We start from the raw sequence: 144179 nt of genomic DNA on the forward strand, positions 1-144179 counted from the left end.
TAACCAACATAAATCATCGTTGTAAAGTTGAAATATTTAAGTATAAAGTTGCGTCAAATAATCAAAACCAATATTTAATTTCACACTTGTAGTTTTCATTGTGTTAAAAAATTAAATTATTCTTATATAACGAGATTATATGTCTATATCAAATTAAACTAGATATATTTTTCCTAAATTTGTTTGATTAAAAAAAAATGATCATTACATTGCCAACACACAAATTTAAGCATTAATATCAATAAAATAACAAAATTGGATTATTGAGAATAATTTTTTTTCCTCATATTATTGATGTTGTATGATTTTAATATATACTATAAGGGTCTGTTCTCATACTTTATTTTCAATTCAGTTCATTTCAGCTCCTAATTTCCTTCTCTTATAAAATATTTATTTCACTTCAGTTCAGCGCAGTTCAACTCAGTTCAGCTAATTTCAGTCTATTAGAACAGGCCCTAAAATTTGTTTTGACTTTTAAATTTATCTGACCCATTTAAATTTGATGACTAGTATTTTATTATCCGACCTATTCAGATTTAATTTGATGACTATTCGCCCCCATTCTTCATTCCCTTGCTAAATCAGGGTATGTAGAAATATCTTGTAGAAATTATGTCTTACACTCTTACGAAGTATAAATTATGGACAATGATCGTGGTTTTTGAATTTTGACACTAAATTTCATTTTTCAATTTACATGTATTAGTTGGTTTTAACTTGTCTCATTTTTATTTGCTAAATGATTGAGAAACTGATAAGGCAAGATGATAATCTACACGAATACACTTATTAAAGATGGTACTTGGTAGCACATTTAAGATGTAGAGATTGAAAAATATGAGTTATAAAGGCAAGACAGAGATTAATAAAGTGAATGGAAGGAGGTCGGGTAGAAAGGTAAGAAGACTTGTTTATAGGTATGACTTCTTGTTTATGTATAACTTGATTAAATTCTAATGACATATATTTGTTTATAGACTGATGTTAAATGAAATGACTTAAGTATTTCAAAACACCCTTTATCATTCTTGTATCCATAGTATTCTTGTATTTTAATTGCTTCTACTGTCAAGAATTCTTTACAGCATTCAAGTATATAATTCTAAAGAAATCATGAACAAGATTTTTCCGAAATCTTCTAGAACATGCATAAATACTCCACCAAAACAATGAGTTTATAAAATTTGGGCAACACTCCAACACCCCCACATTTTGTATTCTCTTTTGACCGACCGTCTTTTGTGACTTGTGAATACTACTCCATAAGACTTAGTTAATTTTATAAAATCCTAATTTAAAATCGATAATTTAAGATAATAATAATTGAACCATATATTGACATATATATAATGAATAAATGAAACAGATTAAGTAAAAGAACTATGAAAACATTATTGTTTCACATCTCAATTATTGGAGTATAGACAAACCAAAAGTAATACGAGTAAATGATTGCATTCAAAGAAGATAAGGAGTGAATTCGTACGTAAAAAGTGGGCTAAAACCCAAGTGAGAAGAACAAACACATGCGGTAAGGTCATACGCTAGCCAAGTCCACAATAGCAGTGTTACGTGCTTTTCGTCAAACATTTGACTACTATCTTGCCTCGTTTTACTACAAACTCTACTATACTCTTACAAGGAGTTACAACATTTTTCTACAAAGGTTACACTTCTAATTATACTTTTTCTTTACAATATTCGTTATACTTTATTCGTTTAGAAAAAAATACATTGCATATGTAATGCAAATATACGATGAAAGTACGAAATTACAACAATAGTGTGATTTTAATTTTGATGTCAATTAAACTAATACATACTACGTAGTACTATTTACTATGATTTATTTTAGATAATTAACTTACTTTAAACAACATAAAATCAAACAAAATAGATTTAGATAATATAATACGGAGTAATATAGTAATGTCTCCGTCCTTTTATTAGATTTCAATTTCTAACAATTATTACTCGCATAATAAAGAGAAATAAGGGTCTGTTCTAATAAACCGAAATCAGCTGAAATGAAATGAGCTGAGCTGAACTGAACTGAAATAAATATTTTATAAGAGAAGGAAATTAGGAGCTGAACTGAACTGAACTGAACTGAATTGAATTGAATTGAACTGAACTGAAAATAAACGTATGAGAACATGCCCTAAAACTCTAATAAAAAGACAACGGAGACAGTACATTTTAAATACATTTGTTAGTCTAGATAAGATAATTCATAAATTGATGGCTTGAGATGAATACGTCAAAGGGAAATTCATACATCATACGTTGTCACATACTAGTTTAAGTTGTTAAATTGAAACACTTAAAATCTTTCAATTCTTACAAATGGTGAGAAACATCTCTTTACTTTTTTTCTTGAATAAAGAAAGAAGCCTCTAACCCTTATTTAAACTTTTTAGAATTCCATTCCATGAGAACTAAACATTTTAAGATACTCCGTAAATCATTTCCTTGATAAAGCGACATCACTTTATACCGAACCTGATTACAACAACCTAATAAGAATAATAAAACAAAAATAAAGAAATGTCAAAAACTTAATCAAAATATAAGGTCACTTTCTATATTAGATTTTGACAGCAAAAGAAAAAGCAAATTAATCACACAATAAACAAAAAAAAGACAGAATTGATTGTAGACAAAAGCTGGTAAATTAGATGGATGTTTTTCAAAATATTCAACTGCCTAATCTTTATTGAAATTCACTGCAAAATTGTTAACCTTACAAATTGTCTGCTTTCAAATTCTCCATGCTTAATAAGCCGGCAGTATGTTAACGTTGGGCCCTAAGTCTTTTAGTGGGTTTGTACATACGTGGGTGTGGATTTTTGTGTTTCTATTGTGTCAATTGACGCCCACTTTCATGAGGACTGAGGAGGATATTAACCTAGACATGTAAATCATGTAATGATTTTTCAAAACGTCATATCGATCGATATTATTAATATTTTGATTTACCCTTACGTCTTTTCTTATTTCTCTGTCTTATTTATTACAACATATTAATTTTTTAACGTTATGTTATATGAGATGATTTGACTCTTTTTAGATTATATATTTGAATTCATTACTTTGACAAACATGATCTAAAAATTAACTAAAACAAAATCAAGGAAATATAATTTAAAATATCCTTTTTTTTTTAACATAAATCACCCTTTTAATTTAATCTATCTATCATTAAACAAATACGAAGTATTTCATCCGTTCTTTTATAATTGTACAGTTCAGAGCTTTACGTTTATTAATATAAAACTTATTACATCAACAATGTCAAAAAATATTTTTAGTAATAATGTTAAAAAGTTTAATTGTATTTTTAGTATAATGATTTTACATAGTCGTTTGAAAAATGACTACCATATTATTTTAATAGTATACAATATGATTGGTTTTTTTTTCACCTTATAAAAAAAACCAATATATATTTATTAGTCTTATTATATCTACTATGCATATATATTTATTGAAAATTTTAATCCAATATATAATAATTTTTTTCGAGAAACTATAAAATAAGAATAAAAATTACATAAATGCTGCTAAAAATTTGATAAATCAAAAAAATGTTGATAATACTATTTGATACCTAAAATTAAGTAAAATAATTAATTGTCTGAAAAAAATATATCAATTATAAACTTTATAATCATGAAAATATTATGGTAGTCATATTTCAAATGAATACTGTAAAATTGTCATCTAAATTGAGACGAAACTAATAATATTTCATGATATCATATTTAAATTCTCACGTATAACTTTCAAATAATGATCGATGAAAATGTGCCAAATAGTTTAAAATCAAGAGGGTGAGATTATAAAAGAATATAGTACAAATTTTAGTTAATTGAATATTTTGTAGATAAGTGTTTTAGTCGGACCATTTAACCCAAGACCTACGAATCTACTATATATATTTCTAAAATGGGGGGATCGGAGTATGTAGTAAACTAGTTAGACTACCGCTTATTATCCTTGAAGTTCAACAAATTAGCGGTGCTAACTGCTAAGATAAGATTAAGAAACAAATGTTAAATCAGAAAGTGATAAGGTAAGATCAATTATTTATTGGATTTGATGAAATAAACAAATTGAGAAGTATCTCTATAACCTATTGTATATGTACTTACATGCTAATAATAAGTTTGATTGATTAGCAAATACTCTTAAGTTTTGTATGTTGTTCAACTTTCTAATAAAATAATGCAATCAAAATATCTCACTATTCATTGGAAAGGGAACATTTTTTATTTTTATTTTTGATTAAAAATTACTTTACTTGGTAGATTGTTAAGTAGAATAACAAAGGAGATATCACAATCCTTGAAACACCCCCTTTAGTCATTAATATTCAAGTGCTCCAAAACATTCTTTATCTTATAATCCTTGAGTATCTGTGTAGACCCCTAATCATATCCTCCAAAATTTTTGCTTGGTGAAGAAATAAATCATATTGAAACGCGTTGAGTTTATATTGTTACTATTTACTAATCACACTGAAAGATGTATGTTAAAGGAATGTACAAAAATAGTTGAACACCTATTATTTTTATTACTCTTCATTTTACTATAAAGTACTTGTATGAGTTTTAGGCAAGATAATCTTATTTTTGGTACTTTAATTGGTAGTAGACTAGTAGATTTTTAGCATAAACATTCAAGTAGTAGTGTGTGTGGTTGTCACATACTCACATTAGCTAATATTATCCTTTCATACCATATGTACTAGATCATCATTTCCCCACATAATCTTGTGTCAAGTGCGTAGGATACAAAAATCAGCAAAATATATATACTAATACTACCTTTGATTTTTATTAGTTGCAACTTTGGGATATTATTTGTGAGATTTAAAATATTCTAAAATTACAACTAAATAAAATCGGATGTAATATATAAATTCCAGACCTTTAGACTTTAGTCCATAATATGTATGGTCTTTCCCACACAAACTCAACCAATTCTCACTGATTTTACAAAGCAAAAGAGAACAATAAATTATTCCTATTGTTTCTGGAACATAAATCTCTAAATTATAGGAGGAAAGTATTGGGATTATCTTAGCTCGGTATCCTAATGAAAGCGATTGAAATCTGCCCTCCTTAGTGAGTTTGAGAGTCTCGAGTTGATCAGGCTAAATTCGTAATTAGTGATATTATGAGCTTGTTTTGGAATAACGACTTTCCTAAGAAGGATATTTTTGTCATTTCATCAGATTAAGGCAATTTTTTCAAATTTAAGACGATTTCTAAAGATTCATTGTATGAGCGAGATAGTATCTATAGCCCTTTAAATTTGTAAGGGGGCTACCCTTCATCCAATTATTCTAAATATAGCTAATATTACTTGTATACTCAAAGATTTATAAATAGAATTGAATAAATTATACAATAGATGGGCAAAATCACTACTAAAAAGGGAAAATTGGAAGAGAAGCAGCATATGAATGATCATCCAACTCCCTCCCTTTGCGGTAACATTACAAATGGTATAGCTCATGACTTTAGAACATCCCACATGCTTTGCATATGCTTCATAGCTGTTTATCACTTAACTTTGGTTGCAAATACTTTTTATGCTATTACAATCATCGATTAATTTTTTCACTTTTCAGTCTTTTCCAAAGAGAGTTTGACATTACAAGAGCTTAGCTAGTGGAGCCCTTCCAATTCTTTTCCATCTACCAAGAAACATGTACTAATAACTTGATTAGTACATGCAAAGATTTGATCTTTTCATTTACTGTACTCCCACTCTTCATTTTACCTTAATTATGTGCGTTAGATACTTACTACGGTCAGCATGACACTTGTACACTTTATATTTGACTAAATCATGCAAAATATTCATAAAATTACCATCATGTCTATACTAATTGTTGAACGCGTGTTTGACACTTACATCTGAATCTAAGTATACGATAATCTATATCCCTACACCCTTTAGACACTCCATCATCATCATATCACCAACTAAGAAAGTGACATTCCACAAATAGTACCTTTAATCATCTTATCCAAAAGACTCATCCAATTAAAGTGACATTGTGGGTTTATGCTATATACATATATTACTAGTATAATATACAGTTTGCATGTTTGCTTCCTTTTTCTTCAAAAAAGGAGGAAAGAAAAAGAATTGAGTGAAAAAAAGGGAATCAACAAAGATATGGGACCAAAATAACACTTTTTAGGTTGTCAGGGAATATACAAGATCTGCTGCATAATAAATCGTCAAATAAAATGAAATTTAACAAAATACAATGAACTCTTCGCTTGCTACATGCAATAATAATCTAAGATTATTGGATTGAAGATTAAGTGAGAGTTCAATAGTACAACTCCTACGTTCTAACGAACAAATAGATCGAAGGTTTTGATTCGATCTCACGACTCACCTCCTATAATATCTTGGTTGGATGTAATTGTGTCATAGATTTCCTTTCATATCTATGCCCTAATTCTTCTTATAATTATGAAGGTTATGCAATCATTTTTAAATGTTCGTTAGTTATCTCCATATTTCTCAAATTAATTATTAAAATTATACTCGTAAGACTGTAAGTAATATATGCTATGTCCGTTATCTTTTACTTATAACATAACCTTGAGATATGTACTTTTAATTTAAGAGGACGCTAGAAAAGGAAAAAAAAAAAACAAAAAATGACTTTATCAAAATAACATTAACAGAAGATATAGGGGAGGGTTAGGTATTATAGTACTCCGTATTATGTGTAAAAATAATTCTAATTTATACGTTCACTTAACTTAGGGCCTGTTCCGATTGACTGAACTAAACTGAACTGAACTGAACTGAACTTATTAATTAATGATTTCTAACTACGGATTAGTGATCTTTGATTATTTATTGATCATTTATTACTATACATATGTGTATATACAAATGTACATATTATTATTAATAATAATAATAATAATAATAATAATAATAATAATATTATTATTATTATTATTATTATTAATTTTGATTATTATTATTATTATTTATTGATTATTATTATTATTATTATTATTAGTATTAGTATTAGTATTATTATTATTATTATTGTTATTATTATTATTATTATTTATTGATGATTATTATTATTAGTATTATTATTTCAATTATTATTGTTATTATTATTATTATTATTATTATTTATTGATGATTATTATTATTTATTATTTATTACTTATTGATTATTATTATTATTATTATTATTATTATTATTATTATTGTTGTTGTTGTTGTTGTTGTTGTTGTTGTTGTTAATAATAATATTATTATTATTATTATTATTGTTGTTGTTGTTGTTGTTGTTGTTGTTGTCGTCGTTGTAATAAGAGTTTAAAAGAATGAAATTTGGCTTTATATCATTAGCAATATCATTAGACGTAAATTAAGAGCTGAACTGAACTGAACTGAATTTCAACGGAAGAGAACATACCCTTATTTAGATTTTTTTTTCTTCAAAAGAGCATGCTATGAGGCTGTGTTAGAAGTAAAAGAAAATAAAGTATGAAACTAAATAAGAAAGCTGCACATACATGGAATATTTCACTTAAAGTGTTTTTTTTCCCCTTTGGAACCACGTGTTTTTTTTTCTTTTTATTTATTTTTAATTTAAGCTTATTTATTGAATCATAAAAATGAAAAAGTAACTTTGAAGTAAAATTCGGATGAAAAGAACATTTTTTTTTATGGGAAGAAAAAGAATATTATTCAATTCTAATTTTAACTTTTGAGTGAGTTCAGACATTTAGCCCATTATAGTATAAATTTTTACCTACACCCCATGGCAGAGAACACAACCTGCACCCCCTACCCTCTGCGGGTGCTCCGCCCCCGCCCCTTTTCATTTATGAATTTCCTGCAAATTTTTATAACATGTTCATTTTTGAATTGGTAAATGTTCATTTATGTATCATTAAATGTTCATGTTTATAACAATGATTTTTTGTTCAAATTAATATATTTTCTGAATTGAATTCTAAGATTTTTCTATAAAAAAAAAAGAGAGAAAATTTATTTATAAGGATTACTGCGTTTAAATCATTTTTATTGTAAGAAACATTGCATCATCCAATGTTCATTTTGTTTATTCGTGTTTCAACAAATGTTCATTTTTGTATCATCAAATGTGCATTTTTGTATCATCAAATGCTCATTTCAAGAGCTATGTGTTAGTTTCATAGTAAGATGTATAATATACAAATACATACGTCTTAGAGTTCTACTTATGTTTAAATAAAACGTTGTTACAAAATAATTTCCAATATAAAATAAATTTAATTTAATTACAATGATGACGCATTTCTATATAACTATACTATTACATGTAATAATTGTTTCATAAACATGAAAGTGAACCAAATGTACATATGTGTCTTGTTAAATGAACATTTTTTGTTACATTTGATATAATAAAGTGTATATATGTATATCCTCCTTGTTGCACCTCTAATATATATGTGTGTGTGTGTGTGTGTGTGTGTGTGTGTGTGTGTGTGTGTGTGTGTGTGTGTGTTTTCCATGAAATATATAATATGAGCACAATATATTTATCGCCTTCAACTTCCTTACTTGATTATCCTGTACAATAAGAGATCGATAAAGTTTTTTTTAAAAAAAATAATTATAACAACATTCCAAACAAAAGTACATTAAATATAAGGATTCAAATTAAAATTGGACTTTAACGCATTAATAATAATAATTACAAATTTAGAAATAGACACACTATAAATATATAAAAATATTTCAACATGAAAATGAAAACGTATAAAATCTAAATGAACATGTATTAAATTCTAAATGAGCATGTATTAAATTCTAAATGAACATTTATTAATATGAAAAAGAACATATATATAAAAAATTCAAAAGAATATCTATAAATGTAAATGACCATAAAAAATAATCCAATATATCAAAATACAACTTAATATGTATTGATATTAAATGTGAATAAAATATCATAAAATTAAATTATATTTTAAAATATAATCACCAAAGGTTTATAATGAATGAACAATATGTGATTTATTTTTTAACATTTTTTGACATGTGAATGAACATACATTAATATATGTATGAATGTACACATATCCAAATGAACATTTATGTATCAAATTCGAATAAGCATCTATCAATATTAGAGCTAAATTGTATATCAATATTAGAGCTAAAATGTATGTAATATAATATTCAAATGACGCTCATGAGCATATAATTTAATATGAAGTTAAACATGTATGATTATAGTCTTTGTGGATATTTTCAATATGAGAATGAACATGTACATATTTATATTAAATAAACATATGTTTAAATACCAGTAAACATTCATTAATATGCAAAGATCATAAACAAAATTAGGGTAATATTTTCGAACCCTAGTAGATGTAAGGTGAGAATGTAAATGATCATATACTACTATCATAATGAACATCTATCAAAATGAAAATGAACATTTACCAAAAATGAACATTTGTTCAGCAACCGTCTTCTCTGACAGAACCTTCGAAGTGTTCTCTTTGTTTCGTTTCTACAAAAATACCACCAAATATAGTAGATTTTAGTCTATTTTGCACAAAAATAAGTGTATTTATAGTAGATTTTGTTTTAGAATATCAAAATGCAAAAAAAATATAAAATCTAGGGTTTACACTCAAAATTCTACTTGAATGAACAAATTCTTACTCTTCTTTTTCGGAATTTAGTTGCAATTGACGAACTTCATCTCTAATGTTAGACATTTTTAGATGTTTTGATGTAATTTGCAGTAATTTTGAAGCAATTTGTAGTGAGTTTCATGCAAAATTTTGGTTTTGATGAGAGAGAATTTCATGAAAATGGGTTTGAAATGAAGGTTTTGGTTTTTTTTTTTCTTTTTTGTATATAAATGTGAGGAATGGGCAGTTACTTACATTTACCATGGTTAGTGGATGGTAACTGTATGGTTAGTGAGGTGAGGGTAAGGGTTTTATTGTAATTTGAGGGGTAGGTAGTTATGGCTACAAGGGGTGTAGCCATTAGGAATTACCATTATAAATAGCACCTCAGTTGTAATGGGCCAAACGTAAGCCTTTTGTAAGAAGTCCTTAAAATATTTGTATTGGGCCTTTTTTTTCCTTTCTTTTTTTTATTCTATTGCAACGGATGATAGGTTCAGCTTGTTTATGCAACAGATCTGTCCGTTGTAAATTCGCACACTCCAGTACTACTGTACTAGTACTCACGGCTCCACCAATATGGGTGTCACACAGCTCACATTACTCACTTCTCGTCACTAATTACTGATTTTTATTGTATCAATTTTTTTAACTAAAAATTAAGGCTCTGAAATTATTTTTACTGAATTGAAATTATTTTTGCTGAACTTAAATTATTTTTACTGGACTTAAATTAATTTTACTGAACTGAAATTATTTTTGCTGAAGTGAAATTATTTTTACATATTTTCTATTATAATTCTTCTTTAAAAAAACTGAATTTTACTAAACTGAAATTATTTTTACTGAACTGAAATTAATTTTACTGAACTAAAATTTTTTTTACTTAATATAATTTTTTTTAAGATGAATAGAACAGGGCCTAACTTTACAACTAAAATAGTTTTTAAAAAATTGAACTTGTTTTAAGAGAATATTATTATTTTAAGGTGTAGAGAACAAGGTCTAATAGTAATTTACCATTTGTATCAAACTACTAATTTTGGACGTTTCAAAGTAGTTGTTTCATTTCCTCTATGACAAAATTTTTCCCTCCACTTTCCCTATTGTTATCACTCTTCTATAAATCTGTACCATTTGTTCATGAAGCAAATAATTTGATAGAGGGTGTATCAAATAAAAAGAGTATTATTAAAATCTTGTAATGTGTTGTCCAATAAAAAAAAAGAAAAAAGAAGTGATGGCTCAACCCTAATACAAAAGGCACAAATTTTTATTGAAGTACAATCAATTTACAGGAACAAATTGATAACCATTACATGCTATTGCATGCATCATAAGACCATTTATTATCAATTTATCATGATATATAGCATACTAGTAGAGCACCCAAGAATCCGTTGAGACGACAGATCATACAGATAGAAGTTTGGCAACAGCAAACATGTTTGTAGAGCCATATAAGATACCGTATATTACTGCCAGAGAGAAACACAAGTCTTCATCAACCATCTGCCTTACCATTCTTCTAAGGTCGGAGTTGCTACTTCAATATTTTTCATGTCGGAAATGTTGGCTGGTTGAAGGGTACAAGCAATTAGTCACAAGCCATAGTTAACAGAAAAATTCGAGAAAGCAAGGGGATAAAAAAAACCATCATAAAGGAGTATTGATATGATTACACTCTTACGCAACTTAAGAAGAAATTTCAAAATTGAACCACATTAGATAGGTAACTAGAAAAATTGCTAAATAGCTGGTGCATGCAGCTTCTGTATTAGATGTTAATATGCTTCCTAATCAAGGTGACTATATGCCACCCCCCATAACCCCCCCAAAAAAATCAGTCCTTACCATACACCCTTATTACATAAGACTTGTTATAAAGGTCATAAAGCTCTTGAGATACCTTCAGAGAAAAAAAAACAAAAAAAAACAAAAAAAACTCCGTATATAAATATTTCGTTTGTAAATAAGTACGAGCAGTAAAAGCTTTAGAATCTAAAAGACATGCTAACAACTTGTTACAAAATCTGTCATCAGTCTGGATATAGCAACAGAACAAAATGATCCAAAATTAGCTACAATCCATGATCCATCAAGGCTCTATTGCAAAAGATAACTAAACCAAAATCTGTCATCAGTATGGTTTCAGCACATACCCCCCCCCTCCTAAAGGAAAATATCTAAAGCACTCATGAAAGCTACTATGTATATCATTTCAGATCAAGGGTCTTACAGGAAGAACTTCACTGCTACTGTTAGGGTAAGGACGTAAGGTAGCATAAAAGTACAACCAAACCGCTACCCTACATGGTTGTGAACGACAACTCTTGCCCTCGTTCTTGTTCTATCGAACCATATCACTAACAGATATATAAAATTGGACCCAAAAGAGAATAAAGAACGTTGCATAGAAAAAAGGAAAAATTCAGAACAATAATCCTAACTATGACCCCTCTTCCCATATTAATCCCAACTATAATTTATTCAAGTATAATCCAAATTTTAGCAAGTATCTTCTCAAAATGATCTGATTACTGGTTGAAACCTCCTGAGCAGGTTATCATGCTACGTGGCAGGTCATGATTAGTGCTTATTATTTATTTTTTAATTCATTGCTTCTCTGAGTTCTCTCTCATCTTCACCTGCCAGCCATGCGCCCTCTTCTCGCCATCAATAATTTCAAACCATTACAGCACCACCATGGTTAATTACTTAATTCCCACCATCACCTCCTTTAGTCCTTTCCAACTTTGGCCAGGCTCTTAGCCTACTTTTCATCATAACAATAACACATTCCCAATAATTTTCAAGTTTTCTTCAGAGTACTTTTCATATATTTTTGCAATTTCGGTTTTTTATTTTCCGCTTTAGGGGTTCTTTTAATTCATTTACCCATTTAATTTCACAATTATTCTATTTAATTCCTTTATTTAATTTTGGATCAAATAAAATATATAAGCCATACAGTATGAGTGAGAATGTGATTGTTGTAAAAGAGTCCAATTAGTCGGAAATAGGGTGGGAATTTTGCAGAAGTTTGTGGAAGAAGTGCATGCCGGTGGTCAACGTTGCTTCAGTATTTTTGATGACTTGATATGCTCTTGAGAAATTAAAGTTGAAATGTTGAAATTACAGTAGACATGGTGGATATGGTGATTTTGCTTGGTTGGGTACGTAGGGCTATTTTAGAGGGGTGATGGTGGGAAAGGTTATTAAACTTGTTATTGGTGGCTAGTACGGAGTAGGAATTAGGCAGAAAGTGAGAACGGAAAAAAAAAAAAAAACCAACTCAAAATAGAAATGTAACTTTAACAAGTTGCAGGTCACCTGGATCAATTTGGGAAGATACATCATATAGTTTGTATTATACTAGAATAATACATAGTTGGGATTAATTTGGGAAGAGTGGCCATAGTTGGGATTATTGTTGTGAATTTTTCCTAGAAAAAACAAGCAAACAACATACATGAATCACGATATCAACCTACATATTCTCTGATTAAAACTATGATTAGTGACTTAGTATTTGGTTTTTATTATTCTCACCATAGTGAACTTCAGGAGTTTTAGCAGCTGTGGCATCGACAATGACAGAGACAGAAGGGAAATCCAACGCTACTGCATCAAAGACTGTCTGTCTAATGCAATTAGGAGTTTGAATTCCTGTACAGATATACGGTCAAAAGCTTCAAAACTGTACTCTAAAAGAGAATTTTTGAAAATCTAAATCAAAACATTATGTTCTATTTTCACTTACCAACAAATACCAAGCTATCAATTCCAGAAGTTAGCAGAAATGAATGAAGGTTAGTAGCAAAAAAACCACTCATTCGTGTCTTAACCAACTTATAATCCCCTTTGTGTATCTCAAGTCCTTCAACAAGCTCAGCACCTTCATGTCCTTTTACAGTGGGTCCCCCCTTATCACTATACAAGTGCCTTCTGAAGAGTTCAACATCTCTCCCTAATGCATCATGCTCCCGAACAATCTGCAAGCCAATAATTATCTAGTCAGTTGTCACAAATTACATCCTAAGGACTTGTTCAACTCAATCTCTAAGAGAGAGAGAGAGAGAGAGAGAGAGAGGGGGGGGGGGGGGGACAGACAACAATGCTTTAAACAAGGTTGGCAATAGTGTAATCCTTTCTCATAAAGTGTAAGGGATCATAACCATTCATTGCTTTAACACTCAACAAGCTTAAACTTATTATGCCTGTCCTTAAAGGAAGACATATTGAGTGGGCAACTGATCAACAGAAACTAATTTTTCTTAATAATCAACATAATAGCTCCAAGTTTTATCATACTTCTTTCCCAGAATTCCATGAAACAAGTCCATAACAAGGCATCATCAGTCATTGATCCTCGGTCATATCCACTCATTGCAATTCATATCCACTCAGTCATATCCACTCATTGCAATTCATCGACAAACCCATATGGCTTATGGCCAATTGGCCATAAACTAATTAGCTGTTTGATTCACCGATATGTTACAAAGAGCAGTGCAGAAATTTACAACGCAAACAAGGTATAGCTTCTGACATGCTGATCTCTAACCCCTAGCCTGAATGTCCTGTTCGGTCAGACTAGCATCATGTTATGGATTGGGTCAATGGGGTCAACACCGCAAGTCAACCACCACTTTTGGTGTATACGAGGCACGCAAAGATGGGGCAGAAAGGGTCAAGTGAAGCCAGGAACAAGGAGCAACATGACAAAGCTAATCAAAGAGAAGTTTAGGAAGGGAAGCAGACTTCTTTAATCATGCTCTCTTTGGGTTTCTATTTTAGTTAATTATTATCACATGAATTATCTAGGCTTTGAGTATATGTATGGTAGTTTAGCAGTAGTGAACATCATCCAGAAATTTGTGAGTTGACATTAGAGAGACTTGTAGCCTCAAGCTACTAGAGAGAGTCATAACCTCAAGTTATGTTTATCCCTTTGTAATCGTTCTTCATTCAATCAAAAATACTCAAGCCTTCGATCTTATTTACATTCCATTGTTGATTATTCGTTAGTCGAATTCAGTACATAACACATCAAAAGGGAAATACTACATTGTAGTACTTCATCTGATACATAATTTTATAAGAAACAAAACTAAGGAGCTATGCCCAAAATTTACTAATCATCCGATAATCATTCTTCCACTTGGAATTATATTCATAGCAGTAGGCATCACTAGCTTAGAAGTATACACAGCTTTAATTTCCTAGAGTTTGACTAACCATCAATTACAGCTTACAAACTAACTTTAAAAACCACAAGACTATATGATATGAGATAACTATTCTCAAGTAAGCTTTCTTAAATTTACTTTTAAATCAGGCTATCCTGACTTTTCATTTCACCTCAAATACTCGAGTTTCTGATAAGGGAATGACATTTAGACACTTTATTTTGGAACAAAATCAAGCAAATTTTGCAGAAGATGGCCAAGTCTGAGTAGCACAACCACTTTATTCCTACCTTCTCAACAAATTCCAAATCAATTACAATATCCCCATTATTCATGTATCCCTTTCTCTGACAATTTCATATCAACAACAATTGCTAAATCTCAGCAAATATCCAAAAAATTAGAAATTTCATAAAAGCAAAAGATTAATTGATACCCAAACTACAAGCATGCCACGTTCTCTAGCAACTTCAACAGCTTTTATCACATTCGGAACGATTGCAGCAGCACCATCAACCAGCAACGGCGCACCAGGCAATACGAAATCATTCTGTTCATAATCATTCAATCTCAAAATTTAATAATCATTTTTAAATTTGAGAGAAAACCCAGGTTGAATTCTAACAAACAAGAAAAGGGTTGAGAGAAAAATTGAAAATTGGTGGGAAAAACTTACTTGCATATCGATGACAAGAAGAGCTGTTTTCTTCCATTTTTCAGCCATTTTTTGTTGCAATATCTAGCTGCGTTTTGTCTCTCAGACAATTTTACAAATAGATGGTGTGCAAGAGTTAGTCACCAAAGTGTTCACGATGGACAGTACAAAATTTTGTTTTTAGTGCAATTTTTTTTATTATCGTGATCATGATTGCTAGCTGCCTCGTAGTAAAGTAGAAGTCATTTTTACGAGTATTACTTTTGGGAGGACATATAAAATTAATGAATTATCAATCGGATTGTTCGGATTAGGTTTAGGTTTAGGTCATGATCAGGAATTGTTCGGGTTAGTTTTGATCTCGAGTCAAATTATTGTTAAATATAAGTACGGAGTGTATTTTTATTATGATATATTAATCCTTATAGGAGTATTGGTTGTCTGATCAATTTGGAGCATTCGAATTGCCTATCATCAAAATCGGGTTAAGTGATTTAAATATGAGGCTTGAATGGAAGCATGGAAGTCACTTATTAGATGATATTGCAGTATGAAATAGGCCTAAACATCTTACATAGTACAATATAGCAAATGCGGAGGTTTATACTTTTTTATATTGGAACAAGTATATTATTTACAACTAATCATATTTGTAACAAAGATATGTTATCTTAAGTGCATTATTACCCTATTATGTGCTTCTTTCGTCCCTAAACAATTGCTCTTTATATTAAAAATAGGCGTCCCTAAACAATTACATCATAACATATACGTCCATGTGCAAGAAATTCTCCATTTCATACATTCAAATACAAAGGGGCCAAACCGTTATGAGCTTCATCGAAGATCCTTCTTGTTGATACTTGATACATGGCCTTCTTCAATGAATTATTAGCAACACTAATCATCATTTGACAAAGTATAATGAAAATAACTGGTACAAACATCCACTTTTACAATGATAATAACTTGGGCACCAACAAACAAGTTTATTTTATTTAAACTTGCACACCTTTATTTTTGGGGTTGTCTTCTCTCAGGGCTCACTCACCAGCAACTCAGCAAGCATGTATATAGACTATAGCGCCAGATAGAATGGTGTGTATCAGAGCGCAACATCACGTTATATTTATAAACTTCTTCAAGCTCCAAACTTGCGCCATCGAATCATCAATTTGCCTTGCACCATTCGCTTATGGTTGGAGTGGCTACCCCAATATTTTTCATGTCAGAAATGTTGGCTGGTTCCAGAGTTAAAAATTTCATGTTAGTCATAAGCTATTATATAGTTAACAGTATTCAAAAGAAATCATTATATGATTACACACTCTAATAATCTAGCAAATTGAGGAGATACCGACTTACCGAGTATCAAAAATCAATCACAACAGAGATTTATTAATAAATATTTGCTGTATGCAAATTTTGTAAGTCACCCCAGATTCCATAAAAAGTAACTAATACCAATAAAGGTACCAAAATGTCACTCCTTATCTAAGATGCTCATAGTTCTGTTTAGTCTTACCCTATACAATTATCTTACATATAGCACTAAGGTTCTCATAGCTAATATTCGAGCAATCAAACTCTCAGGAATTCAGGATGACAGAACAGGACTCATACATCTTGTGTTTTTTTTTTTCCTGTCCTGAAGCTAACCAGAGCAGAAATTTTTCGCAGAGCTCCTCTTTTCATGTTCCCCTAAATCATATGTCCATTATGCTTGCAGACTAGCAGTAATAGACCATAGATAAAAGGAAACGAAACATACATAAAACACAATATCAAGCCGCTTATAAAGAATATAAACTGAACTACATATATGCAGCAAAGTTGGGATAAGATGATTAAGATCCATCATAATGGTTGATTGCAGGCATTGACGAATTATTTCATTTTCTTACCAGCATGAATCTCAGGAGTTTTGGCAGCTGTGGCATCAACAATGACGGAGACAGAAGGGTAGTCCAATGCTACTGCATCATAGACTGTTTGCCGGATGCAATTAGGAGTTTGAATTCCTAAACATAGAGATAGATGGTCATAATCTTTTATATTATATCTTGTACAAAGAGACATTACTGTTGAAAATCGAAATCAAAACATCAGGCTTATTATTCATTTACCAACAATGACCAAGCTATCAATTTCAGAAGCTAGCAGGACTGAATGAAGGTGTGTATTAAAGAATGCACTCATTCGCGTCTTAACCAACTTATAATCTCCTTCAAGTATCTCAAATCCTTCAACAAGCTCAGCACCTTCACTTCCCTTTATAGCAGAACCCCCTTTCTCACTTCTGTACAAGTGCCTTTTGAAGAATTCGACATCCCTCCCTGATGCATCATGCTCCCGTTGAGCCTGCAAACCAGCAGTTTTCAACTCACAAATCACATTTTTTTTCCTAGTAGGACTTGTTTCCACTAAATATCTTGATAAAAGATTGAAAGTAGTGCAATGCTATGTAACCCTTCTGGATCAAAATCATTTCTTGTTTTCACATACAAATAAATTGTTTTTGTTTTGTGTGTTTGAGTCGTGTTTTCCCTGTAAACGCGGACACTCCTATCTCTCAGCATAGCCAACCACAGCATGTATCCAACATATAATACTCGGACAAGTACTTGGTTTACACATATCTGACACAAAATTACTTGTTCATTCACTAAAATGAGTAACATCAATGTTAGATTGTGTTGCTTAATCAAATCAATCCATGTACACTAAGGGTCTGTTCTCTTCAGCTTAATTTTAGTTCAGTTCAGTTCCAATCAGTTCAGTTCCTAATTTCCTTATCTCGGATTCATTTCAGCTCTCTTTTCAGTTCAGTAAATCAGAACAGACCCTAACTCAATTGGATACTTTATAGTCAAAAAAATAAAACTTTGGAAGATTCATAATAAAACATACCTATTCATATATGCAAATGTAACAATGTGTTTTCTCTTACCCTTGTCCTAATTTTTTTTTATTAACCATTCGTGTAATCGTGTTTGTATTCGTTTCCATAGAACCTAGTAGTCAACATATACATTTTATGAGTGTAATTTGAGTTTGTTTTTGTTAGCCAGTAAAAATTGAATAGTTGTCAAAGATTTATAGTAAATTAGATCAAACCAAAATCAACTATAGATTACAAAATTACAATAAATTAATAGATTATAAGGTATGAAAACTTGCTGTATGACTTTTATTAAATGACTTAATCTCTATCTGCTATCTGATCTAATTTCAAAATTCGATTCGATCGGGTCAGTTTTATTAGATCCAACTAGCCCCTTGAATTTATTATCATAGAATAGCAAAAATACAGAATATTAAGAAGAAACAGAATACCCAAACTACAAGAATGCCACGCTCTCTTGCAACTTCCACAGCTTTTTTGACATTTGGAAGAATTGCTGGAGCTCCATCGATCAAAAACGGAGCCCCGGGTATTGCGAAATCTTTCTGCATTTAATACAATTAAACGATGTTTATAATTCAATATTAATTGTATAAAATCAATACCCATTTTTCAAATTTGAATTTTAAAAAGGACAAAAGTAATTGAAAATTGTTGGAAGAACTCACTCACTTGCATTCCTATGACAATGAGAGCTGTTTTCTTCCAATTTTCAGCCATTTCAATTTGTTGCTCAAAATCTTGATGGATTGATGTCTCCCACACACAAACGGATATACAAGTACTAGTAATTAATTAGTGAGAGAGTAGTGACCAACTTGTAGTTAGCGAAGTGTCTTACCAAAAAAAGTTACGAAGACACTTCGCTAACTACTCACTATAATTTCTTTCTTTTATTAGAGCATTGATTTTTAGATAGAGCATAAATGAGGATGACGATATGATGTACGCGGGATTTGTTCTCATGTTTTTGACAAGTTGATAAAAAGGTATTTTCGTCGTTAAATAGAAAGGTTACTTTTTCACTAATTTGTGAGTATCAATAAGGGTCTTATTTCTTTTCAAAATTTTAATTACATCAATTTTTTTAACAAAATTATTGTTACATTATCTTCAAATTTCTTTGATATTGTATTAGCTATACTTACACTCATTTTTATTTTTAATTTTATTTTCAATCTATTAAACTTTACTTCTTTTTTTGTTTATTCACCTTTAATCTAATAAACCCCAAATTTTAAGGCAGTGTTTCCTTCAATCCAAAATGTTTTTCTCACATAAACGTTTGAGAGAAGAGAAGGGAATTTAAAATTTAGAGTGTTAGGGTTGAAAATAAGGGGGAAAGGGTTATAATAAGTAAACTTAAGTTGAGTTTAGCAATATTTAATAATGATCAAAGTTGTGCATTGACACATATGCTAGTAAAAAATGATGCATATATTTTAGCGTTAGTGATTGATTTACGCTGTAGACCTAGTGTTGAACAGAAATTCAAGGTACATTTGAAACAAAATTAGAACCGAAATCTATTAAGAACCACAAGTTCTAAAACTGGAACCTGGGCAAGAGGTTCTGAATTTGAGTAGTGTTGGCAACAAGCTCCAGCTCAAGTTTTTCAATTTCTAAAACCAAGTACTCGTACCTAAAATCAAAACTAAAACCTAATAAAAGAATCACTTAAGCCCATATCAATACATCATACCCAATTCAAGCCCAATTACAAAGAAATAGAAATAAAAATAAACAAGTACAAAGTATGTATCAAATTTGCTGGACTACTACTTTTGATTTGTTATGTTTGCGAGTTCTAAGTGATGTGCAACTTTGTAAGTAGGGATTACAATTTAATCCGAGTTCGATCCGAAAGAAAAATTTCGATTCGAATCCGTTTAAAATTAGTGCAAATCCGAATCCGATAAAATAGATCCGAATCTGAATAGGAGGTGGATCGGACTTGGACCCTACGCAAAGTCCGACAGAGTTTGATCCGAGTCCGAATCCGAGAGTATAAGCATATGCTCTATAATTTGGCCGGGACAATTATTTGCTTGTTTTGTAGCAAAATTTTGTTATGTAACTTAGTTTATAATTTAAATATGTTGTGTTTATACTTTAATTAGTATGACAATACAAGCAATTATATGTATATGACATTACAAAAAATAAAAATAAAAAAATTCGGATCATTTCGGAGGTCCATATAAACGGATTGGATTCAGATCCGAAAATTACGAGTCAGATCGGATTCGAACTCGGATCCGAGTCCAAGGTCCGTTTACTAAACGGATCGGATTCGGATTTAGCCACATCCGACCCGAATCCGATCCGTTGCCATTCCTATTTGTAAGTAGGGTTGTTCACTGATCGATCCAAGCTAGACCAGGTCGGACCGAAGAGTGGAATTTGCTAGACCCTATTATGCATTTATGCTCATCCCTAATTTACACCATGAACGTGAGTTATTGAGTTTTAGAGGTTGATTCAGTATATATAAGGTCCTTTTCTTTTCTTTTCCAAAATTTGCATGGGGAAACTCTTTTTTCCTTTTTCTTTCTTCTTTCTTCTTTCTTCTTTCTTCTTTCTTCTTTCTTCTTTCTTCTTTCTTCTTTCTTTTGGCAGTGGGATTATTCCATAATCTTTGATTGTTGATTTCCTTAAAGTTTCCCCTCCTACTCTAGTATATGCCAAATATAAAACGTAATCATTTTAACATTAAGAATACGACGCAATATAAAACATCTTGAAAAAACTAATGAAAATAAATTTGTTTTCTTTCAAAAAGTAAGATCGAGGGGCACAAAATTCATAATGGATTCATATTCATTGTCAATGCCAGTGGCCACTACTAAAGGAAGGTGACATAATCATTTGCGGAGGGTGATTAGAAAAGCTCTATAATATAGATTTTATGAAATCGTAAAGACCATAACAAGAAAGGTCACGAGTCCATGACGGGAGATCCTAATCCCATCCCATCCCGTCGCAAATTGATTTGCAACGGGAAATCGGACTGACCTCCCGTCATTAGTTAAACCGTTTATTGCAATGGCAAGAGAAGGTTGTAAAATACCTTTCATACCCTAGTCTTGTTACTAGTACGTATTTTACATCATATGGTACACCCATGCACTTTTTAAAATGTTAATGCATATTATTGCATAACATCAAGAGCAATCAACCTTTTAATATTTAAGTAGAGTGAGTGCTCATGATGATATACCACTCCACTAATTAAATGCTATACATAATTTATAGCATATATAGTTTTTATATATTATATAAAGTATATAATATTATAACTAGTTAATAAGCATTATTTTATGATTGGTTAAAATCCTCCACCAAGTGATTGTGCCCAATAATCAGCTCCATTGTCACTCCCAACAAGCTGGGTGCAAGATATGGGTACCAAGCATAATCCTCTACTTTTCAAGTCCTTTGATCCATCTTTGTTGTCCTAATAACATATGATTTTTTTTTAAAAAAAAGAAAAAAAAATCATTAATAACAATAATACGTTGAGGAAATTTGCAAAAAAGGAAAAACAAAAATAGAAAAAGAAAGAAGTACATATAATCAAGGCAAGAATAACAAAAATAATCCACCACTTAATTAATCACTTATGTTACAACTTACATGCAAGTAGGTACACAGTACAGTCTTCAAAAAAAAAAAAAAAAAAAAAGTACGCGGTATACCTGGATGTTATTTTGCTCATTCGAACCATTTAAATGAGCAAAAATATTATTTTTTGCACTACTTTTTACATTTTTTTTTTTTTTGGAAAGTGTACTATTGTATTGTAGATATAGAAGAATGCAATGACCTTAACTATGACTTCTACACATTATAAAGCACTTTCATGTATGAATACGCTGTGATTAGGAACAATAATGAGTACGTAGAAAGATAACTAGAATGTTGGAAAGTGAAATAATAAGTCAATTCTATTTTAAAATCAAAGGTGAAATGATGGTGTTGAAGAACCAAACTAATTGAGTGCTCAAGTTTGTTGATAACTTCAATAATGATGATGACAACGAAGAAGATAATGATAACAACAATGATTATGTATTTGTTAATGAATGGATCATCATTTAAACTTAAGTTTAGCAGTAAGTTTATAAAAGGGAGTAATAATAATAATAATAAAGTTTACATGAATTAACATATAGTTTTAGAAGTACCTGATCTTGGTTTGCAGCTCCTCTTCTTTTTAGGCAGGAATCATTCAAAAGCTACAAAATAAAGAGTGAATGAAGAAAAATAAGATTTATAATTACTTTTTTTATTTTTAACAAGTTTCAAGTTTCAACCCACCCTTTTTTGATTCCAAACTTAGGCCAAAGATGTCTCTATTTAATCACATTTTGTAATTCAAAAGGGAACCCTAAAAAGCTGAGGACATTATTCTTTAAGTACATGCCTTTTTTTTTGTTAATAGAATAGTTCCTTCAAGATGCTTTCAAAAAAAAGAAAATTTTTCTACCTTGCTTTAATAAACGTTTATATTATGTACATGATGTTGTACGAATGTCAGATGTGATTCACAATAATTTATTATAAGATCGAGGTGACATTCCTATTTTAACAAGTGGCTCCTTACTTATAAGAATAACTTTTAAAGTCTCACAATAAGTTATATATCGAGTCTAGCTGCTGACTCACGTGAGGGTTTTTAAAATCTACATCATGCAAATACAATGAATTAAATAAAACTTACTTGTCCAGGATGATCTGGAAATAGACAATTTCTTTCTCCATGAACCTGTTCAGAAATATAAGGTTAAAAAAAAGGTCATATGTGCTTTAATACATTATATTGGAGAAAATAAAGTTAATCTTTTAGCTTATGCTGATAATTAAACATTATTTTAGTATTTAAATGTTTGGTTATAATTTAAACAAACTTGTCCAAAGTCTTATGAAAGTAACAGTTGATGTCAACCAGAGTTTGAATTTAATATTTAAGAGAATCAATCCAAAGTAATAAAGAACATAATCTCAACATAGTTAACAAATCGGATTAATATGAATCAAATGATACCCTATTGTTAGAAACATGTAATAATAACCACCCTAATCGAATTATTATTATTATTATTAGTTTTGACGAGTAATTGAATTATTATTAAGAAACATATTTTCCACTAATTATCATTATTCTTGTTCCATTTTATACTGTATACTGCAACATATAATGTCACAATGTAGGTCGATAAACATAATTTTACTTTATTAATAAATATTACGAGTTTTATTTGTTTGTACGGAGTATTATTTACCATATAAGTCTAATTATGTTCTTAAGAAATACAACTAAAATTTTTGAATACATCTATTAATACATTATACGGAGTATTATTTTGAAGACTTTGAATAAAAGAATTATTAGGTCGAAAAATTATACTTTGTATAAACTTACAGTATGTTGGTTCTTAGTCGTGGCATTATTATTACCCAAGTAAGGAGAACTAAGGGCCTGCATAAATCAATCATATAAAACAAGGTCAGTTACCAATAATATGAAAATGAATTATAATAATTTGATGATTTTGGAAAAAAGAAAAAGAATGTTTAGAAAGCGAGAATATAGCCCAAATGTGGGTCTTATTAAAGTACTTCTGACAACTGCATGCTTCACTGATATTTTAGTTCCTTAAAGGCTGAGTTACATTTATGCACACATGTTTTTGTTTTTTTTTTTTTAAAATAAAAGTATGAATTATTTATCCGTTCTTTAATTATTGTAATAATTAGAGCTTTATATGTTATTTATATCTTTATTTAAGTCATTATTATAAATAAAAATCATAAATTGTCACATAATTATGTGTAAAATTGTAAATAGTATAAATATTCGATTATAGTGATTTTTTTAAAACGGAAGAAATTAATTTATAAAATAAATACTCCGTAAATAAAATAAAAAGGAAAGGAATTAAACATCACCTCAATTTGACCTTGAAGGAATCTGATATACCCAATTGCTTCTAACAACACTGAAGCTGTGTCAGTCTGCAAAAAGAGATTAAACCCACACACCACAAATACCCCATTTCTCTTTTTTTAGTGAACACAATAACAATAATTAAAAGTTCAAAAGAAATTTTATATGATCATAATATAATCATATGTTTGAACTGAAGTGAGTGATTACTAATGGATAATACGGAGTAAAAAAATATAAGTTTTAATTTTATAAAATTGAGTAATGTTTGTACATATAGTGTTACCTAATTTGCTAATTCTCCCCAAATTATGATCCAAATTGTATGCGTGGATTAGTATAGTGTAGAAAAATTTTTGAACTATTTTCACAAGGTTAGATTAAGAATTGTGTTCCCATACTCGTTTACATGAAACAGAGCGTACTGCATATTAGGTAACACCGTACGTACTGACTCAGTAAGTCTAAGATTATTAGCAAGTGAAACAAAACAAGTGTATCAAAATTATTGAGATTGTATGTTTTATATTTAAAATCAAAAGTTATGTACTTATGTATGCTTATTAATTTACTTTTTTTGAAAATAAAATAATAGAAAAAATGGTGTTTATATATGAATTATACATCTTGTGAAAATTACTGTAATAAAATAGGAGTGAGGTGGTCTTACCTTTCCAAAGGGAGAAACAAGCTGGTGAAGGGCTGTTATTCTATCTCCTAGCTTCTCTTTCCTCACCTACATATGTATAGCAACCATATATATATAGAACATAAATAATATGAAGCTATTGATTTTTTCTTAAATAATTATTACTAGTGGTATTTATGAGTGATGAAAAGTTAATAAAATAAAATCTAAGGCACACATCCATGAGAAGTTTGAATGAAAAATTTTAAATTATTGCACTTAAAGGGGGGGGGGGGGGAGGAAACTCCTATTGTAGTTTAAGAAGTTTAATTCTATAGAAAAATCCTCAAAACAACACATTAATTAATCAAGCATATACTTTAAGTAAACATTAGAGTGTATGTATGTACTCGTGCTTATGCACAAGATATTAAAATAGGTTCATTATTTCAAATTAAATTTATTAGTTGTCAGACTTGACTTAGAGATAATTAACTCGGAAATTAAAGAAAGGAGTCTTAATGTCAAACTTTTGAAGAATTTGATGGGAGAGTGATGAAAGAAAATAAGAAGTGATGATCTACCTTGAGAGGTGGGGTGGAAGAGGATTGGACCCTAGGCTTCTTAGGTGGTACACCTCCAGTAGTAGTAGCTGTGCTATTACACTGCCAACAACAAAATTCAAACATAACATCATAATTTAGTTTACTCAATAAAATTACACAAATAATAATTCTACAAGTAATAATTAAACAGCATAAAACTAAGGCTAATTAATAACAGTACATACCTCAGAATTAGTAGTATGATTATCTGCATGTTGATGACTTTCAGCTTGTTGTAATGACCTTTTATTATTATTATTAGTAGAAAAGTCCAACATATTACTACTATTACTATTGTTGTTGTTGTTGTTGTTATTGTTGTTACTACTACTTAAGCTGGTAATACAGGATTTAGGTGATAATGAAGCTGGCATGATCTGATGATGACTCCAACCTGCTGCTGCCTGGGCGGCCACGGCCGCGGCCGCCCTATTACTAACTCCTACTGATAGTTGTTCTTGCTCTTCATGAAATTGATTTGCATACAACTGCAAGTTGTTGTTGTTGTTGTTGTTGTTGCTGTTGTTGTTACTTTGACTACTAACTTCTTCCTTCACATCAATTTGTACTCCTCCATTATTAACCACCCTTGTTGCTTCAAATTCACTTTGACTAAACCTTTCCTCTTGTTCATTAGACAATCCTCCCCTACAACCCAAAAAAAAAAAAAATGATATTTTGCTATTATATACTATAGAATAATGAAATTCAATATAAAGATAGTAAGTTTTCTAATTTTTATTCAGGTTTTAGGTTTGAGAGAAGACTGTCTTAACTTCTGTATACCTTTCATTATCAGCGGAGAAAAAAGAAACATGCACATACTAAAAAAGCTTACTTACAAAAGGAGTTGGCTCCAAGAATGAGGAAAGTCATGGGCATGAGGCTCATTCGAGGCGATAAAAGGAAGCAATGAGGAAGACGAAGAAGAAGAAGAAGTTCCAGCACCATGAAGAAATTGAAGAGGTAAAAGAGAGTTACTATTATTAGAAGGTTGATGATGATGATGTTGTGTTTGGGAGATGAGCAAATTATCTTCATGTTGATGATCACTTGCTGAAGAAGATGACCTTAAGTTACTATGCATGCTCCACCAATTACTAGGGTTTCCTGCCATCATAATTTATTCTTCCCACCTAACTTTCTCCAAAAACAAAATCACTAACTTCTTCAAATCTTCTTATATCCCTCAAAACAAACCAATAATAATATAAACATAGAAATAGATGAAAAATATTTAATTTCTTTGTTTGGAAGTACTCCTTAATTGTATTCTCTCTTCCTAATTAATCTACTAATTACTTTAAAATATAGGCTCTTGCATAATTAGCTTAGATATAGCTTTCCTTATTTATGCACAAAACCTTTGCTTTTATTTCAAATGTGATTGAATTGAAGAAACCCAAGTCATATAATCTTCTTTGAAAGAATTATTATTATTATTATTATTGTGTTTTTTATTTTTTTGGTGAAGGGGGTTGTTATTATTTGTTTTTGTGGGGCTAAGTAGAGGAAGCTTTTGTATTTTTTTGCTTTCTCTATCTTTCTCTATATATGTCTAACCTCTCCTTTTAATTTGTTTATTATCTAAGTCTTTTTATTCTTACTTTTACTTTATGGAAAAAAAAAAAGAAAGTGGGGGCAGGAAAAGGTGGTGGTCTTAGCTTTAAGACAAAAAACTAGTGGTGCTTTGGGACTACTCTTTCTCTTAATAATTTAATCCTTGGTTTGTGATTAATTAGTTGATTAATTAATTAAATAGTTAATAAAATTTTATTTAATTTTTTTTAATTATTAGGAAATTTACTAAGGTGTACATGGAAGAACAAGCTCATCATGTGTAATGTGGAAAACTATAGAATAAAGATTTCGTAATTTATTCTGACACACAGTACAAGCTAGATATTTATACTCATTTCACGAGTAACTAAGAATTTTACTTACATAGAAATATACATCATAATATATACCTAACGTTGATAATACCAATTTGGTATGAGGTTGGAAGAAAAACGTAATAATATTAAACTGTCGTTGATTATTCTCACTTAATTTAGATAACAATATACTATAATTAGGGTTACATATTAGATTGAGGTTAAATAGGTCTCTTTTTCTATACCCTCAATAATTCAGTGAAAACGATTAAAAGTAGAGAATCCAAGTAAACTACAACAACTTTGATGTGATATGTATTAATCTTTTGATAATAGTATTTTTAATTTGGGAAATTATTCATACAGTTGTTGAGAAAGTTATGTGGTGCTATATATATGTATATGTGAAAGACAAAGTCATAGAGTACATTTGTAGTACTCCATTACTCGTAGAGTCGTAGAGCTTTATCAGCCAATCACAAATTAAAATCGAAAAAGTAAATTTAAGAACTACTACTACTTCTAGTTTACTACTTGGTATTCATGCACTGTTTAGGGACATGGGAAAGGGGGAAAATAAAGGATTAAAGGGATATATATATATATATTTTTTTTTTTGGGATACCGTATTTTATACAAGTAGCTAAGAAAAAGGTCTCATTCTATTCACATTATTTCTATTAAATTAGTTTCATGAAAAATAAAATCAAATAAGTTCCATAAGTTACTTCAGTTTAATTTACAACTCAAATAAGTTTTAATGACGTTATATAAGTTCAAATTTTGTAGGATCAGGTATGTTCAAATAAGCAAAAATGAAGTGAATCAAATACATACCTTAAATATGTATTACGGAGTATTATTATTTATTTTATTGTGAGATGAGAAGGTTTTTGTAATGAATTCATACAAATATGCAAGAAGAAAATTTTCTATTCCAAAGGAGTAGAATTTTCTTTGTTAAATTTACATTTACCTAGGAATGTTACAATCTCACTAAGGTTGTGACAAGATTTTATTTGACGGTTTGAAACCACCCATACAAGTATACAACTATGGTGATTTGAATCACAATTCAGTGATTCACAAATAACACACGTGTAGAAGAATATTCTTTCATGTAGTTCTTTTTGGTAAAAGTTTTGAAATCTTCAAATTTAATCTCTTAAATGCTTCGTAATAAATTTTTAAAGTAGCTATTTTTCCATATATATGATCCTAAACTGAAACTCACACCCTTGCAATTTCATTGACTAGTTTTTATGGATCAAAACACTTAAAAGTGAGGAAAGAAGTTAAGAGATCTTCACCTCCTACCACTCGTAGTTGGTGGAAGGAATTGACTTTGTAATTATAAGATTACAAGGTAATAAATCCCTAACCACTTAGCTTAAGAGCCTGTTCTCTTCAGCTTAATTTCAGTTCACTTCAGTTGAATTCCTAATTTCCTTCTCTCATAATATTCAATTCAACTCTATTTAGTTCAGTTCAGCTCTAATCAATTTGATTCAGTTCAGCTTAGTTCAATAAATCAAAACATGTCCTAATTTAAAGAATAGATGTAAGATTCATACTATGTATGAGATATATGCCGCCATGCTTTCTAAAATATACATATATTTGACTTTGAAGACAAGCCTACATAGTTTAAGGGTCACCTTGAACATCATTATTCATATTAATTTGCTAAAAGAAAAGTAATCACTAACTATAGAGCAATACTTTTGAATTTATAATTTGATTTGATTTTGAAACACCAAGTAATAGTGAAGCCATTTACTCGATCTCCTGGGATTTATGACACGTACATGTACTTTCGTCACACTATAAAATATGTTTACGAAAAAAAGTGCAAATTGGTCGAAAGTGAATCGTTTGATATGTGACAAAGTTTATGTTAGTGGATTATACAATTATTTATCAATCAAGTGCCAAATAACAATATTAAATTTTTTGGAAACATAGTTATTACTTAAACATAAATAAACTCAATACCCTAAAAATCAAGAATATCGACTTTGTTAACAAAGAATCTAGTAAATGATGAGACAACTAGTGTGTTCTCGGGATATAAGGATTCTCTCAATTTCTATTACGACAAATTTTACAATTATGAAGGAATGTTTTGTAGAAGCATAATTAATTAGTCTAAGTATCTAACATTAATAAAATCAAGCACAAAAATATCACAACTATCAACTTTGTTAACAAAGAGTATAGTGAATTAAGACTATCACTAATTTATAAAGATATAAGCTACGTAGTACTTCAATTTATTTTGACATCTAACAAGTTAGTATGGTATTTGTGTCAATAGGTCTTTCTTATCGTCTCCTTTCATGCATTCTCAACTGTTGATCTATTAAATAAACAACTTATTTACATTACAAATAAAATATATACAGAGGATCCCAACTCGATATAACATCAATCGAGCATCACTATCACCCACAATATCAAACAATACTTTGGTTCATTAAACTATTTATCAAACACCATTGATTAATCAAAAGGTACTAGCTACAATATATATATATACCCTCCTAATCATCCTCCCTATATATCTTTGTCGATATTCTAATCAACCATATATTACACTCATGAGAGTTATAGACGAATGCATGTAGAAGGAATAATCACAGAATAAATTTGGGACACTAGCTTAAGCTACCTACGGAATATGTACCAAAACTTAACCGTTGTTCGTTTTAACGATTTTTATTGACATCTATGAAGTACTTGATAGACTAAGACGTTTTGATCTCTCTTAGATGCTTGTACACAAGTTACATGACAAACTATCTATGAGATTTTTATTTTTTCTTTGTAGCACCTAGTAGGTAAGAAGAACTATCCATTAGATTGTGGCTTAAGGAGATATACATGGAGAAATAAATGTATTGAATACTTCATAAAGAGATTACGACCATATATATACAACTCAGATTTGAAATTGAACTCAACTCGATTTTTATGAATCATATTAAACATGACATTCGTCCTAAAAGGTAAACGAGCTGACATAATTCAAACTGGACTTGACCTACCCAAACCCTAAACTTGATCTAATGGTTATGTTTACTAGACAGATTGAACTAAGGTTTGACCTGAGACTTGAGAACTAATTTAATTTGACGTCAACCCGACCTGAATACTCAAATTGACAGCTCTCCCTCAATTTCAATGTTGGAAGATTGATTCCTTACTAGAAGGCCAACACTTTGTTGGTACTACTACAAGATAGGTTTCTTTGTAGGAAGTTGTTAGCATTTTTAATTATTAAGGGCATGTTCTGTTCAGCTTAATTTCAGTTCAATTCAGCTTAGCTCCAATCAATTCAGTTCACTTCCTAATTTCCTTCTCTCATAAACAATTCATTTCAGCTCTATTCAGTTCAACTCCAATCAATTCAGCTCAATTCAGTTCAATTCCGTTCCTAATTTCCTTCTCTCATAAATAATTCATTTCAGCTCTATTCAATTCAATTCATTCCAGTCCCAATAAGTTCAATTCAGTTGTTTTTAGTAAATCGGAACATGCCCTAAGTTTATATACGTGTTTATTATTTTATTCGAATTGTTATGCATTTGGTTTTATGTAAATTGTATATGTTCTATGACTCTTTGATTAATGAAATAATTTTACATTCAAAAGATGGGACAACGATTAATCATCATGGAATAATCTTTAACTTAAGAAATTGTTAAAATGATTATCTTCATTATCCAATCATACTTCCAACTAGACTAGAAGTAGAGAGTGGCCCTCATGGATTCGCGGTAACATATTATTTCCACACATTTAATTAAATAAAAAGAGCTTTAAAAAAATGTTTTAGAGCAAATGATGTTTGTAGTATCCATGAAAAGAAGGAATTGAGAATAAAAATAAAAGAAAGTCACAATCCAAAACTCAAGGAAAAAGGGTAAATAATTGGGACACACAAATAGCAAGACGAAACGCAAAAAACGCTTAAAGTTTCAAAAACAAAGTTGCATACTTGCATAGGGATCATTAAACAAAAAACACCAGCAAATCATATCCACAAAATCTATTTTTAAGAAAGCCTAAAAAGATTTGAAATAACAATCATAAAGCATTGATCAATCTGATGAATGATTGCTTCCACTTGCTCTTTTTCAAACGTGTGTTTCTTTTTTTAAATTGACACTTATACATATTTTAATTAGCGTACAATCAATGAAGGTGTCAATCAGGTTATTCGGATTGTATTTAAGTTTAAGTCAATTTAGTTATGCGGTTATTCTAATACTTCATATAAGCTTAGCACTCACTGCAACAAAATAAACCAATTTTCGGTCACATATTTTGGGCTGGATAAGTCAATTTCAGTTCATGTCAAAATTTGGTCACGTAAGTTCAAAATTAATTTTGAAGTATAATACTTTTAAAAAGTGGACTCATCACGAAATAAGTGTTCAAAGATGTTCCCTTACTAGTTAAGGAAAATTCAAAGAGGACTGCTGATAATCCTTCTTGGACCGTCCTTAAATTATTAAGCTGCTATGTAACTGTTCTTCATGTGAATGTACAAGAGTTTGTCACTTTGTCATTTTTCACGTTCTATCATATATTGTACAACTAAGCTTAAATCTTAAAAAGGAATAGCCTAACTCATCCCTTCCAATGAAGTACAAATTCATTCAATTAGTAAGAAAGCATAACAATCAGAGCTAAAATCCACCAGAACTCTGCTCAAACCGTTTTTTTATCATATAATGATCAGAGGTTCACTAAGCAGAATTGCGCATCCAGCAGATGGTGCATCAAGTGTGAACAATCAACCAAACACGTTACAAGGATGGCTAATACTTTGTACAATAAATTTTACTAAGACCCGAAATTAGAGGAGAATGAATGGAAAATACACCAAATAAATCATTAAAATATAGATATAATAACAAGTGGCAAAAACTATTGTAACTTTGGATGCCCTAGATAGAGACATGTGCTTTTCATGATAGAAACAAGACAACTTAATATCATCCAAATCATCCAAGGATTGGATCACCAAGGAAAAACAATCCCAGCTAATTGACCCGGAGTATAATCATGTACAACGTAACAATTAAGTAAAGGCAATCAATATTAATTCCTCAACCTAATCGCAATCGCAATCAGACATAACCAAGTCAAAAAATCGTACATGAAAATCAACAGCAGTCAATAAAAATAATCATATTCGCCTTTACATAATTATATTAGCCTGTAAACCAGCAGCTTGTGAAGACATTGAAAGACAATACACTAACTTCAATTTTGGCTTAAACTTCCCTGCCCCCACATTGAAGACCTTTTGCATTATTGGACGACAAAGGACATATTTTTGCCTCTTAAAATCAGACAAAAATATCTGTAAATGTTACTCCATACTCCGTATTATACAAGAGTGGAAATTCAATCAAGGTACCAAGAATAAGATGTGAAACGTTGCCAAAGAATGAGATAGTATATAATTTGAGTGTATCCACAGAAAAACTTGCCTTCCTGTGTATGGTATCGGTTTCTGGAACGCAATTTTAATAATGCCCCGTATTTTGAATTTGAATTCCTTTCAATGAGCACATCATTTTTTAGCAGAGTTCTCATCCACAGAGCCACCTAGTCGTTGCATGGCTGTAACTGGCTGGCTGCATCGCGTACATCTGAAAGATGGAGAAGCAGCACACCGTGTTCTAAGGCAGTAATAACAGTATCTGCAAGAAAAATTAGTGCAAAAACATCAGATAGTGTGGCCAAATAAGCGCATTGGGATAAAAGAGCCAGTTCTTAGAGCAGTTCTGAATGTAATATAACAGGAGAGCTTTTGTTCTATTTGATCCCCTCGAAAACAAAAATTCTAGTCCCATCTCTAGATGGAGAGGTAGAAGTTATTTCCGCTAACTTTAATATGGAAAATTTAGATGGGTTGAAAAGACAGAGATGGTGAATTGAATGGGAGTAGATGGGTGAAGGTTTAAATAAGCAGCCTGCTCAACAGAAGTCGATTAATCTATTCATGAGTTTGACCTTTGGTGAGCCACTGGTGGCTGTGCTGGGTTCTGGTTCGGTGGGTTTGATTTTCTGCTATTGAACTTAAAGGATGAGCGGGAAAGAAGAGAAGTACAACATATTCTCAGAAATATGCACACTTAATGCCCAGAAAATAATAAGATATGCAGTTACGAACAAATAAGAAGCATATAGAGAGGGAAAACAAAAAAATGGATGTCCTTTTTTTACATACTGAGATCATCCAGCCATCCATCCTAAGGAAGGGAAAGGGTTATGGTAATCCTTTAACCCTTAGGCTCTGTCTGACCAATGCAGTAAGGTTAAATAATTACATAAATATGGTTTATGCCAAGTCAGCACTATTAATGACAGTCTCAGATTGGATGCATAGGTGTTTGATATGTTCAAAGATTGAATTGTTATTACCGTATTTTTCATTAGGTAGGATTATCTCTGTCGGATTAGAATTAATCAATTTTTCCCAAGAAAGAAAGATGGAAAAGAAGATAAATACAAAAGAAATTAGTTAAATCTCCTTTTAGCCCTTTCTTTTTGACTAGTTACCTACGTTGAGCCCCCACCTTCCAAAAAGAAGGCAATAAAAATAGTTTTCTTATGCCTAGTCACACTGCATCTTGCCTAAGACAAAATATATATCTTCTACTTCTTTGGCCAAGGAAAGAAGCGTAGTAACTCAAATCAAGAATTTACTTGCCAGAAGATGAATTCTTCAATAACAACCTCTAATTGTCACTAAAGGCATTCAAATCACAGCATACCACCTTCAATCGTCAGTATAGAGTTAAACACACGGCAAACAACCACTGAAATTAATCCGCAATCCTTTGTACTCCGTACATTTCCAATTTTTCCATTTTGCTCGAAATTTATATACACCCGAGTACAAGGTACACCCAAGGTATTTTCTAGCTCATTTAATATTCTTTGCTCATTTGTAAATCTTAAAATGAGCAAAAATATCAAATGAGCAAAAAATTAATCATGAGTGCACCTACCTCTATGTGTATCCGGTGTATATAAAAGGTGTTGCTTGTTTTTATATTAATTTTCTTATTTACTACTACCTCCATTTCTTTTTAGTTGACACGTATTCCTTTTTAGGAAGTTTTTTTTAGTTCATACGTTTCCTTTTGGGGTAACTTTTTAACCTTGCATTTACAAGGTACCCCACTTGCTTTTTCATTCTCTCTCTCTCTCCTCTCCTTAATATATGTGCCTAAATCAAACGCGTCAACTAAATAGAAGCGGAGAAGTATAAAACAGGCACAATGTGGAAATGAGTGAGGATGATCTTTAATCTTCAGCCATTTTTCTGCAGTGAAATGTTACACTTTACAAAAGCAAATAACAGCTGTTGGGTTGGGGATATTCAAGAAAGGATTATTTTTTAAAAAAATAAATGAATAAAAACCCCTTTATTCCCCCATGTATCCAACTAAATATATGGTTGCTGTTTTCACAATTCCCTTTCCCCTTTTTCTTTTTCAAGCTCCCCTTAAACCCCTCATACTTGATTACCCACCCCAACATGAGACTTCAGAGTTCCCCCATTTTCCTCTGCGGTTTTCCTCTACTCCACAGCCGAAATATCCATCTCCAACAGCCAAATCCATCCCTAACAAATTCGCCACCGCCACAAACATTGTCCTCACCACCACGACTTCAATCTAACCCAAACATTCAACTGCGAGAAAGTTGGCAAAAAAAAAAATTTGACGTGAGAGAAAGAAAGTAAGAAACAAAGTTCTTTGCTAGATTTGACTCATTAGTTTCCAACAGATCAACTCTCGCCCCGAGATCTAAGAATCCAATATGCAATCTCCTGACTCCAACACTTGACTATCCCGGTCTGAAAATCCCATTATCTCAACACCAGTCTATTCCAATTTCATACATACAATGAAATTCGAGGAGATGATGAGTTAAGGTGGACGGGAGGGGAGAGGAAGCTTGTTATTAATATTGGAAGGGAAAAAGGTCAAAGAACATGGATGAAGGTGGATTGCATAGATGATACCTAGTCGCCTACAGTTAATGCTGGAAAGAGAACAAGTGTGTTTGGGTAATGTTATTTCATATACCATGATGTATCAAACTCTTTATTCAATTTCCCTTTTCTTGATTATTCCCTGTATTTTCCATTCATATTCCTTTCCTTTTCTCAAATTTAAACCAAACTGCCCCACGTATTCTATTATATATCAGAAATGGAGACAGAGCAATTGGACAGGATTTATAAGAAAAGAACACCTACTAAGACTCCAACTTCTTTTCTTTCACCACGGGCACCTTAACAGTTAATCATTAATCTCCCCATCCACCTGCACAACAACACTCTGCGGCAGCCAACTGCCAAACAATAATCAACGCAATCTAAATGCTGGAAGGACCTCCCATTCCAGCATCACTAACATACTATAACCTAACTCTCCAGTCTTTCATCCCAGTAAAGCATGCTAGTGAATCCTCCTAAGTCCCAACTTACCAAGACAACTTGTCACCTTCCCTTAAATATAATACAGCTCCCCAGTCCCGAGTCCTGACAACCCTACTTAAAAAAGAATAAAAAGATATTTTGCTAGTTAAAAGTTTCGCCACGAACTAAGAGAATCAGGGTTCGATGTTTAACAGGCCATTGGGCCTCTCTTCAATACCATTCCTACTTAATAATTAGTTTAACACAAGCAGCTATTTGCAGAAAAAAGAAACTTATCTACTGCCCATCATGATTTTAAAACAAAATCACATTTTGAACTCCCATTAACACAAGTGAATGTATAGGGTGTATACATATTACATATAGCATTCGCCGTAAATAATCTCCAAACTCATCTGATAGGAAGAAACCAAATTTGAATTGAGCACTAAGCCTAAGAACAGTTGTTAATTAATAAAAATTATTAAAAAAAACAGATACTTGGATGGAAAAGGAGGAGAGCGAGTGAAAAATAGATATGATGGATGGAATTCAGAGATAGGCAAATTAATATTAAATTATAGGCTTAAACAATATACAGAAGCCATTTTATTCAAGAACCTCTTGGGAGTCGAAACTTCCAGTCTTTGAACATTATCAATTAATCCCCAATCATTTATAATACTTTTTTTCTTCAGATAGACTTTGTTTCAGAGAAATATTGATTGCCTCCTATACTCTGATCCTCATTTTCAAATTCAACCCATTTCCTGCTGCCACCATAAACTTTCATTCATTTCCTTCTCTAGCAACACAAACAGCTAGGAAACCCAAATTTTCTTCTTTGTCAACCATCATACAATTCACTTCTGTTAGTTATGAATAATTCAATATAACTGCACCCCCAAATTCATTTGACTAAGCAAAAAAATGTGGGCGAGAGAACTTTCTGAGCCCTTCGCCGAGGACAACAGATGAACAACTATCACCCTGGATCACCAGGTCTACAACAAGAATGAATCAATGCTAGGCCCAACTAGTTATGAGGTCTTCCCTTGAAGTATCACAAAGGGTATTACAGATGCATTGTACATTGCAACGTGTCACATAAGCATTAGGATGATTGACCCCACAGACTTAACACTTTCGAAAGCAACATCCTCATTTGTATTTAGTCATTCATCAATACAATTCCATATGAGTTCTTGATCTGGTACTTAAGCATAGTGAACCAAACAACCAGAAAAGTGAAGAGAGAACAAAAGGGAAAAGCTGTGAGCAGTCACGCACCTGTGTCTACAAGGTAAAGCAAGAAATGGAATGCTTGGGCTACCTTGGCAAATGGGGCAGGCAATTTCATCAGTAGCAGAATCTGAAGATTTGTCCTTGGAGAACGGACGAAATAAATTTTTCAATGATGCAGAGTTCAGAAGAGGAAGAAGTAACAATAGCATTTCCTGCATGAATAAAGATAATATCATATAAAAGGTGAGAGATTTGTAAGCATATTTTTGGGAAAAAAAAAAAAACCAAAAGGCCATATTATGTGTGTAGCAAAAAATAAAAGACATAATACAAAGTTACAATAGACTTTGAAGAAAAGCATGAAGGACAAAGAAATCCAATAATGCAATATTAAGACTCCTTTGTTCTTTCCAACTTTCAACAACATTCACACACTATCTAGCCTAACTAGTATGAGTAGTATCTACTGCAATTATACCTTGCTAGGATTCAACAGTCAAACTTACTGAAACATATATCGATTATGTCCCTAAAGCATGGGAAAGACCAAACTCACCCCCAACCCCCGTGGGAAATATCGGCACTGAATTTGCCAACACATTCTGAAACCAGTGTGATTATGCAGTTTAAGTACAGAAAAGAACATTTCCAGATAAGATGAGCGGAGACGAGGTCATCCCTACAAACACCTCCGGACCCCCCCCCCACACACACACACACACAACGCCAACAAAAAGGATTCGACAATTAAATATTCTAAATATAATTTCTAAACTATTATACATTTTGGATAATTATCCAGCATTAGTTATAAGAAAATTAACTCTAATTATTTTTATTTTTTAGAGAAACCAAGGGTTTTTATATAAATTCAAGGAATGAGATAAATAAAATTAGATAAGCTCTTATAACTATTCCTAATTTAGACGTATCTTCTTTATTGCATGACTCTCTTGCATCCCATTTCCTGATCAATTTTCTCTCATATCCTTTCCATGGAGTTCATCTCAAAAATACAATTAAAGATTACAAGTTTCAGGTCCTAGTGAATCAGCACCTTAACTTTCAGATCCAGTTTTTTTTTTTAATTATAATAAAATAGATTAAAAAAATAAAATAAAATAAAAATAAAAAAAGAAGAAGAAGAAGAAGAAGAAGAAGAAGAAAGTTCTACAAAAAAAAAAAAAAATACCGAGAACTCATTCCACACTAACTGCCGATTCATGTACTCAAAGCTGACAGCGCGATTCATGTTGGGGCTTCCATACACAAGCCTAGCTCTGAGAGATCTCTCAATCAAACTCCTATATCTGCATCACGACATATAAAACAGCAATCAATAATAAACCAATAGTGTTCCCATTATAAATCCAGCATACTACAAATTCTAAGGCAAAAACAGAGCAAAAGGTGTCATTACACTTCCATAGTTTCATCTTCACATCCACTACTTCTATGTTAGATCACAGAAATCAACAGTGTCAATTTTTTTGAACTGGTCAAATTATCACTCAAAATTTCGTCTTAATCAACACATATATGAGAGCAAACAAATGCAGGTGAACTTAAAACTTACTTTCCAGTTAAGAGAAATATAAGCAGGTTGCCAAATGATGCAGCCTTATAGATTCCTTCTACATGCTGCAACAAAAGCCATGCCCGTTGTCCCAATGTCCTCTGGAAGAATTAAACAAGAAACTATAAATAATCCATGAAGCACATTATCTCAGACAGAAATTTAAATGATTCACAGTAAAACAAATGAACATGTAGCAGAAAAGAACGAATACTTGCTCAGAGTCTCCCCATCTACGGAAAGCAGAAAAAGACTGCAAACGTGTCCAGATGTACTGACCCCCTACTGTAGCAATACAGTACCATAACTTTTGAGCAGGCGTAAGCCCAGGACCTTCCAAGCCTGTTCTCACTGCAGGTAGCACATCTATTAGAGAGGATAAGAAAGGAATTCGGTAGCCTTTGGAGAATGTCAATAACGCTATGTCCAACTGGAGAGGAAGAAAAGCAGGATAAATAAATTTCTACTAGTGAATGATGACTAAGCCTTTATGCAAGTGTCCAAATTACACAATGCTCATGGAGGCTACAAGCCTACAACAACAACAACAACAAAGCCTTAGTCTCAAAATGATTTGAGGTCGGCTAACATGAATCGTCATAAGGAACCGTTTGATATAGAATAAAGGACACAACAAGATAATCAGTTAACAAGTTTTAAACTAAAGGTGTGTAAAGTGATAAAAAGAAAGAGCATCCAAGTAAAATTTAAGAGTTCCAAAAGAGAAACAAGAAATTCAAGAAAGTTTTAAAGGAGTGGTAAAACGTGCGAGTTGAAAACATAAAGGTTTGAAAAAACGTTAGCAAAACATGGAGGCTACAATAGCTGATAATTTCCTTACAAGAATTTTTGGTATAGTAAACACACAGACTAGAATGAAATTCCTTAAGGTTTCAAACAGATTTTTGAGCTCCCATATTCCTAAGAGATTCCATAGCTTCAGATTCCACCTTGCAAAGTAATGAGAAGAGGGAAAAAAAAGGTTAATAATTCATAATTTTCCGATTTAGACATGCCGAGGAGCAAGGTGATAAGTGTTTAGTGCTTTTTTTTGTTCTCAAGTGATGTCATCTCAAAAAGGAGCAAACCAAAGGTGCATATCTGTCACTTTTACACCAATATATCATTTTTTTCTATTAAGAGATCCTTCCACCAATGAGGTGCTCTAAGCCACACAAAAAAAACCGCAAGAGGATTTCTATCACCTCATCGAGCCATGAGCTTTTTATACACATTTCTATACTATATACTTAAACTGTGTAGTCTTTCACATGACACTTGGCCCTATGCATTGAGACATTAGCATGGTGGCAAGTCATAAAATCATAATTTGTCACTAGTTGATACGCAAAATGTATTTTCTTTATGCCTTTCAAAATAAATGTGAGTGGAAGAGAGCTTAACAATCCCCAAACTCAAGATGTTTCATATGCTACAATTCAATTATCACGACAATAAATTACTTGATAGTTATATAAATAGATGTAATAAAGTGAAACTTTTTGTCAATAAATAAATAAATAAATAAAGTGCGATGTAATTATAAAGGGAAAAGAATAAGGCACACTCTATTGCTACTCCAATAACAAATTTAATTCCGTAATTTCTTTTCATATGCTTACTATCCATAATCACACATGTGATTATGAAGCTATATATCCTCATTGCATGTCCTACTAGCCTACTGCAACTAGTTACACCATTTGCCCCCATAAGGGCCATAACCCATGACACCACTCGCTATAAGCCTATAATTACCTATAACGAGCTCCAATTTATGTTTTAATTCTTTAAATGAGATTTTTTTTTTAGAAAAGTAATCCCATCTTTGCGTGGTCAGATAATAACAATTCCACCTTTTGATTATTACAAGACAAATCCACCTTGGTATGTCATCTTCTTTTAACAAACCTTCACGTGTTGGTTACCAATTTTTGTAGGTCATATGGCATGTGTCACATTTTAACAAATTCATTTAATTTTGTTTAATAATACAAAAATACAAAAAAAAAAAAAAAAAAAAAAACAAAAAACAACCACCAACCTCCCACTGTAAAACCCTAGCCCATACCCCAACACCACCAAAAACCGGCCAACTGCCCTCCTTAACCTCCGAAAGCGGCCGCCAGCCGAAACCCACAAACCAGGGAAATGGAGGAGTTTAGCGGCTCGGGTTGAGTTTTTATGGTGTTTAAGGGGGTTTTTGGGCTGATTAAGATGGGGATTTTCGGTTAGAGTAATTAGGGTGGGGTTTTCTGGGCTGGGATGGAGGTTTCGGGATATTCGGCGGTAAAAGGTGGTTTTTGGCGGCTAGGTAGCACTTTCAGGGTGGTTATTGTGGAGGTTTCGGACTTTCGGGGGTGGGATTTGGGTAAGGGGGTTATTTCGGGGGTGCCTTTTGGTCAACTAAGTGGTTTTTGGTATTGGGGGGTTTTGGCCGGTCGATTTCAGGGATTTATGGTGGCGGCTGGCCAATTTTTGCTGGGGCGAGGGTAAAGGTTGGGGTTTTACAGTGGTTGTGGTGGGTGGTGGGTTCTTTTCCTTTTTTTTACTACCTCCGTTTCTTATTATATGCAACAAAGGGGTATTATTTGTGAGACATAAAATATTCCTTTGTTGCACATAATAAGAAACGGAGGTAGTATTTTTTTTACCTCTTTATTTTTATTTTTTTAACTTTTTTAATTTTGACCAATTATTGAGCAACACATGGCTTTAAAAAAAAACATTTTAACCTGGTTAACAGATTGTAGGTAAAAAGATCTGTTAAAAGAATATGACATACAAAGGTAGGGTTGCCTCGTAATAGCAAAAAGGTGGGATTGTTATTGTCAAACCACGCGAAGGTGGGATTATTAATTTCTATTATTCCTTTTTTTTTTATCAATTCTATGAAGTTCTACAAATCAAACAAAGGCACACCAACTGCTTCCACCACCACTCCATCAACAGGATGCAACGACAAAAACTATGAGTACCTTCTTAAAGATTCTACAACAGCATCTGCATTTTGTCCTTTTTTTTATTGATAACTAGTTATTGATACTGAATATATTAAATCACACCAAGTGGACAAGATGTCTTCACAACTTAACAGAGAAAACGAGCAAAAATTATCCCAATTCCGTTGCATATGCCACTTATCCAAGCCGTTAGAAGCTGATCCTATGCACACCCCAAATTCATTCGTAAGGACCTACTATGGTACTACCCAGCGGCTGAAAACAAAGTTATCAACGACCAGCAACAAGATATAAATACCTCAATCTCCATTGAGCTCAAAGAAAATCAAGAATCATCCAATCAACTACTATATACTCATTACCACTTCATACGGTATCACATCACCATAATTATCAATAAGAGAACACCCGTCCTCAAATATTTGACTATATGCTGATATGCAAAGTTGCAAACTTGATTAGTAAGTAGCTATCTGTAAGCTCATCCATTGAGGACCTAAGCATTTTTGCTGTCTTAGAGCATTAACTTTCTCTTCCTGATCCCATTATTCAAATTAAACAAATAAATACTTCCTCTGTTTCTTTATAGTTGCAACATACACTTATCACGGTATTTAAGAGAAGTGGACCTCACATGATATAATACACTTAAAATGAGGTTAAAAGGTTGTTAGGAGCATAATCAAGTGGACCATGTGCTTTAAATAAAGATAATAGTACACATTTCACCATAAAAACCTTCCTTTTATAGTGTGTTGCAACTATTATGACATTTCCATTTTAGGGAAGTGTTGCAAGTATAAAAAAACGGAGGAAGTATATGTCAACATAGCAAAGCTAAGCCTAACGTAAATAAATGCTTAACCCAGAAGCATAAGCATATTTTGTGCTAAGCATAAAGAATAAGCCCTGTCCTTGAATCTTCAAGTCACAAACTAAGATTTTGGTGATTCTACTTGAACTATAAGCAATTGGCTGAGGAAAATAAGAACACTTGCAAGTGGAAGAGATCTTGGACCTAAACTTCTCGGTTCATTCCTCCAAAACTTTCTTCAAATTTAGCCCTAAGGTATCCTTCTCAAACATTGCTACAAGCCTGCAAGGGCACATTTTTCCAATGTGCATTCCCACACACACACACATGCTATTTTTTCCAGCATACAGGTATCACAAGTCAGTACTCTAATGAAGCCAAACAATGATGACCTTCAGTTTATACACTATAAAATCCCTATGACATGCGTAATTCAATTCTCATTAAACAATAAAGCAGCCATCTTCCATGTAACAAGACAATCACCAACTTAATATAAAAGATCGAGGAATGTGTAGAGAACAAAATATTTCCTCTGTTCTTATTAATTGCAACAATAGCAATTAACTGGCTAGCACAAATTTTAAGAAAAAGTGAAAGGGAGACAAAAAAAGAAAGCCCCATTTGATTAGATAGAAGAGAGCAGAATAAAAGTAAACAAGTGGATTGGGCAAGGGTAAACTTGTAACTAATGGTGTGAATACATCCTAACACAGAACTGTTGCAATGATTGTGAAACATTCAAACATCCCAATTTAGTATTTATTGCAATTATTTAAGAACTGAGGAAGTACTTAATTAACTAAAAACAAAATTAAATCCTGATTAGAGTCAATAACGTGGACCTATGGAATACATTAAGGAGATCCCTTGGCATTATCCTTATTCTGCCTAAGCAAGCAAGTATACAGAAAGGGAGTGGGGGATAATGCAGCAATGAACCAAAGATTTTTCATGAGAGTCATGCAGTCAACAGACTGAAAACTATTGCAGTAGTGTTCAAGATAGATGCACAGAATCCCAACTGCAATGCAACAGCTGTCAATACTTAGCAATGTGAGCATACCCATGAATGAAAAATAACTGAAGATTGTGAAGGGACAAAAACATGTTGCAAAAAAGTTACTTGCAATCATCACTCTCTCTGATTGTTGCTTCATGATCCAGACATGTGACAATTTTTTTCCCAACAGCCCTTGCCACTAAATATTGAATAGGCGCATTAATTAATGAAAAATGTATAAAGTTACACTAGTTATCACTCTAAAGTCTAATCAGTATCATACTTTAGATACTTCTGATTTGGTTACAGGCACACTAAGGATGACGCTGACAATTAATGCCATCCACTTAGAGGGAGGAAAATTTCTGTTGACATGGCAGTGAATGTCATAAGCCTTTTGAGCATTATAACCGCTATTTACTAATGGAATTTTTGGTTAGCAGAATACAAGGAAGGGAAAGGGTGTTGAGGACCTCAAGCCCTTCTGTTTAGTTCCTTAATTTACATTCCCTTTCTCCACTTTTCCAGATTCAGATTTCCCCATGTACTTTCTCAGTGATTCTTCCAATCCCCCACCCCCAGATTTTGAACCCAACACCAAGTAATCAAATAGCAAAGAAAAATTGAGAAGGAAAAGTTGAATTTATTTGTCATTTTATTTAACAGAAAAGCAAACTTCTAAGGCAATTTATAAACCAAAAATCAAATCACAATAACAATAATACCTTTTCCTCTCGCTTCCATAACACGTTCATCCCTATATCTCAGGTTCATGAGCGCATTTCCTGGAGTCGGCTTGTCTACCCATATTGAGAAGCGCCAGATTAGAAACTCAAGGAATGCATCAAGCTCTGGTTCATATTGAAATAGAATCCCTGGCTAATTCCAACAAGTGAAAAGAATAGACAAATACACAAACCCAAACAAGAAGCCTTAAGTTAATCATGCAACTATATATGATACTAATAAATCTACCCTCTAGTAAGGTAATCAAAGAAATAGATGCTAAGTAGATACCTTCATCAAAGAGAATACTTTCACCAACTGCTCTTTCAACATGGCAGACATTTCAACATCCAGTCTTGCAGCATCAAATTGATTTACTCGGGATATTGAAATTGGAATCATCTGTCACAAAGTTCAAAGTTCAAACCACTAGTTATTACAAATATCATCAATCCATCATAACAGCGTATTTTGGAATAGGAAAATTGTCAATGGAAATGAAAATAGAAAAGGCAAACCTACACTGTAGTAACCTTAATATTAACAAATCACAGAAGAGCCTATAGTCATCAACATGTGTATGTGAAATGGCATAAAATCATGTACTTTTCTAATTACTATGGACCAAAGTGACAATAATCAAAATCTAAAATCTAATATCAATAGCAAACCAATATGGATCCCGTAAATACAAAGTTTACAACCAAGAGTAAATAGCCATCCCTAAGTCTCTAACTTGTCAAAGACAAAACAGGATTGATACCGAAGAAATGATCACAATGTTAACGGAAAGCAGCCTCTTCATCCCAAATTCATCTTTCCAATTTCCATTAATGGTATCCCAAATTCATTATCTCTCTCCACCAAATCCAACTCTAATCACTATAATTTGACATTTTATCTAACAAATTTACTTCTCGTTATCCACTAAAATAAAGTTAAAATAAGTGATACAAATCAAGGCCTCTAAAAAAAGAAAGGATATATCTTATGTGAGACACTACTGTATAATATACTCCATCAATTTCATAGTATATACTCCATATAAGGCACCTACGCTCGCCGCGTTCAAACATGGAAAGCTCATTCCACTCGATACAAATCGAAACTCGAAATGGCATGCCTAACTAACCTTTTACTTCTACTTAGCAAGATAAGTGGGGGCAGCACAAGAATTGAACATGCATAACCATATCTCAAAATTAATTCAATGAAAAACGATAATACTGCTCAAAAAGTATATCTCAGAATTAATTCAATGAAAAACGATAATACTGCTCAAAAGTAATAATACTAAACCAAATTAACAACAAATTACATCTAGAAACCCCTAATTTCAGCAATTACAACATACAAAAATCAAATTACCAGATTATAGAAATAAATTAAAGCTCAAAAATCGTCAAATTTGATAAAATGAAATTTGAATTTACCTGGTGAGCGAGAGGAAAGGAATTCCATTTAGGGAGAAGTGTTTTGTAAGTAGTGATCCAAGCATCTGGGGAAGGAATTTGCGGAATTGAAGAAGAAGATGAAGATGAAGATGAAGCTAGGGTTTGTCTGTCCATGAATTAGTTTGAATGTCGCATCAATTGGGGAAAAATGCGGTAGTTATTGGAGGATTTATGAAGATGATGTGAGAATAATGACGGTTTTTTTGCGGTTCAATTCAACAAGAGAACAAATGATTAAAATGAAGGCCAACGCGACTGACTTCAAGTCAATGGGGTAGGTTGACTTAATGACCTCACCAAACAAAAACTTAACTACTCCGTACTTGACTTAAAGGCTTAAAGCTAGGCCTATTCTTTTGAGTTATGCTGTTCTACCCTACTAATATGTTCTGCTCTATTTAGAAGTTCAAAAGAATAGAACCTAAGTATTTTTTTTTACTAGGAGTACCAAGCTAAGTTAAGCCCTCGAGTCCGCACTATTAAAAGGTTTAATCCACAAATTAAATCAAAAATACTATGAAAATTGAGATTTGATCATAATCTTTTTCCTTGCCTTAAAAAAAAGTTACAATTATTTACTCATTTGGAATTATTTGTTTGATCCACTAGCTAAACGTGTTTTGTCAAGACGTAAAGCATAGTCTAGAAGAGGCAATTGGTTAAATGAACCAGTTTCCGTATAATTTATTTTTTTTTGGTTTGTCTAGCTTTTGGTCCATCTAAAATAAAGTTTTGACCAAGTTCATAATATTCATGGAATAAGGAAGATCTAATAATATACTACTAGTCTACCACCCTGTTTCTTAAACTCTCTTTAATTGTTAATAATTTGTGTAATTGCTTGAAGAAATGGAGGGGATAGAATTGAATATACAATTCCTAAAGTTTGCTATTTTATTTTTTATTTTATTTTTTTAATTCAATAAACTTGAAATCATTTGATTTTTTTTAACGCAAAAGGGGAACTTATATTATATCATATAGGCCTTAGCCAAGTTAGTAACAACAAAAGCAGATAAGAGAGATACTTAAGAAGCAATCTTCTCTTAATTTGAGTAAAAGATACAGCCTTAAGAGAAAAGAAAACAGAGCTAGATAAGGTTTTAGGACATAAGCAAAATGATCCTGCTTGACTCATTACAGCACATGGTACTCATCAGGAAACGAAGCAGTATGATAGAACTAAGCTTGGGGCTGGTAAGCTGGGATTTCAGCAGCATATTGATTGAAGATATCAGCAGGAGGGTAGAAATAGGTTTCTTTCTCCCCTTGTTGACCCTAGTTCTGCCAATATGAGCTAAAGCGTTTGCAATTTGATTGACAGACCTCTTGGCATGGAAGATAGCAACATCCCAATCTCGAGCAAGGAGGGGAGCAACATCCCTGATAATGTTACCTAGATCGTGATCCTTGAAGGCTTCTGGATTTTTTAGCATTTTAGAAAGAGCATCCGCATCTGTTTCAAGGTCTAGATGCTGAATTTTTCCTATTACAAGCCATAAGAAGACCTTCTCTGATCGCAATGAGTTCAGAGGCAGCAGCAGACATTGCGTTGAAATTGACTGCAAAACCTTCTTGCCAGATACCCTTGGCACACCTTAGGACACCCCCACCTCCAGCATTCTCCAGGCCAACTCAAGAGCCATCCGTATTTAGTTTAAAATGACCAGCTTGAGGAGGAGCCCAAATTCTGTTTGAAGAGCCAAAAGAAGAGCTTGGAGTATCCACCTGTCCCTGCTCAAGTTTAAGGGTGAACAAATAAACCACTAGGAAGCTGTTAAAAGTTGATTGGATAAACAACATTTTTTTCTCAAAAATGGCCATGTTTCTTGTTTTCCAAAGGTGCCAAATAGCCATAAGAAAAATAGTTTTCCATTTAGAGTCATTAAAAAGATTAAAAACAATCCAATCAGCTAGAGAAGTGTTATAAAACATGCTTAAATCAAAGAAAGAATAGCCAAATTTCTCAAAAATAAGAGACCAAAAAGCTGAGGAGTTAGGGCAATCCCTAAAGATATGGATAGAGTCCTCTAAGGGAGCCTCACATCTAATACATAAAGGGTCAAAACATGGAATTCTTTTTTTAAGAGTGGTTCCAGTAGGAAGAATATCCCGAATTAGGTTCCAAGCAAGCATTTTGTATTTGTATGGAACCTTGATTTTCCACATACCTTTCCAAGACAGATTTTGCATAGAGGAGGAGATATTATTAGAAGGAGGAGAGGTAAAATTATAGGCAGATTTTATAGAAAAACTTCCTGAATTGTCTAGAGTCCATTTTAATCTATTGGAGACATGAACAAGTTTGGGAAGCGGGTAAGCAAGGATTAAAGAGCATATAGAGGAAGGAATAATATGTTTAACATCATTAAGATACCAAGAGTTATTCCTAATAATGTTATAAACAAGCCAATGACCTCTAGAATCGGGAATATTAATATTTGGGATTTTATAAAGAGGACAGTCTCCAATCCAATGGTGATACCAAAGCGAGGTATCTTCCCCATCTCCAATATGGATGATAATTCCCGATTTAAGGATTTCTCTACCAGAGAGAATGTCCTTCCAAATGATGAAATCAGAGGGTTTAAGATTGTAATCAATAAAAATGGTTATACTTAAGGTATTTAGAGGAAAGAATGCGCACCCATAATTTGGAAGGTTGAGTCAAAAATTTCCAACCAAGCTTAGCCATAAAAGAAAGGTTCCATCTTTTTAAGTCTCTTATGCCTAAGCCACCTTTAGCCATGGGGTCACAAACAACTTTCCAATTAGTTCTAGGAATATATCTAGATTTATTAACCCGATTCCAAAGAAATTGTTTTACAATGTTTTTGAAGATGGTTAAGCACACTAACAAGAAGCATATTAGTTTGCATGATATAGACAAGATAAGAATTAAGGACCGACTTAATTAAAGTACATCTACCGGCCATGTTTAAGAGTTTGGCTTGCCAACCCTTTATTCTAGAACAAGTCTTATCAAGAAGAGGAAAGTAGTCAAGGTGACTCAACCGCTTATGACTAATAATAATTCCAAGGTATTTACCAAAGTTAGTAGTATTGGTGATGTTACATATTTCACAAATGGATTTTCTAACATTATAGTCCATTTTCCTAGGAAAAATGGCCGAAGATTTTTTAATGTTAATAGATAATCCGGAAATAGATTTAAAATGATCAAGAACCTCCATTATAACATTAATATTAGAGGAAGTAGCTTTACCAAATAGAAAAACATCATCCGCATAAAGTAAATGAGAGATACTAACATCTTTAGTGATTTTCATTGGCAACCTAGATCCATCATTAACTCTAGCTTGAATCATGCAAGAAAGACGGTCAAGACAAAGGACAAAAATATAAGGGGAGAGGGGGTCTCCTTGACAAATACCTCTAGAGGGTAAAAAAGAATCGGTAATTTCACCATTCCATAAGAGAGAGATGGAAGGAGTGCAAATACAATTCAAAATGAGATTAATGATATTTGAGGGGAGATTAATACTAACAAGGGTATCCTTAATGAAACTCCATTCAAGACTATCGAAAGCCTTAGAAAGATCAATTTTAAGGGCCATCAAGTTAGCTTTCTTGGAAACCTTATTAAAGTGGTGAGCAACCTCTTTAATAATAATGATATTCTCCTCAGTAGACCTATTAGGGATAAAACTAGATTGAAAGCGACTAATCAAGCTATCCATAATAGGTTTTAAACGATTGGAAATACATTTAGTAATAATTTTATAAATAGTGTTACAAAGGCCTATCGGTCTGAAATCTTTCATAGACGAAGGATGATCGCACTTAGGAATTAAGGAAATATAAGAATTATTAATAGCCTGAGGAATGGAGCCTTTAATAAAACACTCACTAACAAAAGAAGTAATAGAATGCTTTAAGGAGTTCCAATTTCTTTGGAAAAAAATCGGTTGTAATCCATCGGGCCCCGGAGATTTAATAGGATCCATATTAAAAAGAACACTTTTTACATCATCCATAGAAGGGGGTAAATCAAAACCACTAAAAGAGAAGTTTTCAATAGATTTAGGAAAATAATTAATTTCTAAGAGATTTTGATTAATTGGCACGCTTTGAAAAACACTTATGAAATAGTCTCTGGCCATTTTCTTAATTAACTCCAAATCAGAAATCCATAAACCATTGTTATCTTGTAAGGTTAACACCTTACTTCTAGATTTTTTAATGTTAGCCAAAAGGTGAAAAAACTTAGTGTTACAATCTGCATTTTTCCTCCAATCAAGACCGGCTTTTTGAGCCCAAATAATTCTCTCAATTTTATAGATGTGATTAAGCTCAAAAACAAATCTTTCTCTAAATTAACAAGAAAAGTCGACTGTCTTTTAGAAAGGGCTATTTGTATGCCATTGATTCTAGCAACAAGTCTTTTTTTTATTATTAGTAATATTGTCAAAAACATCATGATTCCATTTTTTAATATTAGTCAAAAATTCATCCCTTCCTTTAATGAAATCAAAATGATGAACATCCCAATCATGAACAAAAAAGGAATTAAAATCGGGATGTTCAAGCCAAGCAGCTTTACATCTAAAGGGAAAAGCACCACTTTTGCATTTATCAAACAAAGAAATAATAATAGGAAAATGATCGGAATGAGTTCGAGCAAAGTGGATTACCTGAGTGTTTGGATAGGTATTCAACCAACTCGGATTTCCCAAGGCCCTGTCCAATATTTCTTGAATAAGATCTAATCCTTCCCTTGCATTGTGCCAGGTAAACGGATTACCAGAGAAACCAAGGTCTACCAAACAAGCAGCCTCGGCTAAGCGATTAAGATCAGAACATTGAGATTGCTTGAACCTCAAGCCACCTGACTTTTCCGATTGCTTTGTGACTTCATTTAAATCCCCAAGAAAGAGCCAAGGGGTATCATCAGGGGGTAGATTATTGCGAAGCTCATTCCAAAGCCTATGCCTTTCCGTGGGAGAGGAAGGAGCATGCACGGCAGTCAAGAGCACCTCCTTACTATCAGGAGAGAACTTAAATAGGGCATGAAAATAATTTCTAGCATGATTATCCTGGTAGTCAGTGAGTTCAACAGAATTTTTATACATCAGCCAAATTCCCCCTCTTAAACCATTAGGATTGATAAATTGAAAACCATCAAATCCTAATAACTTAGAAACTTGGCTAGCACGATTTCCATCACTCTTTGTTTCTAAAAGTATGAAAATATTGGGCTTATGGGCAGCAATCACCTCCCATGCATGTGGAATAAATTCATTCCTAGTGGCCCCCCTCACATTCCAAAGAACAATTTTCATATTAAGATCCGGATAAGAAGTTACCGGATTACCCTTAGAGAAGAGAGGGTCAAACTTGTCCCATTCCCTCCACGACTCTGCTCGATTCATCAGCACCACATCGTGCATCTTCAGAGGAACTACCATTGAGTTCACTTCCCGTATGGTGTTCGTAGTTTCCCAAAAGTTCACCTCGACTTGGAGGCCCACTACCTCTTTTGTGATGGTGAAAATTTTCATATGGTGTTCGGGGTTTTCGAGGTCGTGCTCGCTGTTTTCCGACAAGAGAGGGGTGATTTGAGGAGTTAGAGGTGGCGAAACCAACTCGTGGTGGCGGTAGCTCGGCCACTGCACCTGTTGCATATACCATGGGAGAAGAGGTTGCGGAATTGGGGATGACGGTTGCGGGATTGTGGGTTGGGGTGGAGGAGTTGAAGGCTGAGGAATTTGAGAGGTCATGAACTTGGTTATCTGGAGAAGGGTGTTGTACATCATGGCTATTTTTTCCGGAGTTGGAGGTGTCTCTATCGACGACCATAGGAGAGGAGGAGATAACGGAGGAGTCAAAACAATTTATCTGATCTGGGAGGGGGTCATTGATGGAGCAAGAGAAATGTTGAATGGGAATTGAGGGGGTGGCGGTGGTGGAGGTGGGAACGGGGAGAAGGGGTGGCGCATTGAAAGTGGTTGGGCTTGAGTGATCGGAGATCCCTGGAGGTTGATCTGGTGGTCTAGAGAGAGAGATGGTGGCGGGTTCGGAGTAATTGCCGGTGTCGGCACTGAAGTTCGGCGGTAATTCCGGGCCGGACGCCGAGGAGGGCGAATCGGGGTAAGTTCCCCTTTGTTTTTCTCCATTGGTAGTGATATTTAAAGTTAGGGTTTCGTTGATTTGGTTGTTCTGTGAGAATAAAGTATGTGAGGGGGAGTTTAAAAGGACGGAATTAGAAGGAGAAGGTTCAATTGCCTTTGTGGAAGACGATTCCATGGCTGCCAGGTGTTGAATAGCTTCTGAAGGCAAGCTAATGGAGGTTGAGGGGGAAGCGTGTGAAGGAGAAGATGAAAGATTTGTGGGATATGATTTTATTTTTTCAAGGTTTTGCTTATCATTGCTTTTTAATTTTTTATTATTTTCTTCAATGGTAGTGGAGTCTTGAATTGTTTCTAACAAGGCAAAGGTGTTTGAAATTGGAGGAGATGTAGAAACTTCAGAAGCAATAGTTTTCTTGTTAGTAAGTAAAACAATAGGAGATTTGGGCTTGGGCTGAGTAGTTGGTTTTGGATTTGGGCCGTGGGTGGATTTACTACCAGGCAGCATTTAATTGGTATACACTAGACCCTAGTGTAGGTACCACACCCTACACCCCCCTCTAAACGATGCGTTTAACAATCTCCCTTATATACCCACTTTCTGCAATTGTACAGTAAAAATCAAACCACCATTTATCTTTTTTCACTTTCTCTCTCCTCACCCATTTTCTGCATTTTCTCTCTCTACGCCCATTTTCAGCATTTTCTAATCCAAAATTTTCAACAAACTTTGCGACAAATTATCCAAAAAAGTTGTTCAACTGCTACATAATTCAACAAATCAAGGTCGAAATTCAAAGGAGTAAGTGATTTTGTTCATATTTAATTCGAAAAAGAGTATAAACCCTAATTTTTATAATTTATTGTTGCAATTATGTTACAGGAACATTTACTATTTTTAGTTTTAAAACTAGTAATTTGAACAAGTACAATTGAATTTTGAGTATGAAGTATTTCATTTTTTTATTGTAGTATGAAGGAAATAGCTTCGGAGAAGAACATCAAAAAAAAATCTGGAGAAAAGTAAGCATTAATTAAATTAGTTCGTAGTGTTTTTTTTTTAAAAAAAAAAAAATTTATAAATGTTCATTTTCATTTTGATAAATGTTCATTTATATATTAGTATACAATCATTCACATGTTAATAAATGATTAATACAAATATTTATTTATATATTACTACACAGTCATTGTAAAAATCTCCTATTGTAGATCAAGAACTTTTAAAAGATATTAACTTCTGGTATAGATGTTAACATTTCTACAATTCCGAGGTAATATATGAACATATACTGAATTATAAATGTTCATTTGTATATTTGAATCTATTTGAGTTTATATTTGACTTTATATGCCAAAATAAAAAATGTTCATTTGTATATTTGAATCTATTTGAGTTTATATTTGACTTTATATGCCAAAATAAAAAATGTTCATTTTTATGATACGTTATGCACATTTATGAAATGCATAAATATTCATTCATGTGGGTTGAGAAACTGACTTATGCATACTATGAAATCTTTTGATCATATATGAAATTCATAATGTTCATTTACATATATAGTAATGTAAATCAATGTAAGTATTATACTATAATCTTAGCAATTTTTATTGAAGAACTAATAAATTATATCTGTACATTCTTCAGTTTTGTTTGCAGAGCGAAGGAAACCGTTTCAGAGAAGAGAAACAAAGATTATAGTTCGCAGTTATTTTTATTATTATTATTATTTCTTTCTTTTTTTTTTTTTATAAATGTTCATTTTCATTTTGTTAAATGTTCATTTATATGTTAGTATAACGTCATTCACATTTTAATAGATGATAAATGTTAATTTACGTATTGATAAATGTTCATTTTCAATATATATAAATGTTAATTTACGTATTGATAAATGTTCATTTTCGTTCTTATTCATGATCAACAAGTAAATGCATTAATTTTAAAATGAATATGTGCATATACTTAAAAGTTCATTTATATACTACTAATTAAAGCACCCAATTATATCATGAATTAGTTATTTTAACAAATTTAATAGGAATTTCAATAAGAGTGTGTGCTATGTTGTAGTTTTCATGGAAATGATTCTTACAATTACAATAAGGAGTGTGTGCTACCTTCAAAAAATTTCAATAACAAGTACAAAATTATAAATTTTATACATTTTTCATCCATAATAGTGCTCCTTAATTAAATGTTCAATTATAAATAATTGTATGTTCATTTACAACTATTAATAAAATATGTTCAGTTTTAAAATATTATATGTGCAAAATGACGTCACTTGGGGAGGGGGGGTGTAGGTAGCAGAAGCTACACCGGGGTGTAGTGTAAAATTTTCAGGCAGCATTGTGTTCTTTTTAGAAAATTTGCTTGGATTAATTTTTTTTCTTGTTGGACACCATAGTCCAAGGACCATAGTCAGAGTTTGAGTGGGGAACTAAGACCCTTGAATTAAGGGAATTAGTAGAAATTGTATTTTTTGAGGTAGTGGGATTGTTTGACAAAACAAGCTCCTCTTTTGATGTAGTGGGATTATTAGGTAAATCCTCATTTGGGACAATCTTAGAAGAACATCGGTCGTTAGAATGACCAATTTTTCCACAAGAGAAACAAAGACATTGGATATTCTCATACTCAATAATTTGCCAGCTATTTCCCGCCCAAACCTTTGAGACTAGAGGTAAAGTAAGATCTATGTCGATACAAACTCTTGCATATCTAGCTCTAGTAAGATGATCCGTAGCATAATCAACCCTTAGAGGGTTTCCAGCTAGAGTAGCAATATCGAAGAGAGCATCTTTATCATAATATTCAACCGGTAATTCCGGGAATCTAATCCATACCGTCATGCGATCAAAAGGATTCATTGATGGTCTAAAATTGGGCTTCCATTTTGAAATCATTAAGTAATGATCAAGAATAAACCAAGGACCCCCGAGGAGGGCTCGTTCATAATCATCTTGAATAGAGAACCGAAATAGGTAAACATCTTTCCCTAAGTCAATGACTTCGAGAGTTCCTTTTGGTCTCCACATGGCCCTTGCACATTGAGTCATGAAAGAAGGATGAACTGAGATCCCTAAGCATTTTCCCATTAATGTTAGTTTCCATGGCTGTCGAAGCTTATCAAGAGTTTGTTTACCAAAAGCAACTGTCTTAGTGGAATCAGGTGGCGTGATGTCTTCATGATCATCATCCCATTCCATAGAGGAAACACAAATTTTTCTAGCCTCAGAAAGCCATTGAGAAGAGTTTTGGACTGCCTCTCGAAAAGATTGCTTAAGGATTTGAGGATGATCAACCATCCCACCCATAGCAACATCCTTGGTAGAATTGTCAGCATTGACATTCGGTGGAGCAATTTCAACTCCATCTATGACCTTAGGAATAACACAGTGGTTGCTATCATCTTGAATTAAAGGACTTGAATCAACCATGTTGATATCACTAGGATTAACGGAATCAATCTTAGAAGATGACTCCATGAACAAAGCAGGAAAAGGAATAAACAAGAAAGATCAGGACATGACAACGAAAGAACCGCGAAGACTGAAAAAACCTGAAAAGAAAAAACAATTTGAGAAAGAAAGCTAACCTTTCTCAAAACAAGGGCTCCCAAGGCCACCTTGCCTAAGCAAGGAGGGAGATCCTTGTTGACCCTTGATAGAGAGAGAGAAGTCATTTCCAAGTACTTGAAATCATTTGTTGTTTGCTTTATAATGAGAAAATTACAAATAAAAGTTGTAAACAAAAGTTCCATCTTTATAAAATGACTCTTTACAATTGAGCTCTTTTGGCAAGAATGACAACTATAAACTAATAAACATATACTTAATTAATTATACACAACGTAGTGAATATTATGAAATAGGGCCATGCTTACCCGCATACATTTGTGTTACATAACCTTGTGTCAAGATTACCCATAAATCCACAATAAACAAGTGAACAACGTAAAATACTAAGATCACATATCATCCCATAATTTACATTCTTCAAACAAAAACCCTTAAAAATTACATCTTTCAATCTACCAAAAAAAATTACAAAATGTTAATCTTATCACGAAGGAAGTATTCGCGTAGTATACCTAAAAAGTCTAAAACAAAATGACCAGAATTACACAAACCAACTCAATCCCAATTGACACATAATAAAGGATAAAACCGCAAACTCAATTAGCGCCTCATAAACCCATATCGAGAACCACACACTAAACCCCAACTCTACCCAAACAAGCATCAAGATACACCTCAAGACCCACCTCAACTTCTCTCCCCAAACTCTCTTCCCCAAACCTTTTCAACCCTTTACTCAAAACCTTAGCCAAATACTCATCAACTTCAACACCCGACCCACTACACCCCCACCCACTTTTCTTCATAACCCCATAAATCCTAACCATTGATTCCCTCCTCTTAGCCCCAATCAACGCCTTCACCAACCTACTCAACCCCCTCTTATCCTCCCAATCAATCCCCCCTTTTCCACCGTCGATTTCCATCTCCAACCCCTCAATCAAACGGTCAATATCTTCCTCTATTCCACCCTTCTTATCCAAAGCTAATACCAAATCAGCGTAAAGGGATAAATCAGTCTTGTACCATGGTTCTGATCGGACGGTGGAGAATACGGTTAAAGCGAGGTCGCAGTGACCTTGTCGTAGAAGCTCCCGTAGAGTAGCAATTAGGTCGGCTTTGATTAAACGTGTGAGTGTTTTGTTGAGGGTTTCGTGGACTGTTGTTCCGGTTGTTCTTTGGGCCCGTTTTAGGGCTTGGACTGCTTGGATTGCTTCCGTGCTTAGTACTCGGCCTTTTACTAGTGGCCCACGGTTGTCTCTTGGCCCACAATAGATGGTGGGCCTGGGGTTGGGCTTGGGCTTTGAGAGGGAAAGTTGGGTGGTGAAAGGTGTTAGTTGTGACGGAAGTAGGGTGGTTGCCATTACTGAGGTTTTTTGGGGTTGAGTTTTGTTTCTGGTTTTTTTTATGGAGAAATACAAAATATTGATTTGATAAGGGGAAAAAAAAAAAAGGAATATGTGAAATTACAAAAATGGGTCTAGGAATGTAATGAAGCAAAGATGTAAAAAAGCGTCGACAGCAGGATTCGAACCTGCGCAGGCAAAGCCCAACAGATTTCGAGTCTGTCTCCTTAACCACTCGGACATATCGACCTACATATATGGATATTCCTAATTTGATATTATAATATGTTTATTATTTCAGTTTTTGAGTTAAGAATTCATCTTCAGATTCTTTACTAGTAGTCTAGTACTGTACTCCGTAGTAAATGGACAGTATATCAGATACGTAATATTTGTGTTTCTCTAGTTACTGCTCTTAACGGTCTTGGTTGAGCTGTCAAAATAGTTTCGTCAATTTACCTCAAGGATTAAACTTGAGACCTCTCACTCACCAGATAATGTCCGAGTTATGCTCGGCTATTAAAATTAGTAGGGACTTCTAATTAAAATATAGAAGTCTCTATATAAGTTTAAATCATTAGTAGCTTAGTCAACTCTCATATAAATATAAATAATGAACTTTATAGATTAATTATAAAGTCATAATGAAATTCTTAGAGGTGATCAATGGGGAGTCGAGTTCGGGCTAGGCCAAGGTAAATAAATATGCCCATTTATCAAGTTGTGCCTGGCCAAACTCCGAGCCAGAAAATGTGTGCCCAAATCTTCCCAAACAAGCACAGCCTAGGCGGGCTTTATGGGCCGGACCAATAACTAAAATTGCATAAAATTGATTTCCTAATCCCGTCCAAAATTAGCCCGACCCGATTTTGAGCCGGAAATTAGTGAACACTAGACCCTAGTGTAGGGTCTACAACCTACACCCCCATGCAAAACGGTACCGTTTTACCCTTTCTCCTACTAACTCCTCACTTCTCATATACTATCCTCTTGCAAGTTGTTACAGTAACCATCTATACCCCACACACTACATTATGAAAAAAAAAAAATTGAACCACCATTCAAATTTTCTCCCTTCATTCTTTTCATTTTATTTCTCCATTTTCTCTCTCATCAAAATCTTCAATATTTGCAAATAAATTTCAGTAAAAAGTTATAATTCTCTATAATAGTCAAGCACAATGTCTAATATATGAGATAAACTTACACAATCGCTGGAAAAAAATACCAAAACAAAGTCGAAAATCGAAATTGTAAGTGTTTTTGTTGATTTTTGAAATGAAAACACAAGTTTGATGTCCTAGTGTTTTTTTTTACTGATTTTTGTTGGCAATTGTGTTTTCATGAAAATAAAATAAATATCCAGCTTGAAAATGTATCAAAGTAAGTATGATGATATAATTTTACTTATTTTTGTAAAAAAAAATGGGGAAAAAAAAGTAAATTTGTGGTGTATTATTAGTTTATAAAATTGCTGGACTCAAAAAATTAAAAAAAGAGTATAATTGTCGCAAATTTCTGGTTGATTTAATCTATTTCATATGTTTATAGATTTGTAAATTTAGTTCGTAGTGGAAAGTTCTATTTTTTATGAATGTTCATTTTCAACTTGGTAAATGTTCATTTATATATTAGTAGAAGTTATTCAATGTTAATAAATTATTAATATAATTAATGTTCATTTATATATTAGCACATGATCATTCACATATTAATGTTTGCTCTTTTTATATTTTGAAGTGGAAATTTCTTTGATAAATGTTCATTTTTAATTGGTAAATGTTCAATCACATAATATTATATGATCAAATGCATATTAAGATACATTTATTAGAAATTTGATATATGATAAACATATTTTTATACTACTAATTAAAGCACCCAATTATATCATGAAGTAGTTAATTTTACAAATTTAATAAGGAATTTCAATAAGAGTTTGTGCTATATAGCAGTTGTCATGGAAATGATTCTTACATACAATTACAATAAGGAGTGTGTGCTACCTTTAAAGTTTTTCAATAACAAGTACAAAAATTATAAATTTTATACATTTTTCATCTATGATAATGCTCCTTAATTAAATGTTCAATTATAAATAATTGTATATTCATTTGCAACTATTACATAAATATGTTGAGTTGAAATATTATATGTTCAATTACAAATGTTAAATAAATATGTTCATTTTTGAAATATTATATGTTCAACTATAAATAATTGTATGTTCATTCACAACCATTAAATAAATATGTTCATTTTGGAAATATTATATGTTCAATTTTAAATAATTGTATGTTCATTTACGACTATTAAATAAATATGTTCATTTTTAAAATATTATATGTTTGTTTATAAAATTATACGAGTATTTTGTTTATAAAAAAATTTAAAAATTATACACTTCTCATTAAAATCAGAAGCAAGCTTTTATCAATGGTGATTTGAGCTTCTTTATATTTTCCCTGTTTCTTAATCCTTTGCACTTTCCCCCTCTAACCCACTCAACTAATTAAGCCACAATAACTATTGTTTCCTCATTGCCCCATGACCACTGTTGTCTCGCTGTCGCTGCTATCACCGTTGCCACATAACCACCATCATCTCGCCACCACCGCTGCCATAGCAACTGCAATTTGTTTGTAATTGATTCGAATAGGCTTGCAATTTGCTTATTGAGTCGATTTCTTGTGAGTTAGGATCATTAATTGCTTAGTTTTTTGAAACAAAGGATCATCAATTGCTTTATTATAATTGATACCATGGAAATCTCTTCACATTCTTTATTTTATACAAGTACAATAATTTTTACATGGAATTGAAACTCAAAACATTGAATTAACTTGCAATGGTATATTACAAAAAAGAAAAAAAAAAGAAAGTAAACACAAAAAAGAACAAAATAACGTCACTTGGGGAGGGGGGTGTAGGTAGCAAAAGCTACACCGGGGTGTAGTGTAAAATTTTCAAGCCGAAAAAGGTTGTCCAAAGCCCGCCTAAAATCGGACCAGGTTGGGTCAGGCTCAAATTGATCACCTCTAGAAATTTTTATATTTTGATTAATATCCCTACCTTGTAAAAAGTGGGAAGTTGTTCTTATGAATAGTGCACGGACCTTTTTGCCCTTCAAAATACCCTACCTTATAAAAAGTGGAAAGTTGTTCTTATGAATAATGCACGAACCTTTTTGCCCTTCAAAATATTTATTTACCTTCTTACCCCTTTATAATCCCTACCCAATAATGAGTTTTGCGCTTTAATTTCTATCTCCTCAATCTTTATTCACCATCCCTGAGTAGAAGAAAACCCAGAGAAGATGAAGCACAACCCAAAAGTAATAATTGACCAGCAATAAAGATGACGAATGTGAAAAAGCTTTTCATTAGCTCAATGGAGGCTATATTTATTGCACAACATTTTACGTTATCAATCTGTCATAGGAAGATTAAAATAATACTCCGTACTTAAAAATAATTTGCAATAATTATTCCCATAAACAATAATTGTAACTCTTTTCAAATTCCGTACATGCATTCATTTCCTATTATCAATTCAATTCTAATTAAAACTAAGCTTAAGAATTGCTAGAGTTTGTAACTTTTTTTTTTTAGGAAACTGATAGTTCTTTTATAATTCCAACAATTTATATACTTTGCTTTCCTATTCTCCTTCATCTTAATGTCTCCCTCACCTTTTAAAAAAAAGGTTAGTATTGTTCAATGCATTAATTCACAGGGCGACTAATTTCAAGAATTTGAAGTAATAACTACCACCTTGGCAACCAAGCTACTGTAAGTTTAGATTGCATCAACAACATCCCTAACTAGACTTCGGGTTCTAAAGTGGCCTATCAAAGCCATTTCCTTTGGGATTTGTTAAACATCGCCCACAAATTACTACATAAAGCCCACAAAATTCACTTGGTTTCCCAAAATTGCCCTTGAACTTAAAAAAAAAAACACTCACACTCTCATCACTCACACTCTCATTGCTCATCTTCTTTCAACCTCTCTAAAAAAAAATTCAAAATAACGGCAATGTCGAGGCGGCAAGGCAAGGAAGTGGCGGCGGCGGCGGCGGAGGGAAGGATGTCCCAAGGAGGAAAGGTATATTTTGTTTAAAAAAAAAAAAAAAGGGGAAAACCGCCGTGAACGCGGTGGGGCGCCCTGGCTGGACGCCCAGCCGGCGGTGGTGGCGCCAGATGCAGACGCCGCCACCAGTTGGCTGGCGCCTGGGCTGGACGCCACCGCCACGGTTGTGGCGTTTAGTCTAGGCGCCGCAGCCGTGGCTGTGGCGTCCAGCCCAGGCGCCAGCCAACTGGTGGCGGCGTCTGCATCTGGCGCCACCACCGTCGGCTGGGCGTCCAGCCAGGGCGCCCCCCCCCATTTTTTTTTTTATTTTTTTTTAATTTTTTTAAAAAATTGTTTTTAATTTTTTTTTTTTTTTTTTTGTAATATAATTTTGAATTGTTTTTAAATTTTGTTGTTTATTTTTATAAATTTTTTCAATTTCGTTGTATTTTTTCTACGTTTATATTTTGTTTACTATTATTTGTATGTTTTTAGTGTATTTGATTTGCGATGATGATTATTTATCGTATAAATTTTTGTATGTTTATATATTTTAAAATTTTGTGTAGGGTCGTCATGGTGGGGGGAAGAATATAGAGCTTCTTAGTAGAAATTATTCAGTGGAGAGGTCGGGGCATAGACATGTCAGATCCCGTGGTATTTCGGCCTCAGTTCGTAGAGAACGGATCCACCGTCGGGATGAGGATGACGATGACGATGATGATGCTGAGGAGGGTGACCAGGAGGAGGAGAAGGAGGAGGGCGCAGATGAGGATGAGGATGTGGACGATGGCAGTGGACCGTATGATGATTACGGTCCATTCAGTCAGAGGGTTGATGACATGTACGAGACACATATGGTGGAGGTGCGTAAGGGTAGGGGTGGTAGGTTTGTTAGTAGATCTGGCACATCATCTGCGTCCACTGTATCTGGGGCAAGCAGGAAACGGTCGAGGGCGGGTAATGATTCTTGGGTTGTTAGGAGTGAGGTGCCCGGTGGGCCTGTTGACGGGAGTGTGATTCCTAGCTTTCTAGGACACATAGCTGCCCGTATTTGGGAGGACCAGGAGAGGCCTTCAGTTACGGGGTTGTTGAAATGTCATACCCGGGAAAAGACTTGTAGTTTTTTGCGTACATGGGCTGAGGCCTGGCCGGCGGAGAGCGAGATGTTCGAGCGACTGGAGGGCACTGGGGTGAAGCACGTTCCTGCCACCATGCACGATAAGATTGACAGTACGCTGATCACGGCTTTCATTGAGCGATGGCAGCCGGATACAAACTCTTTTCACCTTCCGTTCGGTGAGATGACGATCATGTTACATGACGTCGAGGCCATTCTGGGGATTCGTGTTGAGGGTAAACGACTTTGTGTTGTGGCTGATGCGGATCAGGCAGATTCGCTGGCGGAGTTGTTGGCGGTGGACAGGGCTGCACTGTACACCGAGGCGCTAGGTGTTTGGGAACACGGAGGTGTGAAGATCGCATCCGTGTTGCAGCGGTGTTTGTACCCGAGTGCACGTAGGACGCCCGACGCACAGCTGAGTGCTTATGTTTTTCTACTCCTCGGATGTACCTTGTTTCCAGATAAGAGCGGCGGAAACAAGCTCAGGCCACGCGACATCGTAGAGGCGTGTGACCCCGACAGTGTAGGCCAGTTTTCCTGGGGATCGGCTACGTTGGCGTATTTGTATCGCCAACTAGGATTTGCGAGTCGAGCTGACGCGGCAGGTATCACTGGGTGTCTGACTCTATTGCAGACTTGGATATACGAGTACTTTCCTGCATTGCGACCACATTGTGACCCAGTTCCTATTGATGAGGGGATGCCGCGTGCTTGTGCGTGGAGTCCACGCTCGGAGAAGAAGTCCGTTGACCGCCTCCGATCGATACGGTTATTGCTGGACAGGCTGTCCCCCTTAGAGGTAACGTTTATTTATAGAGTCTACATTTTATTATTTGCACATATTATATTCATGTTATTATATTTTATATGTTGTAATTGTACAGGTGAACTGGATGCCTTTCGGCCCGAACCCTAGTGTTAGGGTACCCAGGACCCTGTACACGGGACTCATTCAGTATCGTGACATCGTCGAGGCGTACATGCCCCAGCGTTGTCTTCGCCAGCTTGGATTTGTCCAAGTTGTCCCTCCTCCCCCGGCGTGCCCGATGAAGGCGGTCCGACCTACATCGTCGAGGGAGTACGTCGTGGAATGGCCGGATATCATGACCGGGACGTGGGACCAGTTTCCGATGGTGGCTCGATTATGGACAGCGGAGTTGCAGCGGCCGCCCTCTGGGGTTACTCCCATGTGTGACCATTATTACATGGAATGGTTCAACCGGTATTCGCACCCGAGGTTGATCGCTGATCTCGATCACAGCGATGATGATTATGTGCCACCGCCTACTGCCACGGAAGCGGTATGTCTTTTATTATATTTATCGTTGTCTTTTAATTAAGTTTTATTTGTTGTTATTGTATTTCATCTTCTGTTTTTTGTTGTATGCAGTGGATGGGAAAGATAATGCAAGACGTTCAGAAACTCTCTCTTGAGAAGGACAGCATGAGTGCAACAGGGAGAGCTATTGTTGATAGTCTGGAACAGACCCTTGCGCAGTGGGAGTCGTCGTCGAGGAGGGATTACTGATGGTTATTGTATTTTATTTATAGAGCATTATGTTGGACATTATGTTGTAAAATTGTAACATTTTAGATTGTTCTTTTAGCTTCCAACTTAAACATATTATCAGTGCTGTTTTTAAATTTTGATATAACCGTTCGTGGATCCGCGCAGTAAGCAATACAATATAAAATATTAATGTTCTCATTAAAAGAGCAACGTACAAATAAGATTACAAATAAAGAATGTAAACAAGAAAAACTAAAATGCAGCTAGGGTGTTCCATTCGTGGATCCGGTCATTATATAGCGCATCCCAACCCTCTACGCTCGCTGTGCGAATGTTGTACCACCGAGGTATAATCGGTGGCACCGGAAAATCGGTTGACATGTCTAGTCGGATGAAATGTCTGTATGACGACCCAAGAAACGCAATAGCTAGCTCTCTGACCGGTGTGGTGACAGTCTCACGCGACCGCCAAGGGAGAACCGTGGTACAAGGATAATAAGCTTGACTATGCACTCCCAGGCCGAAATGCATGACTGCGCATTTGTAAATGTTTGCAACGGCAAACAGATCTAGGGGCGCGTCAAAATAATGATTTTCGCCGCAAGGTCCACCTCCCCACCGGATACGTCGGAGAGCGCCATCCAAGTCATCCTGGTACACATGACGATAAACATTTCGGTTAGAGGCAATTTCGCTGTACATCAACTCACGCACCAAACCGTAGTTGTCTTCGCCCATTTGAAAAACATCAGCCACGACCCGGAATCCGCAGTTACCATCTCCGATTACATCATTCCACCCTTCCACGTACGACATGATGATCGCAGGTATCCTTTCCTTGTACGGAAACTGATCAACATCGTTTCTTCCTATTCACCAAATAATTAATTATAGACAGTTAAGAAGACAGGAGTAACACTTTAAAACTATGTGCAATAAAAACAACCAAAACGTACCAGTTCTCAGGGGCATATTCACAGACGATGAAGATTGACTACGACTAGATGACGATGTCCGACCACGAGAACGACCACGACCAAGACCACAGATATACTCAAACGCACTCCTGTTCCGCCGTTGTCGACCTCGAGGACGGTCAACTCCTTCGGGTTCCTCATAATCTAAGTTAGACGGGTGGAACATGTCATGAAGCACATGAGTAGCGTCACGAATAATAGAAGGATGGCTGGAGGACACTCGGTCGTACATCGAACGGAACTGCTCCAACTCTTCCTGTTCACGGTCGGCCGTTTGATTGTCTGCATGCTCACCAATAACAAGCGTCCTCCAGAATGAATGGACCTGATCAACATGTAACGACGCCCTTTCTTCTGTAATAACGCGATGAATGGTGCATGCGCAAGGTAATCCATGAGTTACTGAAATAGTACACCCACACCGAGTATACACTTCGTCAGCCAAGTCCCTCACCCTATTCAGCTCAGTGAGAATCAACCCCAAGCAGTAGTGCGACACACGACCATGGAGAATCTTAAATATAAAATGGCTATACATCGTACCATGTCGTCGTCTGGAGTCCTCTAGAGAGTTCCTGATGTCGTTCTTCTGAGTTTCAATTGACTTGTTCAGTCTAGCGAACAGTGTATCCAAAGCAGCGGTCGATGAATCAATCCAGTCCTTGGTAGCTCTATGAGCGCTCTCAACTCTACATGTTGTAGTGTTCCCAAAATGAAGTACCTGGTTTGTCCAATATTTGACAAACTTTTCCCTATGAGGGACCCATTGATGCATCACATAGTCCACCAGTGCCGGACACCACTGGTACGAATCCCTGAAGTTAGCCAATGCTCGCTCATACGCTTCCTCTGTGGTAGCCTGTAGGATCTTCCGCCACTTACCATTCACCAATCTCTCTGCCATTTCCAAATTCTTCTTGAAAAGGTTGTAGGCTTTCACTTTCACGCAGTTGTTGATGTGCCATGTGCACAATAAGTGGTTCGATTCGGGAAACAGCTCTGCTATGGGGGCAAAGAGACCTCCCTCACAGTCGCTGACGATGGCTGCTGGATGAACATTAGGCCCGATGTAGTTTCTCAGCTTCTCCAAAACCCAATAATAACTTGGAGCCGTCTCATCCCTGATGATTGCATGACCAATCAGAAAGTTCTGGTCGTTGGAGCCATCCCAACCATCTCAACCAGAGGGAACTTGTACTTGTTTGTCTTGTACGTTGAGTCGATCAAAATCACAAATGGCCAAGACTTGATCATATCAGCACAATCAGGATGCACAAGGAAAAGATGAGTCACCTCCGCTGTATCTTCATCAGAATCAAACCAGAACAGGTAACCACGTGATTGTGCCTGGTGTAGCAGCTGCTGTATAGGGTTCCTTCCCTCTGACCGTTCAAACCTGAGTTGCTGTCTGACGTTGTAGATGTGTCTTCGGTTTGGATGGTCTTCTGGAAATTTCTCTAACACAGATGCTAATATTTTAGCAGGCTTCACTTGAGCATCACTCATTTCTTTCACAACTAGTTTCGCAGCAGGACTTAAGCCGCTCAGTTGTCGATGACCCTCTTCATATACTATCATCTCATGGTTGTGATACCCCCATTTAGAGTAACCTATCACTTCCCAACCGTCACGACTCCGTAGTTGTCGAACCTTTACTCTGAACTCACACCCACAACCTTTCCGCTTTGTGTCAAACCGAGTGGCTGTACGAAAATCTCTTTCTTCTCTTTTGCGATAACGGTCACATCTCAAAATGCGATCCATTCTACCATCCCGTTGAGATTTATGAGTTGCTACTACCAAGCAAAATCCAGCTGCAATTGCAACCTGTTTTGCCCAATCAATCGCCTGTTGAGCTTCTTCGAATGGACCATCATGTCCAAATATCTCACTGTAATCATTTCCGTCTCCACCATATTCCTGCATCAATTATATATTACAATAAATACATTTAACGGATAATACATTTAATTTCTATATTTCCACATAATTAACACAAAAAAAAACATAATTATATATAATCAAACTTAATTTTTATAAAAACCCAATTCGAATTTTCAAACTAAATTTAAAAATATACCATTTCGAATTTTCAAATTTAATTTTAAAAAAACCTATTTCGAATTTTCAATTTTAATTTACAAAAAACCCATTTCGAATTTTTTTAAAAAATCATTTTCGATTTTTTATTTTCACAAAAAAATTAAATAAAAAACAACAACAAAATCAAAAAGGAAAAAATAAAAATTAATTATTAAAGGTGGCGTCTGCCAGGGCTGCCAAACCCACTGGACTGGCGCCTGGCAGGGCCGCCTCACCCAGTGGAGTGGCGTCTGCCCAGGACGCCAGTCTGGTGGTCTGGGCGTCTGGGCTGGACGCCACTCTGGTGGTCTGGGCGTCTAGCTTGGACGCCACTCAGGTGGTTCTGGCGTCCGGCTTGGACGTCCAGGCTACGGTTTGGGCGTCCACCCTAGGCGCCGGAGCCACTACGACGGTAAACCGTGAATTTTAGCGGTCACTTACCTCGTTTTCCGATGACGACGACGTACCTCCGGCGTCCCCCGCATCTCTGGCCTGCCATCCGGTCTCCCCCGGCGAGCCAGTACGGCTCCACATTTTTTACACCGAGATTATCTCAATTTTAGCAAAAGGGCATAATGGTCAAATCATAACATATTTGTGGGCTTTATATGGTAAATTGCGGGCGATGTTTAGCGTTTCACTTTCCTTTTCCTAGACTCTACTAGAACAACTTAGCAACAACATGAATAAGTACACAGTGTTTCTTCATACAAGAACACTACCACATACAACATATTATGCTCAATGTTTGGTTGTAATTGTTGCTTTAATTTTGAACCTTTTGTTTGTAACATTTTCAAGGTTATGGTTTAAGAATATTATGCGTTAGGTTAGATTCTTTAGTTGTTCCAATAAACCTTAAAACTATGGCCTAAATTCGTAAGGCTTTTTTAAAAAAAACACTTATTTTAAACACATAATGTAAAACAGTAATCGTCCACAACTAAAGTAATCGTTGTTCCACCCAAACACTACCAAGTTTTAGCTACACTTGTGATAATTACGTACACATGTGATAAATGGATATGGCCATTCCTAAACACAAGCTGAAAAAAGCTAACTCGAAATGGCTAGCCATTCCGCGCGCAACGCGCGCGTTAGCTGCCCCAGTGAATAGAAAAGGTACTATGTTAAAAACAGGGTTACTATGTTCAATATAACGTATACTTTATACAAGTATTCACAATAATATTAAAGGTCGTCACGCAAGTTTTAATGTCATCTCTAATCACGCATGGTAAAAAATGTCCATGAGAAAAGAATTCAAGGTAAAAACCTATATCCATTTTTTTCAACCAGACCCGAATTCGATCTGGATGGCCATGAGTGAAAATTCAAGGTAAAAACCCTAAAACATGTATCCCACTCATGGGCAAAAAAATAAATGCCCATGAGGAAAATTAAAAATGTCCATAGCCATATCACTTTTAAAACGCTACAAACCTGCAGTAGTTAGTGGAGCTCACTAATTAAATCTAAAAACTACGATTTTGACCTACTTACCTGTTTTCATTGACTGAACTCAGCTGAACTGAACTGAAATGAATATTATATAAGAGAAGGAAATTAAGAGCTGAACTAAATTAAACTAAACTAAACTGAACTGAAATGAATTTCAACGTATGAGAACAGACCCTTAACATATTTAAAGATGAAAATTACAAACGTTCATAATTCATTTACCATTTTGGTGTATTTTATACACTTTGAAAAAAAATCACATTTTTCTACTTTATTTGATTATTATTTATATGTTTATATAGTATTATTGTTAGTAATTATCCTACTATTACTTTATATAAATATTAATAGTAATTATAATAATAACAATAATTTTTACTTTTTTGAATCATAATATTAATACTCCGTAGTAACTATAGATCAGAGAGTGTGGTGTATGTAATTTTTTTTTTATACCATTTAGTGTGTGATGAGTTGTTAAAATAAAATGTCCATGAAAATTAGTTAAAAAAAAAGAGTGAGAATTGAGAAAGTAGGTACAAAGAGAATGACATTTTATTTTTTGACCATGAATGAGAATAGTCTTAGAGTCTGTTTAGATTGATTTTTTTTTTTGAGAAAAACTGTTCTAATTGATTAAACAATTGAACTGAACTGAAAATAAGTTGAAGAGAACAGACCTTAGAGGACTCAAAGGTCCACTAAGACCCAAAAAAAATCGTTTACTATCCTAGTAGTACACAAAGCACCAACAAAATCCACAACTCGATTTTATAGATGTTCCCTAATCATTTCCACTGCAATACGTAGTTATAACTCAAATTCAATAATTTAAATCGAATCAATTTTGATAAAGTATAAAACATATTTTTGGGTCTTAAATTTTTTATTGAGTTGGTCCACTAAGGGTCTGTTCTCATAAGTTTATTTTCAGTTTAGTGCATTTCAGTTCCTAATTTCCTTCTCTTATAAAATATTCATTTCAGCTCAGTACGTTTAGTTCAGTTCAGTTCAGTTCAGTTGAGTTCAGTCAATGAGAACATCAGTCCCTAACATGATATCAGAGTTAACACGACATAAAGGTCACGGATTCAAATCTCATCCACCCTCACCTTTAAGTGGAATATTAAGCGCCGGATAATAGATTATTTTGCCAAATGGTACCATTTCCACAAACACCATCACTAGTTGTATATATAGTTACATTATATATCCAGGTACGGAGTACTTGATCTTTAAAGAGGGGAGTCTCTGGCACAAACTTTATGTTGGAGTCAAGAAGAAGTCACCGATAATGTTCCCCAATCCCCCAACGAATGATACCACACCGTCAGATCTCTATAAATATCAAATCTGGATGGTTAGATTTTAATAGCACGCCCAATCAGCTTTTGTTTTGCAACATTATTATTACTATAGATACGGGCGTGGGTTACTTGGGATTTAACCTGTCCAAATAGTTTTAACATGGTAAATATTAATTATTTACTGCATGCAAAACACAGTACAAAAGTCAAAATTATTACTCTATTGATCATATTAAAGTAGTGTAGAATAATTAACTTTGGTTTAATTATTAATTTGTTGTTTGCTTTTTAAATGAAATGAAATCATCATGATGATTGTTTGGACTTTTGGCTTACATTGTGTTTGCCCACTTTGAGTTTCTGACTTTTTTGCAGCTGTTTCTGTCAATAAGTTAGGGGAAAAAGGAGAAATGATAAATATGATTATAAACTTCAATTATACACTTGATATTTTATGTTTGGCGATTAATTATTATGGTGTGTTTTTTCTTTTTAAGTTGAAGTTGGTAATCTTGGTATACTATATATGAGAAATTGTACGAATCCCTTACTTGTTGTAACTATAATTGTCAAAGAAACTGCAATTAAAGATTTAAAGGTGTGGGGAATTTTAGAAAAAAAAGCTAGGTAAATATTGGAATGGTTTTACCATAGTCATGGTGAATGCATGTTTTTCGATAATCATAAGAGGTAAAAAAAACATGTAATTTTACCTCTATCTATATCACAATACTGTAACACACATTTTTGTATGTAGTAGTCAATAATAAAAGTGAATTAGTTTGGATCAGAGTTGTAAAAATCTTTGTCAATGTCTATTGTAATGATGATTTTCTGATCAATGTGTTTTTATTCATAATGAATTTACAAAAATCATTCATGAATGGTAATTTAATGAAAATTTACGAAGAATAACACTAGCTAGCTTACTTTGAGGATGGGGTGTGTTATCAATTTACCATCATGCATATTATGATGATATTCATTGCAAAATTCAATTAAAAGATCTGAGCCCAACTTCTCAATATTATTGATGGCTGCTTTTGACAATTAGATGGTATCTTATTATTTGGATAGCTAATACATTCTAAGTATAATTATTAGTTAATAGTTATTGGGTAAAAAATGTTTGGTAAAATTAGTTCTACATTCATGGTTATGTTAAACACCTGTTATGTAATATTGTTGCATGTAATTTCAAGTGTCTTTTAAACCTATTTTGCACTGATCAACATCAATCATCAATCTATACTATATACTAAAAAACATACTACCAATGACATGTCATCTCCTGATGTGTCCTTTTTTAAAAATAAAAAATAAAAATATCAAATATAGTATTAAATCTTAAAAAGATAATTACTTTAAATAAAAAGGATTTGATATAACTTTCCACACAAACATTTATGATTAAGGATGTCGGTAGGGCAAGTCAAATAGAAGACCCGCTTCATACCCGTCCCAGTGGGGCAGGGATGGGTCTTGGTTTGGTGGGTGGTGGGGCGAGGATGGGGATAAAAATCATACCTGCCACGGGTGATGGGACGGGGGTGGATTTTACTTTTTTTTTTTTTTTTAATTTTTGATAATTTATATTAATTATGTTGGATTGTATATTGGGAGGTGGGGATTAGGTGGGTCTTAGGGTCTGTTCTCTTCAAATTATTTTCAGTTCATTTCAGTTTAGCTCCAATAAGTTATGTTCATATCTTAATTTCTTTCTTTCATAAAATATTTAGTTCAATTCAGCTCCAATAAGTTCAGTTCAGTTCACCTCGATCCAGTCAATCAGAACATACCCTTAGGTGGAGATTAAATGGGGATGAATATTCAAGTGGGGGGTGGGCGTGGGGATTGTTTTGGAATTGTACTCGCCAGGGCAGGGATGTGGATGGATTTTGGACCCGTCGCGACGATGGGGATGGGGATGGGGATGGGGATGAGGATAAAAATTTTAGGTGGGGATGGGGATGGGAAGGATAACATTCGCTCCACCCCGTCCCATTGACATCCCTATTTATGACTATAGTAGAAAATATATTAACATAATTTGCGGCATATTTTAATTCACAACTTTTTATATGCAGCCTAGTGTATCATGCGGCAGGGGTTACTCGAGTTACTCAGTCAGTCGATCAGGGGTACTCACCCCGCCCTCGTGGCTCTCTATACACCATAAACCAATGTGGAGCAGTTTTTAAAAATAAGAAGGGAAATTCTACATGGTGGCCTCATGGTTTCCATTTTTCTACGTGGAAGACGAAGTTTTTTCCAACTCTCTAAAGTAGCCCCAAGGTTTTGAAGTATTATGCATAGTGCCCATTTTTTGATTTTTTGGCTAACTTTTTTAGCTTTTGGTTAGCCATAAGTAAAAATAAAATAAAAAAAAAATATTTAAAAATAAAAAATAAAGTAAACCACCAACCACCAGCGAGCCACCCACGGTAGCGGGCGCGCCACCACCCCCTTCCCCCCCACCTCACCTCACCGCACCCCTCCCCGAAACCACCAGCTGCGTCGCACCACCACCCCCTACCCACCGGAACCCTTCCCCTCCCTTTCCCTCAGCCGCCTCGCCCCCAAAAACCACCAAACCCAAAAACGCACCACCACCCCCTACCCAAAAACGACCACAAATTTGGCCGAAATTGGCCAAAATCGGCCGATTTTGGGGCTCAGTGGCCTTGATCGGCCGATTTCGGCCTTTTAAGGCCAAATTCGTGGTCGTTTTTGGGTAGGGGGTGGTGGTGCGTTTTTGGGTTTGGTGGTTTTGGGGGCGAGGCGGCTCCGGGAAAGGGAGGGGAAGGGTTCCGGTGGGTAGGGGGTGGTGGTGCGACGCGGCTGGTGGTTTCGGGGAGGGGTGCGGTGAGGTGGGGGGAAGGGGGTGGTGACGCGCCGGCTACCGTGGGTGGCTCGCTGGTGGTTGGTGGTTTTCTTTATTTTTTTCTTTTTAAATATTTTTTTTTTTTTTTATTTTTACTTATGGCTAACCAAAAGCTAAAAAAGTTAGCCAAAAAATCAAAAAATGGCACTATGCATAATACTTCAAAACCTTGGGGCCACTTTAGAGAGTTGGAAAAAACTTCGTCTTCCACGTAGAAAAATGAAAACCATGAGGCCACCATGTAGAATTTGCCAAATAAGAATAAGGATTTAGGTTTTGATCAAAACAATCAACCATCACTAATCATCCCCAAATGTAAATGTATTGATCTCGATCAACAACTTCTTTGACACATACTCAACAATCAAAGAAAGTCGATTCTTTGAATGTATCAAGGAACAAAAACGTCTTATAATTACCAAAATTAGCTCAAATAATGTCACAGAATTTGAAGATGCTTTTTGTTCGAATAGAATTTTAGTGAACTTTAGTACAAAAATACAGTTCAAGAGTTAAAAATAATAGGAAATCAACCATTGTGATTTTATGATACGTAACCTTCTAGTGGAATCTTTGTTTTTCTCTTCATTACATAATTCAAACACCAAAATCAATGTAATTTATATGATTTAAAATGTAGTTGAAGCAACTGTTATTTTCCCACTGAAATCTCACACTCTTCTCTTACAAAATAACCCAGAATCTCTGAATCAAAATTTCACATTTATTATTGTTAAATCAGATTCAAGATTACACAGTGAAAGACAGCAAAACGACAGTGTTTCTCGAATCAACACAAACATGAATCCACAAAACACAAATACATTGCAAATTAAAAAAATTAAAGCAGAAAAACTGCCATTTTTTCCGCTGACTGTTCCTAATTTCTAGAAATTTGGATCTATATTGTCTTAACAAAAATTAAAAAACGTTTGATTAAAATAAGATTAGATTAGTTGGAATAAATTAGGCCGGATCCGTTAAAAAAAAAAAGAAGGCCGGATAAATTAAGATAGGTTTAGACAATATAAGTTCATATAAATTCCGACAAAACATGTTGTATTTTCTAAGATGATTGTAGACAAGATAAGTTTTTCTTTGTTCCTCAAACAATTTAACACCCAAATAATATAGCAATTACATACAAAATAAGTTGTTTTTCTTGATATACATACGAGTATAATTTAAGTTATTTAATTTGACTAATTTTGTAGAGTATTTGGTTGATGTACATAAAAGGCTCGTGGGAGTGGAAGGAAAGGGTAAGGGATCTCACTTAAAAGGATTAGAGAATGCCATAGTAGTATAGCGTAACACCTCTAGAGAGCCCCTAAAAGGCTAAAACTAAAAGTCATTTCATAACCTTAAATACAATTTTTATCACTAGACCAAATATTATTAAATTACTTCTTTGTGACAATAACCAGACATAACTTAAGCCATGTTCTTTTGAGCTTCCGGGCAGAGCAGGTGTCAATAGAGCAAAACTGAGCATATTTTACTTAGTGGAGCAGAGCAAAACAAAATAGCTCTAAAGAATAGGGCCTTAATACTTAGGGCCTTAACTGATTTACTGAAATGAGTTAAGCTGAATTGAACTGAACTGATTGGAGTTAAAATGAACCGAATTGAACTGAAATTAAGCTGAAGAGAACAGGTCTTAAAGACATATGTGGTGTATGACTATCTTATTCTAATACATAACGACTATAAGATTATTAAGTAGATGTAATATTCTTTGTAAGATCACCATTACTTAAAAATGATCATAGTTTTAATTTAGCCAATGTTTGGTATATTTTCTGGATAGTCTGCAAAGGTCTTTCCTATAAAGTCGTTTGCAAGCGTGTGATTTAGCTGTCGAATTGTGACGTTAGTTTGGATTGTAGGAAAAAGTTTATAAAAAAGAGCAAAATCTCAAAGTATCTTACTTGGTACTATAACATGTGTATTACTTATATAAACTTGTTTTTAGTATAGTATAAAATTTAAGATTTAAGAGTAAAGAAAGATACTAGTGTATTGAAGTAGTACTACTAATTCAGAGCTTCATCTTTGTTATGTCACTCTCTCACACGATCGAGATGTTACATTCTGTGTGTGTGTTTTTGTTAGCACTGCGCAGTTAATACGAGCCATGCACCTTATTTTATGATAGTAACTTGTTGGTACCACCCTTTAATTTGCTTGCTTTGAATCTCTTTTGGCTTTTTTGTGTTTATAGCACGAGGTCGAGTACGTACGTTATTGTTGTTGTTGTTTAAGTTTAGTAATTACTGGTAGTTGTTAATTGTAAGATCAGAGTTGATCGAGTTTAAATAAGAATGTACTTTTGGTTTTACTTTTTTTAATTATCATTTGTTTTGTGTATGAACAAACAATAAGTTTATGCTTTGGGGTAGTGATTGAATTAATGATAGACTGATAAGTCATTGGTTTAATCTTGTATGAATGGAATGCTTAAGTTGCCAATATGACCTGTTAAAAGTCTCATATACGTAGTAAGAGGACATGTGAACAAAAGAAGTAAAATCATGAATTTATGGACATAATTTGTTACGGGCGATAAGATAACTTCAATAAGGCAAACATTTCTTCAAGTAAACAATAAGGATATAAGTTTCATCACACATATTTTCAAGGTGCAAATATTTATATTTACATTAGTACATAATACATGTGAAGTCATTCAACATTAAATAAAGGGATCTCCACTATTGCAAGGGTCAAACAAATGAAGTAAGCTTGGTACAACAAAAAATCAGCTAAATTTTTGGGGCCTTGTACCTCATTTCTTCATTGGCACCATTAAAAATAATGCTAAAATAATAAACATAGTCTTGAATTAAGCAATATTAATATGGTAATCCAACATTCTTAAGTAAGTTAAAAAAATAGAAAAACAAGAGTAGTTTAAGATTAGGAGAATACTAAGATGAGAAAATGAAGAACCAAATACGGATAAAAAGGTGTTTATGCCGGAAATTCTGCAGTAAGTTGTCGGTGTTAATTGTCTGCTAAATACTCTTTAAAAGGTTAGACAAAGAATAATAAATATAAAAGGAACTGGTCCAACTGATAAATAAACTATGCAAAAGAATATGCTAAACCTTTTCTATTTTCTTTTAATTATAATTTTTTATTATTATTTTTTTATTTATTTATATTATTTATAATGATGATGGAACAACATCTGCTGTTCAGGCTCTCCCTTTTTTTCTTTACAATTTTAAATTATTTTTCCTTTTTTCTTTCTGCTAATAACTTTTTTCAAGTTGTTTCCTTTTTTTGCAAAGAAAGAATTTACACTTTTTATTCTGAGCTGATTTTGTATTAGACGGTCTAAACAAGCGTTTTTGTCTTTTAATCAAACTATTCCATAACTTTTCCTAAAAATACATGTAATTAAGGTTTTTTTTAAAAAAAAAAAAAATTAATTTTGCCCATTTATTAAACCTACACATACACTTAGCTCTTGAATTCTTGATATACTAAAAAACAAATACGAATTTTATACGGAGTATTAAGTTGTTTCATTTCCGTTCTTAACTTTTTTTATGGATTATTTTTGATATAATTACTTAATAATATTAATTTTGTTTGAGGTATGATCAATAATTAATTAATAATAATTAATATAACAATTATATGACAATTTTGACAAAAAAAAACAATTATAAAAACCGTAAATAAAACATTATAGTTATAGTACTAAAAAAACTAGAATACTATAACAATAATAAAAACAATAAAATATGACAATTTTCATTAAGCTAAACGATAATAAATATGCTAAACAATAATAATAACAATGGGCTAACTCTTAAAATAAAAAAAAGGCTAATTGCTCTGCTGTGCTAAAAGTTTAAAATTTGCTTTGCTCAAAAGCTCAAAAGAACAAGTCCATAATACTCTGTAACTTTTAGGGCCTGTTCACATTTAGTTAAGTTCAGTTCAGCTCCAATCAGTTCAGTTCAGTTCAGCTCCTAATTTCTCTCTCTCATAAAATATTCATTTCAGCTCGATTCAGTTTAGTTCAGTTCAACTCCAATCAGTTCAGTTCAGCTCCAATTAGTTCAGTTCAGTTCGTTCAATTCAGCTCAGTTCAGTAAATATGAACAAACCCTTAGGGTCTGTTCTCTTACGTTGAAATTCAGTTCAGTTCAGTTCACTTCAGTTCAGTTCAGCTCAACTCAGCTCCTAATTTCCTTCTCTTATAAAATATTCAGTTCAGTTTAGTTCAGTTCAGCTGAGTTTAGTCAATGAAAACAGACCCTTAGTCTTTGTGTTTTAACTCCATAAGCATAATGTGTATGTTTTGACTATGAACAATTGTCAAAATGTATACTTTTTTTTGGAGCATGTCAAAATGTATACTTAAAATAATCTCTTTGTCTCATTTTACTTATCATTATCATATTAAGTTATTAGTCCAAAAATTCTAGCAAAAATTAGTAAAGACAAACAAGTAAATTAGACTGCGGAAATATTTGATCCAGCAAAATAAACCCATAAAACATTCACCAATTTTTATATGTGGCTTGTCACACCGTGTGCGTAACTATTACGGAGGTTACTATGTTAGTGTTAAAGGGAAATTCAGTTAATGTTACAGGGGTTAATTTATCAGTATTATAGATGTTACTCGGTCAGTTTATAAGGGCTCTTAGATCAATTTATAGAGTTTACTCAGGGCCTGTTCTGATTTACTGAATTGAGCTGAACTGAACTGATTGGAGATGAACTGAACTGAGAGAAGAAAATTAGGAACTGAACTGAACTGATTGGAGATGAACTGAACTGAGAGAAGGAAATTAGGAACTGAACTGAACTAAGCTGAATTGATTAGAGCTGAATTGAACTGAAGCTGAAGAAAATAGACCCTCAATCAGTGTTATGGGGTTATTTTATTCTATTTAAATATAAGCGATTACAAGTATGACCAGTCGTACACAAAACGCATTATATATATATATATTACCAGAATTTGGCTTTTCTTCTGAAATACAAAAATATTCATCATCATTAAAATAAAAAAGAAACTTTGGAGGAGGAGGGGGCAAAGAGCTACAGAAAGGGCCAAGGAAGGTTCTTTTCTGCATCAAATCCATTTCTTTAATAAGTGCATATCTTTGTTCTCTCTCTTCTCCTTCTTCCTCTTCATCTACATTTTCCACTTAATTCAAGGTTATATCTGAATTACTTACTTTATTTTTCTCTGTAATATTTCAAGTGGGGTGTTTAAAACTTTAATGTCTAGGCAATTTAAGCATGACTACATAGGGTTTTCAGAGGTTTCTTCAATGGAAAACTCTGTTCATTCACCCAAATTTTCTCTGAAAACTGAGTTGAGTCTTGGATTACCAGGTTCTGAGTCACCTGAAAGGAAACCTGGAGTTACTATTTTTGGTAAGGATTTTGAAGGAAAAATCCAAAATGGGTCAATTAAATCTTCTTCTTCTGGGGCTAAAAGGGGTTTTTCTGATGCAATTGATGGTTGTGAGAAATGGGTTTTTACTATAAATGGGAATTCTGAGTCTAATTTGAGTAAAGATGGAGGGCAAAATGGTAATAATTTTACTTCTGTGGAGAACAACAATGTCCCTTCTTCTCCTAAACCTGTTCAGGATAAGCAGCCTCAACTTTCTGCTGCTAATGAACATAATTCTGCTCCTGCTTCCAAGTAAGTTTTATTTTATTTTTTTTGGATAAATTTACTGCTATAATTATAATATATGGTTTTATTTGTGTACTTTGTTTAATTAAATACAAGTATAACTTATGTTTGCATGTTTGTCTGGAACTTATAATGCATTGTTTTTTTCTGTTTTGATGAGTTGTTGACAGGAATTTGTTTGATTGCTCTTGTTAAATTAGTTGTTTTTTTCTTTTTTGTTATTTTGATCAATTTGTATACATCTTTTGGCATGCTTGCACAAGTAGAAGGATCTATGCTGCTTTTGAAGCTGTTCTAAATCTGTGTCTTAAAATAAGTCTTTGTTACATTGTCTTTGATATTGGTTTGGATATTTAGAGACTTTGATTTAGGATAAACTCTCATACTCATACACACTCACAACTCGAACTCGAATCTAGATGAAAACCGCTGGTACTTAAGGTAAATGGAATTGTCCTAATAATGAAGGGTAGAAGTGTATATGAGAGGGGTATTAGAATTATCTGAAAGGAATGATGAACTTTTCATTATGTAATTCTGTTTCGAAATTGTGAAATTTGGATGTCTCTTGTATAATTTAGCTATTCTGTTTAATATAGTTCAGTTGTGATCCTCTTACTTTTGTAAGATTCCTTTTGTGTATATGAAGTATTGACTCATTGTTTGCAACAGGACACAGGTTGTGGGATGGCCACCAATCCGATCTTTCCGAAAGAATACCCTGGCATCTACCTCGGCGAAGAACAATGGACAGGCAGAGGAGAAATCAGGAGCTGCATGCCTCTATGTCAAGGTTAGCATGGATGGTGCTCCGTATTTGAGGAAGGTGGACCTCCAAACCTATAGAAACTATATGGATCTCTCTTTTGCTTTAGAGAAGATGTTCAGCTGCTTTATAACTGGTATATTTTATTTCTCTGTCTTGAGTTTGGCTCTTTTGTTGTTTCAGTGGTCTAGATGGTGATATCATTTCATCAGAGTACATTAAACATTGTCACTTTCCACTATAAATTAACAGTCGTGGGTTCGTGATCTTTCTCAGTGGTTATATCTCGTGAGGAAATGAATGAATTTCCTACTGCTCTAAATGCTGATGTAACATCTATGTGCATGCGAGTTTCCTGATTAGGACATCTATAAGTGAAATAAAGTAGGATGTTATTTTCTCAAAAAAAAAAAAAAAGGTAGGATGTTGTGAAACTGAGTAGCCACAGTTATCATTAAAATTTTGATTAAACATAGGATATATGTTGTTTTCCTTGGATGTCGAAGCATTTATGTTATAAAGAGCTAAATCAATCGGTATAATGAGTTTCCAAGGCATGCATGATCTTGACATTGTCTCAAACAGTAGAAATTGACTGATTTAATATTAACGATTATGGTGCAGGTCAGTATGGTTCCAATGGGCATGTAAAGCAGGATGGATTGGCCGAGAGGCAATCCACAGATCTTCAAAATGCCGAATATGTGCTGACATACGAAGACAAGGATGGTGATTGGATGTTAGTTGGTGATGTGCCCTGGAGGTAAGTGCTGTTTGTCCTTCATCTCTTTTTTCATAGTAGACTTTGCACTGAAAGAAATGCCTTTTGGTGAGGCTTGGTGGTCGCTAGATTTCTGATTGTCAAATACATCAACATCATCCTACTGCACAATTTCCTGCTTCGCAATAGGATTAACGCATGATTATTGTGGCAACCTGATCCAAAGTGGTTTGTTACTGTTCTAGTTGTGATTCAAATTTTAAATTTAACTCATGTAACTCTGTGATACCTATTTTATGTTGAATTCCTTAAAAGTGGCTAGGACCTGTCATGTGTAATGGGATCAAATTGCCATTCTGATCTGGTCAATTGGGTTGCATGTTTGGTAATTTGGTATCATCCCCTAGCACCTTCCCTGTCTAGCGGCTTTGGTATCATATACCTTCTAAAGTTAAGGGAATAATTGAAAGATATGGCAAGTATATGGTTTCAAGCTTGTGGTTTCAAACTAACCTTTCTCAATTTATCATCAAAAGAAGTATTGATTATTTGCTTCATTCGAAGGACATTTATGCTGTTATGCTGATAGCTCTGGACCCTTCTGATCAATTGTTCTGTGTAACAGGATGTTCACTGAGAACTGCAGGAAGCTTCGGATCATGAAAGGGTCAGAAGCTATTGGACTAGGTTTGTCGTAATAGAACTTTGATAATTTTATGGCTCATTAATGTCAGCTTAATATTTATGTGGATGCCCAAATGTTGCTCAAAGATATTCATTCATTTCCTTTAACAATCCCTTTCGTTGAATATATCGATGATCAAATCTTCTTGTTGGCAGCTCCAAATGCAGCTGAGAAGTGCAAAACTGAAGCCTGAGAATAGATGCAGGCAGTATCGGAGCAAGTAGGAAGGCATCTAGTGGAACACCAGGAGCCTTCAAGAGGTTTTGAAATTTAGGGAGTGTTTATGAGTTTATTAGATTTAATGGTTGTGAAAAAAAAAAAGTTATTATGTACTAGATAAATATACATTATTGTAGACATTTCAAGCTTTTATATTAACCTCCTGAGTTTGGGTGTGCATAGTTAGATCCCTTTTTTTTATGAAACATTTTGATTCAAGAGGCATGAAATTTGGATTTATAAAGTTCAAAAATTCAATAGATGAAAGGGCAAAATTAAACTAAAATTCTATGAAAAATTTGGACATCCTTCTACAAATTTTCAATATAATATAATCCCAACAAAAAACTTAAGTTCTATGAAAAATTTGGACATCCTTCAACAAATTCAACCTGCATCAAAGTCGTATAGTAAATGATTACTTCCTCTATTTTTTTTTACTTGACCTGTTTCTTTTATCACGCTTGTCAATGCAAAATTTTAACGATCAATAACTTAAATTCTCGATAAGTAAAAATTATAAAAGTTATATATTATGATAGTACTTATTGAGACGAATCCAAATAGATCATACATAAATATATTTTTCCTTACATATTATTCACAAAAGACGGTCAAATGAGGGGTGATGAATAATGTAAAAGTCAAAGCGTGTCAAGTAATAAAGAACGGAGGAAGTATTTTAAAAAAAAATAAATGATTTTTAGCAAAAGAATAGATTCTTTAAAATGTTTTGAATTATATATACGCATTTGTTTTTTCTTGTTTTTTTTGGGCTATGGTCATATTCTAGGTTAGTATATTTGGATTATATTTGCCAAATTTTCATTTCAATTTAATGAGGTGATTAATGTACTATATACTCCAGGGTCCAAATATACACATGTTAATCATGTAATAAATCAAAACTCGACAAGTCATGCAATTGGTGCGACAAAATCTTAGTTCAGGAGATACAATGTGCAAGTACACATTAAGGACTCCAAAACAAGGAGAAGAAATCATACTATGCAAATAGCTTGTAAAAAATACAGTATGAAAACAAGAAAGTGGCTATTTGCAAATGATCTTCATATCCAACTCATCTTCCCAAGTTCAAGTAATTCCAGTTCAAAGAAACACTTGAAAAGGGGGATAGTATCATATAATGACGATACACGAAAGTATGATGCTCTCCATTTGTTATATTGCAAAATACTTATGATATACCCACTAAAATCTTGCAGAATCATCAAAGCTCATAATTGATATAGGAGAAAAATATTACACTCGAAATAAACAAGTTGATATTTAGAGGATACAGTATCTAGCAAATCTTGCCTAACCAAAGAAGTCAAAAGCAAAAGAAAAAAAAAAAAACTTTATATATAACATCATAGCCAAAGAAATCAATTACATACTAACTCAATAATTTTGCTGGTTAGAGGGTGGAAAATTATAAGTTATGATTGCAAAACTTGAACAAGGTAATGGAACAGTGGTAGGTGAAAGAAGAAATATATCATTGCTGTAAAATTACCTAACTGAGCTGAATGTGTGCATATAGAAGCCAAAAATCTGAACAAATATTTTCTCTGCATATATTTCTGACAAACCTAAGATTCAGGCTCGGAAATCTGAACATATACCATTTGAGTGTACCCATTAAATCCAGATCTTTCGAGTCTACCTAGACCTAGCCTTTGGAAGAGGTTATAATGACCATCTTCAACAATAGGCGGAACAGAGCGAGCAGGATCATATCTTGTTTGATGAGTTAGAGATGGACCGGCAACTGGTGGAACCTCCCAATAGATATCTAAGATTGATTCCACAAATCTACTATTCTGGAAGTGCTCAGAGTAGGAGATTAACTTGTTGCTATGGTTAAAGTCATCGCGCATATAGCCTCTTACACCCCACCATGATTCACTAGGCCCACAGAGTTCATCGATATCCAGTGCTTTCTCCCAGAATGGTTTCCTTTTTGCTCTTACTCTAGCTTCATCGCTTTCTTTGAAGCAACTGTGGCCTCCTCCTGGAACAAATTTAAACAAATTTAGCTTGATTATTAGCAACATTAACAACTATTGTTTTTTCATATTATTTTGATCAAGATATTCGAGAAACCACCAACTTTGAAAACAAGAGATAGAAAGTCTATCGACAAAAAAATTATGATGCCAATTTAAAGGTAACATCAGCACTTGAATTGTGTTTAACTTGGTGTTGGAAGAAAAGAGAGCCACCCGGCCGCGCGCGCGCGCCGGGGGGGGGGTCAAGAAAATATTGAAAAAGCCCCTAAATTGTTTCAAAAAACAAGGAGGTACACAGTGCATTGTTCAATGAAAACTTAGAAAACAGAAGCTAAGATGGATGATAACTAGGTTGGAAGCACAAGGAACTGTACCTCTGATATAACTTTGATCACAAATTTGTCTCAAGGAATAATGATCTCCAGTTCCTGTGTCATAGTTATCTTCAAAGACAATATGTCTGAAACCAGCCTTTAGTGCCTGTTTCAATCTATCCAAGCAGAATTTTAAGGAAAGGAGGTAGTCTTAATAAGTGACTTGATCATTAGCATATATAGCAAAGGGAAACAATACTTAGAAACAAACACGGCAAGGTGTTTACAAGGATAAAGCGATCAACAATTTCTGGTCAGGCAATGATACCTTTTTAGTTCACTCTGATGGTCATCGAAGAAGATAAGAACTCGACTGAGATCAGTAACCCCATGTTTCTTCATTACACTTTTCCAGTCAACATTTCCAAAATCTACGAAGTCCTTCCCTGCAAAGTATGTGCAATTTTGATCAACATAAGCAGGACCCTTCTTCAGATACTTCTCAGGATGACGGGGAGTGACTGATATTATCCTAGTGTACGGCATAGCTTGTCGCAGCACCCATGTGGAATGCCCTTTAAAAGCGCCACTCTCTATCATGAGATCTGGCTTCAACCACCTTGCAATAAACCACAGTCCAAAGCTATGGTCAAATCCCATGCCAAACATGTTGTTTTTGATTGGCCGAGTTTCATATATAGGTATAAATTCTTCCAGTCCACTGATGAGATCCTTGGAAGTCCATTCCACTGTTTTTCCATGTTTCGATCTGCCTTTTGCCAACAAGAACAATTAAAATGGTGCAGACAGTAAGAACTAGATCATGTTTGTGTCTGAGTACAGATACTTGAACATGGAAAAAAGGTCAACAAACAATCACTGAAAAACGTGATAAAGGCACATAGCGCAAAGGCAAGATATTAAACAGCCATAATCCCTCATCATAGATGCAAACAATGTGCTCTATGTGACACGCATATAAATTAAACAAGCAGAATAAATAGGCCATTCCATACAAATATGCATTCATGCAGACAAGGCCAGAATTTATAAGCCTAATTTTTTATTGTGCTTCTGGCATACGGAACAAGATGTTAACTAACATAAATCAGGCGGACTGCAGATAATTCATAAATGCCATTTGAATTTCTTGACACTTTAAGAGAGCTCAAGGTGTGAAAATTCATGGCATAGCTTAAGATGGAAGCTGTGCATTTCTCTGTTATAGTCTGCTCACCCCCTAAAAAAAAACTTCATTTTGTTATTATCTCTAGATTGCAGTATTTGTTTGTGATTGTAAAGTTTATCCCTCTAAACTCAATTGACATGTCTCCATTATTTAAGACCTGAGCATGTTAATTCAGATTTTAGATTGGTGATAGTTTTGATTCTTCAATTGTGATTTTTGGGTGATACATTTGCTGGCCAGATTTCCATGGCTTGGTCAGATGCTCGGTGGACTAGGTTGGACAGAGGAGAGGAGAGGTGAGGAGGAGAAGAGAGACAAGGAACTTAAATGAGAGATAGAGAATGCCGAGATGAACATGGAGAAGAAAATGGGGAAAAAAAAATTCTGTAGTTCTAGGATTTGATCTTAGCCAGCAATATAGCTTCGCCATAGCACCCGCTGGACTGTCAAACTGCAAGGATAACGACTACTCTGTACCTTAAAAGTTTCAAGTGATATCTGAGCCACTATCAATAGAGGATGATGACATTTATAGCACTAAAGGGGGCCCACTAATAGAATCCCTCAGCTTTTTCTCAGAAACATAAGCAATCACAATCGCACCTTAATTTCTACCTCACTGTTTTTTAAAATTTGGAACTGATAAGGAAATTTATTCAAGGCTTTGGATTGAAGATTTCTTGCGTTCCCAAATCAAATACTGGCATTTGAATAAGTTTTCAAGTAATTTTATTTGTATCTTATGTAACATGTGGGAATTCAATAATTAGGGTTTGACAATTCAGGGTAAAATTTTAACGTATCTATACAATATTGCATCTTTCCATAGGTAAATGCTGTGATTACCCCATCAAGAAACTATACAATAATTGACAGTTAGGTTGAAATGATGAGCCCTAATTCTAAAATTCCAATTCAGCAATACCTCACCTTTTACACAATTGTAAAAACTTTAGAAAGGAAGTACTTGATTTGGGAAAGCCAAAAATTTTCAATCGACTACATTAGATGACTTCCTCTATTCGAAATACAGAAGCAATCAAAGCCCTTAAGATGGAGAAGTGAGGCTTTTAAAATTAAAAATATACACCAAAAGCAAACATACAGTAGATGGAGAAGTGAGGCTATAGTGAACAGTTATCATAAGTTACAACCAACTCCATGTCATTTTTAAACGCAACAAAGCACACGGGCAGCATGTAAGAGCCTACACCAAATCTCTGTTATCCGTGAACCCAACTAATCAAGCAATTTATGTGCCCATTCCAAATAATCATTACTAGATTGTCCACAACATTGATGAAACCAACAACTGAACATAAGAAATTGTACATAATTGCAACTGGCATCTCTTTTCAAAATAAGGAGATGCATATACAAAATGGTGGTTAGTCCAGTTTATTAATGACATGGTACATTAAGTGTCCAATAATTTTTTCATCATGAGTCTATCAAAGAGAAATACTATTATCAATTATCTAAGTTTGAATATGCAGTATACAATCCATTGCTTATTCTAGTAGCTCAACTAGTGGCGATGATTGGCAAGGATTTCTCCTTAGGTTCAAGCGTGTACTTAAAACTACCCAATCGATAAACCCAGATTTCCTAAAAAATCTAATTTCCACTGAAGCTAAACATCCACAAAAAGCTACAATTCAATCCAACTCTTTGTATAGGAGCTGTAAACATGAGCAACACCCAATTTTAGCTTCCTAATCCTTAAGCTCTCTCAATCAAACATACAGTAGCTTATATATATGGAGTAGCAAACAATGCTTTCAATATTCCAAAATCAATAGTTTTTTTCAGATCCAACCTTCCAAATGTATAACATTTATAACATAGAGTAGCATCTATAACATCAAATCTAACTAATGATTTCCAAATTCCCCAAAACCTATAGTATAAATACAATAATCTAGCCCCATTTCCATTCAATTTATACAAATCATAAACATTCAAAATCCCCCAAAATAAGCAATACCCAGATTCAAATAAGCAAAACCCAGATAATTTCATCAAAAACATGCATTCAGCAATCAAATCCAGATCCAATTTCATTCAATTGATCACCAAAAAAACCCAAAAAAAAAATTGAGAGGAGAGATTGAATAACTTACACCAGGGGACACCAAGAGATCCAAAATCAGAATCAAGCCCATCAAATCCAAAGAAAGCGAAACGAGAATGAGGTTGAAAGAAGCCCCTACTTGGAGTAGAAACACAAACAAGAGAACGAGTGTAGAAAACGACGGAAGAAGTGAATAAAACGACGATGAAAGTGAAAGCAAGGCAAGGCCAAAGAAGACCATAACGAGAAACAAAGTTGATGAAACGAGTTGAAAATGCGACGGTTTTCTTCGTCTTTGATTCATCGTCGGATTCTTCGTTCTCATTATCGTCGCCTGAAACTGCTGTTCTTCGAGAAGAATGCATTCTCTCTTGAACTCCTTCTCTCTCCATTTTTTGGGGATTTTCTCTCTCTGAAATGTGTTTAAAGGGTAAGAAAGAGTGAGAGTGTGAATTTGAGTGTGTGAGTGAGTAAGAACACCTGGGGTTGGTTTGATTTTTGATAGAAGTTGAGGACTTGAGGTTTTTTTTGATTAATTGTGAATTTTTTATTTGATTTTGATTATGAATTTTTTTTTCCCAATTTTTCTTTTAGATAATGGATCTATCTCCCATGGATAGGAAATTTTACATGAAGTTCAACATAATTTCATGTGATAGTGTAAACTAATGGCCTGTTCTGATTTACTGAACTGAACTGAATTGATTGGAACTGAGCTGAACTGAACTGAATCGTTTTTGAGAGAAGGAAATTAGAAAGTGAACTGAAATTAAGCTGAAGAGAACAGACCCGAAGTACTACTATAGCTTACTGAGTACATGAGTTTCACATATTAAAGCTGATTGAAGTTTTCTTGCTTTGATTGATAAAAATCAATAGAAAAGATTTCATGCAATAAAGGAGGTACTTACTTAAGCATTAAGATGATAAATAAACATTGTTTACTAGGTTACAACCTAAAAAAAAGATAATACAATGGACGCTACTAATAATACAAATCATCTTAAAAGGATAAATATAAGGATTGTATTAAACTCATGGTCTAGGTCTAGGATATGAGCCGGGTGTAGAGATATTGCTATTCCAAATTTCAATTTATCTTTCAAGGTTGTATTAATCAACAAGATGGTTTGTATGCTTGATGGCAGTGGCGGAGCCACCTTGTGTCTTGGTAGGAGTGGTAGGACACCAAAAAAATATACTTAAACTTTTGTCTAAATAAAATGTAAAGTGCATTATTATGTTCAAGCTTAATCGCAAGGTACTGGTTGGAACATTATCTTTTCTTTCAAAGGTCCATGAGTTCTAATCTTTTGCCCATTGTTCTTTTTTTTTTCCTCTCTTTTTATATACTTCTTAATGTCCTATTTATCTAGGAAAAATTGATAAAAATAATCCCAACTTTCGCCGATTCGCTCAAAATAATCCCAACTTTGATTATTTTTAAATAATCCGAACTTTGAGGGCCATTTGCTCAAAATGATCCCAACCGGTCATCCAACTTGTTATATCAAGTTAATGCGACACGTGTCATCACGTAATTGGTTGGAAAAAAATTTGAAAAAAAATCCAGAAAATAAAAAATCAACCATCCACCGACTACCTTACCACCAATCCACCACCCTCTTCTCGGCCCGTTGCACCTCCGAAGCCCCAACCACCGTCGCAGACCCTACCTCACCCTGGCGCCGGCTCCCAGACCATCCTTCCCTCACGCCGGCGCCGACACTTCTCTCCTCCTTCCCCCTAAATCACCTAACTTATACCGCGACCTGAAACAAAAAAAAAAACCCAAACACCGCGCAAACCCCCCAAATCGCCACTTTCCCACCTTCGGAACCCTAGGAGCAGTGATTTGGGTGGTTTGTGAGGTGGGCTGAGTTTTTTTTTTAAGGATTTCGGGTTTAACTAGGTGGTTTCAGGGTGTGGGTTTTGGGGGAAAGGGCGTCGGGATGCCGGCTGTAGGGGAGGGGATCTGGGCCGGTGGGAGGCGGGACTCAGGAGTGCCAGCGGTAGGGGAGGGGGTCTGGCTGGTGGGATGAGGGATGCCGGAGTGTCGACGTGGGTGGTGGTGGGGTTATCGTGGGTTGGTGCTGGGTGTGTTTTTTTTTATATATATATTTCAACCATTTATGTGCTGACACATGTCATTTAAACACAAATTAAAAAAAAACCTTTTTAACAGGTTACCGGTCACTTCGGACCATTTTGAGCGAATAATCCCCAAAGTTCGGATTATTTAAAATTAATCCAAAGTTGGGATTATTTTGAGCAAATCGGCGATAGTTGGGATTATTTTTATCAATTTTTCCATTTATCTATTATCCCAAATAACACAAAAACTTACCCATTGGGCGATAATACTTTTCTACTTAAGATACTGAAATTGATGATGTACTAATACGCTTTCAAAATTTGAAGATTCGTCAGTTTTATTGTAATATTTCTTTTTACATGTATGAGTACACCTGAATTATTAGTTATAAATCCTATTAATTGGTACTTTGAATCATGCCATTGATACAAAAAATCTATCTAGTGATTCCAAGCTTATTATATAAAAGATCTAAAAAAAATTAACGGGGTCATTGCTTAAAGCTTTGAAGAGGGATAACATATATTTGATATATTTTGGAATAATAAACATGATTGCTAAACGCAACCTCTAGTTACTACTATACACCCCTCCTAAATATCATAAATTCCCTTCTAAGCTAAAATCATCTTCACGACATTTTTGCCTGCTTTCCTTTCCACCTTCTTCCACACCTAATTTCCAGAAATTTATACCTGTATTTATTCGAATTACTCACATAATCAATTAGCGAACAATATTCCGAGATCTAATGAATATGAACACGAATCGGATGAAGTTGGGTGACACACGAAATAGGCTCAATCATTTCATACAATTTGAACGAAATATTAAAAAGTGATTTTATTTTTTTTAATTTTTTTTTTGAAGGATGAAAAGTGGTTTTATTGATTCTACACATAATAGATTCGTATGATTCTTATCAAATTCGAAGAGGCTAATGTAAAAATCATTACCCATTGCAAATTCAATGTATTTTAAGTTAAATTAATGCACTCTTGTTATTAGAGATTACTTGAGAGGAAAAAATAAATAAAATGGTTATTTTGTCCCTACATCTAATAAATGAGTGGAATAGAGGTTGCGCTAAGTAAAGTCAGGTTGCGTTTAGCACTCCCCATAATAAAGGTTTGACAAATATGATTGCTAAGTAATTTTGAATATTGACATTAAAACCTTCATTCTTTCAAGATTGCTATGCGGCTCGTAAATGTGTCTTAAATTTTTTTAAAAAAGATTTTAAAGCCTTGAAAAAAGGGTTTCAGATGATATGGTATCCTACCATTGTAAAATCCTGGCTCTGTCACTGCTTGTTGGCCTAGCCAAGTATGCATTTCATAAATATAACAGTAGGAGATTAATAATTTAACTACACCTTATACTTATTTGCAACCTCCTAGCTCGTATGCACTCTTTCTAAATGAGAGCCCCTCTTTCTAGCATACTAGAGCCAATTTTCTTAGCTATGAACGCAACCACCAACAACCTTCCTGGCTTTCTCCCTAATCCATAACGACCATAAGAGGGTTTCTATGCCAAGGGACTCCACAAAAAATTAGGTTATAAGAGAAATTTCGTAAAATTATTCTGGCTAAGTGTGTAAGAATTCATGTAGGGAAAAGAAAAGTTTTTTTTTTTTTTTTTTTTTTTTTTACTAGGAGATGAAATGTGTCATTCTTGATTTCCAGCCAATTCACTTTTTCGTATATGGTTATTGATTGATGACTTGTTTAATAAATAGGCTTAGTTATGATATATTGGTTATGCTTGATTGAGGTTTACTTAATTTCCAATATTATCAAAGATGAATAGGCTTAATTCCCTTTTTAGTATTGAGATGATGTGACATAGAGGAAAGAATTGGAGTTTTGAAGTCCTCTCATTCATCCTACTTTGAAAAATAATACATTGATCCTTGCTACTTCAAAATAATATCATAGATTTTCAAAGTTTTTCTTCTTCTTCTTTTTTTTTTTTTTTTTTTTTTTTCTGCTATAGATTTTCAAAGATTTAATATAACGCATGTAATTTTCTTCTTAGCTTGTACGAAGTATATACTTCGTATACTTGCAGTTGTTAAATACTCTGCAATATCCTAGGCCTCTGGAAAAAAAAGGATATTAGGTGTGTGTAATGTTGTTCAATGAGATTGACATTGTTTGATTGCACTTAAATTATGGGGAAAACAAAAATTCTTGGAAGAGTCATTAATGTATCCCAACTTGAGAAAGAAAAAAAAAAACTTGTTAACCGTGTCAGTAAATTTAAGAGTAGTTTAATTTCATAAGTTTTCAATAGTCTCATTTTGGTACATTTTGGAACATATTCTTAAACAAAAGTTATTAGCCACCAATGTACCAAGAAGTATAATAAGATTCGAGTCTTGCCAAGAGTACGTGCATAGGGGTGGGAATTCCCTCACCATTTCTCCCTATTTTAATTCAAGTGTCTAGCTAAACTTAGACCACAAAAATCATGATCCTTTTTGTTCCTTATCACAAAACATGTGCATGAAATGCTAGGTAATATATGTCCAAGACTTTAGATTAATTACTACCAAAGAGATTCAAACAACATTTATAACTTACTCATTAGGGATATGAAATAATTCCTCCAATCCAGATATTATTAATTGCATCATTTAGACTTTTATGTTCATCAATGTAAAATTTTGACCATTAATCTTTTATTTATTTTTAGGTATAAAAAAAAAATCAAAGAAGAATGTGATCGAGAATAGTGAAAAAGTTTATATAGAAGTTCAAATAGTGCAGTGTGATTATAAAAATCAAATGAAGTGCTATGTAAGTTTTAACTATATACTTGTTATAAAATAAATATAAGATCTTAATTATATAATTAGTTTTTTGCTCGGATGGCCGGTGTCCTAGTCATTATTATATAAGACTAAAAATAATGTTCTTAGTAATTAAATTTTAAACGAGTTGAAGATACAATAATAGCTAAATCGTATAATAACGACGAAAAAATTAGACAACTGCATGAACCAGGCTCTACCTAGTGAATTGTGAGATATAATATATTGCCTACTTACCTTGGGCTAGACACTTTATTAGTAGTCATGGGGATTAAGGATTCTCTACCATGCCCTTAAAGGGATTGGTCTAAAGCTCCAACTTTAAGGTTGAGTCATTTCTTTAAGTTTATGTCAAACTTAACTTATTATTACGTATTTAAGGTATGATTTTCAAAAAACGTGTTATATTCTACATTACTATAGGATAATACGATAGACATTTTATGTTGCAAAAATTATTATAGGAAGAAACCTTTTTTTTTATTATTTTTTATTTTTTATATATATAAATATATACGATGGACCATAAATTAAATGAAAGTATTTGACTATTTGTCTATGGCTTAACTCTTTAAATTGCCCTCCAAGTTTAAAAGACAACTTTTAATCTATACCTCTACCACTAATCACTCCACACATGTCTATTAAAAATTCCACATACACACCCATAAATTCGTAAAGTTGTTAGCTACTCCATCAAACTAGCAAAAATTAACTCTTTTTCTTCATCTTCTCTTTTTCTTAAATCTAACTAACAAATACTACCCACATTTTCCTCTCACCCACTTTTAGTAAACTAAGATAAAAAGAGCACGTACTAAAAAAATTGATCACAAAAAAATAAAATAAAATTATACAACATTTGTTACAACCATGGATTATTCTCTAAGAAAATCATCCTTCAATAGCTCCTCCCATGGTTCTTCTTCCTCCTTCAAAAATCGCTCCAATGGTAGTGATGACGACGAGTCATCACCTACACTCACAATCGAACACCCCCACCACATCCACGACGTTGGTGGTAATAACACCCCTTCGTCGCAAGATGAATTCATCGTTAAAATTGATCATCAAGATGATACCTTGGCCATCAACAACAAGACTAGCACTAGCCATGGTACCCTTTGGAGAGGGTCCTCCGAGGAATTCTCGTTCCCTAAGCCTATCGACGACATCATTAAAGACGACGAAGATGGGCGGACTAGTACAGGGTCCGGAGGGTCAATACAAAGTGGTCATCATGATCCAACTATAGGTGACATGTCATTAGACATGGACATGGACGTGGAAGAGTTACGACAACGACATAGTAACAATAACGATCAAACTAAAATTCGACGTCAAGTGTTACAAGGTGGTAAAGGTCTTCCTCCGTTACACTCGGATTATTCTAGTTGGAGTCGAAATCCTAGTGAAAGTCAAAGTCCCGATATTAGTAGCAACTTACAATATAAGAGTACCCCGAACAACAATCCTAGCAACAATGATAATGGATCAAAGGAAACTCGTGTTTCGTTCCACGAATCTTTAACCTCGGATTTAGCTAGACGTCCTTCAGAAATGTATAGTAACGTGCAAGATGACTCTACATCGTGTAATTCGTCGAATTCGAGGGATGATGATAATAATTTTGATGATACTAACAACAACCATAAGAATCATAATCATAGTTCAGAAATTCGACGGTCTCCATCTAATAAAACAAATGCATCATATAGAAGAATGTCGTTAAGTAAGACGAGGTCTAGGCTTATGGACCCTCCGGCGTCCCCAACGGAACGTTCAGGTGTGATACCAAAATCCGGTACAGTCAATATGAGGTCGGGTTTCCTAGGAAAGACGGCACCAATGTATGATGATGACGATGATGATCCTTTCTTAGACGAAGATGTACCGGAAGAGTTTAAGAGTGTTAAATTTGGTACCATGGTTGTGATTGAATGGGTAAGTCTTATTGCAATAACTGGTGGTTTAATTTGTAGCCTTGTTATTCCGATTTTAAGGAAAAAAACTATTTGGAATATGAAATTATGGAAGTGGTTAGTTTTAATCCTTGTTTTAATTTGTGGAAGATTGGTTTCGAATTGGGGGATTAGGCTTATAATGTTCCTCACTGAGAGAAATTGTTTGCTACGAAAACGAGTTTTGTATTTTGTTTTCGGGTTAAGGAAGGCCGTACAAAATGTTATTTGGTTAGGCCTTGCACTTATAGCATGGTACATTTTGTTCGATAAGAGGGCTTTACTCGAGTCTAGGAGTGCAAAACTTAAGATTGTTACAAAACTCTTGATTATAGCCGAAGTTGGAGCTATTTTATGGTTGTTAAAGACGTTACTAGTTAAGGTATTGGCATCAAATTTCCATGTGAAAGCGTTTTTTGATAGGATTCAAGACTCGTTATTTAATCAATTTGTAATTGAGACGCTTTCAGCTCCCCCAGTGTACGATGATCAAGGTCAAGACGAGGAAGAAATTCAAAATGCGGGGATTAGTATGCCTTTTAACGTGCAAGGTACCGCCTTTGCACGTAGTAAGAGTGGTACAAGTAACACTAGTACCTTGCAACGTGCACCTAATGGTGCGAGGATTCATCAAGGGGTAAATGCAACAACACCCGTACCAACACCAATACCAACACCGACACCTAGTAAGAGTCCTATAGGGTATAGTTCAAGGTTATCGGAACCAAATCATAATCCGAATAAGAAGCAAGATGAGGGGATAACAATTGATCACTTGCATAAGCTTAATCAAAACAATGTTTCGGCATGGAATATGAAGAGATTGATTAAGATTATACGACATGGAGCTTTAACTACATTGGATGAACAAATTGTGGGTGTAACAGCCCAAGATGACGAGTCCACGACTCGTATTAGGAGTGAGGCTGAGGCCAAGGCTGCTGCTAAGAAGATTTTTTGCAATGTTGCTAAACCTTTTTCTAGGTCAGTCGTTACTCTTTCTCCCTTAATATGTTTGTTTATTACTACCTCCGTTACAGGTTATGTGCAACGATTTGCCAAGAGGAAAAATGTCTAATCGTTGCATATAACCTGTAACGGAGGTAGTAATTTATTTTCGTTCTTTATTGTGCTACTCACTTGTTTAAATTCATAGTTACTGATAGAGCGTTAAAGAATGGAGGGAGTATTTATCTATCATTAATTTTGATTGAAAAATAAATTACGTTGTCATTTCACTATAATGTTTCCATTTTAACCATGTTCATCATCTATATATTCACTTATTTTATGGAGTAGTATATATTCTTGTAACATAAATTGATCATATGTCTATTGTCTAAGCTACTTGTTTTCTTTGGTGAGTATGAATATACAAGTATATAACAAAATAATCAAATCAATTTTATAAATTCAAAGGAATTGTAAGTGGTTATGTGTGTGTAAGGTATGATTCACATTTTATTAATAAATTTTTATATGCTTAAATACTTTTAATTTTCATACATTATATATTTGCTTAGCATAAAAATTTTATGAGAATGTTAGGTACATATATTTGGACGACCTTATGCGTTTTATGCGAGAAGATGAAGCGGAGAGGACATTGAGCCTCTTTGAAGGGGGTATCGATGACGAGAGAATTAGCAAGAAATCAATGAAGAATTGGGTGGTAATAAGTTACTGCTCCATATAAAACTCATATATATAATTTATTTATTTATTATTTGTTTTGTGCGTGTGTGTGTGGAAATACGAAATTTTTTCAATGGAGGCGGATGCACGATGCTCCGTGCATCCGTTTTCTCTTTAAAAACGCGGAATGAACATTCCGTTGTTCAGTAAAGAACATACATTTGTTTTGTAAAGAACATATAGCTATTTCATTATGAACATCACATATAGTTGTACTGTAATGAACATATACCTATTTTGTAAAAAAAACATCCAACTTCATGTTCTTTATATGTATATCTAAAGAACATCCGTAATATTAATTAAAAACATGATAATTAGAGGTGATCGACTTTGGCCCGACCCGACCCGACCTGATCCAGCCCGAAAATAGGGCGGGTTTAGACAAGCCTAAAAATGTATTTTTAGTTAAAAAATCCAAACTCGGCCCGAAAAAAAAACCAAAAAGCCCATTACATTTTCCCGGTTTGACACGAGATATTATGTTAAGGCCCAGCCCGACCTGAATTTTTTATCACCTCTAATGATAATATATTGTAATGAACATTATTTTTATTCAACCACCATAATCTAAAGACAAAATTCAAATAATATTTCAAAATAAACAATTAACATATGTCACAAATAAAAGTACATTATTCTGATAATCAAAGAACATGAAGATAAAGAACATTATTTAACTGCACATTATGTTCATTACAATTTTATAACATGCTCTTTACACTTTAACTGAATGTTCTTTACATTTCTATACAATGTTCTTTACAATTCTATAATATATTCTTTTCACTTAAACTAAATGTTCTTTATATTTCTATGCAATGTTCTTTCCGCTTTTTTTTGGAAGAGATGCACCATGTGGATCGTGCATCCGCCTGCACGAACCATGCTTTGAAATAGTGCATAGAAATTCTTTTAGAAGAGTTACCACTAAGGGGGGCATTTGGTTCACGGATTATAGGTATGAGGTATGGGTTTAGAAAGACCAAAATCCATACCATATGTTTGGTTGTCAAAAATATGATTTTTAAACCCATACCTCAAACCCATGAGGTATGGGGTTTAGAAACTTTGAGGGGAAGGTGGGTTTGGCTCATTCCATTCCCTTAGGTATCAAATACATGGAATTATGATATTCCATTCCAGAATTGAACCAAACACATGGTATTAAGTATCAAGTTCCAACCTGATACCACCTTAACCCTATTCCTGATTCCAAACCTATACCACTTTCTGAACCAAACGCCCCCTTACATTCCATGTAATAGTTATGGGCATTGCTCGAGCCTTAATACTGATTAAGTTTATATCATATGTGTTGTTACCTAGGTTAATGCTTTTCGAGAAAGAAGAGCGCTTTCATTGACACTAGGTGACACAAAATCAGCTGTTAACAAGCTACATAAGATGGTGAATGTTATAGTTAGCATCATTATCGTCATCTTCGGGTTTATATTCTTAAACATCATTTCCTCACAATCTCTCTTATTCTTAAGCTCTCAAGTTGTTGTCGTTGCATTTGTTTTTGGAAACACTTGTAAAAACATATTTGAATCCATCGTTTTCTTGTTTGTGATACACCCATTCGACGTTGGTGATCGTTGTGAGATTGATGGAGTTCAGGTGCGCCAACTAAAAGAGTTGCTAAAGTCTTTAAATTCCCCTGTCTCTTATTACTTGCATCATTTTGATTTTTTACACTGTTACATATTATGACCATCTTTTTATGCTAAGATATTGTTAAATTTATTTACTAATATAGATATTTAATAATACTGAAGGTTAAATTTATGCGATTGTAAACATGTCTAGTCAAAATGATGCAAGTAATCTTGAAAATGGGAGTACATGATACATATTCTAACTTTAACTGTTTTCTTCTTTCTCAATACAGATGGTTGTGGAAGAGATTAACATATTAACCACAGTTTTCTTAAGATTTGACAATCAAAAGATTGTTTTCCCTAACTATATTCTCTTAACAAAGCCAATCCATAATTATTATCGTAGCCCTGATATGGGAGATGGAATTGAATTGTGCTTCCATATTGCAACTCCTGCGGAAAAAATTGTCGTCATAAGGCAAAGAATAACAAGGTTAGATACTAACCTTCAATTACATATAATCGCGCCTATAAGTACTCGTATACAACATTATTCAATCAACATAATATTATCCTCTAGCACACACAACTTTAGATTTGAACCCGTGACCTTTGTGTCACGTTAACTCTGATACCATGTCAGTGGACTATCTCAACTTAAGCTTATGGTTGAAGCTCATGATTAGTTTATATACTCTATCAAATTCTTACTCCTATGTTCCGCATATTATGCAGCTATATCGAGAATAAGAAGGAGCATTGGTATCCAAAACCAATGGTCATATTAAAGGATACAGATGGTCTAAACATGCTACGAATAGCGGTTTGGCTACAACATCGAATGAACCATCAAGACATGGGTGAAAGATGGGTAAGACGAGCACTTTTGATCGAGGAATGTGTAAAGATTTTTAGAGAGATGGATATCGAGTATCGAGTATACCCTATGAATGTTAATGTAACGTCCATTCCAACTCTCAATTATGCTCAAGTATCTCCACCTAGTTGGAATGCTCCTCCTCCTGACAGCGGGAAACAGGTTGTTGTTCCCTAGTAGAGTTATAGTGCAATTAATACATAATTAGTTGTTTAATTTGTCTCGTAAAAACAAAATGTGATTGATTGCGTATAGGATTACAATGATTTTGGAGTTTTGAATTACAATTTGTTTTTCACTTTATCATAATTTTGTCAATGTAAAATTTTTTTGTTCACATTATTTAATTTATATATATATATATATAAATATAAATATATATATAAATATATATATATGTTCCAAGAATATGTTACAAAGTATATATATATATATATTGACAAACGTGATGAAAAATTGTGTTAGCTAATCTAAAATGGAGAAAGTATTAAATCACTCTAATTTTGTCATGAATAATCACACTGCAATATTTACATATTACTTGACATAACTAATTGATATTATTTTACTACAGGTAAGAGGAAAGTTGTTATGATTTGAATCGTTTATTTCATCAAATCACTTTCTTAAATAGTGTGCCAAAAAGTTGTCAAAAAAAAAATATAGTGCCAAAAAAGATGTGTAGAAAGTATATATAGAAAAATAGAGAAATCAAGTTATCATGTTTCCTTAGTTTAGTTTGATACGACTAAGGAAACTATCTGCCTTGTACTATATATATTCCTTTGCCATGTGCTAATGAGAACCAAGCTAAAGTTCAAGTCTTCACATGGTATCAGGCCAAAGAATTCTTTTTTTTTTTAGCTAATTAGCCATGGCTGGTGATGATGTACCACCACCACCTCCACCTACAAAGATCGAATCCAATTCCCCTTACTACCTCGGTTCACAAGATAGACCGGGGGATTTCATCACTCCTACACGTCTTACGGCTGACAATTATGATGCTTGGGTAGCCGACATTCAAACGGCGTTAGAGGCACGCCGGAAGTTTGAATTTCTGGATGGAACGATCACAGAGCTGTCCCCTCCTTGTACGAAGTCCGATTGGACAGCAATCAATGCCATGCTCATCTCGTGGATAACAAACACCATTGACCCAGATTTAAAATATTCTCTGTCAAAATTCAGGGAGGCAAAATTATTTTGGGATCACCTCAAGCAACGTTTTTCTCAAATGAATGGTCCTCGCATTCAGCAATTGCGTGCGTCCATTGCAAGATGCGAACAACCCAAATCAATGTCGGTCTTTGTTTATTACGGCAAGCTCCACTCTCTATGGCAGGAATTAGATCGTCACGAGCCCTTGATCTCGTGTTCTTGCTGTACTTCTTGTTCGGCCGGTAAATTACATGAAGAACGCCGAGCACAATCCAGACTACATGATTTTTTAATGGGGTTAAATTCTGATTTTAAATCTTCTCTTCGTACTAATATTCTATCACAAGACCCTCTTCCAAGCCTTGACAGGCTTATCAATTGGTAACCCAAGATGAGCGTGTTCGCACATCGAGACAGGAGGCTGAGTTTGTGGTCGAATCAAAGCAACAAGAAGCGGTGGGTTTCGCCGTTCGTGCAGGGGCTGATCGTGGCAAAGGTCGAGAAAAGCCACTCTGCACAAAGTGTCAAAGAACTGGTCACGAAGCCTCGTCTTGTTGGGCAGAGTTAATATGCGGTTACTGTAAGAAAAAAGGGACACCCCGAGACTCATTGCTATGAACTTGTTGGTAGGCCTGAGAGACGAACGCGGCAAGGACGAGGGCAGCCTCGTGCTAATGCGGCCACAAGTACAAGTTCATCTTCCATTCCTCCCTCTTCTACTACCTCAGCTTTGGGGCAATTATTCACTCCCGAACAATGGAAAGCTATTGCAGGGGTTGTTGGTAATATTCAAGTGAATCGCTAAACATCGCCCGCAAATTACCATATAAAGCCCACAAATATGACTTGGTGTGACCATTATGCCCATTTTCTAAAATTAAAATAATCTCGGTTTAAAAAATGTGGAGCCGTACTGGCTCGCCGGGGGAGACCGGAGGGCAGGCCGGAGATGCGGGGGACGCCGGAGGTACGTCGTCGTCGACGGAAAACGAGGTAAGTCACCGTTAAAATTCACGGTTTACCGTCGGAGTGGCTCTGGCGCCTAGGATGGACGCCCAAACCATAGCCTGGACGTCCAAGCCAGACGCCAGAACCACCAGAGTGGCGTCCAGCCCAGACGCCCAGACCACCAGACTGGCGTCCTGGCCAGGCGCCACTCTACTGGCTGAGGCGGCCCTGTCAGGCGCCAGTCCAGTGGCTGTGGCAGCCCTGGCAGACGCCACCCTTATAAATTAATTTTTTTTTTCTTTTTTGATTTTGTTGTTGTTTTTTATTTATTTATTTTTTAAAAAAAAAATCGAAAATGATTTTTTAAAAAAATTCGAAATGGGTTTTTTTTAAATTAATTTTGAAAATTCGAAATAGGTTTTTTTAAAATTAAGTTTGAAAATTCGAAATGGTATATTTTTAAATTTAGTTTGAAAATTCGAATTGGGTTTTTATAAAAATTAAGTTTGATTATACATAATTATGCTTTTTTTTGTGTTAATTCTGTGTAAATATAGAAATTAAATGTATTATCCGTTAAATATATTTATTGTAATATATAATTGATGCAGGATTATGGTGGAGACGGAAATGATTACAGTGGGATATTTGGACATGATGGTCCATTCGAAGAAGCTCAACAGGCGATTGATTGGGCAAAACAGGTTGCAATTGCAGCTGGATTTTGCTTGGTAGTAGTAACTCATAAATCTCAACGGGATGGTAGAATGGATCGCATTTTGAGATGTGACCGTTATCGCAAAAGAGAAGACAGAGATTTTCGTACAGCCACTCGGTTTGATACAAAGCGGAAAGGTTGTGGGTGTGAGTTCAGAGTAAAGGTTCGACAACTACGGAGTCGTGACGGTTGGGAAGTGATTGGTTACTCTAAATGGGGGTATCACAACCATGAGATGATAGTATATGAAGAGGGTCATCGACAGCTGAGCGGCTTAAGTCCTGCTGCGAAAGTAGTTGTGAAAGAAATGAGTGATGCTCAAGTCAAGCCTGCTAAAATATTAGCATCTGTGTTAGAGAAATTTCCAGAAGACCATCCAAACCGAAGACACATCTACAACGTCAGACAGCAACTCAGGTTTGAACGGTCAGAGGGAAGGAACCCTATACAGCAGCTGCTACACCAGGCACAATCACGTGGTTACCTGTTCTGGTTTGATTCTGATGAAGATACAACGGAGGTGACTCATCTTTTCCTTGTGCATCCTGATTGTGCTGATATGATCAAGTCTTGTCCATTTGTGATTTTGATCGACTCAACGTACAAGACAAACAAGTACAAGTTCCCACTGGTTGAGATCATGGGGATGACTCCAACGAACCAGAACTTTCTGATTGGTCATGCAATCATCAAGGATGAGACTGTCACCACACCGGTCAGAGAGCTAGCTATTGCGTTTCTTGGGTCGTATTTTAGTTTGGGGATGACCGGATCCACGAATGGAACACCCTAGCTGCATTTTAGTTTTTCATGTTTACATTCTTCCTATGTAATCTTATTTGTACGTTGCTCTTTTAATGAGCACATTAATCTTTTATATTGTATTGCTTACTGCATTCTATATGTTGCATGGGTAAGTTGCGCGGATCCACGAACGGTTATATCAAAATTTAAAAACAGCATTGATAATATGTTTAAGTTGGAAGCTAAAAGAACAATCTAAAATGTTACAAACTTACAACATAATGTCCAATTTAATAAATTAAAACGATAATATTTAAAGTGCTCTATAAATAAAATGACAAAACCATCAGTAATCCCTCCTCGACGACGACTCCCACTGCGCAAGGGTCTGTTCCAGACTATCAACAACAGCTCTCCCTGTTGCACTCATGTTGTCCTTCTCAAGAGAGAGTTTCTGAACGTCCTGCATTATCTTTCCCATCCACTGCATACAACAAAAAACAAAAGATGAAATACAATAACAACATATAAAACTTAATTAAAAGACTACGATAAATATAATATGAGACATATCGCTTCCATGGTAGTAGGCGGTGGCACATAATCATCATCGCTGTGGTTGAGATCTGCGATCAACCTCGGGTGCGAATACCGGTTGAACCATTCCATGTAGTAATGGTCACACATGGGAGGAATCCCAGAGGGCGGCCGCTGCAACTCCGCAGTCCATAAGCGGGCCACCATCGGAAACTGGTCCCATGTCCCGGTCATGATATCCGGCCATTGCACGACGTAGTCCCTCGACGATGCAGGTCGGACCGCCTTCATCGGGCATGCCGGGGGAGGAGGGACAACTTGGACAAATCCAAGCTGGCGAAGACAACGCTGGGGCATGTACGCCTCGACGATCTCACGATACTGAATGAGTCCCGTGTACAGGGTCCTGGGTACCCTAACACTAGGGTTCGGGCCGAAAGGCATCCAGTTCACCTGCACATAGTTTTAAAATTTAATAACATGAATATAATATGTGCAAATAATAAAATGTAGAAACAATTTATAAACGTTACCTCTAAGGGGGACAGCCTGTCCAGCAATAACCGTATCAATCGGAGGCGGTCAACGGACTTCTTCTCCGAGCGCGGACTCCACACAAAAGAATATATATAAACATAAATAATTCATTCCCAATTAAAATAAATTAACTAACCAAAAACAATATCAATAATAAAATTTAAAATAAATTAACTAACCAAAAACAATATCAAAGTCACAAAAAAAATTTAAAAACAAATCAAAATAGAGAATAAAAATAAAAATGTACAAAAAAAACAAACAAATAATTGTAAACAAAATATAAACATAGAAAAAATACAACAAAATTGAAAAAATTTATAAAATAAAACAACAAAATATAAAAACAATTCAAAAAGATATTACACAAAAAAAAAAAAAAAATTAAAACAATATTTTAAAACAAATATAAAAAAAAAAGGGGGGGGGGGGCGCCTTGGCTGGACGCCCAGCCAGCGATGGTGGCGCCAGCTGCAGATGCCGCCACTAGTGGGCTGGCGCCTGGGCTGGACGCCACAGCCACGGCTGCGACGCCTTGAATAAACGCCACAACCGTGGCTATGGCGTCCAGCCCAGGCGCCAGCCTACTGGTGGCGGCGTCTGCAGCTGGCGCCACCACCGCTGGCTGGGCGTCCATCCTGGGCGCCCCACCTCCGTCACGGCGGTTTTTCCTTTTTTTTTTTTTTTTTTTTTTTTACAAATTGTACCTTACCTCCTTGGGACCTCCTTCCCTCCGCCGCCGCCGCCAATTCCTTGCCTTGCCGCCTCGACATTGCCGTTGTTTGAAATTTTTTTTTTTTTTTAGAGAGGTTGAAAGAAGATGAGCGATTAGAGTGTGAGTGATGAGAGTGTGAGTGTTTTTTTTTTAGGTCAAGGGCAATATTGTCAACCCAAGTGAATTTTGTGGGCTTTATGTAGTAATTTGTGGGCGATGTTTAACAAATCCCATATTCAAATACCCGAAAACAGATTGACTGGTAAGTTTGACGTTTCGTCTTGGATTATTGATACCGGCACAACACATCATGTCACAGGAGATAGTTCTTGGCTTATTGACACTCAAAATATTGAATGCCCGGTTGGTTTACCAAACGGTGCAAAAGTTATAGCTACTTTGGTGGGATCTGTCCGTTTGTCGGAAAAGATAACTCTCACCGGAGTTCTTTATGTTCCGAATTTGAGTTGCAATTTATTATCTGTTTCTCAGCTTAATGATGACTTACATACAATTGTCGAATTTGATTATCATGTTTGTGCTATACAGGACCATGCGAAGGAGCTGATTGGAACGGGAATTAGGAGAGATGGACTATACTATTTTAGAAAACCGAAAGTGTCAACAGTTGAAGCTACGTCAACGTTGGAGTTGTGGCATCGTCAGCTTGGTCATCCATCGGAAAAAGTAATTAAGTTAATTCCTCATGTTAGTAGTAGCAAAGATCATTTAAATAAAGTTTGTGAAGTATGTATGCATGCTAAGCATCCAAGAGACAAATTTCCTTTAAGTGATAATAAAGCATCTCGAATATTTGAGAAAATTCATTGTGATTTGTGGGGTCCATATCGACATGTTTTCTCGTGTGGAGCTCGTTATTTTTTGACAATTGTTGATGATTTTTCGAGAGCTGTTTGGGTTTATTTATTGGTTGATAAACTTGAAGTTTTTCAAATGTTTATGGCTTTTATTGCTATGGTAGACAAACAATTTAACCAAACAATTAAAGTGGTCCAAAGTGATAATGGGACAGAGTTTAATTGTTTGCTTGATTATTTTCGAACCACTGGAATTTTATTTCAAACATTTTGTGTGGGAACACCTCAACAAAATGGGCGTGTAGAGAGGAAACACAAACATATCTTGAATGTAAGTCGTGCTTTGCGATTTCAAGCACAACTACCAATTTATTTTTGGGGGGAGTGTGTTCTCACTGCCGCTCATCTAATTAACCGCACCCCAACCCCACTCTTGGGAAATAAAACACCTTTTGAAATTCTTTTTGACAAACCACCCTCTTTTGACACTATTCGAACCTTTGGTTGCTTATGCTTTGCTCATAACCAAAAAACCAAAGGTGATAAGTTTGCAAGTCGTAGTCGAAAGTGTATGTTTGTGGGTTATCCGTTTGGCAAAAAGGGGTGGAGAATGTTTGATTTGACTACAAAAGAATTTTTTGTCTCCCGGGATGTGAAATTTATTGAAGAAGTTTTTCCGTTTGGGAGTCCGGAGGAGGTGAACATTCCAGTTAATGAATATGTTGATCAAAATATTCATGAGGATTTTTCAGAATTGATTTTTGATGAAGAAACTGAGGTTGGCAACTTAATTACTGAACAATTAGCCCAACCCGAATTTGCTACAGACCCACCGCCCATTCAAGCCACACCAGCGAGCGCTGGGCCTTCTCCATTGCAGCCCAAGTCGCCTTCTGATCAGGGCAATGGGTTTCCAACGAGTGTTGGGCCTTCTCCATCGCAGCCCATCTCGACCTCTGGCCAGGGAGATGGGCCGTTTTCTATCCTTGAGCAGCCCAAGTTAGTGTCTCTTGATCCCAATGATGATGGGCTGCCCCATGAACCTGAAATTCAAGGTAATGACGCAAATGTTGAAGTGTTGGGTCGCGGCCACCGTCAAAAGTTTCCCAATGTCTTGCATCGTGATTTTGTGACACATACGGTTTTTGCTAATAGTCCACTCCCTTCTCCTTCCACTCGCTCCTCAGGTACTTCTTATCCTTTGGCACATTACATAAATTGTGACAATTTTTCTGTCAAATATCAAAAATTTCTTGCAGCTATTATCAAGGGTAATGACCCAAGATCTTTCAAGGAGGCAATGAAACATCATGAGTGGCGACAATCTATGAAGGAAGAAATTCGTGCTCTAGAGGACAATGGAACATGGACTTTGGAGCGCCTTCCACCCAGGAAACGTGCTCTCGGCAGTCAATGGGTCTATAAGACCAAATACTTATCAAATGGTGATATTGAGCGACTCAAATCAAGATTAGTAGTGTTCGGTAATCATCAACAAGTCGGAATTGATTATGCCGAAACTTTTGCACCGGTGGAAAAGATGACCACAGTTCGTGCCTTTCTTGCAATAGCAGCTTGCAAAAATTGGGAACTTCATCAAATGGACGTTCGCAATGCCTTTTTACATGGTGACCTTCATGAAGAGGTCTACATGAAGTTGCCCCCCGGAATTTGAAAGCTCGGATCCTTCTATGGTGTGTAGGTTACGCAAATCATTGTATGGATTGAAACAGGCTCCTAGGTGTTGGTTTGCAAAGTTGATGACTGCTCTGAAACGGTATGGTTTTATCCAATCCTATTCAGATTATTCTTTATTCACATATACTAATGGCAAAACTCAACTTAATGTCTTAGTTTATGTGGATGATCTTATTATTTCCGGGAATGATTCCGCTGCATTTAAGGTGTTTAAAGCATATCTCAGTGATTGCTTCAAAATGAAAGATCTTGGACCTCTTAAATATTTTTTGGGCATTAAGGTGGCCCGTAGTTCTTCCGGATTGTTTTTGTGTCAAAGGAAGTATACTCTAGATATTATCTCTGAAACAGGTTTATTGGGAGCAAAGCCTAGTGGGTTTCCCATGGAACAAAATCATAAACTTGCCCATGCTAGTGGCGAATTACTGAAGAATCCCGAAGCTTATTGTCGCCTCGTGGGTCGACTCATATATCTTGCGGTCACTCGACCAGATCTTGCCTATTCTGTTCACATTCTATCTCAGTTTATGCATGAACCACGCATTGAACATTGGGAGGCGGCCTTGAGGGTTGTTCGCTATCTCAAAGGATCTCTTGGCCAAGGCATATTATTGCGCTCAGATAGTGAGCTCACTTTAGAAGGGTGGTGTGACTCAGATTGGGCGGCGTGTCCTCTAACTCGTCGTTCGTTGACAGGATGGCTAGTGTTTCTAGGAAAATCTCCGATTTGTTGGAAAACTAAAAAGCAACCTACAATATCTACATCTTCTGCAGAGGCGGAGTACAGGTGTATGAATGGAGCCACTTGCGAATTAAAGTGGCTCAAGCGTCTATTGTTGAGCATGAGTGTGCAACATCCTAAGGCTATTAAATTGTTGGGCATTTACGACCCTAATGCTCCAACTTGAGGGGGGGTATTACGATATAATTAGAGTATATTATAATTAGCTTTGGAGAATATATTTTATCTAGGAAATATTTTGTTAGGATATTTATTTTCCATAAGTTATCATGTTTCCTAAGTTTAGTTTGATACGACTAAGGAAACTCTGTGCCTTGTACTATATATATTCCTTTGCCATGTGCTAATGAGAACCAAGCTAAAGTTCAAGTCTTCACAACATACAAGTTGTATTGTTGACATTGTCTCCAAACATACTATTTTGGCTAAGGATCAATTTATCAAAACCTTATTTACACACCCAAATTATCTTTATCCTTCCGTTGTTACAACTTATTTTACTTATCTTCACTAATCTTAGAAAAATATGCGTCTAATATATCAAAAGCATTGTCATTCACCAAGATGATTCCCCTGTCAATAAAACACACCAATAATAACGATACTTCCCACAAAAACCACAAAACCAAATTTCGCAATTAATAAGAAACCGAGTATCGAAAACATCAATTTAAGCGGTCCAACTAGGATTCTCCAAGAAGCTTCAAATAAATTTAGTGGCTACACGAGATTATATGTCATAGTACTAGGCCTACAAGCAATTAACAATCAACAAATTTATCAAACCCTTCATAATAAGGTTTATTTTAAGGCTGCTTCCCTTTTCTTTATATTTAGGCCCCATTTTCTTCAGCTCTTGTCTACTCTTTCACTTTCCACTTTCTCTCTCCTCTTTTTCCTCCCATTTTTATAGTACACAAGCTATCTACAAATCAACTGTAGAAGAGCTTCTACCATTAACAATGAAGCTCTTTAATCTCTGCTTCTTTTCTTTGCTACTTTCTATTTCAAGTAAGTTTTCTCTTCATTTTTTTATTGGAATGTTTCTGTTTTAGCATTAAATTTGTTGGAATTTATGTGTTTTGTTGAAGCATTTGTTTCTATATTTTTTTTAATGATAGTAATTTATAAAATGGTAAATGCGTACAGATTATGTAAGTGAGATTTTTGTTTGTCATTTTGTTCTGAATGTTGCTGGCATTATGTTTGATCTGAAATTACATTTCATTTTTTTTTTTTGGATTTTTCTGTAGTATTTTATTTAATTTTTAAGATCTAGAAGTTATGGGGTTTTTGTTATAATGTGTTTTCATGTATATATTTTGGTAGAAAATGAACCAACTGGGTGTTTTTCCTTATGACTTTCATGCTCATTTTGTTTGTTTCCAAGTTTTGAACTTTTCTGGGTTTTATTTTGCCTGTATTGTGTTGTTTATTAGCTCAATCTTATCTGAGTTACTATGGTTTTGTGGTTGGTTGAATTAACTAGTTTAATTCCCGTCAATGCGCGATTTTTATATATATACAATGTTTGGTTTGAATCTTGTGTTGTATAAAAAAAAAAATTCAGGAATTATAGATTTTCAATGATTAGAAAGTCAGAAAGTGTGACAGCATTTATAGATAGAAGATGATTAAATTTGCAACTATCTTGTGATATAATAATTGGATTTTCATTCAATCTATCATTTAAAACCAATTTGAATTAATTTCAGGTGCTGCAACATTTTCTCCAAAGGTTGGTGTGAATTATGGTACATTAGGCAATAACTTACCAAAACCAACCAAATCAGTTGAACTTATCAAAAGCCTTAAAGCTGGGAGGGTCAAACTTTATAGCCCAGACCCAGAAATTCTTACTGCCCTTGGTGGTACAAACCTTCAAGTCTCAATCATGGTTCCGAATGAGATCATTTCGAATATTTCGACCAACCAAAAAATGGCTAATGATTGGATTAAGACCAATTTGGTTGCTTATCCTCATACCTTGATTAGGTATGTCCTTGTTGGGAATGAAATTCTTAGTTTCATGACTGAGGCTGATAAAAAGACTTGGCATGATCTAGTCCCGGCTATGCGGAAAATCCAATATGCCCTCAAGGTGAATGGCATCCGCAAAGTCAAAGTTGGGACAACATTGGCAATGGATGTCCTTGAATCGTCGTACCCACCCTCAAATGGCACCTTTAGGTCTGATATTGCTGATACTGTGATGAAGCCAATGTTGCAGTTTCTCAGCAATACTAAGTCATTTCTCTTTATAGACTGCTACCCGTATTTTGCTTGGTCGCAGAGCTATAAGACTATCAGCCTAGATTATGCATTGTTTAATGGTGGTGTAACCTACAAAGACCCTGGTAGTGGGTTGACATATACCAATTTGCTCGATCAAATGCTTGATTCTGTTCATTTTGCGATGAAGAAGCTTGGGTACCCGGATATTAGAATCTGGATTGCTGAAACAGGTTGGCCGAATGGTGGTGATATTGACCAAATTGGAGCTAATGTCTACAATGCCGCTACTTACAATAGAAATTTGGTTCAAAAGTTGAATGCTAAACCCTCGGTTGGAACTCCTGCTATGCCTGATGCTGTTTTGCCTACCTTCGTATTTGCTTTGTTTAATGAGAACCAAAAGGGTGGTCCGGGTACTGAGCGACATTGGGGACAATTTTACCCAAATGGTTCAACTGTTTATCCAATTGATTTGACGGGGAAGACCCCTGTTTCATCTTATCCGCCTTTGCCAAAACCGGATAACAATGAGCCATATAAGGGGAAGATATGGTGTGTAGTGGCCAGCAACGCTAACATTACTCAACTAGCAGATGCAGTAACATATGCCTGTGGTCAAGGAAAAGGAACTTGTGCTGCTATCCAGCCCAAGGGAAACTGTTACAATCCAAATTCATTAGTTTCTCATGCTAGCTATGCATTTAGCTCATATTTCTCACAAATGAAGAGTCAAGGTGGTACTTGTTATTTCAATGGGCTTGCTGTGCAGACTGCCAAGGATCCCAGTAAGTACTTTGCTTAATCTTTCGAGTACTAATCTTTCACAGTTTCTCGTACTTTTGTTAGTCTAACTTGCTGCTTCCTTTCAGGTTCCGGTAAATGCAAGTATCCGAGTGTTACCCTTCCTTGAGGGTGTGGTGGTGAATCAAGTTGGAAGCAGAACAAGAATTCAGTGCCTCTATTAACGGCGAATAATCTTATAGTAGTAATAGATTAACTTAATTCTTGGGGCAGTGTTTGGGTGCCGATATGCTTCTGATGATTGAACTTTAGGAAATTATACAAACCAGTTGATTGAAGCTCCTCTTGGATAATTTTAGTGCACATCAAAATCACTTCCCATGTTTTGGTACCATTCTTTTCTAAGATGCCTTTTTCGGCTTTTTGTATCAAGTTTTGGTGCTTGTATCTATCACAGGCACATCTTCTTGAGGAATGGCTGTAATTTTTCAATTATTAGCAATTTGACTAATTATTTTGTTGATCTTAGGCATGGTTTAGTATAATAATTTTGGCACTAGTACTTTTCTTTTTGTCATTATCATTCTTCATATTCTATGTTAGTAATGTGATCATTTTGTTGATTTTTCTTAGTTTTGGTTGTTGAGCAATCAATTGTTTTCTTTTGGTTGCTTGCTGAATTATTTTGATGTCATTAGGATATTTATTTTTAGTGGATGTAATGGAGGTAATATAAAATCAAATACGTAGTAGTTGCATTGAGAAAATACGTTTGCATATTTTTGTTTTGTAGTCTTTGATTACATTAGCCAAGAAAAATTCAGACTAAATTAAACCTACTTGATTTTGTTTATTTTCACCATTGTTATTTAATTGTAGCATTGGGATTTTCACACTTGCCAATTGCTAATGTACTGTAAATTTTATACCTTTAACGTCTCTAATGATTTTTAATTAAAAGCAAAGTTGATATTTTAAAAGCTTAAAATGAGAGGAATCCTTCAAATTGAATATATTTTTCTTATAATCACAAAAGACAATTAAAGAGTATGTGTGTATTATGTAATTTTCCTATGCAATAATCGAAAAGAATTAAGCTTATAAACATATTGATAGTGGAGAATTGGAGATCCAGTAATGTACACATTAAAAAGCGCACAAAAGACATTAAATAAGGAACATACGATAAAAATAATTATAATAATTATAGTCGTACTTGGAATCAATATTATAATTCCTAATAAAATTGAAAGTTAATATATACTTGAATAAATTCATATGAAAAATAAAATAAAAAATTCTTGTGAAATTTTATTTGATTCGTCTGTGTGTTTATGGTATCACCTTTTAATTTTTTTTAACAAAACAACTCAAATGTAGCATGATGAAGTGAATTCAATGATAAAGGATTATCAATTAGAAACAAACACAGTGAGAACAACAAAACGGAAACAATGATAATAATACAGTGATAACAAATACTACCTTCGTTACAGGTTATGTGTAACGATTAGACATTTTTCCTCTCTGCTTTATGTCAAATCGTTGTACATAACCTGTAACGGAGGTAGTACTTATTACATAAAATATAGAGTTGAAACTAAATGATACCTACCTTTTTTTTTTAATTTTATTTTATAATGTATTAGTTTGACGGACACATATGCAAAGATGTATCCATTAGTAAAAATTGTAACAAAATTATATTATGAAAATAGACATTGTGACAAATCTAATGACACAATGTATAATAACATTTATTTATTTTATAATAGCAAAATAATTAAGTCAAATATGACATGTGAATAGTGCAAAAGTCAAATTGATGCAATTTAAAAAAACTGAGGAATTATATCAAATTAATGGAGCTAAAAGTGTATTGAAAAAAATTACAGTGAAGAATAGAGTCTTTTTCGTACATAGAGCTAGGCATGGATGGTTTGGGCAATGTGGAGTTCATGTGTGTGCGCCTACATGTTTCGTGTTCAAGCGAGTTATGCTCGAAATGGTTAAAATAAAGTGTCGATCATTACTACCATGCCGAATTATGTCATACTAGCGGATAACTTTAGTGTCTCATAATTTTTTTTAGTAAATTTATAATTTTAAAAAAAAAACCCTAAAACGATTTATAAATTAGCTTGTCATGCTCATGTTAAATTTTCATTAGTCATACTCATGATAGGCTTGGGGCTAACAAAACAATTTTCATGCCATGTTTGATCGACCCTTGTGCAGTCATGGTAGCCCGAGTTATTATTATTATTATTATTATTTTTTTTTTTTACCGGTAAACTACGGGGAGGGGGCCCATCCTATCACAGAAATGGGACTGTGAGGAGTTGGTAGCCCGAGTTATACTAGAACAATTTAGTGGAGAAATAAAAATTAAATGATAAAATGAGAATGAATTATGAATACTACGTATTTTACTTGCGTAATTACGTTAGTATTATTCTATGCGTGTCATTAATCTTCAATCTTATACTTCTTTTTTTTTTTTCTCCCGCCTTTGGAGAGCTTCACTTTTTCGTTTTACGCCACACACTCTCTCTCTCCACCATTGAAGCACACTCTAAATTCTCCATTAAAGCGACTTCTGAGCTTCATTTTCTCCGTTGAAGCAGATTCTGAGCTTTCAGTCCTCCATTGAAGCAACTCCTGAGGTAAGATATTTTTTCCCTTCTCTTTTGATCATCGAATATCAATTTCACAACTTTTCTACTGATCATCGAATATCTAGGGTTTCGTTCAACATTATCCTTAATTTAATGCCAGTACAATCAGTTTATGGTTCTTCAAAGGTTAATTGATGAAATGTTGGCTTTAATTACTGAAGTTATGATAAATTATAACGAGCGATTTTGTTGTTAGAATTTGCTATGTGCAATTTACGCCGATATTCTTCAATGAAAAGTAATTTTTTGTGATTCTTTGAGCCTAATTTGATGATTGAGTGAAATTTGGTTGCTAATGTGTTGCTATTTTCACGCCTAATTGAGTCCATGGCCTGAGCAATTTTGAGGTTCTTGGAGCCCAAGCCGAGCTTGGATTTTGAGGTTCGTTACGCTTTGAGCTAAACCAAGCCTGCTTTAATCCTATCGAGCTCCTTCCGAGCCTATTTTTGTTTGAATTGGCGATGGCTCGAAGGTTTAGCACCCCGTTATTAAGCTCCTCTTAGAAAATTTGATGATTTTCAAGGCCTCAATACCATTAACCATTTCAATTATTCAGCCTAATTTTCTAGGTTTTAGTTTTGATCCAAATGTATTAGGATGTTGCAAATTTGAAATAGGGGAGGGGGATTTGAATTTATGACCTATTGTATAAATATATATAGACCCCTCAATTTTTGCCTCTTTGTAGGCTTTAGTTTATATATGTTAGGATGGAAAACTATGACACTAGGCCTTTTCTCGCTGGCAAGGGTGGCCGTCCCTCCTGCCTGAATCAAGGACAGACTTGGCCTAGATTTAAGTTGGTCTTTCTTCCTTGTACTATCCCATGGAAAGTATGGGTGGTTGCGATGTCACTTTGATCAGCTTGAGTACTTTGAAGTTGGTTTTCTAGTTTTATTTTGTCTGATTTTATTTTTTTTGTAACGAAGGATTTTTGTAATATTTTTTGTCTTTCTTTTGAATTTATATGTTTGTATTTCGTTGGTACCATATCTAATTTTGGGACAAGCATCATTTGAGGGATATCAACAGTTACCGAAGTAATAAAAAAAAACTGAAAAGAAAAGCAGGAGGACCCTTAGACTAGGTACGCAAGCAATGCTTGAGCTCAAGCCATTCATAACTGAGGCTGAATCATCTCAGGCTTCTCAGCTAGACCCTTATCCAACGAGAGGAGATTGTTGAGGGAGGAGAGAAGGTGAAGGTTTTTGTTTTTCGTTCATTTAATTGAGCCCCCCCCCCCCCCCCCCCCCCCCCCCTTACCCCACAGCTTTTAAGATCATTTAAACTGTTTTAGCTCCTTTATCTCAGCTAGATACAATATTTTCTTTGTTATTAATGTCTAGTGACACTTGGTGTGTGTTGTTATCATTAGTTACATGTCTTTGCCAAATGCCATGGGATTTATTTTGACAAACTTTTTATTGTAACTGTAGGACATTTTTCTTTATTGGGATCCTTTATTTCCCATACATTCCCCGACCATTGAAGGAGGATAATCTCTGATTTTCTATTGTACTTGTAATCTTATCAAAAGTGGTGGTGTACCTTTGGTCTAGACAGAGATGTTGCAGTGGATGGGAGGATCAAGACGGAAGGTTACAACTGTAAGTCCACTTTTAGCTTCAAAATATTTGGTGCTCAAATAGACTGATCATGTTTCCCTGAAGTTATTCTTGTTTATCTATAATCTAAAGCTAAACAGAGTTTTCTTCTGAGTTTTGAGTATCTTGCCCTACTGAATTCAAAAACATGGCAAAACATTGTTCTGTAGATTGTGTTGAGTGATACAAAACTTCATCCTATTTACAAAGTCAGATAACAATGTGTCATTATATAGTCTAGCTCTGTCTTTTTGTTGTCTTTTCTGATATTGGGCTCCCTACTGTTTTGCATGTTTGATAACAAAGTGTCATTATATAGTCTAGCTCTGTGTTTTTGTGGTCTTTTCTGATATGGGGTTCCCTACTTTTTTGCATGTTTTTCTTGTCACTTGGAATGGATTGAGCTATATGCAGTCTAGGAAGTCAACACAAAAGAGGTAGGTAAACCCTTCTTCTCTTTCAATTCTTATGCCTAGATGTTATGGTCTCTGGTATCCTTCTTATTTTTAGAATCTATGATACTTTCTCTCCATGCCCTGCATTCAGAAAGACTTGGAGCACTAGATAATAAATTTGTTTCGGTTTGAAAATTTCAGATAGAGTTCTTGTAAAAAATAGAGTTCTTGTAAAAATATGTTAATTTGATGATGATCATGCGATTCATGCCCTCCCGTTAGTCCCATACCAAGGAAAAGGACAAACAAATATAAAATTTATGTTTCAGATTACAATACCATTCTGTTTAGTATCTTCAAAATGGATATCCGCTGGCCTGTAACCACCAAAGTCAATGGAGAGAGAGATTTTGTATATCACAGTGAAATGGACGATGGTAGCGTATCCAGACTGGCTGTATATTTTTTACATATTCTGATTCTGATATAACAAGTAACTTTCATACTTTTCATTTGTTGTTGAGTCAAGAGTTGGTATAAAATGAATGCTGAAACATGCAGATTCTCAGAATTTGTTTATGAATTGCTCTGACGTTGCAGGCAAAGACAATACTTTGAGCAAAGGAAACGACAGCAGCAAGAGACTACATATATAGAGAATAATGTTGATAGTTTAGACACATGTGATCATCAAAAGAGAAATTGGTCACTGGATATATTGAGTCTTCACAATGTTTCAAAAGTTACAGAAGAATGCAAGCCCTTATATGGCACTGGTGAGAAAAATCTACTTTTTTTGTATATATTTGTTATAGTGTCAATTCTTTAGTTGATGAACTTGATGCCGGCTTGTCAGTCAAAGTCATATTGTTCCATATTGCTAATTGTTATCAAAAGTTATATTGAGGAAAGTCCTTTAAGACATAGTATAATACTTTAGCTCCTATAATGATTTGTGTTTGCATGTCTTAAAACAAAAGTAGCACATATTACAGATTGCAACTCCCTCAGCTTCAAAATAGAGAGCATCTTTATTTGCCTACTTTCAATTTCAAATTACAAGCTATTCTACTATATTAATTTAACATTAATTGTCATGTCATAATACTTTTTACTTTTTATTTGCATCTTTTCTCTGTGACTTACCTTCTCTATAATGTCTTTTGTGAGATTTGAATTGTTAAGTGTGTGTGTGTCTCCCTAAGTCTATAAATAAATGCCCTGCTAGGCTTCATTAGCTCCATAACTTTTGCAGTATGTAAGGGGTGCATGGAAGTCAAGAAGCTCGTGATGATTTGAGGGATAGAGAGAAAAAATAAAAAGGGAAACTTTGCAAAAAATTATCGAACTTTCAAAGAAGGAAAAAGTTGCATTATTTATGGAGCAAAAGAAGTAATTTTAAGTAGGGGAGCATAGGCTTTTCAATTTATATTGTACTCCTTATAAGTTTGTTGTTGTTTTTTTTTTTTTTTTCTTTTTTTTCCTGTTGGTCTAAATGAGCCACATGGGCAACACGATTTACAAATGGGGGAGGGAGGATTCGAACATGTTACCTAGCATACACAAACTCTCAATCTTTGCCACTAGGGCAAGACATCACTGTTAGTATGTCATGTAAAATTAAGCTTTTTTCTGAACTTTTTTCATTGTAACTTAGCTTATTTTTTCAGAAATAAATAAAATAAGATGAAATAATACCTTAAGAATACAATATTGATTGATTACAAATTATATGGAGATTCTATATTCTACTTATAACCATGCTAAATTTCAGTGACACAATGGCTTCATATTGTGATTAGAATATTAATTCCACATTTGCATTGTGTGCAATTGTGTAGATTCCTCTTATCTATAGTATGAACAAATGCACCATGCTTGAGCTCTTTCTTAATATTTGTCTTATGATACTGTGGCAGAGAATTTGTCAAGTCTTACCAAAAAAGCCACCTGTGAAAGCTTTGCTGAAGATGTGGATTCAAGTAAGTATCTATACATGCTGAACAGGTCTCATATCTTACATTTATGTCTTAATGTTTTCAGCATCATGTCATATAATTCCTCAATTTCAATTTTATATGATCAGGTCTCATTGGGAAGTCTAGAGGCCATGAGTTTCCAGCAAGCTATCACATTTCCATGAGTTCTCCAATGATGAAGTCCAGAGAACTCACTGCTATGGAGTGCACTCTGCCTACTGGAACAAGTATGTATTCGTACTTTGCAACCTGGGTCCATAATAGTTTAGTCATTGAAACTGGAGAGTAAAAGATAATATGGTGAACCAGGGGTCCCCTCTTCAAATCAAATGGAAAGAGTGTCCTCAAAAAGGTAAGTAGTTCATATCTACAAATAATTCATCAAGAAAGTGTTCAGGTGTCTATGCATCTTGATTATTGTATTTTGCAAGTAATGACCTTTTCTATCTTAACTGACTTTGTTTATTAATTTGTGAAATTCTTCAATCCTCTTATGGGGCTTTCTGATTGACAAGAGTAACTTTGACATATTGAAATGATATTTTTTGTCGATTCCAGCGCTAGGGAAAACAGTACTTCAAATGTCCAAAAGGTTGAGTCAGAATATGTGAAAAGTGCCTCATCAATTCGTAAGTTATTGAACAATTTGAGCTGAAACATTTCATGTCATCTATTTTTTAAGTCTTAATGGCCTATTTGATAGGTAGTAAAGGTAATGAATGTATATGTAACTTGGCAAGGAAAGTCTCATGAGTCATGATAATGGATCTCCATCCCGTATAATGTGTTTTTCTTCATAAAATTTTCATAACCGCTCAATAGCACCTCTACGAGTGGTAATGGATGGCAATGAATTTTGTGAAGAAAAAGAGAGATTTGTGGGTGGAAAGCACGCATTACCATGGACCTTTTCTTTTCTTACGAAATTACATTATAAAATTGTTACTATGGTCAATTGGTCACCATTATTAGTACTACCTACCGAATGGAGTCAAAGGCTCTTTTTTCTAAGAAGATACTATTTCTCATATAGATTCATTGCTGTTTTTACTGCACAATATGTCTTATCGCCCTGTGTTTTGTTGTTTTGAACATACTAGAACCATCCATTTTTGATATTATTGGCGATGATGGAGCAGTTGGCATTTCAGAAGGAGAACCTGCACAGGAAGCTCATGTTGCTTTCTCCATTGAAGGTGCTGTAGTTTGATGCTGCAATAGTCTTCTGGTCTGACATGTCAATTTGTCTTCTGGTTTAGTCACTTTTGAAAGGAAATTGAATATTATTGTCTGAAAAGATAATGAGGATGATTGTGTGAGTGTCACAAATAGTTTAAAGATAAGAGTTTAAAAAGCTTAATTAAAAGAATAAGTAGCTAAAATTTTGGTTGGTTCTATCATTAACAAGTTCACATATTGTTTGTGTCCAATGTTACAGTTGGTTTTTTTTTTTTTTTTTAATTATTTTTTTTATGTCAGGTTTAGGTAAAGTGGGAACAGAAACACCTTTGCAGTCGCCACATCGTCCTGGAAGGTATTAGTTTGTTTTATATTAACTTTTTGGTAGGTTGGGGGTGCTGGCAAAGTATCTTTAAGAGTTAGGAATATAGATATCATAGAAGTTTCTTGGAGGAGTAATAAGGCATTCATAAAGGAATGTTGAAGAAGTAATATGAATTATATTGCTCAGGTTATCAAGTCCAGTATTGGTTGCTTTAGCAGTAGCTTGAGGTTCATAGTTGTGAGTTTGTGACTCTCTTTTCTGTATTATCTGTCCACTTAACTATCTAGTCTTATAACATATTATATGTTACTTCAAACATCCATGCACGGTAACTAGTTAGTTTCAAATACCAGCACAATGTTAACTTGTGATCATTAAATACCAATGTAATTAGTGATAAAGTTTTGTATATGTGCATATCTGCTCAAATATTTTAGTAGGAAGAGAGTATCATTTTATAGTTGTTAATTATGGTATTATTATGAGCTATTGTTTGTTTTGTTTGCTTTTCTGTATCACTTAAAGCTTAAGTTATATCCAATCTACTGCCTCTTGCCACCTCTGTTTGCAACTGAGTGAAATGAGTCAAGTGACAATCCATATAGCCAGGGTAGCTGCATTTGTTACCACTATACTTATCTATTCAGTCTCATACTCTTATGTAGTTATGTATATGAAATTAATTTTACCTGATCTCTATTTCTGGACTAGCAATGATGGACTATCCCTGAATATGATTTTTTTGATGAATACAGTAAAGTGAATGATGAACAGACCACATTTACCAAGGCTGCTAAAAATATCTACTCATGCAAAAACTTCAATATGGTGCTGGATAACCTTGATATGGAAGTGGTGAGAACATCAATATGCACTATTTGCCTTAGTCCTCGTTAGACTGTTGCTAGAGTTCATGGTTTTCTGTTGTCTTTTATTATTTAGAAATGCCCTTGGTTATTAAAGGCAGGGAGTCACTGTTGTCACATTCTTGATGATTTAAAAGCTGGAATGCATGATGCAGGATGTTGAAAAACCATCTTGTCACAAACGCTTATTTGGAGATGAACTGTATCCAATTGACAGTCTTGAGCATGAACTATCAACATTCAAAAATGGCATGCAACTTGATGGCAGGCAATGCAAGATAAACTCCTTCTATGATGAAGATAGACATGATATTTTCTGGAATGGTATGTCATAAGAATATAACTTGTTTTCTTACTGAAATATTCAAGTCTAATGTTTATGTGCATCTTTTTTCCAATCTAGTTTTGTCATGCAACGAGGCGAGAATTAATCAGTTTTTAAAATCCAAACTATTCTTCTATCCTATTTCTGAAAGTTTCATCGTTCAATATGGGTTTTGACCGACCCCCCTCCCCCCCCCCCCCCCCCCGGCCCGGGGTTATTCCTTTTATTAAACATGACAAGGTTTTAGGGAGGTTCATTTTTTAATTTGAATATTTTATGCTTGTTAGTGCCATGGCTGGAGGTGTATACACTACTCTGTGCTCATGCTTAATTTCTTGCAAGTGTGTTCAATTAATATTCTTTGTTAGTTCACTTTCATATATTGTGAACTTTTGAAGATGAACCTGCCTGATTTTTCCTTCTGTTATTTTTTTTCCCTGTTTTTTCCTTTTCGTTTTACCAGATAGCTCTCCCTGCTTGGACGGCTATAATAAGATTGATGAGATATGTGGAGTGAACTGGAAGAACTATGATACTAATCATGCAACTAATAACACCTTCACCTGGAGAAATGATTTATCAGATATGAAATTTGAAAGGTGTTATTCACAATCACCTCCGAGGTACCTTTGTGTCTGACGTGTCATTGTTTTAGCTCTTTCGATGGACTTACTTTCTTTAATCATTGTGGTCATTTTATGCAGGTTCCAGGAGAAGATACCTGATAGATCTGACTTTTTAGGTGCTGTTAACTTGTGATTAGTTTGCTCTACATTTAGATGACGCAGCTTCATTGAGCAGTGCTTATTGATGACCACTTCTTGTTTGTTTTTTTTACTCATCATAGATGGAGATTGCTGTTTTCCAGCATCTGATGAACCCAAGTATGTTTTATTGCTCTGGATCGTGACAATGAGAAAACAAGAAAATAGCACGGTCAGGAGATTATCTTGCTTACTCATTTTGTTTGGATTTGTGTTACAGATACTCTTCGTTTGTGTGCAATTATCATCCACAAGGCCGCTTTTCTCCGTTGAAGAAATTGAAAGATATGAAGGATTGCCTGACCTCGTTTAGGTGGGAGTTATTTTCTGTAAATTTGATGATTACTTTTTTTTGCCTGACCTCGTATAGCTGATGGTACTATGCTCTGTCCTTCCTGTTTTATGATCATGGTGCAGTGGAGAATCTTGCTCTTCCACTGCAGGTATTAGTATTACCCTCAAGATAAATGGTTTGCATTTCTTACCTGCACTCTATTAAAAGAATTTTCATTTCGTTTGAATTTTAAAGGTGAAAGTTTTAAGTACTTGCTACGGCTTAGCCGTCTTTCTCCCATTTTTGGGATATCCTAAAATCATGTTCATTTTCTTTTGTATTGCTTTTGCTTTTCAGTTCATTCCAGACTGCTTTCCAGCAAGATTTTCATTTTTTCTTTTAAAAAATATTGGAATGGAAGGTTTTTAGTAACACAATAATACCATTCTCCCTCAATTTGGAATAGTTTAAAGTGAGATTTGATTGAGCAGTTTTCCTGATTTTTTTTATGATTGATTGTTCTGAAAAAAAGGGACTTTGGCTGTCCTAACTTGAGATCTATATTGGCTGTTATTTTCATAATGCAGATAAATTTTACTCTTCACATACTGTACTGATAAAGTACTTGCATTCTTTCTAAAATTGTCAGTGGGAGGTGAGAGCACTTCTGATATGCCATCTGCAAGACACATAAGAAGATATGGAAAGGAATTAAAGGATCTGGACATGCCATGTAAATCGAACAACTTTAATGAAGATATTTGGAACATTATGCCCACTACAATGAGAGAAGGAAAGGAATGCCACTCGTCAAGGAAACAGATGAGATCAGGTTCCTCGCACTTGAAGTCTGCCTTATTTTCACGGTGTCCTGTCAATGAACGTGAAGATAATCCCTGTTTGAAGAAGAGTTCCCATTGCCCAAAATGAAAACAAATCCTGGGTCTTTCTTCACATCATTTGAGAAAAACCAACATCGGGCAGGAGATTCCTTCAGTCTTGATGAAGGAGTTGAATTTCATAGATCTAAATGTTACTTGGATCGTTCAGCAAAAGATAATCCTGAAAACTTTTCATCAGAAAAAGATTTCCACCAACCATTATGTTCAAGGCAATCCTATGGTACATCTTTCATCTCGAAAGCTGATTATGGGGAAAACTCGCGGGGTGTGCAAGACTTTGAAATTGTTCAATCTTCAAATTCTTCTGAAGTTTTTGGAGACATTGAATCTGCATTTCCAGTTCCAGAGTTGTCAGTGCAGGAAAGTGTGACTGAGGAAAGGAGGGACAGGCCTCAGAGCCAGACACCATGGCATGAACACCTAAACCCAGTTTCCACGGAGGACAGAAGTATGACACCAGAAAGCAGGTTGCCTACCCAAGAAACTACTTTACAAGACTACAATGGGTCTCAGCATACGTCAGACAATGATTTCACTCAAGAAGTAATCGCTGATGCAGATAATGTGCAGAGCTCTCCCAGGACTCCCACTAAAGAGTCAGTTGAGATGCTCATTTAATTTCTTTCTCCAGTGCCTACTTTCATTTATCTGACTATAATTATACTTGTTGAATCCAGCACTGAACTCTGATCTAACCGTTTCTGTGTGCTATCAGACCACGAGGCAGTGTTCCAGTTCTGTGTCAACAGAAGGTCCAAGGTAAGGATGTCCTTTTATTCTTCAGATTTCAAGAACCCGTAGTACTTTCATGTCTGATACAGTGTTTCTTTAATTCACAGTTTTTGTAGATGATATTGGCTGTTTTGCGGGCAAAGCTGTGGATGATGACAGTCTAAAAGGAGCTAAAACAAAGACCAAGATGATTGATCCATGTTTCCAGCTCATGACAGTTGAAAGGTGTGTCTTAAAAATATTCAGTATACCAAAGAAACAAACTGCTGTTTGGAATGCCATGAGGATGTTCTAATGTGTTTACAGTCATATATAAGTTTTTTTTTTTTCTTTGACGAAGGTGCATGTACATTGATAGATATCTAGGGTCCTTTCTGCCCTGTCAGATATGTTGATAAGTAGTACTTCTATACTGATAACAATGTGACATTGCTCTTTGTGCGAATGTATTGATTCCGATGGGTGCAGAATTAACTGCTTTGTTTTCAGCTTCCTGGCATATAATTTTGTTCAGCAAAGATGTGGGAATGCATAGTTTAGTCTTGCCAAATATGGAAAAGATGGAACCCAGCTTTGAGCCTTTGTTGCATACAATGATACAACTGACTGTTTAAGTCAAACTTAGTGCATGTTTGGTGGGAGTGTTTTTTTTTTTTTGGAAATGGATTCAAATAAACTACTACCTCTATTATGTGCAACAATTTGACATAAAGCACAGAGGAAAAATGTCTAATTGTTGCACATAACCTGTAACAGAGGTAGTTTACCCTTATCAAGTGTTTGGTTGAAAGGTTTGGAAAACAATTACTATTAATACTGTAGTTGTCACCCATTTGTTACCTCTCTAAAATTCAAGGTAACAATTATTCTTACTCTCTTAAAATAATATTAAAGAAAGATTGGTTTAAGTGATTCCTTTACAAGATTAAACCAAACAAATGGAAAGGTAAGAGTTAAATAATTCATTTCCTCCCACTTTATTTTCATCAGCCGTACCAAACCCCCCCTTAAAGGGTTATTTAACCTTTTTTTTTAAACAAAAAAAGGGTTATTTAACTAGAATACTAGATTAATGAAGTAAAATAAATTCTTAGAATATGTTATATGGATTAAAAAAAAAAAAAAATACACTTCAGATTACTTAGATTAGATTAGTCTAATATTCATTAGCTGTTTTAAATTATTTACTCAAAGACGTTGGAGATTTTTTTTTTGTTGGGTATAGTAGGAAATTAATTTTATGGATAATGCACTCATAATCAGAGAGCCTGGATTAGTTGTCTTTTCCATACAGCTGCAATTAAGCTGATAACTTCAAACGTACCTTAATCCTATAATAGCAAACTGTTCTAAACTTCTAATTATGGGCATCAACAATGTTAGGTGATTTAAACGAAACAGAACACTCTGTATTTATCCCTTAAATTTAATCTTTATTTTAGGCCACCAGTCCATAAGAAACGGAGTTTGTTTATAAATAGAACAAATCATCAAATTTACAAAGCAAAGTTTACATTATTTTATCAAATAAATATTTTAAACAAAATGAAGCCAACACTAGTTCTATTTATGGGTTTGATTATCGGCATGGTGCTCATAACAAACAACCAATTGGTTGCAAATGCACAATCACAGATGTTCATGAGCAATGATGAATGCGACAGACCCGATCCTCCTTCACATTGCCTAGCTAACCCACAGCACAATTATGTTGATGAGCCTGCTATTGCACATCGTCGTAGTGAAACTTGAATGTGGTTAAACATCCAGTCGATAACCTAAAGTCGCAACTGTATTGTAATATTATTGTACGGATTATGCATGTGTGTATATCTGATAGCAATTGTACAAAAATAAACCTGCTATCGGATTTGGAGCTATGCAAATCTCTGTTATTCTGTTACCCTTTTTGTTTGAGGAAATCCTCAACCTAGGATATAATTAAAGATTTTAATTGGAATTTTGTTTCTCATTAGTGTTTATCAAGAAACAAATTATAGAAAACAAACTTTATTCTATAAAATGTACGTTGTATTCCAGAAGGTTAACTACATAATTGGTTTAGTTGGTCATATATCAGTACACAAATAGCCTTACATTAATACATAAATACCAACAAAGTGTTGGCTAATTTGGTAGATTTCTTATTTTAGATCCTAAACGTATGAGTATTACTTGGGTAAGCTGGTTAGAGATTCTCTTACCCTCCCCTCTACTCTTAACATTTCAAGTACATGGCTCGATGAGGGTAGAGGTCTGATTAGGATCTTTCTGGTCATTTAAAAAAAAAAAAAAAATCAATATGCAAATGACCGATTAGCCTCACATATTGGGAATTTCTACCGTATTAATTGTATTGGTATATAGTTAACGAATTTAAACTATTTATTAACTCTAGGTGTTTAGAATATACAGTAAAGTTATGCCCTTAAGAGTTAAGGCAAAGTATTTTTTTTTAATTTTCTTTCTTCAAACTCTTTCATGGAGACAACTATAGTTAGGGTGTGAATAGTTCAAAAGTCGAAAACTCAGAAGTCAGAACAATACTTTTATCATTTGGATAAGAATGAAGACATTTGATCCAAAGCACGCGGGCATACATACGGCATACACATTACGAAATTAAAATAGTTTGGAATACACAAGTTTTTGTAAATGGTAAATTGTAATTGGTAAATGGTAAGTGCCTAAGTGGTTAAGCTAGGATTACGCCACCCAGCAGCGCAGCTGGTATGCTCTTAATACAGATGGAGCCGCCAACGGCTCTCCAGGACAGGCTGGTGGAGTGGGAGTATTAAGGGACTGTGCTTTTGTCAAGGACTCAAGGGTTTTGCAGCAAGGTTGGGAGTTTGTAACTCATATAAAGCTCAACTCTTAGCACTGGAATTTGGGTTACAGTACAGATGGCTATCAACAAAGGCATTACAAAGCTAGTGAATCAAATGGATAATCAAGCGTGTATTGAAGCTGTCAAGAATGCAAACTAACATCTTGAACAAATGTCGTAGTTTATTGCATTTTTTTCAGTTTTGTTGTTAATCATTGTTTTAGAGAAGATAATAAGGTAGTCCATAAATTTGGCTAATTTAGGAGTCGTTTATAAAGAAAGGGTGCTTTATTTAGATGATCATCGGATCGAAATAAGGAACCTATCTTGGGAGGACATAGTTGGGGTGCGTGACTTCACCTCGATTTATTAGTTAACTAGATGAAGCTCGTGCGATGTACGGTTTGTTTGATTTTTTTTAAATAATGTTTTTTTTTTGTATTTATGAGCCTAAAATTTGCTGTATATTTAGATAAAATTCCTAATATTAAAAGATAATATATAATATTTAATTAATTTAAACTTAAAAATCTCATTCGCCAATTTTGCTTACGTGGCATTTAAATTATTTAATTCTAAAAGAAATTAATAATCTCTTATTTAATTGACTACTACTAAGATTTATAATCCTACATGCCGCGCAGAGAAAATTAGATCCTACGTGGCTCTCTAAAAACTCGGGAAAAAACTCCCCTTTATATATATACTAGTTTTGTGCCCCGTGCGATGCCCGGGTTGTTTATAGACTTTTAAGATAAAACTATTTTATAATTCAGTTTGATTGAAAATATTATTCTAAATTAACATTCTTTTGCTATAAAATCTATCTATATTTATTGAACGTGGTACGACACTTGGCGAAAAGTTAAAACGCTAAATGATGATGTTGTCTTGTGGCCTAATTATAAGTTTATTATTTGGTATTTTATCGAAAATAAAACTCTAAACAACAAACTTATTCTAAAATTCTATCCTAATTTGATTGAAAATGGAATTTTTAACTAACGTTTTTATCTTATAAAGTCTACCTAAATCTATCCAAGGTGGCGCGACACTGATTTTTATCTTATAAAGTCTATTTAAATCTACCCAACGTGGCGCGACACTTGGCAAAAAGTTAGACCGCCAAGTGTCGCTGCCTCGTGACTTGGCTAAAAGTTTAGCTTTATATATTAGTTATATGATATATATTAGGTTGTACCTTGTACGTAGCATAATATACTCATCTGTTTTTAAAACATGTAATGGATATTTGCAATTATACCGTACTAATTCACATATTACTTCCCTCTTTTTTTATAACGCAACAATTTAATGTACTTTTACGCGATTCATATGATAACCTTAATTGATTATTATTGTGACTCATTTTATTATGTACTCTGTATTATTTTTTTCTTGTATTAGTCACTAAGGGTCTGTTCACTTTAGCTTAATTTAAGTTAAGTTCAGTTTAGCTCTAATTAATTCAGTTCGGTTTAGCTCCATTCAGTTCAGTTCAACTCCAATCAGTCCAGTAACTAATTTCCTTTTCTTATAAAATATTCATTTCATCTCTATTTAGTTTACTTCAGCTCCAATCAGTTTAGTTCAGTCCAGCTCCAATCAGTCAAGTTCAGTAAATATGAGCAGACCCTAACTCACTGTATATGTTTAAATGCACAATATCAACCTATTATTATATACTCCCTCCGTTTTTAAATACTTGCTCCACTTTCCTTTTTTCGGCCGTTTTTAAATACTTGCTCCATTTCTTTATTTGGAAAGTTTATACAAGATTTAATTTATTTCTCTCACCTAGTGGACCCAACAAATATCATATTTTATTAATTTCATACTCTATCTCCTCCAATTTCTCCACTACTTTTTCTCTTTATCGTTTTCTATTCTTCCACCAACCCCACTACCTACATATTTTATTACTTTCTCCAATTTCTCCTAAAACTCCGCGCATGGAGAAATGAAGCAAGTATTTAAAAACGGAGGGAGTATGTATTAGAGGTATTAAGAGAATATCTCTCAATATCAATATTGTTATCAAATTCTTTCACTTTGGTATAATACGATATTATATTATGTGAATATATTCAATACGCAGTATTATACTCCGTATTTTGCAATCACTTATATTATTTTATTCAGGCGAATCATAGAGATTGTATTAGGATTATTCACATATTTTTATTGATTTATTGATCGATATTATATATTGTAATCACTTTTTAAATTATTTCATATTATATTTATAAATCACTTATTACTACCTCCCGTTCAAATTACTTGTAACTTTGGAATATTTTATATTTCACAAATAATAACCTAAAGTTGCGAGTAATTTGATTCTGAAGAATAATAAGACTATATTATATCAAAGATAAAAATATTTGATAATAATATTATTGATACCAAGACAAATTCTCTCAATATCTCTAATATTATGATAACTAATACGAGTAACATACCAATGATACCATCACGGCTTTACACACATATATTAAAGTTTATTGTGTCTTGGTATAGAATTAGTGTGGGGTTTGTTTCGGGTGAAAACAATGGGACCTTGTCGAAGGTCCGATGAAGTGGAGAACACTAGATTCGATCCAAGTAATGTTGGGCCGAAGGTTTCCTGCACAGTAAACACACGTAAACTAGCCTCGGGGGTGTTGCCGAGGAAGGCCCCTCCGATGCTAAAGTCAGTACAGTGCGTAGAAAGAGAACACTATGCAAGAGAATAATTGTTTGAGGCTTTTATACCTCTGCATGCATGGAGAAGTTGGGCCTTAGCCCAATTGGCTTGCCTTGAGGACTGATCTTTGACTTTAGCACAATTGGAGAGATGAACCTTGACCTTGGGCTTTTAATTGGATCATTTAATGCCTAAGCCCAATTGGACTAAATTGGACCCAAACAACTTGCCCCCCAGACCCGATTTGGAAGGATGACGGGTCGGGTTTGATTTAATCAGAAAAGGAGGGAAGTGAATGATTTAATTAATCCAAAAATTTGAATTTAAACCGTAATTAAACCGTAATTAATGAGATAACAACAGTTAAGGCGGATAATTGTGAAAGTTGGACGGATAATGGGCAGTTTAATCGCAAGGTCGTGTGTTTAACGGTTACTTAGTGGGGTATTTAAGAGAAATTGAAACGCGGACTCCCCGTATTCCCATTTCTGGAGATATAATTAGAGGCGCGTCATCTCTCCTCACTTATTCACCAACACAAACCCAGAATTCTCGAGAGAACCCAAGAACCCGCATCAAAACTTCGCAAATTCCCCGAGCATTAAGCTTAGAAACTGAGACTTGCCATTACCAATTCGTAAATCGGCAACTTTCGCTTCAGATTAAGGTAAATTCCTTTGATTTTAGTTTATTTTTCTTCGAATTTGAACTCCTTCCCTTTTTTTTCGACTTTTTTCTTCGAAATTATCAATGGCGAGAGGAGTTAGGGGTAGAGCCCGTGCTCCAAGAAGAGCAAGGCCAATTCCCGATTTCAGGAATAGGATTGGGACCTGGAATGGACAAAGAGCAGAGTCTGACCCTGCTGAAGGGATCAGGGCGACTCCAGTTTCCTCGGCTCCTCCTCAGAGAACGGAGGGGTCGAGCGCTTCTGGGCGGGACGATGAAGTTCCCGCTGTCCTTTGGGATATCCTTCCCGGGTTTTCAGAGTGGGAGGATGCCGAAGTAGCTTCGGCCATGATAAAGAACCGCCCCTACTCATGGTGGGTGGAGAATGCCGAACAATATCGGTTTGCCGAACAAATTGAGTTGCATTACGGCATCCTTGAAGCTGATGGGTATTGGTGCCGAATGCCCGTGGCATCCGATAGAATCCATCGTCCACCCCCGGGGTATGTGGGGGTGTACACAAGACAACTTCAGTATGGGCTGAGGTTCCCTTTGGACGTATTCGTCCGAGACTTGCTGATCCATTACAATATCCGAAGGGTGATGACATACTTATGGGTCTGCAAGTTCTTCGGGTATGTGCCGAACCTGCACTGCTTCAAAAAGCTTCATCGGCTAGTGCCAAATATTCAAAGTGGGCACGGAAGTCATGTTTCTGGGTGGTACCAGATTGAGTCTCGGCCCCAGTACCTAACCATGTGGCCGAACGACTCTTCAGACAAGGACTGGAGAGGTCAATGGATTTGGGTTAGGGCACCCACGGACCCGGGCCACCCTTGCGTCTTCAGCGCTCCCCGGTACCTTGCTGAGCCTGATCCCGACATGGGAAGTTTAGGTCCCCCCGCAGATAACGGCCCAGATCCAAACCTTAATCAACAGAATATCTTTGGCAAGCTGCCGAACCGGGGGGGGGGGCAGCGGTCGAATGCAGCATATCCCGGAGACTTGGCTCCCCGATACGCGTTATGTTTTCCAAGAGAACATGCTAGCAGCTGTCGGCCTCAGCCGAAAGTTTAAGGATGGTAAGCTTCTTCGGCTGGGGCCGAGGCTTTTTAATTATCTCTTTTTCTCCTCTCATTTCGCTTTTTTATGCTGTGCCAACCTAACTGAACTGACCTTTCCCCTTTTCTTTTCAGAGCGGGACGAGACCAACGTCGGCATTAACTACGCTCGTCTTGGCGTCAACCGAGAACGAGTTGTAACTGACCGGGCCCCCTCTATCACTGAACCGCGGAATAGAGAAGTTCATCTAGACTCTTCCCACTTCCAAATTGAGGCTGTTGCTCTGTATCAAAGGCAGAAGCCTTGGTGGAAGAAGTCAGATCCCTGGTTTCAGCTGCTGGACGAAGAAGCTGAAACTGCCCGTACGGCCGAAGAAGTTGCACGGGTTATTGAAGCTTGTGAAGGAGGAGAAGGGTCCTACAGGGCTGCTGAAGAAGAAGCTGCAGCTAGGGCAGCTGAAGAAGACGAGGCTTTGCTGAAGACCTCGGTGAGCTTTCAGACTTAATTTTGTCTGTTTCTGTTTGTTGTTTTGTTTTTACTCACATTCTTCCTCCCCCCTGTCTTTTACAGTCTGAAGAGAGTAATAGACACAGAGAAGGGAAAGCCCCTATTCGTCCCGAAGACCAGAAGCAAGAAGAGTCCTCAGACTCAGACATGGACGAGCAGCCGCTTCAGAAAAGGCGCCGAAGAATGGCCATCATCGGCCCCCATGACTTTCAGCGGAGGCCGATGACCATCGGCGTCGAAATAAGGGAACCCGAGGAAGGCAATGGATCGCCGAGGGTTCCCCGGCCACCACCTCAATCACCTCCAAAGACCCCTCTGCCACCTCCCGAGATGGAGGTGGATCAGAAAACTCCCGAACCTAAGGGAGGGGTCCAAGAAGAAGTTCAAGAGAGTGCTGCTGAGCATAAGAATGAGGATGCCGTGATGCCCAGTGCTGAGGGTTTCACGGCAGACATTGCAAGAGAGGTTGAGGCTTTCGTCCTCACCCCTGAAGAAGAAGAGGTCATAATAATTGACTCTTCTGAGAAGGAGGATGCTGAGCCATCCAAAGTTAAAGAAGCTCCGTCGTCATCCTTTCCTTCCTTCTAGACTCTGCAATCTGGAGAAATGGGTTTCTCGGCCCCCCGAATTCCAATCCCAGATCACATCTGGGACCTCATATGGGGTCAGAACCGAGAAGGTGCTGCAGCCTACTTCGGCGATTTTGCTGGCACGTCCGAAGTGGATAGGGCAAGAACCTGGTCGCTGAAGGCCACTGCTGGGATGGGCGAATCCAGCAGATCAGTTCCTGACCCAGCCAGGTCTAACCAACTGCTGATGATGCAGGTGATTTTCCTTGCCTTTATCTCCTCTAAAATTCAGCTCTATTTTTTATTTTAACTTGTGCTCCTGTTTTCAGTTCGTGCACAATCAGAATCTCACTGTAGAGCTGATAGATACCCTACAAGATAGGGTAGGCGCTGCCGAGCACGACAAAAAGGTAGCCGAAGAGGAGTTAAAGCTTGCTAAGCTGAAGCAAGCAGCAGCTGAAGAGAAGCAGCAGAAGGGTGAAGAATACGAGAAAAAAGCTGCTGAAGCCTTCAAAACCTTCTACGATGCTATGGAGAAGGAAGTTTTTCCCCCACTGATGGAAGGGGAAAAATTCCTCCAAGAGCACATGGGAGTGGACATCTCCAAATTCAAGGCTACCATTGAGAGCCGAATCCAGGAAGGAGCTGCTGCACAAGATGAAGTGCAGCAACGGCTAGAAGCTCTTGAAGCCAGCAGAATGACTGCTGAAGAGATGCTCCAAGCCAGGGATGTCCAACTCTCAGAGGTTGCTGCTGCTGCTGAAGCTCAGAGAGCTAAGCTCCAAGAAGCTGAGGATCAGCTGATGGCCAAAAAGGAAGAAGTGGCCCAGGCCCAGACAGAGGCTTCCCAAGTTCAGCAGCGGCTGAATGAGCTAAAAGGTTCCTCCTTCAAGCTCGCCGATGAGCTGAAGAAATCCAAGGAAGACTTGGAGGAGACCCAGAAGAAGTTGGCTGATGCTGAGGCTCTACTCAAAGTCCGTGTCTATACCCAGGAAGAATATGAAATGGGTTTCAGAAACGGGTTCAGAGTGTGCCGAAGAGTCTGCCTTCATGCTGAGCCGAAGTTGGACTGGTCCAAATGTGCTGAATGGGTCCAGAATCCCGAAGACCCTCATATGAAGTATGCAACTCCAGTCGAAGCTGAAATCCTTAAGGCTGAGGAAGCCGAAGAAGAAGCTGAGAGAATGGAGTTGGAGGCTGAACAGAGGGAAAGGGAGGCTCGGCAGAGTGCAAAGCCTGCTTCTTCTGCTGCTGGGGCTGAGACCACCATGGGGCCCAACAATGCTGACCAGTCTGATCCTCGGGCTGAAGCATAGGAACTCGGGCAGTCGTCTTCAGAATCTTGCGGTTCATCATGCGCTCAACTTTAGACTTGCCGCTTTCTGAATTTTTGCCTTGTTTGTTTTTTTCTTCAGCTTGCCTTGTCGTACAAAACAGTTTTTTTTTTTTGCTTCTGTACGTATTTCGGCAGCTGTTATTTCCGCTTGTGGGCGGCTGCCGATATAGTTTCTCAACTTATTTGAACTTGTAGCTCAATTTCTGAGCATAAATTATTAATTTGATGTTCTTTTCTTCAGCTGCTTTGTTTTTTATTGCTTTACTGTTTCTTCAATTCTGCTGAACATAAACTTGCACTGGTAGTGCTTCTTGCCCCTCCCCAGAAATTGAAGTATGGCTTCAGCTGAATAAACAATTTCTTTATTTCTTAAAAATGGGTATTCGAAACACAGGGCCAACTGAAGGCAATGCTTCGGATAATGGCTTTCTGGGATAGGCAATATCCCAGAATTGTCCATGGACTCATGCCTTTGGAAAACAAATCTTACTGAAACCTGACTTCAGCTGAAAGACTAGAGTTCTTTAAAAAGACGAGTTTGCCAGCAATCAGAAACCCAGTTTCCCGAAGGCGAAGGTTTCAGACGAGGCTGAATAAACAATTTCCAACTGTTGCTGTTATCCTTGATTTTCTGTCTATCATTGAAAAATGGATATCCGAAACACAGGGCCAACTGAAGGCAATGTTTCGGATAATGGCTTTCTGGGATACAAGGCTCAGTTAAGGCAATATCCCAGAATTGTCCATGGACTCATGCCTTTGGAGAACAAATCTTACTGAAACTTGACTTCAGCTGAAAGACTAGAGTTCTTTAAAAAGACGAGTTTGCCAGCAATCAGAAACCCAGTTTCCCGAAGGCGAAGGTTTCAGACGAGGCTGAATAAACAATTTCCAACTGTTGCTGTTATCCTTGATTTTCTGTCTATCATTGAAAAATGGATATCCAAAACACAGGGCCAACTGAAGGCAATGTTTCGGATAATGGCTTTCTGGGATACAAGGCTCAGTTAAGGCAATATCCCAGAATTGTCCATGGACTCATGTCTTTGGAGAACAAGTCTTACTAAAGTTTGACTTCAGCTGAAAGACCAGTGTTCTTCAAAAAGACGAGTTTTGTCAGCAATCTGAAACCCAGTTACCCGAAGGCGAAGGTTTCAGACGAGGCTGAATAAAAATCCCTTAAAGAGTAGATAGAACCGAGAAAACTTTGAAAGGATAAAAAGTTGCAAACATTTATATAAATGGTGGCTCCAAGGCCTTTCATTAGTTCAAAATGTACTTACAAAGATTGTCCTGCCCCGAAGGGTTTACACATGATATTTTTTCAGTACATCAGCGTTCCAGTGATTTTTCAACTCAGTTCCATCCAACTGTCGAAGTCGGTATGTCCCTGGCTGAAGCTCATCACAGATTTCATAAGGCCCTTCCCATGCAGCTGAGAGTGTCCCATGGATTCGGCCTTTCTGAACTGCAGCAGCATTTCGAAGGACAAGGTCTCCAATTTTAAGAGGCCTTGCATGGACCCTTCGGTTATAAAATTTGCTGATTCTCTGCTTATAAGCGGCCATTCTGTCTCGGGCTGAGTCTCTTACTTCGTCGAGGAAATCGAGAGATTCCCTCATCAGACGCTCATTCTCAGCCGAGAAGTGGTGCACTCGTAGGCTCTCAGAGCCAATTTCCACTGGAAGAACGGCTTCGGCACCATACACTAGTTCAAAAGGTGAATAGCCCGTTGCCTCTTTTTTAGTTGTCCGAAGGGACCAAAGGGTTCCAGGGAGCTCCTCCAGCCACTTGGACTTTTGATCTTCCACCCTCTTCTTGAGGGCATTTAGGATCTGTTTATTTGCAGCTTCGGCTTGTCCGTTACTTTGCGGGTGGCATACCGCTGAATATGCCAGTTTGATGCCGAACTGATCTGTATACCGCTTCAATGGTAAGTTATCAAATTGCCTCCCATGATCGAAGACAAATACTCTCGGGATGCCAAAACGAGTAATGATATTCTGCCAGATAAATTTTCTGACAGTTTGCTCTGTAATGTTCGAAGCTGCTTCGGCCTCGATCCATTTACTGAAGTAGTCAACACCAACTATCAGCCATTTTTTCTGGTACACAGCCTCTGGAAATGGTCCTAGTATATCCAGTCCCCATTGGGCAAACGGGAGTGGATTAAGGATCGGCTGAAGATCCCTTGCTGGCTGGTGGATAACTGGAGCGTATTTTTGACATTTTTCGCATTTCCGAACCAGCTCCTTAGCATCTGCGATCATGGTGGGCCAGTAATATCCAGCCCTCAATGCCTTGTGGGCTAAGGTCCTTCCCCCAATGTGGTTCCCACAGATGCCGAGGTGAATCTCCCGTAGGATATAATCTGCATCTGTTGGTCCCACGCATTTCAGCAATGGGGCTGAGAAGGACTTTTTCAGAAGTTCCCCCCTGAAGACAATGAACCTTGAGCTGGTTCTCTTCATCTTGGAGGCCAAAGCTTTATCTTCGGGAGTTTCTCCCTGAAGCTTGAAAGCTAGGATGGGGTCCATCCAACTAGGCTCTGGATCAGCGCAGCACACTTCAGGTGCTTCGTCGACACTTCTCTCTCGACGCACTTCTACATATACAGATCTGTTCAGCTCGGTAAGAGTTGAACTGGCAAGTTTGGAGAGTGCATCGGCTTGAGTATTCTGACCCCTTGGGATCAGCTGAACCTCAAAAGTTTTCAGCTCTGCAATAACTGACTTGGTCTTGGAAAGATAAGCTATCATGGAGGGCTCTTTGGCCTCGTAGCTGCCGCTAATCTGATATGCAACTAGCTGAGAGTCTGTTTTCAGGCAGACATGATCGGCTTCCAGGGAGATGCACAATTCTAGGCCGGCGATTGCTGCCTCATATTCGGCTTCGTTGTTCGAGGCCTTAAAAGAAAATTTTAGTGCATACTCAAAGGATTTGCCTTCGGGAGAAGTTATCACTACTCCTGCCCCCGAACCGTTTTCGGTGGAAGATCCATCCGTAAACACGGTCCAGACTTTCTTTTCATTGTCTAGCGCTTCTTGGTATGAGCATTCGGCCAAGAAATCCGCTAGAGCTTGAGCCTTAATGGCAGCCCTCGGACGGTATCTGATGCTGAATTCGGTGAGCTCAAAAGCCCACTTGGCTAGCCTACCAGATTTTTCAACCTTGCCGAGAACTTTTTCCAACGGCTGATCAGTTAAGACCACTATCTGATGGCAATCAAAATAGGGCCTCGGCTTCCGAGCAGCTACTACTACCGCGAAAGCGACTTTCTCGAGTAGAGGGTAGCGAGTCTCGGCATCCGTCAGTGTATGACTGACAAAGTAGATCGGTTGCTGACTTTTACTTTCTTCCTTCAGCAGTATTGCACTGATGGTGGCTGGGCTAACGGCCACATACAGGTACAAAGTTTCTCCTTCTGCTGGGCTAGCCAGCGTTGGGAGTTGAGCCAGATGCTCCCGAAGCTGTTTAAAGGCGTCTTTTTGCTCTTCCTCCCAAACGAGCTCTTTTGTTTTCGGGAGTTTCAGGGCTTTGAAGAAAGGTAACCCCTTATCCGAAGCTCTGGAAATGAACCTCGAGAGGGCTTCCATTCTTCCGGTGAGCCGCTGAACATCCCGCTTTGTTTTCGGCTCAGGAAGGTCGAGCGCTGCTTTGACTTTGGAGGGATTGGCATCAATCCCCCTTTTGCTGACTATGAACCCAAGGAATTTCCCTGACTTCACGCCGAAGACACACTTCTTCGGATTCAGCTTCATTTGATGCTTTCTTAAGGTGGCGAAAGTTTCAGCCAGGTCCTTAACATGGTCCTCAAGTTTTTTGCTTTTGACGATCGAATCGTCGACATAGACTTCCATGTTTCGGCCCTTTTGATCGGCAAAAACTTGATCCACAAGCCTTTGATAGGTTGCCCCCGCATTTTTCAATCCGAAGGGCATCATTTTGTAATTGTACACCCCAGCGTTCGTGACGAATGCTGTCTTTGCTCGATCATCGGGGTGCATGAAGATCTGATGATACCCCGAGAATGCCTCCATGAAACTAAGCAAGGCATGGCCACTTGTCGAATCGACTAGCTGATCGATCCTCGGCAAGGGATAGAAATCCTTCGGACAAGCCTTATTTAGGTCCGTGAAGTCAACGCACATCCTCCGGGTACCATTGGCCTTCTGAACCATCACCACATTTTCCATCCATTCTAAATATTGGCAAGGTTCGATGAAGCCTGCCTCCAGCAATTTTTTGACCTTGGCTGCGATGTCTCGGTTCTTATTAGCGGAGTAATTCCGCTTCTTTTGCTTAATTGGTCGACACGTTGGGTCAACATTAAGCTTATGGGAGATGAGGTCTGGACTTATCCCGGGCATATCAGCTGCCGAGAAAGCAAACACATCTCTGTTGTCCCAAAGGAGCTGAATAAGTTCACAACGGGTGTTCGGATCAAGGTCCATCCCGATTGTTACACATTTCTCAACGTCTCCTTCGGCCAACTCAACTGTTTTAGTCTGTTGGTCCATGTCCATTGCTGATGGACTGGACTCTTCATAATCTGGCTTGTTGCCTATGTCAGCAGGTGTCCTAGTCTTTTTGTTCTTCGGCTGGCTCTCTGAGTCTTGCTGTTCAGCTGAAGAGCTAGCCTTTTCCCTTTCGGGCCCTTTACCTCTGGGTACAGATCCTTGGGCCGAAGCACTTAGGCCTTTCGGCTTTTTTATGCTTGGCTCTCTCTCTTTTTCTTTCTCCTCCTCATCCTTGTCGTCATCTGGGCGACTACTGGATGGCTTGAGGTAGTTGCACCTTCGGGCGTCCTTTTGGTTGCCCTGTATCCTTTCGGGGAAGCCGGCGTCTGAGACGTAATCATCAGCTGATGATAAGTTGAGACGACCCCTTGGATCTCATGAATTATGGGTCTCCCCAAAATCACGTTGTACACTGAAGGAACGTCAATGACCAAAAATTCAATCATGACGTTCCTGGCTGCCTCATCGCAGCCGATGGTGATAGGAAGTGTCACCTTCCCATCTGGATAAGTTGAAGCCCCGTTGAACCCGGATATCGGGTAGGGTACCGGCGTAAGGTGCTTGGGCTTCAGCTTGATTTGATTGTAGGCCTTTCGGAACAGAATGTTTGCTCCGCTGCCACCGTCAACAAGGACCTTACTGACGTCGTGGTTGGCCACCGTGGCGATGATCACCAACGGATCCTCGTGAGGGAACGTTATCCCCCGGCAGTCGGCGGCTGTGAACGTCATGTTCGGCACCGGCGATTGGGGAGATTGAATATCAGCGTTGTTCACCTGGTGAGTCAAAGCCCTAAGGTGTCGCTTGTGCTCCCTCCGAGAGTATATTCCTCCCGAGATAACATTGATCGGAGAGAATTTCCCCTCCGGCTTTTTACTGTTCTTCCGGGGGAAGTCGAGGTCTTGCCGAGAGTCCTTTGCTGACTTCTCGGACTCTTTTTTCTCGCGGTGATCCGCGATGTATTTTTTCAAGTATCCCTTCCGGACCATGTCCTCTATCTGGTCCTTCAGTTGGATACACTCCTCAGTGTTGTGTCCCGGAGACTCGTGGAACTCGCACCACTGATTTTTATTTTTTCGCTGATACCACTCTGGGAGTGGTCTCGGCTTTCGGTAACTCTGCTCCTCCTTCGTCACGCTGTAAATTTTGGCGCGTGGAAGAGAGAGCGGAGTGTAGGACTCGTATCTGCCTGTGTATGAGGCAGATTTTTCCTTCTTTGGGTCGCTGGCCGAAGATTGCTCCGAGGCCTTTGACTTTCCCTTTGCCTTATGGCCTTGGCCTTCAGACAAGGGTATTTGTCTTTGTTTCCCTCCCCCGAATTGAGGTTGGGTTTTCGCTTTGTTCCATTCTTCGGCTCGGATGAACTTATCCGAGGCATTCAGAGCTTCCTCCAAGGTCTGCGGGGTATGCATGACCATGAAGTCTAGGAACTTCCCGGGCTGAAGGCCATTCTGCATTGCAAAAACGGCTAGCCCCTGGTCCAGCTGAGAGACGCTGGATGACTCGTTACTGAAACGGGTCAGATAGTCTTGGAGGCTTTCGGTTTCCCCCTGTTGCAGACTCATGAGTTCTGCGGTAGTCTTCTCTCGGCGGTTTGCCGTGGAAAACTTGCTCCTAAATTTGGAGGACAGATCATCCCACCCTGTTATGGAGCCTTGCTTTACTCCCTTGGAGATCCACGCTTGCGCGACCCCCTTGAGAGTGGTTGGGAAATATTTGCACCAAGTCGCTTCGGATCTGGGGCAAAGATGCATATGAGTCTCATACGAGGCCACGTGGTCCTTCGGATCCGAGGTCCCGTCATATGTGATGTGCGACGGTATTTTAACCGTGGGCACGTGCTCTTCCAGTATCCATTGCTCGAATGGCGAACTGGCGGGTAGCATAACGGCCTTGCCCTTGTTCCTGGCCGAAGGGACCGCGCTCCGCCCTCTTAGAGAGGTAGGAGTGGTTTTCGTCCCTGGCTGGGAAGTCTGGGCCTCGTCCGCAGGGAACGAAAGGCGACTGTGCACGCTCGGTTCCTTGCCGCCGAGTCGGTCGAGGACGCTTCGGCGAACAGTCTCAGGTTGTTCTCGGTGAGTAGATTCTGGCCGAGAAGCTGAGCTGCTGCTCTTATGCGTTTCTGGTCGGGAGGATGAGGATCCTTTGAAAAATTGAGGGTTCTTTTTCCTCTCTTTTTCATTTTTCCAGGTATCCTCTTCCCACTCTTCCAGTTCCCGGAAGGAAGGAAGCTTCCCACCATCATGGTCTAGCTTCCTCCGTTGATGCCGGGTATGCGGAGGAGTTCGATCACGAGGTGGTGGCATATTTTGTGCCCTCATTGCCTCCATGAGCACTGCCAGCGCTCTTGCCACCTCCTCCGAGCTGGGCCCCGTCAAAGGGGTCCTCGGCCGAGTATGGGAATGAGGGCGCACAGTCGATGGTTGGCTTTGGGGCACTGAATGTGTCCTATGATCGGACTCACCCCTGCTAGACCGAGAGTGACTCGGCCTATGATGAGAGTTATGAATTACGGGAGAAAGGGAATCCTCCCTGTATGATCCTCCCCCCGAGCTGGCACCCTTGGGAGAGTTCCGGTCCGGCGAGGGTGATGGTGTAGGGGTTTTAGGCTTTTCGCCCGCTCCTTAACGGAGGCCTTTGCTCTTGCGGTTCTTAGCCATTGCTACTAAGATAATTGCAAGATGATCTTGGTTAGAAATTTGGATTAAAGATTTTTGAAAGTCGTTCCCCACAGACGGCGCCAAATTGTTTCGGGTGAAAACAATGGGACCTTGTCGAAGGTCCGATGAAGTGGAGAAGACTAGATTCGATCCAAGTAATGTTGGGCCGAAGGTTTCTAGCACAGTAAACACACGTAAACTAGCCTCGGGGGTGTTGCCGAGGAAGGCCCCTCCGATGCTAAAGTCAGTACAGTGCGTAGAAAGAGAACACTATGCAAGAGAATTAATTGCTTGAGGCTTTTATACCTCTGCATGCATGGAGAAGTTGGGCCTTAGCCCAATTGGCTTGCCTTGAGGACTGATCTTTGATTTTAGCACAATTGGAGAGATGAACCTTGACCTTGGGCTTTTAATTGGATCATTTAATGCCTAAGCCCAATTGGACTAAATTGGACCCAAACAGGGTTAATTCTCTAATTTATGCCATCTCTTTCTAAAGGCTGTCAACTTTAAGGATTGACGGATCGGATTTTTCTTATCCTATGGATTCGTATCTAATATGTCGAGTTTAGAACCCTTCATTTTGCACCAATAAATTAAAAATAGAAATTCAAATAATGTTTGACCATCTAACATGTTGATGGATTAAAAACAACCAACTTATATACCTCTTATTACATTCTTTCACTGCACTAATATATAATGCTTATAAATAACAATAATGGTTCCATTATTTTCAAAAGATTAAGCTAAATTAAATTCAAACTTATTATTTAAATCTCACTCTATTATTTCACCACTACAAAAAGAAAATGAAGCCAATATTCGCGATGTTTATATGTTTATTTATGAGCATGGTGCTATTAACAAATAGCCGATCAATTCCAAATTCAAAATTAGAGACGGATAAAGTAAACTACATTAATATGGATCCATGCAAAAGAGCCAATCCACCTGTGGAGTGCCAAGCTAATACAAAGCGCAGGTTGATTGATAGCCAGGCTAACCCTTATACTCGCGGTTGCTTAAAAGCTACTAGGTGCGCTAGGGGTGACTAATCGATCGAGCTAGCTACACTACTAGCCATTAAATGACCCTAACTAGCTTAGGTTTCATGTAACAAAATCACTGTTATTATGAAATGTTGTGTGTATTTTGAAATAATAGGATTTTAATTTAATGATTCAAAACATGCATGTGCGTACCTTGCATATTGTAATGTAGGGGACGTATGATGCGTTCATATTGTAATGTATGGTTGTTTTTTTGTGGTATAGCCACAGGGCAAAATTTAATTACACTTGTGTTTATTGAATGTTATAGACGAGTTGGTTGATTATTTCGATATGAATGATTCGATTGTGTAGCATGGTTAGTATTTTTTTTTCTTTAAATTAATCTTCAAACTTGTACGTGCAAGCCATTAGAATAATCTAGAGAATTCGTAACATTCAAAGTAATTTAAAGATGGTTTGTGAAAATTCTAATACACATTATAGCTACATGAGTGATTGAGGAAGTTCTAAAATCTTCTAGTCATTTCTTTAAACCTACTTGTCAACGATAAATATTAGTCATGGGCATTCTAACGAGAAATAAGAAAAGTCCTACTCGCACTATTATAGCCTTTGTCTTACATATTTGCTCCTAATATAGGGATACATTCGATGTTTCATATAGTTGATTATATATATATATATATATATATATATATATATATATATATATATATATATATATATATATATATATATATATATATATATATATATATATATATATATATATATATATATACTATTTGTCATCGCTTTTATCTTTTCCAATTAATACTTTCCAATCTCTACCACTTTTATGTGCTTTCTTTAAGAATTTACTCCCTTAACAAGAGGCAACCTAATTTCATTCAATAATATGAAGAATAAGTTTTGGAGGTGTTTATATTTAATTTTCACTTATACAAAACTTTTAGGGGCAATCTGTATTTGGAAACATCTTCTTATCTACTTAACTTATAATTATAAGTAGTAATTTCTTTCAATTTCATATTTTAATGATCCAATGGATACGATTTAAAATTAATCTAAAATTGATTGTAATTTTGTTGGATTATTTTTTAAATCATCAGTTGATTTGTGTATAATTTGTTCGTTATTTTTTTTTTCTTTCACTATTACAAAATTAAAAATGACTAAAAAATCATTTTAAATAGGCGTAAGAAACCATAAATTGTATATTTTTCTTGTCTGCTAATAAGAAATCACAAAGGAATCGAACTTGTAAGAAATATGGTTTCTTAGCTCTGTATTTTGGTATAGAAAATAAAAGGATTAGTTTTATTTGAACTATGATTTCTTACATAAATTATAAATTATAAGAGATAGTTGTTTTCCTAATATGTTTTCTTTAGAGATAGCTACGGGTCGGATCGGATCTGGATCGAGTTCGGATGGACCGGATCCAGATCATTTTTTGTATCTAAGATTCAAATCCGAATCGAATCCGTTGGGTTTGAAAAATGGAGATCCGAATCCAGATTCGATGGGTCCAACTGATCCGAGTCCAATATATTTTGCCTAATTTTTTGTAATAAATGTAATGTTTGGGTCAAAAAATGCATTTTAAACTTCCATAAAAGTTATTAAGTTCAACCTAAATTAAAGTTATACAACTAATAAAATAAACACAAAGTAATTTATACACTTATAGTTTGAAATAAAAATTATAAACAGCAAAAAAAAGTACGACGTTACAAATGAGCAAGTGAAAAAGCAACGATGATGCATCCGATATGAGCATCCAAAATCCATCTCTTAAAAGAGCTAATCCTTTATCGTTACTAACCTTAAACGGATTTGGGTCCAGGTCCAGGGGCCAAACCTGGATCCAGATCCGTTTTTTTTCAGTAGGACCCGAATCTGATGGGTCCAAAATTTGAAGATCCAGATCCGTGAAGATCCACAAATTTAGGTCGGGTAGAGATCCACTGTCATCCCTAGCTAGTTTTCTGAGACTGTTTATATATATATATATATATATATATATATATATATATATATATATATATATATATATATATATATATATATATATATATATATATGTAATTTTTCATTAGTATTTATTAATTGCAATATATAAACGTAATGAGATGTATGTGCAAATTTTTATGATGACAACTTTAAATATCTTAGGATCACTTGAAATCAGGTAGTTTTGCTCAGACCTACTTTAGTTATCCCTCACTCTCTAAATAGTCATGATTTTTACTAATATGCAATTATAAATATTGAATTTTTCGATCCTTCATTTTGCACCAATAAATTAAAAATAGCAAGTCCATAATTCTAAATTTTGTCCTTCCAAAACGTTGGTGGTTATTTGGTTAAAAATCAATCATTATTGTATACCTCTTATTACAATCGTTCGATGACCTAATGAAAAAACATATTTATAAATAGAGAACTTAATTGATAATGGTTCCATAAAATAGTCTTCAAAAATTAATTAAGTAGAGAAAATTCAAATTTGAATCTAACATTCCCACTCTCTAATTTCGTTACCAAAAGAGAAAATGAAGCCAATAATCGCGATGTACCTAGGTTTGATTATCAGCATGGTACTAATAACAAATAGCCAATCCCTTCCAAATACACAATTAGAGACTAATAATGCAAATCACATTAATATAGATCCATGTAAAAGCGCAAATCCACCTCCGGACTGCCAGGCAGACCCAAACGGCAAGCTAACCGATAGCCAGGCTAACCCGTATGAGCGTGGATGCTCGACAATTAATAAGTGCGAAAGAAGCGACTGATCGATCGAGCTAGCTACATTATATTACTCGCCATTGAAAAGCGCTACCTAGCAAAGCTTTCGTATAAATAAACCATTGAGATGATGAACGTAACGTACTGCTATTTGTGTTTTGAAATAATGAAATTTTGATAAATCAATCAAATTAAAACATGCATGTGTATGACGACCTTGCGTGTGTACGTCCTCTTAAGCATGAGATTTTAATTGAAATTAGAAAAAATTATATTGTATCAATTTAATTTGTGGTATTGTTACTCTACAAAACTAAATTACACTTGTATTCAGTTTTGATTTTTGAATGCTATATAACGATTTGGTCGATTATCCCCATTATGTATTATTTAATTGTGTTTTATTTCCAGTGTTTTTATTTAGTCACAATACTTTCATTTATTGCACTATTTAGTGACTTATAATTTTTTTTTCAAAAAACATAGTCATATGGAATTAATTCATCTGCCATTCAGCCCTATCATTGATTTGTTAGTAAATTTTTCTTTGGGATCGTACAGTTATTAAATTTTCAAATACACTAGGGCAGCCAACGCGCGCGTTGCGCGCGGAATGGCTAGCCTTTGCAACTGAATTTTACTTGTCTTGTGTTTGCACTTCACATGGAGGAATAAAAGACCGGCAAAGGAATATACTACCTCTGGTTCAATTTACTCGCAACAAAGGAATATCTTATATCTCACAAATAATACTCCTTTGTTGCGAGTAAATTGAACCGGAGGTAGTATTTTTATTGCTTAAGCATTGTTTGTTTGTAGTCGTGCTAAGTTGAATGTTACGTGTAAAATATCTCGTATGTTGAAAAAAAATCTTTATTTTTATTATTTGTATATGGTGATTCTTTTAATTGGGATACTATGTAGAGTCACAGTAGAATATAAATTTATTAGGTTTTTCAATGATAATACAAAAAAGGAACAAATGTTAGAATTGTTGTTTGTTTATTTTCGCAGTGTTCATATTAACATTACTTAATTGTGGTGGTACAATACAAAATAGAGAAATAATCATCAATGATGAAATCAAAACGACCAATTCCTAATCCACCACAGAGGCTAACAATATTAATCAATGAGTTCATTTCATCCATCACAGAGGCTAACAATATTAATTAATCAATGAGTTCATTTCTAATTTAAAAGTACAATCCTTCTAGATGAAACCGAAACAACTAATTCCTTCACACACTTATGCCCAACCGTACATGATATGTATATATATATATATATTATACTAAAGCAGCCTATATATCCACCTATCAAGTCCAGTCTAATCAATGAGTTCTTAGACTATAGAAGTCTTGTATAGTGTATAGTGACTAAATTCAAGTCTAGACTAAATTATGAAATTAATTTTATCGTACACTAATGAATTGCTCATATGCTAAAATAATGATCTTTAATAGAATCCCAGTGTGATCCTATCATTACAGATTATGAAGTTCATTAGTTCAAAATCCATAGTAGAATGTTCTTAACTTTATGATAATCCTGTTTAAATCTATGGACTTTGCTCCCTAAAAATCCGTCCACCCTCTTCCACCGCCTCCCCCTCTCCCCTCTCCCTTCTCGAGCGCCCCTTTCTCAGTGTTCCCGTTTCCAGACCATCGACCGCGAAAAGGTCCTTGTTATTTATTCCTTTTCCGCTATATATTAGTATTGTCAACTTTTTTTTGCCACAATTTGATTTGGAAATTTTGGGAAGGTGGTGAACAAAGATGTGGAATTTAGTACATGGAAATGGCAATGATAGTGTGGAGAGAGAAAGTTAAAACCTTTCAAGAGATGGATTCATGGAGAGGAGGAGAGAAAACTCAAATGTGTAAGGAAATGAAGACGGGTAAGAACAATTTGAATTTGGACTGTTGGAGTACAAAATTACAAATAGGGGTACAAAGGTATAACACATTTTGAAGGGTAAATAAGGGTACAAAGGTAAAATAACATTTTAAAGGATACAAAAGTCCGTGCATTATTCATAAGAACAACTTTCTACTTTTTATAAGGTAGGGATTTAAAAGAATCAAATGAAAATCATTTTCATGTCTGTAATGAATTGTTAAAACCATATCTCCAAAAAGGTTGTATATTTTAGCAATGTGTGCGAGGGATGTAGCATAGTGCAAGATTTATTCAACGCCCGTTGTTTTGATTTAGGAATCCTTTATTAGGTTCTATATGTATTTATTGAATTTAGATTTCATTATAGATGTAGTATGACTTTTTATTAATAAATTGATTTAGTATTAAAACAAAAAATTAGATTAGACCAGATCAAATCATATTAGTTAAAAAAAATAGATCAAATTAGATGATATGAATTGAACATAGTTGTAGCATGAAGCAACTTTAAATAAAGGATCATTTAGATAGAAAATGGAGCAAATAAAAAAAGATAAATACAAAAACGAATTCTATTTGAAACCAAAATAAGAGTTTATCTACAAATTCTTAAATGGACCTGGTTCACACTAATTTATCATGGATCACTAAAATTAGGGAAATTATGGTTGTTTTATTAGTAAAAAAAAAAGGGTCACTATAATAGAAAAAAGGTCTCTATGTTGAAATAAATTAAAAGTCATTTTGGTAATATATAGGCTATTAGAGGTTAATTTTTTAATGTAATATTTTATATATTGGTTAATATGAATAATAAAGGTCGCTATGTTAAATTTAGGGTCATAACGTTGTATTTTAAGTTCACAATAATATTAAATGGTATACTAGATTTAATAAAGGTTAATATGTTAAAAATAAGGTTACTATGTAAAAACTAAGGGTCACTATGTTTAAAATAATGTAAGTTGCGTGTGTATAAATCTCGGGTCCAAAATAACATTATTATGGACCAAGTCCACGCAAGTCTTTCTAGAGTTTATTAGGTTAAATTTGGTCTAGTGGAAATAAGAGCACCTTTCAACTATAAGGTTTGAGATTTAATCGCCACAAATAAATGATAATTTTTTTTTTTGGGGGGGGGGGGGGTTGAGATTCTCT

The 144179-nt window shown here is 35.3% G+C and overlaps 12 protein-coding genes and 1 non-coding gene across 15 annotated transcripts; 5 read left to right on the forward strand and 8 right to left on the reverse strand.

The window, feature by feature from the left end:
* Window positions 1–10874: 10874 nt before the first annotated feature.
* Window positions 10875–15729, reverse strand: LOC110703399 (probable inactive nicotinamidase At3g16190). The gene is made up of 5 exons (XM_021881202.1): window positions 15573–15729; window positions 15333–15446; window positions 13468–13699; window positions 13257–13373; window positions 10875–11280 (listed from the first exon to the last, which is right to left on the reverse strand). Exons 1-5 carry the CDS (start codon window positions 15618–15620, stop codon window positions 11222–11224), a joined length of 570 nt encoding a protein of 189 aa, XP_021736894.1. The 5' UTR covers window positions 15621–15729; the 3' UTR covers window positions 10875–11221.
* A 529-nt stretch (window positions 15730–16258) lies between these two features.
* LOC110703397 (probable inactive nicotinamidase At3g16190) lies at window positions 16259–19352 on the reverse strand. Its single transcript, XM_021881201.1, has 5 exons — window positions 19129–19352; window positions 18888–19001; window positions 17678–17912; window positions 17456–17572; window positions 16259–16792 (listed from the first exon to the last, which is right to left on the reverse strand). The coding sequence occupies exons 1-5, from the start codon at window positions 19174–19176 to the stop codon at window positions 16722–16724; spliced, it is 585 nt and encodes a 194-aa protein (XP_021736893.1). The 5' UTR covers window positions 19177–19352; the 3' UTR covers window positions 16259–16721.
* A 1982-nt stretch (window positions 19353–21334) lies between these two features.
* Window positions 21335–27313, reverse strand: LOC110703400 (transcription factor bHLH68-like). The gene is made up of 9 exons (XM_021881203.1): window positions 26482–27313; window positions 25825–26287; window positions 25619–25699; window positions 25077–25142; window positions 24409–24474; window positions 23882–23938; window positions 23180–23224; window positions 22644–22694; window positions 21335–21913 (listed from the first exon to the last, which is right to left on the reverse strand). The coding sequence occupies exons 1-9, from the start codon at window positions 26757–26759 to the stop codon at window positions 21785–21787; spliced, it is 1236 nt and encodes a 411-aa protein (XP_021736895.1). The 5' UTR covers window positions 26760–27313; the 3' UTR covers window positions 21335–21784.
* A 5226-nt stretch (window positions 27314–32539) lies between these two features.
* LOC110703401 (peroxisome biogenesis protein 2-like) lies at window positions 32540–45981 on the reverse strand. The gene is made up of 8 exons (XM_021881204.1): window positions 45729–45981; window positions 44587–44697; window positions 44295–44448; window positions 39004–39140; window positions 38790–38890; window positions 38406–38523; window positions 37259–37425; window positions 32540–33233 (listed from the first exon to the last, which is right to left on the reverse strand). Exons 1-8 carry the CDS (start codon window positions 45861–45863, stop codon window positions 33104–33106), a joined length of 1053 nt encoding a protein of 350 aa, XP_021736896.1. The 5' UTR covers window positions 45864–45981; the 3' UTR covers window positions 32540–33103.
* A 793-nt stretch (window positions 45982–46774) lies between these two features.
* Window positions 46775–52342, reverse strand: LOC110703402. Its single transcript, XM_021881206.1, has 2 exons — window positions 50405–52342; window positions 46775–47483 (listed from the first exon to the last, which is right to left on the reverse strand). The coding sequence occupies exons 1-2, from the start codon at window positions 51524–51526 to the stop codon at window positions 47385–47387; spliced, it is 1221 nt and encodes a 406-aa protein (XP_021736898.1). The 5' UTR covers window positions 51527–52342; the 3' UTR covers window positions 46775–47384.
* Window positions 52343–55687: 3345 nt separating this feature from the next.
* Window positions 55688–57077, reverse strand: LOC110703403. The gene has a single exon (XM_021881207.1). It carries the CDS (start codon window positions 56788–56790, stop codon window positions 56062–56064), a length of 729 nt encoding a protein of 242 aa, XP_021736899.1. The 5' UTR covers window positions 56791–57077; the 3' UTR covers window positions 55688–56061.
* On the reverse strand, window positions 56940–57021 carry TRNAS-CGA. Its single transcript has one exon. It is a non-coding gene; the product is annotated as a tRNA-Ser (tRNA).
* A 20109-nt stretch (window positions 57078–77186) lies between the features above and the next one.
* On the forward strand, window positions 77187–80434 carry LOC110703404 (auxin-responsive protein IAA27-like). Its single transcript, XM_021881208.1, has 5 exons — window positions 77187–77869; window positions 78536–78765; window positions 79254–79392; window positions 79976–80037; window positions 80191–80434. The coding sequence occupies exons 1-5, from the start codon at window positions 77439–77441 to the stop codon at window positions 80226–80228; spliced, it is 900 nt and encodes a 299-aa protein (XP_021736900.1). The 5' UTR covers window positions 77187–77438; the 3' UTR covers window positions 80229–80434.
* A 1067-nt stretch (window positions 80435–81501) lies between these two features.
* Window positions 81502–86542, reverse strand: LOC110703405. The gene is made up of 4 exons (XM_021881209.1): window positions 85896–86542; window positions 82912–83356; window positions 82644–82759; window positions 81502–82271 (listed from the first exon to the last, which is right to left on the reverse strand). Exons 1-4 carry the CDS (start codon window positions 86236–86238, stop codon window positions 81850–81852), a joined length of 1326 nt encoding a protein of 441 aa, XP_021736901.1. The 5' UTR covers window positions 86239–86542; the 3' UTR covers window positions 81502–81849.
* A 5090-nt stretch (window positions 86543–91632) lies between these two features.
* Window positions 91633–97073, forward strand: LOC110703135 (mechanosensitive ion channel protein 6-like). The gene is made up of 5 exons (XM_021880884.1): window positions 91633–93704; window positions 94269–94392; window positions 95745–96038; window positions 96310–96512; window positions 96755–97073. Exons 1-5 carry the CDS (start codon window positions 91633–91635, stop codon window positions 97071–97073), a joined length of 3012 nt encoding a protein of 1003 aa, XP_021736576.1.
* Window positions 97074–104765: 7692 nt separating this feature from the next.
* LOC110703136 (uncharacterized mitochondrial protein AtMg00810-like) lies at window positions 104766–105680 on the forward strand. The gene has a single exon (XM_021880885.1). It carries the CDS (start codon window positions 104766–104768, stop codon window positions 105678–105680), a length of 915 nt encoding a protein of 304 aa, XP_021736577.1.
* A 609-nt stretch (window positions 105681–106289) lies between these two features.
* LOC110703406 (probable glucan endo-1,3-beta-glucosidase A6) lies at window positions 106290–109067 on the forward strand. Its single transcript, XM_021881210.1, has 3 exons — window positions 106290–106525; window positions 107230–108534; window positions 108619–109067. Exons 1-3 carry the CDS (start codon window positions 106477–106479, stop codon window positions 108657–108659), a joined length of 1395 nt encoding a protein of 464 aa, XP_021736902.1. The 5' UTR covers window positions 106290–106476; the 3' UTR covers window positions 108660–109067.
* A 1652-nt stretch (window positions 109068–110719) lies between these two features.
* Window positions 110720–119901, forward strand: LOC110703407. 3 transcript variants are annotated; one of them, XM_021881212.1, is made up of 18 exons: window positions 110720–111156; window positions 112605–112775; window positions 113187–113209; window positions 113768–113943; window positions 115087–115149; window positions 115254–115373; window positions 115456–115498; window positions 115705–115775; window positions 116247–116342; window positions 116626–116680; window positions 117406–117505; window positions 117672–117840; window positions 118305–118440; window positions 118546–118583; window positions 118689–118725; window positions 118826–118918; window positions 119023–119048; window positions 119529–119901. In XM_021881212.1, the coding sequence occupies exons 2-18, from the start codon at window positions 112734–112736 to the stop codon at window positions 119807–119809; spliced, it is 1569 nt and encodes a 522-aa protein (XP_021736904.1). In that variant the 5' UTR covers window positions 110720–111156; window positions 112605–112733; the 3' UTR covers window positions 119810–119901. The 3 variants fall into 3 exon arrangements, with proteins under 3 accessions (XP_021736904.1, XP_021736903.1, XP_021736905.1); XM_021881211.1 differs by having other exon boundaries at window positions 110721–111156; window positions 118305–118464; XM_021881213.1 differs by lacking the exon at window positions 119023–119048 and having other exon boundaries at window positions 110721–111156; window positions 118305–118464; window positions 119529–119630.
* Window positions 119902–144179: the final 24278 nt, after the last annotated feature.

This window comes from Chenopodium quinoa, unplaced genomic scaffold, assembly GCF_001683475.1.
Source record: "Chenopodium quinoa cultivar QQ74 unplaced genomic scaffold, ASM168347v1, whole genome shotgun sequence".
NCBI lineage: Eukaryota > Viridiplantae > Streptophyta > Magnoliopsida > Caryophyllales > Amaranthaceae > Chenopodium > Chenopodium quinoa.

Bases quoted from the DNA above. Each gene is read 5' to 3' on its own strand.
- LOC110703399 (XM_021881202.1), bottom strand. From the start codon at position 15,620: ATGGCTGAAAAATGGAAGAAAACAGCTCTTCTTGTCATCGATATGCAA. The intron at 13,700-15,332 runs GTATCAATTAAT...ATTGGCTTGCAG, and splicing joins GTGGCATGCTTGTAGTTTGG to ATTGTTCGGGAGCATGATGC. The intron at 11,281-13,256 runs GTGAGAATAATA...CCCTTCAACCAG, and splicing joins AACTCCTGAAGTTCACTATG to CCAACATTTCCGACATGAAA.
- LOC110703397 (XM_021881201.1), bottom strand. From the start codon at position 19,176: ATGGCTGAAAATTGGAAGAAAACAGCTCTCATTGTCATAGGAATGCAA. The intron at 17,573-17,677 runs GTAAATGAATAA...CTCTATGTTTAG, and splicing joins TGATAGCTTGGTCATTGTTG to GAATTCAAACTCCTAATTGC. The intron at 16,793-17,455 runs GTAAGAAAATGA...CTCTGGAACCAG, and splicing joins AACTCCTGAGATTCATGCTG to CCAACATTTCTGACATGAAA.
- LOC110703400 (XM_021881203.1), bottom strand. From the start codon at position 26,759: ATGATGGCAGGAAACCCTAGTAATTGGTGGAGCATGCATAGTAACTTA. The intron at 24,475-25,076 runs GTAAGACCACCT...CTCTTTTTGCAG, and splicing joins TTGTTTCTCCCTTTGGAAAG to ACTGACACAGCTTCAGTGTT. The intron at 23,939-24,408 runs GTGATGTTTAAT...TGATTTATGCAG, and splicing joins TCCTTCAAGGTCAAATTGAG to GCCCTTAGTTCTCCTTACTT.
- LOC110703401 (XM_021881204.1), bottom strand. From the start codon at position 45,863: ATGGACAGACAAACCCTAGCTTCATCTTCATCTTCATCTTCTTCTTCA. The intron at 38,891-39,003 runs GTATTCGTTCTT...TAATTCTTCCAG, and splicing joins GATGGGGAGACTCTGAGCAA to AGGACATTGGGACAACGGGC. The intron at 37,426-38,405 runs GTATTTTTTTTT...TTATTCATGCAG, and splicing joins TAGTGTGGAATGAGTTCTCG to GAAATGCTATTGTTACTTCT.
- LOC110703402 (XM_021881206.1), bottom strand. From the start codon at position 51,526: ATGATGTACAACACCCTTCTCCAGATAACCAAGTTCATGACCTCTCAA. The intron at 47,484-50,404 runs GTAATCCACTTT...AAACTTGAGCAG, and splicing joins ATACCTATCCAAACACTCAG to GGACAGGTGGATACTCCAAG.
- LOC110703403 (XM_021881207.1), bottom strand. From the start codon at position 56,790: ATGGCAACCACCCTACTTCCGTCACAACTAACACCTTTCACCACCCAA.
- LOC110703404 (XM_021881208.1), top strand. From the start codon at position 77,439: ATGTCTAGGCAATTTAAGCATGACTACATAGGGTTTTCAGAGGTTTCT. The intron at 79,393-79,975 runs GTAAGTGCTGTT...TCTGTGTAACAG, and splicing joins GTTGGTGATGTGCCCTGGAG to GATGTTCACTGAGAACTGCA. The intron at 80,038-80,190 runs GTTTGTCGTAAT...TCTTGTTGGCAG, and splicing joins GTCAGAAGCTATTGGACTAG to CTCCAAATGCAGCTGAGAAG.
- LOC110703405 (XM_021881209.1), bottom strand. From the start codon at position 86,238: ATGGAGAGAGAAGGAGTTCAAGAGAGAATGCATTCTTCTCGAAGAACA. The intron at 83,357-85,895 runs GTAAGTTATTCA...TGTTGGCAAAAG, and splicing joins ATCTCTTGGTGTCCCCTGGT to GCAGATCGAAACATGGAAAA. The intron at 82,760-82,911 runs GTATCATTGCCT...CTGCTTGGATAG, and splicing joins CATCAGAGTGAACTAAAAAG to ATTGAAACAGGCACTAAAGG.
- LOC110703135 (XM_021880884.1), top strand. From the start codon at position 91,633: ATGGATTATTCTCTAAGAAAATCATCCTTCAATAGCTCCTCCCATGGT. The intron at 94,393-95,744 runs GTAATAAGTTAC...GTTGTTACCTAG, and splicing joins AATCAATGAAGAATTGGGTG to GTTAATGCTTTTCGAGAAAG. The intron at 96,039-96,309 runs GTGCGCCAACTA...TTCTCAATACAG, and splicing joins GTGAGATTGATGGAGTTCAG to ATGGTTGTGGAAGAGATTAA.
- LOC110703136 (XM_021880885.1), top strand. From the start codon at position 104,766: ATGGTGTGTAGGTTACGCAAATCATTGTATGGATTGAAACAGGCTCCT.
- LOC110703406 (XM_021881210.1), top strand. From the start codon at position 106,477: ATGAAGCTCTTTAATCTCTGCTTCTTTTCTTTGCTACTTTCTATTTCA. The intron at 106,526-107,229 runs GTAAGTTTTCTC...AATTAATTTCAG, and splicing joins TTTGCTACTTTCTATTTCAA to GTGCTGCAACATTTTCTCCA. The intron at 108,535-108,618 runs GTAAGTACTTTG...GCTTCCTTTCAG, and splicing joins GCAGACTGCCAAGGATCCCA to GTTCCGGTAAATGCAAGTAT.
- LOC110703407 (XM_021881211.1), top strand. From the start codon at position 112,734: ATGTTGCAGTGGATGGGAGGATCAAGACGGAAGGTTACAACT. The intron at 113,944-115,086 runs GTGAGAAAAATC...ATACTGTGGCAG, and splicing joins CAAGCCCTTATATGGCACTG to AGAATTTGTCAAGTCTTACC. The intron at 115,776-116,246 runs GTAAGTTATTGA...TGAACATACTAG, and splicing joins GAAAAGTGCCTCATCAATTC to AACCATCCATTTTTGATATT.